Raw genomic sequence first — 125,089 nt, forward strand, 5'->3', positions numbered from 1 at the left:
TTTTTAAATAATTAAATTAAATTTTTTTAACGTTTTTTTATCACAGAAAATAAATAAGGAAAATGTGATTTTTTTAACGTTTTTTTATTAATGAAAGTGTGCAAATTAAAAAATAATAAGAAAAGTCACGCCTACCAAGTAGGCATGACTTCTTTTTTTTTTTTTTTACAAATTAGGCGTGACTTCCCTTTTTTTTTACAAATTAAAAAAATGATAAGGGAAGTCCCTTTTTTTTAAAAAAAAACAATAATGCTAATTTTTATTTTTTTACAATAATGCAAATTATTAATGGAAGTGTGCAAATTATCAAAAAAAATAATAAGAGAAGTCACCTTTGTACAAAAATTAGTAATGACTAAAAAATCACGTAATTATTAAAATTGAAAAAAATATTAAATAAGACTACAAAATTAGTCTAACATAAATAATAATTTCATTTATAAATTTAATATTTAAAATAATAATTTATGTAAGTATACATACCTTAATACAAGTTGGAACTAAAATGAACCTGCAAAAACAAAAAAAAAGACAAATTAATAAAAATATGCCAAGAGTGAAAAAATAAATTCAAACATTTACGAGAACTTACCGATGAAAAATATGAGAAGAGTGAATGAAATGAGAGAATCAAATGTTCAATTTATAGAACAAAATTTATAATATTATAATGAATTCGAAATTATTAAAGTTATGTTGCAGCTTTTTAATGCATGTGCTGAATCCACGTACAACTTTGAAATAATTAAAGCTAAGTTGTTTTTTTCATAAAAGCAAGTCACGCCTATTGACGCCTATTGAATAGGCGTGACTTACTTTAAAAATAAATTTTTATTCCGCAAATCACGCCATCAGAGATGGCGTGGCATGTCGTGACTTAAATTTTTTTTAAAAAAAATAGACAAGTCACGCCCATTTAAAAAAAAAATTTGCCAACACCTTAGTTTGTCATATATTTTTTTTTACTTTATTTTATAAAAATATTAATGAATATGCGGTAAACGGTGAAAAAGTCCTAACATGTAAGCACTTCTCGCATGGCTTCTCAACTAGAATGCCAAAAAATAAAGTATCACCACCAAAAAAATAAAAGACCAAAAGATGATGCTCATCGTGCACATTTAAGTCTACTGCGTCCCGTTAGACGACGCCTCAACAATGCTAAAAATAATTTAGATTGTGTTTAGATCGATGAATTTCAAATTCATTAATTTTCAATTCTAAACTTGTTTTTTGATACATAAATATCCGCTGATTCTTATACTATATGTTTCAATTTCATGACTTGTAAATTGATATAAATATTTTGAAAGGACTATTAAAAGAGTATTTAAATAGAGACAAAACCTTGTGTGAGACAGTCTCATGGGTCGTATTTTGTGAGACATATCTCTTATTTAGATCATCCATGAAAAATATTACTTTTTATGCTAAGAATATTACTTTTTATTGTGAATATAGGTAGGGTTGACCCGTCTCACAGATAAATATTTGTGAGACCGTCTCACAAGATACCTACTCTTACACAGAAATGTTGAAGTCGTATACCCTGAAGTTGTTATACAGGTGAAAATATGAAACCAAATGATAACTTTTTTAAAAAATTTAACGGAGTCAATCTTTATCTTTTAACTACAAAAAATCTTTCATTACACGTGTAAGAATAAACATTTATCTTTTTATTAAAATTTATAGTTGCTTTGTAAGAATAAATGTTTATCGTTTTACTAAAATTTATAGTTGCTTGTAACTATGTAATAACTATAATATTTAAATTTTATATCTCAAAAGCTATATAACGATTATTCTTAGTAAGTTTAATTGTTGCTTACTTGCTCCCAACACCATCAGATAAATTTATTAAAATATCACATAATGAATATAAGTTTCGTTAAAGAATTCAAATAATTTAATATAATAATAATAATAATAAATTTACTCACTTTACATTGACTAAACATTGTAGTATATGAGTTCAAAAATAACATTGTAGTATATTAAATACCACGCATAAATTTAATTTTTACAAAACTCTATTGTCAACAACAAGTTAGTAAATAACAATTACTTTAATTATTTATTGGACAATTAAATTAAAGTAACTAAGATATTAATTATATATTTATAAATACTTATAATATTAAAAATTAAAACAATGAAAATAGCAATTGCATATTTATAAAATACTTATAAATATTAAACCGTTAAAGCAATGAAGATAGTAATTACATATTTATAAATTACTTATAAACATGAACACAAAATCCAAACGGGAAAATCAAAACATTGGTTTGGGCTCATGAACAAGATTGTCAATTCGGGCGAGTTTGGGTCGAGGTGAAGCAAGGACATTACAAAAAATCTCAACTCGAACATGTAGTGTAAAAATCTAGGACACGTAAACCCCATGCATAATTATAATTTTTAATTTAGTTAATTAATTATTTAAATGATGCATGTTAAATGTTTAAATTATTTTAAATGTTTACATGTTTATGTTATGTAATTTAAAATGTTTTCTCGAGTTTTAGCATTTCAGGCGAATATTTGACGTCGAACCGGGAAAAGAGACCGATACGATTAAGATGTTAAAAATTTAAGTTATATTTTATTTTAAGCCGAGAAATTAAGTATTTTAAAATATTTTTATATTTTGGCATTTAAGTGCTAAAATTAATTTATTGAGTGAAATAAAGACGTTAAGCATTTTTTAGTTAGCAAGTTTCGAAAATAAGGAAATTCCATACGTCCACTCGAAAGAAAATGCTTTAATAATTATTTTTATAACTTAGTTAATTAAATTAAGTAGTATTTAATTAAAGGTAGAATTTAAAATTGTAGGACTCTTAATTTCAAAAATTGGAAGGCTAAATTAGTAATTTAATTTGTAAGGATTTAATTAGTAAATTTAATTAGTGTTTTAATTAAATTAAACACCTAGTCATTATCCTATTGAATTACTAGAAGGAGTGCTACCCTTTTTCATCTCAAACCCAAGCACACACCCACACAACACACACAAGCTTACACCAAAAGCATTCTCGGCCAAATTCTAATGCAAGAGTGGAGGATTTTTTTAATCTTCTTCTTGCAACCATCATCACCGAGACCTCACTCCATCATTCTGGAAGATTTTCGACCCTTCGAAGCAAGAAAAATGCAGCACATCATCCTCAGTTCGTCTTTCGTTCTCCCCGCATTTGTGTGTCAATATTTCGTAAATTTTAACGCAAAGGCATGTCTTAATCCTTTCTTTACGGATCGATCTTGTTATATTATGTATTTTGACGTGAATCATGCATGAAAATTTGTTTGTTATATGCAAAACGTCACGCGAAACTATTTGAAACCGTTTCTGAAAATTCTAGTGCATGACTCACGTTCTCCTCGCATTGGTTGTTCGTTTCTGTGCATGGGCTGGACTAGTGCTCTTAGCTAGGGCTTGGGACGTGTCTTAGGGTCCTAGGATGAGTCTTGTTATGATGGTTCAATATGGTCTTGCTGGTGCAGTTCAGTGCATGGGCTGTTTCAGGCTCGTGGCTATGGTTTGGGGCATGTCTTAGGGTCATAGGGTGAGCCTAGATGGCTGGTTCATGGGTTGGTTGGCTGGCTAGAAGGCTGGAACCAAAAACGTGCCAGCTGCCAGCTGTTCACAGATTGAGTCACGCGAGGGAGTTGTCACGGCTTTGTCTTGTTTAGGGGCTGGGTTGCGGGTCTGGGCTGGAAAGGGCTCAACCAGGGGCTTAATTTGTGTCTAAGGTTCGGGTCTAGGGCTTGGTTTGGATTCGGTTCACTTTGTTTTAGGCGTGAAGTCATTAGAAGCATATAAGTGTCATAGCGCACCAAAAGGGGGTTGTTTCTTGGATAAGCTGTTGTTCACGTTTATTTTGGGTCTTGGTCATAAATCGGGGCTGTTTTAGGGTCTTGGACAGTAGGTTAGGATGTTGGCTAAGCACGATTAGAGTCCCGAGTCGTTCGGTAGATCGTAAGCTATTTTATTTAATTCGGGAATAGTACGTGTCCGAGTGCATCTTCTGGGCTATGTTTGGTTAGTTAAATATTGAGGTTTTGGCAGCATGTCCAGGGCGTTCCATTGAAGTCCACGATGTTCGTAAATATGTATCACGTGCAAAATAATTATTTTTGAGCTATGCGATTTGTCTTGTGGCCGAATTATGTTACGGGTTTGAAAATCGGAGAACGTGTCCGGTCAACCTCTTCGGAGAAATTATGTTATGTTAGGAGTGTACATCCAGTCCAAGAGCTGTGGTGATCCCTGCCGGCCCAGTACTGTGGTTTGGTTTGATCAAAAGATTATGTGTATGGGCCACTTGCATTGAACAAAACTCTACGCAAAATTATTTACGTTTACGATTATGCATGACAAGTATGAAAATATGATTTTATGATTTTATGAAATTGTTTATTCAGGAAATTCGTGTTATACATATTTATGAGGGATTTTTATTATTAATTTAAAAATGAAAAAATATTTCAAATAAAATAAATTTCAAAATTACGTTAAAACATTATCGACAAGAACGAATGCTGTCTAGTTGGCATCGTCGTGGCTCATCATCCGCGCCTTGTAGGAGCGGCTACTCCTCCACTTCATCTCATCCGCATCTTGTAGGCACGGATGCGGTGCCACTTCATTTCATCCGTGCTTTGTAAGCACGGATGTTCCGCCACCTCACCCCCATCCATGCTGACAAAGCACGAATGCTCCATACTATCTAGGGGTGGGAAAAAATACCGAAATACCGAAAAATCGTACCGAAAAAAATACCGAACTTACCGAAAAAATCGGTATACCGAACATTTCGGTACGGTATCATACCGTACCAAAATTTTCGGTATCGGTATCGGTATGAAATATTTTTTTTTTCGGTATTTCGGTATATACCGAAATACCGAAAATAATTTTTTATTATTATTTTTTTTAAATTTAAGTTCGGTATACCGAAAAAATGTCGGTATACCGAAAACATACCGAAAACAATGTCGGTATACCGAAAATGTTTTCGGTATACCGACATTTTTTCGGTATACCGACAAAATTTTCGATGTCGATACGGTACCGGTATGAAATTTTTCCATACCGAAAATTCGGTATACCGAATGTGCGGGTATACCGAATTTTTCTATACTGATATTTTTGATACGGAATACGGTATCGTAGTTCGGTACAGTATACCGTATCGTACCCACCCTTAATACTATCCACACATGTGGCTTATCTCCTTCACCCATCTCCTTCTTCCTTCACTCTCCTTTCTCTCTCGCCTTCGAAAATTCTCCATTCCTCACTCTCTTTGACCGGCCATAATTTAATGATATGTTATAGAAAATTCACACCGATTTCAGATTTGAAAAGCATTCACAAAAAATTTGCAAAAACTCACAACTTGGTCGATCAATATTTTGCGTCGGATATGCGCCGATTCTCACTCCACCTGTGACAACCGCACAACTGTGAACCCTCATGCTTAGAGAGTCTTGAGCTCGTTTCTTGCCTTAGATCGAAGTTCGGAGACTTTTTTTAAGGTAAATTTTTTTGATTGATTCCGGTGAGATGTGGCTTCATTTTTGTTTGATTTGTTATTAGTTGATGTTGTGTTCGAAGCTTGTTTTTGTTTCTTAAATTTTCAGACGTGTCCAGCAACTTCCGGCGAGATTCCGACGAAATTCCAGCGATTAAGTTCGGTCGGTTGTTCTAAATTTCCACTTTCATTTTTTGATTTAAAGTAATTATCCCTTGATTATATGTTCATAATTAAATTATTTATGATTATAAAAAGTCATTAAATTAATGTTCATGTTATTTGTTTGAGATGATTATTCCAAAATTTTATTGTGGAATTATATTATTGGCAATTATTTGTTTGGTCACCTGGATTATCAAACTCTATTTTATTCAAACATACAAAGTTTCACAAATCTGCTTAATGCTGGTCCTCGGCATCTTGTCCATGATATGCGACCAGAGAAGAATGTTATTTCACATATCACTTTTCCAGGTTATTCAAATAAGCAAAATCCTGAATATGTTGGATTGCGTAGAGGGACGAGAAGACGCAATCCACCCGGTTGTGGAACCGAGAGTCATTTGTATCATTGTAAATCTGATGATAATTTTTCTACTTGATTGGAAATATATCATTTGTATTGTTGTACCATTTGCATCGTTTATATTTCATTATTTCTACAAGTTGTTTTAATAGATTGAGATATAGTACAATATATATAATTTATGATTTTAAAATGAATAATAGCTATATTATTAAAGTATACATAATAAACAACAATAACATTTATTCTAGTATCACTATAGTAGTACATAACAAGCATTCAACATAAATTAAATTTACATGTACTAGTAAAATATAAAATCTAAGCCACATGATACAAATTCCGAAGCACATGATATCATCATGTTATCATACTCATCTGATTCCAAAAAAAAAATGAAACAGTTAGTTTTTAATTAAAAAATAAAATAAGTCAAAATATATATGACAAATTAAAAGTGAAGGCCTACTTACTTACACCTTGTTTGTTGTTGTCTTCCTCTAACTATCGGTCTATTTATCTCATTTTTCGATCGAATTGTTCTGTCCCTACTTACCCTTCTTCCACGTCTAATCAGGTTATGGTGCAACTGGAACGTTGAAGGATCCCAGTATCGCTCATCTTGCAAGAGGTTGAAATCTACCATCGTACGTTGCTAAGTACTAAGAGATGTTATACCATGGCAGCACAAGTGTCGTGGGATATAACGAGTGCCACTTAGCGGTACAAATATCATGGGAACATGAGATGCCAAAAATCATCCATTTACCACATGAACAATCACTCGTTGATAACTTGACCATCTGCATATATTGGCCACAACTTGGTCTTCCTACAGTCGCAACCGAAGCAGTTTGTTCACGTACATCATATTTGGCAACACGATGTTCGCTAGATTTTCTCGCCCATTTCTTATACTTCCGACATGCATAATCTGACCACAACTGATTTTCCTGAATCATACGACCACCTCTTGTCACACGTTCAATGAAATATTGTACGCACCTCAGAAGTACCAAGTGTACTATTGCAGATATAGGAATTCTACGAGCATCTTTTAGCACAATATTTAAACACTCCAACATATTGGTTGTCATCACCCCACGACGCCAACCACCGTCATGAGCCATACTCCATTTTTCTTTCGCAATTCCGGCCAAATATTTGTGCGCCAAAATGTTTTTGTTCTTGATTGCCTCCATTGTTACTTCAAACTTACAAATTTGATTTTGTTTGACGCCTCCCAGCATAGATATTTCAAATGCACGTCTTTGAATTTAATATTAAAAATTGAACACACATATCTCAAACAAAAACGATGCACACCATAAGGAGGTTGAAAATAGAGTAGATCTTCAGTTGCTCGCACAATTCCCTAATGCCTATCAGAAATTAGACACATACCATTTTCACCACAAACGACATGTCATCCAAGATTATCCAATAATATGATGTTTCTTAATCCACAATAGCAAATGCTAGCGGTAGAACCTGATTGTTTGCATCCAGAGTGACAACGATCAACATTTTGTGCTTATATTTGGTATATAAGTATGTACCATCGACACTAATAAATTTTTCGACAATGCCGAAACCCATCAATACACGGCTTGAATGCCTCAGAAAACATAGTTCAGCGTCTTTATCATTTTAGTGTTGGATCTGAGATGCTTTCACCCCATAGCTGTTCCTGGATTATATTTGGACAGAGCACACATATATTTTGGAAGTAATTGAACATAGCTCTCCCATTTACCATAAGCAATTTTCACAACACGTTTCAAACTTCACCATGCCTTCATATACGATATTTGATATCCATATTTATCTTTCACATTTTCAATGATATACTTAATCTCGTACAAAGGATCACAACGAACAACTCCCAATAGCATTTGTGCCACCATATCACTGTTCAAGTTTTGATGACCTATACCAACATTGGTAGATATACATGAGTGAGTGTGGAGCCCTTAGCTCCTAATCGTTATTACAATGTAATCTGATTAGGGTTAATTAATTTCAACAAAAAACGAGTTTAAATTTTCTTTACAATGAGCCCAAAATATATTATTTGAATAATAAAAATAGTATTTTCATCTCACATCATAAAATATGCCCACACATAATCAAAACCAACTACATACAAACAAACTCATATATTCGGGACATGCCCCGGTATATAGATACATATATATATACTGGGAAACAAAACATAAAACCTTAGCTCAAACTGTGACTCCCTCCAGAAGCACCCTCTCCGGTCTCCTGATAACTTGGAGTACCTGTCATTGTCCACATACAAAGACAACAACAGCCCCCTCTAGGGTGAGCAAATCTCAGTCTGAAACAATCAAAATATATACCACAGATATCTAAACAATGATATGTGATATGCAATGCATGTATGTCGTGGAGGTATCAGGTCAAATGCCCGTCCACTGAGCATATATCAGAATCAATCAAATCGCTATCAAATCAATGCTCGAGCTGGCACACCGGCCTCAATCAGAGATACTCGTATGGTAACGTCGACAAAGTGCTATCAAATCCCAAATCTCAATCAATCAGCGGGGCCACTAATGACTATGCTTTAAGGGCCACATAATGCCAAACATAGCATCGTGTTCATAAACCCCAGAATCAAATCCAATCATATCAAGGTATCCAAGGATCATATCTCAACGTGTATGTCATGTATGCCACATCAACTCAACAAATAAGGCATATAGACATATATTCTCAATCAAATCAATCAAACATATATCATATGATACAGATACATGTCGTATGTTACTCGGTCGCAACATACATCAATTCTTCGTTGCAGTTGATGTAGCTTGAAGATATCAGTATAATAATCTATCTACATCAATAACATATTCATTTCAATTAATAAAATAATTCAAAATCAACAATATAAGTTTCAAATATCTTTTGAAACTTTGAAATTTCATATCAAATTGAAATCATAACATAATTCAATTTCAACTTCAAAACTTAGTTTCTTGTCGGTTATTCTACCTCATATATAATCAGAATTAATAACAACTGACAAATAATTATTCAATCTCAATCCAACGATTAATATTCCCTAATTATAATAAATTGGGAATAATCCAAATAACATCACTACAATCATATCTTCTTCGTGAAAATCATACACTATTCAACAATCTTCAATTTGTGTATGATTTAACAATTTATCGGATTTATTCCAAAAATCGACGAATTTCAAACGTCACCAAAACTATAAAATTTATACCTCAAATCGAAGACCTCGTGTCAACGATCCCAAAAATAAAGTCGGTTCGTCGATTGGATAAACTGATAAATCGCAAGATCAAAAATAAAAAATCGAAAACCTTATTATTTCTTCTCTCGCCTTTCTCGATCACTGTTTAATAATAATATAATATAATATATAATATTTAACATTTTAACATCGGCATATCCCTTTGGACCAGTCAAATGATCAAATTTTTCAAAACTCAAAACATGAAACTTCTATATCTTTGAGTTTTCTACGTTATATCCAAATATCAAATCATTTAGACTAATATTCAGACAATTATGCTAAAAATCATAACATAATTACCATTTTGTCCTTAAAATTAATTCATTAATTTTCAACTTATTTACAAAAATATCATCAAAATAAATTGAATATTTTTCAACTTATTTACAACAATGTCATTAACACTATTTTAAAAGTTATTAGACTATTGTTTATTCTCGGGGTCTCACAGTGAGGCTCGCCATATTTTGTTATTTTCCAATAACCAGTTTTGGACTTTAAAAAAGCTCGTAGGCTCCATCGACAAATGACCGTAGAAGAATGATTTCTGCAATGTAATTTCCATAAATTGTGTGTGCTATCCAAAAATTTTATTGAAAAATGATGGCATTTCAGAAGTGTTGAAAAAAATGGTATGGTTTGCCTCTGTAACGTCTTACGAGGTGGTTGACGAGATGATGTCCCCTCATCAGGATTTGAATGTGTATTCACATCTTCATCATCATTCACTTCTTCTTCTTCAGACTCGCTATATGACTTGCCGGGTTCAGTATCACTCCTAGAAATATCATCATTAGTGGCCAGATCAGGGCAACGAGCCCTCGTATCTAATGTCGTATTCGGCCAATATGGAGCGTGATTTTGTTCTGACGAGCCAGTGATATATTGATCTCACGACCCACTTACATTATCAAAATTTATATTGATGAGTCCTTCAGTGACCTGTGGAACATAAGATTCTAGATTCTGAAAACCACAATATGTAGAAGTATCAGGTTGGTTATTGAACTTTCAATCGGATATATGTGGAACATAGGATTCAGATTCATCAAAACCAACACGATGATCAATTGAATTTGCTTCCATGTATACATGCAACATATGCATATTGTCACATTGCATTATAAACTCTAAAGCATCATCATCACCGAGATTAACTTGAATTTCATGCCAAGATGATCTCTCCATGAATGAATATTTGGTTGACAACTTTAGAGTAAAATGCATTGGATCAATTCCTAAGATTTTATGCACAACTTAAACCAACTCCAACAAATTAATATAACGTAATACTCGTATCAGTCTAATACATGGAACACTATATTCGACCGATCCATTATCGATAACTACATGACCACCAAAATATAAGAGTACATTGATATTAGACATTTTGCCGAAGAAATTTTGGGAGAATATTTAAGCAGAATACTCTAAAAAAATATCTTTTAGAAAACAAAATTTAGAACTCATTGAAAAATCATTAACGTTCACAATGTTTTTATAGATTTTAATATGTGTCTATAAAATTAATAATATATTGTGTAATGTTCAAAATGAAAAATTATTCAATTATATCCTACGCGTGATTGATCCGACATATTTCAGAAATCACATGAAAAATTTGACAAACGTTTCAATTATTCAAGAAAAATAAAAAAATAATTAATTATCACAGACTTCCATATCCAGTTTGTGTAATTATTGAACAGAAACGAACAAATTTGTGGAATTATTGAACGGAAACGAACAAAATAATTAATTGACATGGCAGAGCATCCATGCTTACGAAACACAGATTTGGTGAGTTGGCGGAGCATCCATATTTTGTAAGCACGAATCGGATGAGTTGTACAATATCTGCGCCTTGTGTGCCACAACACTGCCACGTACTCAGCGACCGTTGTTTTCGATAACTTTTCTAACGCATTTTCGAATTCTAATTTATTTTGAAGTATTTTTTAATTTTAATTTTTAAATTAATAATAAAAAAACCCCATTTATGATTATTGTATTTATGTACAAGCTAAGTTTAAATTCATAGATTTTTATTAAGTATTACTCGTTATTTACGGTTTATGCATGCTGAGTCATTAGACTCACTAGATTTGATCGATGTAGATGACGTAGTTGAGGAGACGGGAGGCGGTTATCAGAGTGAGCGGGCTCGAACTAACGGCAGTGCAAACTCGAGGACCTTGTAGGTCACGAGTTTTATTATGCACATTTTGAAAATTATTTATCTACTTTTATTGCAATGGTTTTGGTGACTAATAAGTTGAGATTTTTATTAGACTTTTTCAAATTATGGCAGATGTTTTTTAATTAAGGATTTTATAGTATTGGTATTTAAATAATGGAGTTTTAATAATAAATTTTATTTTAGTACAACTGGTGACCGTGATTTATTTTACTAGTTATATTTATAACAAATTATTTAATAGAAAATTTCAAATTTTTCTGCAAATATTAATGTACTAGTATTTTAAGACACGATTCGTCACATAAACCGACCCGAATCTGAAACAATCCAAAAACTCTATATCTGAACACAAACCAACTCTATTAACCCGACCAATCCGTAAACCCGATTTGATTTTTTCATTATAAATAATAAGAAAAATTATAAGAATTCAAAACATATAATCATAATAAAAATATTTCACAAAATAAAAATTAAACTGTTTAAGAATTTTAAATTTGTGATATTAATATACAATAAAATATAATCAAACATAAAAAAATAATTTAATCATTTCAAGATCCACTTCTCGATCTTTTTACAATTTTTTGTCTCGTAAAACCTTGAAACAATATATGAAATAAAAATTAAATACAATTGAAAGTTTTTTATATACCTTAGTATACAAATTTTAACTAAATTACTTTTCAATGTATGTATAAATAGCAACACTATAATTATCAATAATTTATGGTAGCATTATATGATTTTTTGGATCAGATTTAGATTTCGAATCCAACCCGAAATGATCCAAACTTGAAAACCTACAACCCCAACTTGAAATTTTTTGGGTCAACTTAGGTCAGGTTCGTTTTTGTCACCTTACTAATTAATGTCTTCTATCCAAGAGAACCAATATGACATATCTATCAACAATAAAGAAACAATGTCTTTTTATCTCAATATTATAATTTTTTTTAGTTGGAGACGAAATTTGTAATAATTGAATCTTAACTCAGAAACTCGTTCCAAATTTAGAATCTTAATAGCAAATGAACTATAAACTATCGGTTTAATCTTGGAAATTTGAGTATAAAAAATACTTTTCGGTTATCTTCACGATATAATTTTTTTTTATTAAACACTAGAAAAATAATATGTGAATATATTAATCATCTTTATATGCGTAAGTGGGATATTGTAATTAAGGGTGATATATTGTACCGTATCGAAATATACATACCGTACCGAAAATTACGGTATTAAAAATATTATACCGATTATACAGAAATGTTGCATTACACCGAGATTTCGGAACCAGTATATATTGTTTCATTCCGAAAAATATTATACAATTTTTAAAAATTTACTTTATTATTTAAAAATATTATATAATTTTTTAATTTATATATATTATTTCGATATATCGATATATATAAAAAAATTTCAAATTTTTCAATATTACCGTACAATATGTATAAAAAATTGTAACATGGACATACCGAAAATTGATATTTTTGCCACCAAGTTTAATTGATATGATAAAGGATGCAGTTTTGGTAATCATTTTGTATCAGAGATTTCCATAAAATATATATATATATATATATATATATTTGACTGTTATAATAAGATATATAACTCACGTTACGTATTGTCGGCAAAGAAATGAATGACAATACAAGAAATGTATTAATCATAATAGATTCAAATTTGACAAATGGAACATTCAGATGGGAAAACACGTTTTCATATGCGGATAAGTCCTTTGACTATAACATTGTTGATGCTCGCTACAAAGCAATTCTTTATGCTGGCATCAACATTAGTGGTATCAATGGTGAAGTTATGCCTGCCGAGGTATAAACATTACAACATATTACATAAACCACCCTATCCCTATATTTAGTACCTCATAAAGTTTATCCATTCTTTTTTCCTCCATTGCTCGGTGGGAATTGCTATTAGAATTTCTGCTAGGTGACCAAATATGGGTCGCTCGTTACATTCTTGAGGTATTTAAGCTTTGTTAAAAATACTACAATTTTAATTCATTTCCAGAACGATGCTCATACTCATCCTACATTTTAGTACAAATCTTGATGTCAGCATTCTTCCTATCTCAACAGAGAATTATACAGTTTTGACCTCTGTAATATGCATTACGTGTTCTTTTATGGTCATTTTCACGGCATTATCAGCGGCGGAGAGTCGAAGATAGTGGAGAAGCTGCCCTCCTCTTTGTTTGAACATGTAATACTATACTTTTTCATTGTGATAGGGAGACTGGAATGGAGCTGGTGTGGTGCCCACACGAATTATAGGTCCGAATGCACAATCCATTTAGACTATAGTGTTCGGTTTCATTAACTCCTTCCACCAACACTAACCACTAGGGGTGGGAAAAAATACCGAAATACCGTACCGAAAAAATACCGAACTTACCGAAAAAATCGGTATACCGAAAATTTCGGTATCGATATCGGTACATAATTTTTTTTTTCGGTATTTCGATATATACCGAAATACCGAAAATAATTTTTTATTATTATTTTTTTTAAATTTAAGTTCGGTATACCGAAAACATTTCGGTATACCGAAAACATTTCGGTATACCGACAATTTTTTCGGTATTACGACAAAATTTTCGGTGTCGATACGGTACCGCTATGAACTTTTTTTATACCGAAAATTCGGTATACCGAATGTGCGGTATACTGAATTTCCGGTATCGATATAGAAAAATTTCATACCGATATTTTCGGTATGGTATACGGTACCGTAGTTCGGTACGGTATACCGTACCGTACCCACCCCTACTAACCACTTGACGACTAACGTACAAATATCACTCAACCCCCTCTCTCTATATATATGTTTATATATTTGTGTGTATATTATGCGATATCTTTCTCTGAAATGCGTAAAAGGGCATGAAATACAATAATCTAAAAGCTAGTCACTTCCAAAACAGACTGAGATGTTTGTATATGTAACGTACCCCATTGTACAAAAATAATGTAATTGTTATTTTTGTATACATTGCAATGCCATAAAAACTTATTTCGTGCCTTCTCAATATTTAACAATTCTAGTCACCTATCGTTACGAGTTTACCTCCTAAAAGAATAAGAAAAAAAATATGAGTACAACAAATATCAAGTTCAGTTGTCATGTTTCCAGATATCCTATTTGTATCGAATAATGGTCGGATTATGTGTTATATCCAGTTTTGTGCAACCCATGATACGAATCCCTCACCAACATTGCATGAGTTTGATTCCGAGTGCTCCTCAACAGAGCCGCGCCGATTTTCTTTGTTGGACTTCTGATAATGCTATCACTCTTTAGAAATCGTTGGAAAAATCACCTCCATGCAAGTATCTTCAACCTGTCAAACAAATTATATGCGTTTCATGAATGTTGAAGAGTGATCGGATGATAAAAAAATCGTCGGGATTCTCTCTAGTATACAAGACATGCCATACAAATTTAAAAAATTAACGGACCTAGTGCCCAACCCACAATCCAATTATAGTTTCCAATGCAGGTCTCAAATTATGTTCGGCTTGAAATAGAACAATTGAAAATAGGTCAGCCCCCAAGTCTTCCGTGAAAATATCGGTAATTTGCCCCCAAGATGGTAGAACAAAGTGATGATTATCTTGTTCATTATGACATCCATACAAAACAGGATGTAGATTTTCGAGATGCTTCATCACTTCCATAGCCAGAGTTATTCCGATGTGTTATATTTCTATACAACAAGCTGTTTGCAAGACATTTTTTCATATAAGCAATATCCTCAAGGCAAACCCCCGATATCCAACAACAAATGACATATCAGGTCAGGTGATAGTAAAATATATAAGTTTGTCAACAAGTCCACAATACTTTGATGTTTCCTTGAACGTTTCTCCATCTGTGGTTACGAAATCAGAGTGAACATTCATATGAATGATATCAGGCTTACATCCAAGTAGTCCAGTCTCTTGTAAAAGGTCAAGTGCATGATAAAACAACTCCAGATGTGCTAGCTCTATCTATCCGAAGAAGGTATCTAGGTCATCCGATGTCTATGGTAACAAAATGTTATGTTTGACTTCTTCTAACCCAGCAATATACTATCAGGAAAAACAAAATCAACACAAAAAACTAGTATCACCACTCTGTATGAGCTACGACGAACAAGTATGGAGTGGTTTGGATGGCAATGGCGAAAACCAACAATCACAACCCAGATGAATTTTGTCAAAGTATGCAAGGTCTTTTGTTTCAGACCATAAATAGCTTTCTCAAGCTCGCAACCATCTCTCCCTGAGCACATATCCTGGAGGTAGTTCCATGCACACATTATGATAAATGAAGGAATCATTGACATCTAGTTGAAACATGGATCATTCGTTATCCACTCCAATAAGGAGGAAGAGTACCACACAAAGTCCCGAATTTGTAATTGTTTAAGTTGGTCCCGATCAATGTTAATAAGACAACATATTATTCAAATTATTAATTTAATTTAGTAACAAATAGTCTCAACGGATCATTGATCGAATCAAAACACAACTAAAGAAGTTTTTTTAAAAATCTACAAGAAAAATTATAAAATCTATCGGCTAATAAAATCTATCGGCTAATAAAATCTAACACCTAAAGCTTGCAATGTATAATACAAAACAAGATAGGTATATTTTGATTATTTTCTAATATAAAAATATTCTCTAACAATGAATACGGTTAACTGGATAGCTTGTAGTAAGCAACAACAAGAAGCTTTTATTCCAGCAAATGGAATCGGCCATATGCATTGTCCTATGTAATTATGCTATAACCCCATCTATGTCCTAATCTAAATTTAAATGAATTTTTATATCCCCCTGGCCCGGTTAGAATGAATATTTGTCGTGATCTAGCATCGCCTAACTCAGACATTATTGGTCGCCTAAGATAATGTCCTATTTTAAACGCGTCTCTTGAATTTTTCCTTCAATAAACACAACCCCAACTTTCTCTCTAATATTTTCATTTCTTACAATGTCCATCCTCGTATTCTTGCTTATCTACCATAACATATCTGCGACTCTCATCTTTTACTCGTGAGCGCAATTTATGGCTCAACATTCAGCTTCTTACAACATAACAGGTCTATCTACCGTTTTATAAAACTTTCCTTTAAGCTATATAGATACCTTATGATCCCATAGAACATCTGAAGTCTTACTCCATATCAATCGTACTGCTTGTATTCTATGAAAACATCTCTATCAACCCCTTCGTCTCTTCACAAAGTCGATCCTTGGTACTTATAGCTCCGTCTTTTTACAAAGTCGATCCTAGGTACTTATAGCTCTCCATTACAGATACCTCGTCATCTCTTATCTTTCTAAAACCTTTTATTTCCCGTGTTCCCCCAAGATTCGAGCTTAGCATTTACTCGTTCACATGTCCCGTCTATCAAGACAATGTCATCTACAACATCATGCACCATGGTAACGTTCTTGATGTGTCAAGTGAGTTCATCCATGACTAGTGTAAAAAAAAGCATTGAGGTAAACAGTAAAGTTTTTTAAACAGACATTAAAAAACACACCTTATCTAATTCCGCGGATCATTATCCTAAATAACAGGATAACAATTAAATCTGGACCGTAGCCAAATCTCATCGGTGAAAATAATTCAATTTGAATCATACAAAATCCACCCCTTAGCTCCAAAAAAATTTGGGTAACCTAATATATGCTCAATTTCAAACCAACAATCTAGTAATATCAAACTAAATTACGTCATTCTAGATACTTAGGACCAGATTTAAATTTTGGCATCTGTATAATTTAACTTCACTATTTGCATTTCTTCTAATTTCTTCAGAGGCCTTTATCGGTCAAAATTTCATAAGGCAAAACCATATGAGACCCCAACCTTTTTCTAAATTACCCTTTCTAGCTGAATCTATTCTTGTGCAACTTCTGTCAGCCTTGACATTTGAATCTCATTTATCTGTTAGATACTTAGTTTTTTCGCAACCCAATCGCTCATAGCAAGATCGAATAAAATTCCATACCTTCTCATGGTATGTAGCACCTAAAATACATATGCCTTGGGAATATATGTTAATTAGAAAAAATTGAACTACAAAGACCCAAGGCAAATAGAAAATTTGAAGACATTAAAAAGCGGGAATACATTTTTCTAACCACAGAAAATAGTGATTCATTTACCATAGGCTTCAATTGATCATCTTTTTTCTTTCTTTTTTTTTTCATGCAAGGCACTGTGTTAATTTTATTTATTCACATATATAATGATATATAACTATGGGGTTGAATGAGCAACCTACAAAAAGATTAAACCTTACATGAAATTTGCAAATTCTTCACGTAAAACCTTCATGTCGTTGGCCGTGTTACAGTGGACGAACCCCGTCCCACTGGGATAATATTATGGAGGCCCTCCACCAATTCTTCCTCCACAATGGAATCTGCAAAAGGAGTTTAATAAAGAACTTGGATAAAGTAGATCATAAATACTTAAAAGGAAACATATTTCAACTCAAAACACAAAATTACACTTCACCTGTGACATCTTCCCCAACCTGAGACCCAGAAATCCCAATGCAAGAGTACAATGAATTCTCATCTATCTTCAACTGCTGATACGCTACATATACATCTTCAACAGTAGCAGCTTCATATAGTGAAGTGAGATCTTTGATGCAAGATATATCCTGGCAAAGGTATAAAAGTGGATTATCTTAAGAGGGGAAAAAAGCACGGAATTGCTAGAAAACCGGAAAGTTTTATGTTGGGGAAGGCTGCAAATACCGCAATTAATTTCCTATGAATTGTTACCTTCATTGGGACAGATGTCGACTGCAAGTGAGCCATCAATCCTAACCAATAAGCATTCGACTTGATTTCAGCTTCATGCCGCATTAGCAGTGTCCGTCTTGCCTGTAAATGAATAAGAGTTAAAGAGGTGAAAACAACCATCCATTTGGAATAATGGTGCACCGTCCAATCACACACACAGGGAGCACAACGCCTGGAGGATTTTTTTTCCAAATAATCAGGGTCAAAGGTGAGGCATATGGAAGTGAAATTATGCAGTTTACCAGTGTTTATAGACAGTTTCAAGGTGCCTTCGGATACCATAAACATGCAATCCATTATATTTTAACACTATATGCCACACGGAAGGCTCATTTCAAAAATTACTTTGGAAAAAACCTTAGAACAATTTTTTTCAATGGAGGATATATCGTTTTTTTATCCGATAATTTCACATTCCGAATAAAAACTTATTCAGTGCGTTCCATCATTGTCGTAGGTCCCATGGGGGTTGTAAGTGCAGCCAACCCCCTATTAAAGATAGGGCAGAAGAAGAAAAAATCATCACACCGTGTGACCATAATTTATGCTTTAGTCTAATCATCAGAACAACTAAATGGACATTTCTTGAGCCTAGGGCTGTTAAAATCGATGATCAACACTTGCTAATAAACAATTTCAATGGTCATTATTGGCATATTGTGTTGTTAAATTTAAGGTTCACTTACAATCGCTAGTGAGTAGTCATGATTTCAAAAAAAAAAAAAAAGAAAAGAGAGAAAAGAAACACTTTCGATAGTTAGCAAGTCACCAAAAAATTGAGTTGTTTTTCATTCCTGAAAAGGAACATACATGGAAATGACACTGAATTAGCCAACTAGCACACACAAGGCCGTTCATATATAAATACAGAGAGAAAACTAACAATAACACCTGGTTGATGCATTTTCTTTCTTACCAGGGATCTGGAAGATAAAATAATGTATTGCCATTGACCCTGGACTCTTAACATGCGCAAGGATGACAGCAACTTTAACCTTATGTTAAAAGCATCAATACTATCGTTGGTCCACTTCCTACAAATTCCACTCTAACACTGGAAAAAGTGATTACGGTACTAGTGCCAGGGAGTCATAGGTTTAAAACTCCTAATGTGAAAATCCTTACATAATTCATTAGGTTGTCCATATTTGTTGCTCAATACCAAATCATCAAGCACATTTATAAATTTGATGTTGATTCCAAGCATATATTTGCCTTGGTTTACAACTTGTACATGAGGCAAGCATGCTAAAGTAAAAATACTTTTCTTGAGACGCCTCCCATAAGATTGAACTTTGAGAACTGGTAGTTACTAACGAAAATCGATACAACTTACATTACAAAACAAGGCAACCGTATAATAAATCCATAGGCGTCAAGTACATGGTACCATCAACAGTGTCAAAATTACTAAATCTCAACCAATTGAAAAGTAAAAGATTGAAAATTGTAAGAACCAACTCATGATCATTTAAGAAGTAACTTACTCTATCCAATTCCCTTGGAGCAATTTGGTTGCTGTGCAGACCTCTGAGGACACTTTTGCAAGCATCAACAGCTTTATGCACCTGTGTATGTTGTTAAGTTGTTAAAAAAAAGATAGAAAGGTAATTCCAGCGGACATGCAAAATCTGTATGGGTGATTATACAGAAGAAATAAGCACCTTTCCAGGGGTTGATGTCACAGATATCACATACCACCCAAGCTTCAACCAGTCAAATAGGTTTAATTCAAATGACACATCATATGTCAATCCAAGAGAATCCCTGACGGTTGTAAAGAGTCTGTGCAAAGAGACAGAAATTACCAATAGCAACAATAGTTCTCAACCGCAAGCCATTACTAATTAACATGAGAATTGAACCTAAAGCCTTGTATATAAGTATTCTTAAGGAAAACATGACTAGTGCCCTTTTGGCATAGGCATTCACGGTACCATAAATATTACCTCGAATTTATGACCTCTGCCAGAAGTCCCAATGTAACAGCAAAAAATAATGGGTGACCCCGCAGTTTCCCTTGCACACCCTTTTTAGCATTCTCAGACTCTCCAGATTGTCGATCAAAATTTACATGTTCATCTGGAAAACAAACCATAAGTGAATATTCTGGTGTATGCCTTACGATAAACCAAGATTTCAATTATCATGGTATACTTGAAAACTTTTAAAAACTACCATATCACGGTGCTGCACAAGTGGAAAAATCTAGTACGAGAAGAGTTGTCAAATGGAAAAAAAATTCGGTCTAGATCCCAATTTATCATTAGCACTTTAATTGGGATTTCAATTTTATATTGAATGACGCTTTCACATCCTTTTTTGGCTACAACATGGCTTGTTTTATCATATTACCTATGTGAAAACAGAAACCAAGCAACTTACAGAAAACATTTACACCCCCAGAAACCACTTAATTTTTAGTGAAAAAAAATCTCTAAATACCATTCACAACCAAACAAGAATTTTTTTTAGCATCAACAAGGCAAAAGCTTAAAAAGCAACTAAACCTTTTTTTCCTAAAGCAACTTATCTTTTCCTCACATATAGAAATCTAATACACCCCCAAATTTTCGGTAGTAGCAGAGATGGTTATTGTCACAGAACTGAATGACATTAGCCAAGCTCAAAATATTCAGTAGAATGAATTCTTTCCTTTAAGTAACAGTGACATGGAGAGACATAGATCAAACAAAGTGGGAGGACAGAAGCTCTCCGCAGTTTTTATTTTTCAAAATGGATGAACATATGCTTCTTGTTAGAAGGTAAATCCGAGTCAAAAAGGGGTTGGCTAGATTGTGTTCATGCACAAGCATCCACAAACAAAAAAAGTACAACTAGAAACTAGTATCACCAAAATGCAGATTACATTGGATAACTCATGCCGAAACAGATGCCTTGGATGATGCCCATGCCACTACTATAAATGAATGGGGAACACATATAGTCCATCATGTACCCAAATAACTCACCAAATGTAGCAGAATTGCAAAGTGAATCTCGCAGATTCTTTCCATCAAAAGTTAAACCCCATCGATTCGGGGCAGGGCCTGCAATGTATGCACATGCTCGCTCATCTGTGTCCTTCAAAAACATCTGAGAAGAATGCACTAATAAAACATGCAGGATAGGCACAAACCAAAACATCATTAAGGAGAAAATTCTCAATTTCACCAACAAAAACTTAAAAGATTGGATAGCAAATGACAATAAGTCCTGGAAAAACAATTTATAAAATAACTACAAAGAAAAAAGCATGAGAGGACATTCAGCGAAGGCATACTTAGGTCAGCCCATATGCAAAGGCAAATGCCTCAAAGGGTTCAACTCTATCACTTCTCTCTAATCAGATGACAACATTCATTCATAAGATGAATTACGCAAGTGGGAATATGAAAAGGAAATTTTCAACCATGAGAATTATCACAATACCGAATAGCATAGATGTGACACCGTAATTAGATAAATACTTCAATCTTAACATTCTCCCTCAGGTTAAACATCAAGATGTAACTTTTAGAGATCAACTTGGATGCAGACACAAAGGCCTTGACAAAGATTTGCCAGCGACAATGCTTCTTCAACTGATAGAAGAAGTTAATAGTCAATGATCAAAATGGACAATGCTATCCCATATTGAGGAAACATGGACAGAACACAATGACCATGTTCTTTCCCAAAAATACACAAAAACACATACACAATGACCATGTGCATTTTTGTAGGAAGCAGTCTAGGCGATCGTCATGAAAGTTAGCGAGAGATAGGGACTCAAAGTCTTGCTATCGCTAGTGGGAGCATATACAAAGTGTATCCATAATCTCCTCCAAAACATGCTAAACTATAAGTATTAAAATGAAGACAAAAGCCATAAATCAAAAGCGCCAACATTGTCTAGATCTATACAAAAAGATGCCTCCAGGGGCTATAAATTCTCATTTGTCACTTACACGTATATGACAATCACATATTTTACATAGGTGAATTTACGCAATTCGGATTATAAAATAACATAAATCATTTCACAAATAATTAAAAATAACAGAAAAATGAATGACATACAGGTCGTAAACATCAAACTACATCAATATAAATTTGATAATAGAAAATCCAAGACATTATAAAGTTATGTCTGTACTTGTTGATGCTGCCAATCTGAAGCGTGTTGTCGAAATATGATTGGGTGGTAGTGTTGCGCTCTCTCAAGACCTTTTGTTTCTTTTACCGTACCTAGGTACTCCAAAATACAAGACTCGATATCCTCTTCTGAGAAGTCTCCAACAATACTCACCTAACAAATGGACGAAAAGTCAAAATTCTATAAGATGATTGTCACTTTGGTATTCTAGATTTCAAAATGACATACAACTAAATTTATTAAGTTAACAAAGGAAGATACAAAAACGTATACCTCCATATTGTCACAAACAAATTGATTCATCACTGCATCTTTCACATTTGCAAGTGTTAACAGTTGTAATGAATTTGGTGTGGGCTCAACAAACCGTTCATCTCCATTGAGCATAGAGAGCATGAGCTTGTGGGCAGTTGAGCGCTCTAAGCTTTTAGGAATAGAGCGGTAATAAGATAGATATAACTGCTTTGCTCTATCAAATGCTTCATCCAGCCAAACATTATGCTGCAAAAATATGTTCTTTCAAACTCAGGACAAGACTGAGAACGACCATAGATTGATCAACTGTCAGTCTATTAATCCAACTTGACTGCATTCATAATAAAATCGTAATCATCTTCTGGGTAAAAGATGTCCACATTATTTTTAGCAAAACTTCTGCTCTTGGTTTCAACTCACAGCAGCATCTCCTAGTTCAAAATCAAAGGTATACAAAAACCATATTTGACACACTAAGGAAGCTGCAAAATACAGATCATGCCCTCTGACGTTCAAAAAACAGCTCCACAATCTCAATTGAATCTCCTAATGGAGGTTTTTCTTTATGGTTTCTTTTTTTTTTTTTTTTGGAGGGAGGAGGATATCAGAAAATGAGATTGGTGAGAGCAAAGACAACTGAAAAATAATTACCTTGCAGCTACATGACTTGTCAAATAACACAAGAGACTGTGTCATCTACACATATATGATTTTATTTAAGATAAGATTCATATACCGCAGAAAACTTCAAGATTACCTCAAGTACCATATGCAGTAACTGGAAAGCAGCACGCATCCCACCATCTCTTAAAGTGAAACGGAACTCCATGCATATAAATTCCTCAGTTGACTCCAGAGAGCAATTTATCAGGTGGTTCACACAGAAAAGTTCTACCTGGAAATAAATATCATAGATAAAGTTACTTACAAGAACTGTGACCAGGAGGGGCAGATATTGTATATGTGGTCAAACAAAACATGATAACAAGCGACAAAAACCTTAAATATTACACAGAAAAGACTACTTCACAAGCAAATAGAGAATGTGAATAAAATATTGTGTTGTGTTGTTTGTTCTCCAATGTGACAGTAACACATTGTAAAATACATCATTAGAGATAAAATATCGAGGAAAAAACAGATTATAGATTACAAAAAGGAGAAAATAAAAATTAAATGGCGTGTGATGTCACCTGTTCACGTGAAAAATTGCCCACACGACCTCCCTCACTCAGTGTACGAACACCTACAATAACAGCTCCTTTGGCTTCAGAATTTTCAGCTGCTCGTCCACCACCAACTATGAGGCGCATGACACCACTATTAGCTTCATTTTTGGATACCTGGTAGCAAGACAACAAGAATCGTATGTAAGAGTGATTATGAAAATTGTAACTGGACCTACAAGTAAAGATGTTTGTTCACAAAATAGCTATGGCACAGGATAATAACTTGAGACTACAGCACATGACCAGCACGAGTGAGGAAGGACAATAGCTAAGAGTGGAGACTACAGCTTAAGACCAGTGTCAACATTCTTCTCCACTGAACATGTCATCATAGCCATAGATTAGGAAATATGACAAAGTATTTTACCAAATGCATTTAATAGGACCAAATGATGAGAAAGGTGAAGGCCTAGAACAGCATATGGACCGGACTTCATAAGAGTTTAAGAACAACACAGGGTCATTACACCTTTAGTTTAAAATTGACATGTAAAACAACTGCTTCACTGGAAGAATCACATTCTAATTTTTCACCATCAAAGAAAATGAAACATATCCACAAATTTGGTTCAAAATGCTCAGTCCAAATAAAGTTATGACTCGAAGTGGCCAAAAAAGTAGGATTAGCAAAGCCTTACAGCTTGCAATTTTCAATTTCAGACCTTCATGCTTGGGTAAAACAAGATAGATGGAACTAGGTGTTTCAAAATACAAATCAGATACATTTACATTAACAAACCAGTCCAACAACAATATGCCGGGGGAAGAACACCTTTAATGATAATTTATCCAAGTAACAGTTTTTTGAACACCCTTGAAAGACAACACCAACATCTACCATGTGACTATTAAGAATAAGAACAAAATCTTCTGGCAAATCCAAATGAACATCAAATTGATTCACCTTGTAATTTACAGGAATTCCATTTGAAAGACGCCGTTGGACTATCCCTGTTTCCTCATCATATATCTTTGACACTTTTTCTTGGTCAACAGGAATGAAGGATGGCTGCTGCAGAAACCTTAATTCCTGCAACTGTTCTGCTGATATCAGTTCTTTTGGAATCTCAAGCTGCAAAAGTGAAAACGAATCCTCAAGTTAGTACTCAATCTAAGAGAATTGGGGGACTAAAAAAATTCTCTTCTAATGGTATTCAACAAAAAAAAATGGGTAAGGAACAGGAGTGGTGATAATAAAGAAATCTAGAAAAGTGGCAAGAACTCATATGAACATAAGCTCTTGATTTTATTTTTATTTTTATTGGAACTATAATATATTCGTTAAGTAGGAGTTAAAAGTACAAGCGACGTACAAGAGATCCGCACAACATGAAAAAGGACAAGAAAAATCCTTGTCAACTCAAACACAAACAAAACTTCAACTTCTCACTAGATCTGAAATCGAGAAGTTCTTAAAATCTACATGCTTCCCTATCCAACTGGATGCCCGCTCTAACCATACTGACCAGAAAATACAGTATACTATTACTGTCCAAAAAGTTCCGCCCCTCTTACCGAGCTTGAGTCCAAGAGCTGCCACAAAAAGCTCGGGCAATGATCTCGGGACTACCCATACCAAATTCATTTCCTCCAAAGCTTTGAACCAAAGAATACTCGTGAAAGAACACTGAATAAGCATATGATCCTGATTCTCAACGTTCTTTTGACACAAAACACACCAATTATGGCACATAGCACACAAAGACCATTTCTTTTGCATCGTATCACAAGTGGGCAATTTACCCAGTACTGCAGTCGACGAGAATATTTGAACCTTAGATGGGATAGGGCTTTTAAAGAATGGGAGCGGAGCAGAGGGAAATCCCTAATCGGAGAGAAAGACTAACATAATGATTCGGCTGAGAAAAATCCTAAAAGATCCCCAACTCACACCCACGTATCTTCAACCCCCTCAACCAATCAGTCACTCTCTAAAAATCCTAACAAAGTGCTCAGTTCGTTCACTTCCTCGTCCCTCAAATCTATCCGCAGATGCAAATACCAAGACATAGAAGGAGCAGAGGAATAATTCTCCAACTGGACGAAATTATAAATAGGTTCAGTATGAACCAATGAAAGTTGGAATAAATTAGGATAAAGCTCCTTGAAGGAAGAAACCCCCCACTACATATCCTCCCAAAATCTTATCCTATTACCCCCTCTAACCACCATCCTCAAAGACTGATAAACTTCCACGGACTTCGAAAAGTACCATATCTCGCTAGACATGCGTCTTAACCATTGTCTTGTATTCCGTATTTGCTAACAATAATTTTCTTCCATAGCAGCTCGTCCTCAACAAAGCCCCTCCACCACCACTTCCCCAGCAGGCCACTGTTCCTTATACAATTTTACCAACACCTAAACCTCCTCTTTCTTTCAGTTTACAAACCGATTCCCATGCTACTATGTGACAATGTGAATCTCCCTGAGCTCCATCCCATAAAACATCTCTCATAATTTTTCCATGATCTTTGTTATACACCTAGGCACCCTAAATAGTGACATGAAATACATTGGTAGCGCATTCAACAATGCAGAAATCAAAGCTAATCTTCCCCCTTTAGAAATATATGTTTTCTTCCAACTTGCCAACTTCTTAGCCATCTTAGACAACACAGGTTCCCAAAACGACATTTTCATCGGGTTTCAGCCAGTGGAATCCTGGGATATGTTATTGGCCAACTTTCCTTCCCACAACCAATTTCTCGAGCTAACTGAACCTCTTCTTCTTCTCCTCAATTAATGCCTAACAGGACACTTTCTCCTTATTGATCTTTAATCCTGATATCTGAAAGAAAGCGTTTTAAGACCTCTACCAAAGATCTCAAATGACATCTTTGACAAAGAACAGAGTTTTGTCTGCAAACTGGATGTGTGACACCTTTACTCGCTCTCTTCCCACTTCCAAACCCCGAATGAGATTCGAAGCCTTAGCCTTATCAATCAATCTGCTCAGCACGTCTACTACCAAATTAAACAGGAAATGTGAGAGTGGATCACCTTGCCTGAGTCCTTTCTCACCCTTAAATTTACCTCTAGGCCTTCCTTTAACAAGAATTGAGAATGAAACGGTAGAAACACAACCTCGAATCAACTTACATCATCTCTCTCCAAATCCTTTTTTCAATATAACATAATCCAAAAAACCCCACTCCACATTATCAGACGTTCTCTTGAAGTCGACTTTAAAAGCCCGTCCTTTTTTTTACATCTCAACTCCTCCACCACCTCATTAGCTATAAGGCAACAGTAAAGAATCTGTCTTATTTCTATAAAAAGCACTTTGATTTTCTGCTATAGTATTGGGTAAAACTTTCTTCAATCTGTTGGTTAAGACCTTTGCAATAATCTTATACAAACTTGTTGCCAGACTGATTGGCCTAAAATCTTTTACCTTGACTGAACCTTGTTTATTGAGTATCAAGCAAATGTGTCTCATTAGTAATACCATTTAGGACACCACCTCAAAGAAGTCATCAAAAACCTTCATTAGATCATCTTCAACAAACTCCCAACACTCCTGAAAAAAGCCAATGTGAAGCCATTTGGACCAAGGGCTTTTCACTCTCAACACGGCTTTTTTAGTCTCAGCCTCTAAAAAAAAGTCTCTCCAACTCAACTCCCTGCTCACCATCGATAGAGCACCATTCCATTCCTTGTATTCCCCAACCCATCTTCCCATAATCACTGTAAAGTTTTCTGAAGAATTCTATTATGGACGACTCAATCTGCTCATTCTCTGATGATACCGACATATCCACCACCTCTGATTTATCAATGGTTGATATGTTCCTACATATGATTTAATAATGAATGAAAAATTTTGTGTTATGATCCCTTTCACACAACCATTTCACTTTCGCCTTTTGAGTATCGATCTGATTTCTTCGGCATGCTAGCTCTTCTATTGCACATTTGATCTCATTTCTCTTGATTGCTAGCTCCTCTAACCCCTTTCCCTCTAGTTCTTGCTCATCCAAATGCTTCGTTTTATTTTCCAATTCAGCCAATCTCATTCCAACGTTTCCAAAGACCTCTTTGTTCCAATGTAAAATCTCAATTTGTCCAACCTGCAACAAATAAGGGATGCCCTCATGTTCAATCAAATACATTTTGCATTCAACAATGGTGGGTCATACAACTCCAGCTCCCTAATCAGCGAATCAAAACACCTCATGCTTGTAGTTAAGCTCTACTACTCAATTTTTCATTTAACGATCTCACCACATTAAAATCCCCCACCAAACACCATTCTTCCCCACAAATTATTCTCAGACCTGCTAGTTCATCCCAAAAAGTATGTCTCTCCCTCGGTTTACAAGGCCCGTATACTGCTGTAAACCAGCATCTATTTCCATCATCTTTCTCGATTTGCATTGATAAGCTCTCGTTTAAAAGTCGAAGCCTTTTTAAATCTATTTAAAAAACAAAAGATAATCTATTTCTGAAGAGTGGACGATCCATCTATTTAAAAAACAAAAAATAATCTATTTCTGTTTAAAAAAAGATAATCTATTTCTGAAGAGTGGACGATCCATCTATTTAAAAAACAAAAAATACTCTATTTCTGAAGAGCGGACGATCCACTCTTTATCATCATGTTCACACGTTCATAACATACCAAAAAAAAAAACAACTATATGACTGTTAATAATAAAAACCTCTGGCTCAGCCTCTATGGGTTCCTTCAAACCAGCTTCTATGACAGCCACAATCTCTTCCGGTGTTAACTTGAATTCAGTTTCCCCACATCCATCAATATGCACTTTCTTTGGAACACAAGCAACAATTGCAGCTGGGAGTGGTGCAGATGGTTTTCCAAAATCCGAAATGAATTCCAACACCTTTGCACCAATGGAATTAACCTAATACACCAACAAGGGTCAAGAAAAACATCAGCCATGCTATGAAAATATTGGCAGCATAACCAAATGAGTTTCATGTTTCATCATTCCAAATTCATTTCAGATTCGTAGAAGGATTTATTTCATTTTCTTTTCTGTGAACTGTGTTCTTAATTTTCTGCTGTCTGGATTTATAGTTGATGTGTATAAACAACCTCATTATTATCCTTTATCAATGATTTCCGTTTTTTAAGATATCTATTATTTCCTCCATTGAACAGACAAGGGAATATTGTTTGAAATGAGAAGAGCCAATCAAAATAAGTGCAAGAAGGCATGTTCGAGGATCCATAACACACACATACAAGGAAACATAAGTCATACCACCAAGACGGTGCCAGTCCGACCAAATAAGGAGTGAATCATAATTTTATATGTTCAAATTAATGGAAGGCTGTTTCTCTAACTAAAATCTTTGGTCAAAACATACATGATGGATTTTAGTTAAGAATTTATAATTAGTCACCATCAGAGGAAAGGAAGTGCACTAGAACATCTGGAGAATTACCTCGTCAAGGGTTACAGTACCAGCAATTGCAACCAAACTCTCATGTCATTGTCTTTGATCCATTACAGTATGACCAAGTGCATCACTTTCCATCGTAAAATCTAAGTTATCTACTGATGATACATTGTCAATCATAGCTGCCAATTGTTCGCTGTCTTTTAATAAAGCATCTAGATAACGGGCCAATTCGCCATTTGTAACGCCAAACTCTTTAAGCCTTCTAACCTAAAATGCAAGATATGAAAAATAGAACAACCATATGAATAATATCATATAGAATTAAAGCCAAAACAACGGAAAACAAAATATATACAGTTATTGACATCTATCTTATTACAATTTTAGGCCACAGCTTTCTCAAAAAATTTAAATACAAAGTGGAAGGAGGGTAGACAGGACTATGTGGCGTGTCTTCACTTCGGTGAATGGACTTGTTCTATAAAACAAACATACCTCCTGCACAGCAACTTTGATTGCATTTTGCCAATTTTGAGGTTCCGCGGTCACCGTAAGAGTGGTAACGGTACAACCTTCTCTACCAGAATCACTATGGTCTAACTCCACTGAGGTAAATGGGGGATTTGAACTCTGGAAAACACATCAAATAAGCAATTAAAGCTTAAATAACACTAAAACCATGTGAATTAGACCAACTATTATTTGGAAAAAAAATGCTTATAAGAGAATCTCATAGACCCAAAAGCCAAGCAAATCTATGCATGCCTACATTCTCCAATTGTATATTATGGCAACCCAAATATAGATGCACAGAATATAGCGGTGAGGGTAAAAATGCCATAATTCCATAAACATTTTTTTTGATAGAAAACTAAAACTTATTATAATAATAGAAGGGTTTACAATAGAAGCGGATGAGTAATCCGCAAAAAGCCTGACAAGGGAAATCGGAAAAACACTAATCATAAGTCATCGAGCCCAGCTTTGATTCTTTGAGAAACTACTGTCAGATTGACATTGCATTGTCTTGATAGTTTCAATCACTACTTCTCTAGCAACAGGTCACAATTTATAGATTATATGAAGTGCAAACCAAAGTAATGGCAGCTAATTAGTAATTAGTAATTTCTGGACATTGAAAACAGGAAAACATTAAGAACATTCTTAATCATGCTTGCCTTTAGCTGTAAGTGCAAGAATACACGAGAAAGAATGCTTAATGTGAACATTTAATGAGTGAAGGCATCGAGTTGATACTTTTTTCTCATTGTGTGTTTAGTTCTTCTTCATGATAGTAAAAGTAAATGCCATAATTTCGGTATCAAATGGGTTTTCACTTCAGCTCGTAAAAGATTAAGTATGGCCTATTACAGTATAAATCAGTTAGACGTGGACCTAGAGTTTTCTCTTCAAAGGTAATCAAACAAAGAGGAAAGTTAGTTAACCTTGTATTGAGTATTAATACGGAAATGCAAAGCAGAAAGAAAGATCCTCTTCATCAACACATTCCTCAAATCACCATATGTACGGGCCTTGCTGACAGGGATCTGTAGTTATGCATAACAAGTGATAAAGTCAAAGGGGAAAACTTAAAATGTAAGGACCCGGTCACAACAAAACACTCGCATGTAACTAAAATGCTGAAATTTGTCACGGGTTTACCATACAAGAAACTGAAACAGTCTATTTTTTTATTTTTTGTTTTTTTGTGGGAGGCGGGGGGAATGCAGAAACGTTTGGAGTGCTAGTACAACAATGAAGGAATGAAGATAACAAAAGGATCATTGGAAACAAATATTTATCCTAGTCAGGTGCTGTCACCTTGCAAAACATATTAATTGAGAAGTTCTGAAGCAATTCATGCTGAAATATATGGGGTAGCTTCGCATCTGTGTGGATTCCGGGAATGGACCAATTATGTTGAACAGGAGGGCCAACAGCATGTCTTTCCTTCTTAAAAATTTTAGACTGCTCGATGGGAGAAGACCTTTCATGAGATAAACCACTGGCCAATCCAATGGGAAGCTTAGGAACAAGGAAACTGGCCATTGCACCAAAGGCAGTTGGTGTAGGTGGAGCACCCACCTCACTTTCTGTTCCAGTCTGTCCAAACACTGCCTGCAAAATACCTGACAATCAGCTAAAAGGCTATACGTACAATAAGACTAACTCAAATTTAAAAGCATAAACTGCAGAGTAAATTAAATAACGACATACTTCAATGCGGTCAACCGTCTTTGAAATGTCACCAATGTCCCCAACAATGTATAATGTGGCATTTCCGGGAAAGTACCAGCGCTCATGAAATTTTCTAATTTTTTCTGCATCCCATTTCTTAATCTGCTCTTCTAGTCCAATAGGAAATCTTTTACTCAACTTGTTCTCAGAATGCAAGTATTGTAACAACTAAGCCAACAAAATCAAGGAAGAAAATTTAGAGGAACAGTTACATATAAATCAAAAGAAAAAAATCTGGTAAAAGATGGCTGGTTAAAATATATAAAAAAAGGCTATGCACACCCATCTCTTGTAGTGGTTACCTGGCAATCAACGCGGTACTCGATGGTATTCATCATTTGAAGTTCAGACAAAATTGCTCGTCTTTCTTTTTCAACTCGAGATGCCAAAAATTTTGGGTGAAAAGCAATCTACGGTAATTTTAAAATAAACAAATCAGGCAGTTCAAACTCGAGGCATCAAATGAAAAAATCATAATATAGCACACGCATGTGGAAAAACTCAAAGACCTCACTTGAAACCAATTCCCTAATTAACGAAAAATGTCGATCAATTCAACAAATAAAGAACAAAAATAGAAAGTATACCTCCTTCAGAGCATCCAGAACACCAAGCATCAAATCACCTTCAGAGTCCTAAAGATAAAATCTTCCACTATGGTAAGGATATAAAATTGGCAAAAAAAAGACAAAATTATAAGTGAAAACCATCTATTAGAATTTAAGTTGGGAAAGTTTGTCGCAGTTATCTTATATGATAACTGGTCAGTCCAAAGATTTCTAGAGTTCCAATCATCCATGATGAACGATTTCTTCATAATGTTCATAGCGATTTTTTAATATCAAATAAGGAGAACATAAAACATGACCAACCTTTGTACTAGATGGTGAATGGATGTGAAAAACGGTGTGATGAAAATCAGTGTACGCATTAGATCTTGCCCCAGTTCCAAGAAGTTTTTCACGTTTCTTACTTCCAAGAAATGCAACATGTTCAATCATGTGAGCAATTCCTTGCTCATCATCTTCCTCATCTATTGATCCGACGTGGACTTCCACGTGTGCCTCAAACCTATAGTTCAAAAGTGCTAAACCGTGAGGGCATGAGAATGACAAGATCATTTTCTTGACACTCTGACATTTAGTTGTCTAGCATTGAAAATATAAATATTTCTTCTTTAGTGATTTCACAACTCAGACTCATGTACCAAAGCATACATGTTTTACTAACGTTATAATCTTTCCTTGTCAGTGATTTTGCAACTCGGACTCATGTACCAAAAGAACAAATGTTTTACTAACATATTAGATATTTCTTTGTATGTGAGTCGTGAAAACACGGTGTTAGCACAACCAAAGCAACTCAAAATTCATATTCCCTTCTATCCGGAAAAGAAAAGACAAAATTAGCTTTTTTCTCTTAACCATAGTCATTGCAAATAATTGTCTCGTGTCCTTGTCCAAACATCTATATTTATGTTGATGCTCCATTACTTTAGAAGAATGGTACAATCCTTTATCCCCACAAAACACAAACACAAGTCCATGTATCTATTAACACCTTAAGTCGTGAACCCATTTAAAATGGTTGTGATTGTTGACAGTGAAAATACAGTAAGATCGAGGGCAATCAATGGTTCATTTTTGTCTTTTCTAATAGCATACAAAGCCTCCCTTCAACATATATGAAAGGACATTTGATAAGACGCCTCAGTGGATTAAAATATAATGTGCAACAAAAACTAGTATAGCCTACCCAATGAAAAGTAAGTTTCCCATAAAGGACTTTCCTACTTTGACCACAATCCAAAACTTAGCATTATATGTATGCTCTGGGACATAGAGCAGCTGTTTTGGAATGGATTAGCGTTAAATCATTGAGTTCTCTAGTGCTAAATTTCGGCTATCTAGTCGTACATTTTTCACTCAACTAGGTTGTAATCTCGTTTAAAGGTGTCAGCCAATTCTCAACCTCGAATTCGTAACTGTATTTCCTTACCAACATTAGAAGTTGTGTACGGGATGAAAAGTGTTACTAACAGGCCGCCGCTAACCAACAAAGGTTGCATAATTTCAATCTATTAGTTATATTTCGTGTTTTTTTTTTTGGACAGGAAACAATACTTTTTTATTATAAATAGACGTGTTACAAAAGTAGCGGATGAGTAATCCGCAAAATATAAAAACGCTACGACACTATCATCATGACCATATATACTTCCAATCCCTAACTAAGTCTGAAATATATAAATGATTAAACTCTGTCAACTTAGTCGACCAAGTCGCAACCCTGAATTTGATCATCTCCCATACTTTGTCAACGGAGTCCGACAAATCCTTGAATATTCTCCCATACTTCGTCAACGGAGTTTGACAAATCCTTGAATATTCCGTTATTCCACTCCAGCCAGATCGACCAAAAATCGCAATGAATTACCAGATACCAGAATCTCTTACCTCTTCTCCTTGCTGGAATTCCAGGCTCAATAATGAACATGTCTCGTCCCCTTCTCGGAAAGATCTAATCAAATCTCAACTCTTGCAGCACTTTTGTCCATATTCCACTCGAAAAAAAACAATGTATCAGTAAATGATCCTGACCCTCCTCATGGTTTTGACATAAAGTGCACCATTGTGGACATAAGACACAACCTGGCCATCATCGTTGCACCGAGTCTGAAGTAGGAAGTTTCCCAAAGCTACAATCCACGAGAAAATTTGAACCTTCTGCGGGATAGGTACTTTCCAGATATTATCATAACAAGAGAATATAGGGAAATTAACGAGGGGAAAGAAAGAATCATAGAAAGATCGGACGGAAAACGAACCGGAAGAGTCTCCCAACCAAACTCTAAAATCCTCTGATCCCAACTCTAACCTCACTGCGTCTAAGGCTCCTAAAGTCCTAATAGATTAACGAACTCTCCCAACTCGATCTCATTTAAATATCTTCTAAAATGCACATCCCAGCGAAAAGTTTGATTTACTCCTCTATCGACAACCTCAAAAATGCTACGAATAGGTTTATTAGTATGGGTACATATCCGAAACAGAGATGGAAATCGCTCTTTGAACGAAGGACCCCCTCCCCCCAATCATCCTCCCAGAACCGAATGATATTGCCCTCTTTTAACATTGTTCTACTCAGTTGATGAAATGCCGGGTAAGAACGAGAAATAAATTTCCAAGGGCTTCTAAAAGTCGCTTTCCTGGTCAACCCCAAGTCCCACCCATTATCTTGAAGACCATAAATGCTTTGTATAACTTTTTTCCACAATGTCTCCCTTTCCTTTGTACCTCTCCACCACCATTTCCCTAGTAATGCTTTATTCCTCAAACAAATATTCCCCAATCCCAGCCCTCTCGTGTCCTTCGATTTACAAACATGTTCTTATCCAACAACATGACAATGCATGTCCCCGTCCGCTCCGACCCACAAAAATCCCTCATCATTTTTTCCATCTTTTTGGCCACCTGATTTGGCACTCTAAACAAAGACATGAAGTAAGATGGCATTGCGCTTAACACTGATTTTATCAAAGATAGTCGACCCCCCCTTGATAGGAACGACTTCTTCCAACCTGAAAGTTTTTTTGCCATTTTGGATATTACCGGTTCCCAAAACTCCAATGTCATAGGCTTACCTCCCAACGGGACCCCGAGATACTTAATTGGCCAATCATCTTTTTTGCACCCAATTTCTTGCGCCAAACCAATGACTTCCTCATCCGAAACATTAATCCCCAACACAACATTTGTTTCAAAATTTATTTTCAAGCTCGATTTAAGCCCGAAAAAATTAATTATTTCCACTAGTGCCATCACATGCCTCTTTGATTGTACCAAAAAAAAGTATTATCCGCAAATTGGATATGTGAAATTTCTAAATTTCCCCTTCCCACAACAAGTCCTCTTACTTCGTTCAATTCCTTTGCCTTGTCAACCCTCCTCCCCAAAACATCAACGACTAGATTAAAAAGAAAAGGGGATAACGGATCCCCTTGTCTGAGGCCTCTTTCCCTTTTAAATTTTCCCCTCGGCTTTCCGTTGATAAAAATTGAGAAGGAAACATTAGACACGCACCCCATGATCCACTTCCTCCATCTATCTCCAAACCCTTTCTTTTGTAACACAAATTCAAGAAATCTCCAGTCGACGTTATCGTACGCCTTTTCCAAATCAACTTTCAGCACCCAACCCTTTTTCTTCCTTCTTCGGTATTCCTCGACCACTTCATTGGAACGAGGCAACAGTCCAGAATCTGTCTTCCTTTGATAAAACACACTGGTTCTCCGCAATTGTACAGCTCAAAACTTTCTTCATTCTGTTTGTCAATACTTTGGCTAATATCTTATACAAGCTCGTTGTCAAGCTAATTGGCCTAAAGTCGTTGACCTTAATCGCTTCTTGTTTCTTAGGAATGAGGCAAATATATGTTTCGTTTGTAATGCCATTAACAACACCTCTTTCAAAAAATTCAGCTAACACCTTCATTAAATCCCCTTTGACCGTATCCCAACTCTTTTGAAAGAAGGCCAATGTGAATCCGTCCGGCCCTGGAGCTTTGGATCCATCACTCTCAAACACCGCTTTTTTTATCTCTTCCTCCGAAAAAGGAATCTCCAACTCCTCTGCTTCGAGCATATCCAAAGGGCACCATTCCAACCCATCAAATCCTCCATCATCCCCCTCCGATTTTCTATACAATTTTGTATAGTAGTTGATAATGTTCTCTTCAATCTGTCTCTCTTCCGTATCCACCGACCCATCCTCCAACTCCACTTTATCTATAGTCGATCGACTCCTTATGTTGTTCAACAACGAGTGGAAGAATTTTGAATTCTGATCTTCTTCCCTCAACCATCTCACTTTTGCTTTCTAACTCTCCATTTGGAATCTTTTAAACGACAAATTTTCCAGTTTACATCTTGCAGCCCTTCTTTCGGTATGTAAATTCTCAGACCTGCCTCCCTCAGCTTCTAACTCATCTAACTGATTTATCATGTAAGTCAATTCCGCGTATCTGACACCCACATCTCTGAAAACCTCTTTATTCCAACTTGAAATCTCGACTTTCATCTTTTTTTAGTTTTTCATAAATTTATACCCTTTCCATCCTTGAGTGACCCCATCGTTCCACCATGTCTGAACCAAATTTTTTAAATTATAATGTGACAACCAAGCGTTCTCAAATCTAAACGGAGCAGGTCCCCATTTCGACTTAGTAGTATCAAACATCACCGGACAATGATCCGATGTAATCCTGGGAAGCATCGTCTTTCTGAAATTTGGAAAAGCTTCCCCCCAGCCATTGGAGATGAGATATCTGTCTAGTCGGCAACAAATCAAATCAGCCCTATAATTTGACCATGTGTACTTTGCATTCAATAGAGGGGGGTCATGAAGTCCCAATTCTCCTATCAAACTGTCAAAACATAACATACTCGTAGTGTTTGAGAGGTTGTTAATCTTTTCTTCCGTATTCCTGACCACGTTAAAATCACCTCCCAGACACCATTTGTCGCCACAAATAGAGCTCAAGCCTGCTAATTCATCCCATAAGAACTCTCTCTCTAGGCTTGACAGGTCCGTAAATAGCAGAGAACCACCACTTGATGTTGTCATTCAATATAATTTCAATCGACACCGAGAACTCCCCTATCAAATTATTACTGACCACCACCACTCTCGAATCCCACATCACTAGTATACCCCCTGATATCCCAGCCGAAGGTAGACAGACCCAATCCACAAATCTAGACTTCCACAGACTAGTCACAAAACGTTTATCAACCTGTTCTTTCTTTGTTTCCAAGAGCACCACTAAATCCGGGTTTTCCTTGTGTATGACAGTTCGAACTAACTCTCTCTTTTTTGTCGCCCCTCCTCCCCTGATATTCCAAGAGAAAATCTTCATAACAGAAAGTTTTGACCCTTCGAGGACGAACCTCTCTCGTAGTTAATTCCACTCTTCAACCTATGAAGTTCTCTCTTCAAAAGACCCGTCGATTTCTTCCTCTCAACCCCACATTTTCCATCTGCACAATCTCCTCATATTTCCTTTGCAACACGCCGATTCTTCTCCACATCTAGCCCTTTGGAAATTTCTCTCTCGGAACCCGACAAGACATCTACTCTTTCAGCCTCTCCTCCTATTAGACTACTAGACAACCCCAGTACAGAGAATGACGCCGGAAAAATGGAATGGAGCTTGAATGAATGGTTTAGAAATGAAGAATGAATACTGGTTAGTACATGTCCCACATTAGATTTCGCATTTTCAGGTTGACTTGGCTCGGTGTGAGACATATTCCCCTTCGGTGATGAGAACATCTCTTTCATTACTGCTGCCTCTTCTACACATCTCATTGACTCCTCTGACCGCATCGAACACTGGCTATAAGTATTTGATGAGTCAAAATCATTTTCCAGCAAATCATCTTGAAAGTCTTCAAACTCCACTGTTGTCTTGTCCTCTAAATCATGAATCCCAAACTTGTTAATGTCGTCGCTGTTGCCGAGAACTGAGTCTATTCTCATCATCGCCGTAACCCGCTTCTATCCAAACACTTCCTCTTTTATGTCTTCTGCAATAGACATTCCCATAAGTAGGCACTAGTTGATTACTGGTTGCATTACCCCCCTGATTTTCTTCTCTTCATCATCACAATTAATCATAGAATTGATTGGCGATCGTCTGAATTTTGTTGCTTCTTTTGGGATTACTTTCCTCAATATATTGTATATTTTTCCCTCTTTTGGTTGTGTCGATGTCTCATTATTACCCGATGAACAATCATGTTGTTCCTTCGAATGCCTGGAGCCCTGCGTGTCTTCCTTCCTCTTCCCGATATCCCCATATGTATCTCGTACATTCTTGGCTTTCGTGCTCCTTGATTGATCGAGTATAACCCCCGATTCGTTATTTCCTTTGATAGGACATCTTATGGACTCCACAACTCCTATTTGTTTCCTATGAATGTTTATGTTTCCCCATCCCGCCAAAGTCCTCTAGCCATTCACCACAACTTGTGCATAAGTTTGACGTTGATACTGCTCATATGCTACTGGATCGAAGGATTCGACCTGAATTGTTATCTCTATATTCCCCACTTCCAACGGAATCCGCATCCTACTCTGAATAAACCCTCCTTCGATGCCTTTAACCTTGATCTTAGCTGCTTCCAGATTACGAAAAGATATTGTATCATCGCTGATGGCCAGCAAGCCCCTGCAGTGTTCCCCGATGATTTTGAATGTATCCTGCGACCATAGATTCCAAGGTATCCCATAAAGTCGAATCAAGCTGTTGCAACATTTGTCTACCATATCTGACGTATTAATATCCGGTCTCCTCTCCTCGAAATCCAAAGTCACCCCATTATCGAAGAATCCTCTTTTCAGCTTAATATAGTAAGCTAACTAATCCGAATTCGTTGGCCACCATACTGCTTTGTTGGCTTGAAACGGAAATAACTCAACCGATTTATTTGTAGATTTCCCAAGAACGATTTGAATAAGCTCCCAAGAGATGTTCACCCTACCTTTGGTAACAACAATGGCTTCATGCCACTTCATCTCCTTTCTTAGCTTACCACTAACCTCCATATCTGTCAACTCCCCTTGTTTAAGCTCCCTCTCTATTGCTCTACCATCCTGTTTAACTGAATTGATTCTCGGCGGGTATAAGCCACGATGTAGAACAGATTGTCTGATCTTACTCTGATAACTCCCTGACAGTAGCTTCCCCAAGGTAATCGAAATATTCTTCAATCCCCATGAATTATAGCCATTGGGTACGATTGTATTTTGCTTTCTGCCCCTTGTACAGAATTTGGATACCTCGATGAATCTTGCACGTTTATTATTAATTTTCTGCAAAGTGAAGACCGCATTTCTGCCCCTGTATTGATGGAAATCTGATTCTGAAATGGGGTTATTGACGAAGTCATTGAATCTTAGGCTTACCGAACGTGCCTCGTCACGATCAAAGTCCATCATGTAAATCGATTTCCTGGTTCTTTCTTCCCACCAAATCGAACAGCCCCCATTTCATCGTAGAATGCAATGCTAGCGAGGATGTCGTAGAACTTTGCTTGACCTGTGAGCGCCCCACACGCGAGAAAGGATACGCCGGAAATTTGCTAGAATGAATCTGTAGCATAGACACGAACAAAAAGCAGAACACGCCCCGCCTATAATAGGAATAGGCCGAATAACTGAAAAACGATTTTCCGGCAACCGACGGTCGACGTCGGCCTCGGTGGTGAGAAAGTGGTCAACGGTGAAGGGGGATCACGAGGCACTGTGAAAGGGAAAGGGTTGGCCGCAGGAACAAAGGTAACAGGAGGGAGAGAGCATTTTAAAAAATTCTCTCTCTACAGTTTTTTTTCCATTTCGAGACCAACATCTTACACTTATTTCGTCTTCATTCTTACGTTAACATCATTTATTTCTGTCTTTTCTCTCATATCTTTATGCTAAGAGTTCATATCAAGCAACCTGTTGACGGAGGGTCTCAGAAGCTTTTACAGGGATCCAGTATATACTCTCATGACTAGTGTCCTCACTCATCCCCATCATTTTCAACTCGCATTTGTGGTCATATTTAAAACTCGAAAGATAGGGACATTACAATTAAAACAACACAAAAAGAGAACAAAATAACTAATGAATAACAAATACACTTAGTAATAAACATAACGGATGAAACCCAAATAATAATAAAGAATTAACCATTATCCCAATATAGTTGGTTTGAAGTCTACGAAGAATCCATTCTGCATCTCGTCTGGTCAAAAGCATGAGGCAACATGGTTTGGTGTTGAACATAAGAAATTCTTAAACTCTTATTCGATATCCATCATCAGAATGATTGTCAAAGGGGTTGGTTGTTACTGGAGAGGTATAGTACCTATTGGGAGGGACTTTGTTGGGCAAAATGAGGTAGCGAAGACCATTTTTCAGTTGTCCACGATGCAATTTCGGGTGGGAAGGAAGCTCAAGACGCAAAAATTGCTCATATTCTCTTCTCTCTACTTCTGGATCTAATCTATCCAAGCTCTGTTTTTCAGTAACACCATCGGGACATGTACTTGCTGCATGTGGCTCATTGGGGCCTACGGCAGCACATGAAACATGAAGACCAACCTGATATGATAAATGAGAGAGAACTCAATATAATATGGCATATTGTAAAATTAATTGATGACAGTTTTTGAAATGATCAGACTTGATAAACAGAAGTGTATTGCTTTGGTGACTGCTACAAGATACATCATAATATTTTATTAGCAAGAAACATAACTGCCATGTAAATCTCCTCACAGCCAATCTGAAAAGAAAAGAATAATATCAAAGGAAAGCATCGCAATTCCACAAGAATGCGAGTGATAAACTGATTGGTGAATTACAAGAGCAGTCCAACATAGACTAACTATCACTATCACTCAGAGAACTGAAAAGGGACAACGGAAATTACCACAGAGTGGATGATTTCTTACTTTATCTTTATGAGGTTTGAGCTTTGACAAATGAAAAGTTGACCTGCCCGCAAAGAACCCAGAGGTGAAATAATTTACACCAATTTGCTTTCTTTTGTAACAACCAAAGCAAGATACTCTCTGACGTTCATGATTGATCTCAGAATGATATATTTTCGAAGTATTCTGCATTTACTTGCAGCTTGCAAAGAGAAAGGGCATCATCCAACAGACAACCAAACACGATTGTAAGTCATCCTACACAGCTAAAGCCAAAACCATACAAATACTGACAAAAAGAAATTCCATTCACTCACTAAGCACCAAGAATTAACACAAACGAAACTCCGCAATCCCACCTCCCAACCACCAATTTTAGAGGGATCGAAGAAAGGGAAAAAGATGAAAACTTTAAAGCAGTTGAACCAACAGAACAAACCTTACTGTTGACAAGATATGCACGGCTGCAGCGACGTCTACTCATGTGGCGCCAAGTAACTGGTTGCTTTAATTGAGCCCGATTGAGCTGAATTGTATTTGAAGTGAAATTGCGATTATCTTTACCATAGCGATTGCCTGCATAAATCGGAGCTAAAAGAGGTTTCGTATTGAAAAGAACTGATGAGGCCTGCATAATTTTGGTCAATTCGAGTCGATTAAAATCCCCAAATTTATGAGGTTTTGGAGAGAAGGAAGAAAAGTACGATAAAGTTGGGAATCTTATGTAAATCGTTCGTTTTAACGGTTAAGTTCCATAAATATCAGACTGCGTCGGACGGAGGCGGCGGTGCGTACGTGGTGGCGATTTGGCCAAGTTAGCTAGGCCTTTTCGTATTTTAGCCCATAATAATAATATATTAGTATTCGGATATAGAAGGTTTGTTTATATGGATATTGATATTGTCTATTTATTACATTATATGTCTATTGAGTTATAAATCATGATCACTCATTCAATCAAGATGTGTGAATGAGTGGTTACAATTCATCACTCAGCATATGTGTCATCGTGGTTGAATAAGTGACCCTAATTTATCAACTTAACACATTATCACGTGTTGAGTTGATGACGACACTTCTCATATGAGTAGCATCTATCAATCCGTCATGAAATTACACTAAACCGGGTTAATCAATTTTACTTTAAAAAACCCAAACGGATCGAAATATTTATAAAAATTAAACTGATTTTAAAATCGATTCGATAATAAAAATTTGAGAATTTTGATATTGTTAAAAATTCTTCATTTTAATTTGAGTGTGGTCCATGTATGATGTGTTGGGGTTGAGATCATATAGTCATATATGATATATTGGTTTGAAACATTACCTCTTATTTTAATACTTATAGTTTATATCTAATTTAATTTAAATATTTATAACAATTCAGTTAATTTTGGTTCAACCGAGTTTTCAAAATAATTCAACTCGGTTTAACCACATAGTTGTGCAGCTCCTGGTATAGTCAATAGATATCAGTAGGCGTGCTTATCGATTTTAGGGTTCCGATTTCGGACCGGTTCCAGATCGGGTGATGCCAGAACCAGTTCCGGTTCCAAGATTTAAATCTTGGAACCAATCCAATCTTGCATTGGTTCAATGACTTTTAGATTGGTTCCGGTTTAGTTTGGACCGGTTCCGAGTTCCTTGTCCGAATATTATTATTTTTAATATAATTAATTACTTTTATTATGAATATTTTTTATTTACTATTTTGAGTTGAAACAATACTGAATAATCATAAAAATAAAATAATTGAAAGATTGATTTTACAATTGAAAATCTAAAATTCATCACGATTTATTAAAATATATTTTGAATATTCTGGATCTTCATCGGAAATTGAGCTTTGAAATTCATTAATTGGGCCAACAGTCCCATTCTTTTTTTCCGCTGCAAACCAATCTTGTAAGCATGTTAGCATGAAAAGTGTTTTTGGCTTTAAATTAGTTCTTTATTCACCATTGATCCTTTCACATTCTGACAATGTTGATTACGAAGCAACACGTGAACTTTGAATAGGTAGGACATCTCTTGCAATTGCAGCTAACATTGGATAAAATTTAGAATTTACTTTCCACCAATCAAGAACATCGAAATTCTCTGTAGTCTTAATATATTGGCTTAGAAAAATTTGGATCTCATTATAATTGATTGTTGTCACCTATTTTTCTTTGAACTTTTGTCGTTTCAAACTTTGAAAGAAGTTCAGTGCTCCACTTTTGCTTTTATAAGTCGGCATCTCCTCCGACTACGCATTCGGTTCATCACATTGTTCATTAGCATACAAATCAAACAATTCTTGGAGAGAATGCATGATTGACTTCTTTAGATCATCAACATTCTTCCAAAGAAATTTAGCATAATATTAAAAAAAACACGTTTAATCCTCAATGATTTTGAGTAAGATCAAGTAATGTTGCTAAACCATGCACAATTGAAATAGTTTTCCAATATTTTAAAATTTTATTTTCCATATTTGAAAAAAATTACGCATAAAAGAATTGTCACGATATTCAATAAATTTATAAAACATACTGAAAAGCAAAGGTAGAAACATGGTTGAAGTATGATAGTTAATGCCAGAAAATTTCTTGGTTGCTTCTTTAAACATTTCTAACAAAGAAACACATTTACTCAAAATATTCCAATTATCATCAGTTAGCATTAAAGATTCTACCGCAATATTATTGTAATATGGAGTAACTAAATCTTGAAAAAATAATAAAGTATGAAGCAAGTGATATAAAGAATTTCATCTAATTTCAACAGGAAGAGGAAATTTTTTAAATTTAATTCCGTTTGATTCGACCAGTGTTTTGTTTTTCAGTCACGTCCATATCTTCTTTCACGTAATAATTTCCCACATAATTTGAATTTTTCTATTGCAGTGGACATATGCTCATCACAAGCACATTTAACACATAAATTGATAATATGACATGCACATCTAACTTGAAGCAAATTATCATCTAAAATTGGTTTTAGTGAATCTTTAATATATTTAATTGCAAGAGTATTGACACTCACATTATCTAACGTGATCGACATTATTTTATTTTCTATGTCATAAATCTTAACAACATTTAAAACATATATAAGTAGTGTATGCGTTGTGTGACGATTCTAAATAATCTAGCGCTAAATTCTTTTTTGCATAGTCCAAATTTCGTCAATCCAATGACATGTAACAACAAGATAAGATTCATTTTTAAATTGGTCCAAATATCAGTTGTCAAACTGACTCTACGAGAAATATTTGAAAGATATGATTTTAATGATTCTTTATATTCTTTATAAATATCAAAATAATATTTCTTAAGTGTGTGCCTATAAATATTGTGAAAACCATGTTGAACAGTACTGGTAAATTCACAAAACCTTCTTGTTCAGCTATTATAAAAGGTTGACAACATTTGGTAACAAACTTTACGATGGCTTTTCGAGAAATTTCTTTGGTAATTGTGAAAACTTTACCACTTGAATGATTAATTTGTTGTTGTGTTGGTTCCCTACCGAATGGTTGTAGCGTATCAGGGTCAAGTTTATGTAACTTACTAAATATTTTTTCAAAACGCCGGTACCACTGGGACCACCACTCATTTTATAAGAATAGCTCGTTTGCAAATTTTACAAAAGACAAATGAATTATTCGTACATTGTTGTTCAATATCGAAGTGATCCCAAACTTTGATTCGTTTTGCACGGGCTGTCGTCGTGCTCGTTGACATTGTGTTGTTTGCTCGAGTAGACGATAGAGTCCCTACATCTTTGTTGGGGAGTTCCATGGCTTCTTCATCCTCGTGGCCAGGTTCGACTTCATCAAAGTCCGAGATGTAGCCAAAATTGAAATTCGAATTATATGTTTGACGATGGTTTGAGTAAATAAATGAGTAAATTGTTTGACGATGATGCCATTGAAATTCGAATTATATATATGAGTAAATTGTGAAATAGTAAATAAATAATAATAAAAAGAATATTGATTATAGATAAAATTATAATACAATTATTGAATATATTTGGAGAAATTATAGCAAAAAAAGATATTGATTGTAGAGAAATGTAAACTTGAGAGAAATTTGATTTTTGAAATATTAAAAATGACAAGTATTTATAGGTGATTTTTGCAGGCGAAAAAAATTTATTCGCAATAAGGCCCCTAATTTCAAAAAAAAAAAAATCTACAGATTTCATTGCAGATTTTGGGCCAACGGCGGCATCCGCAACCATTGGCCCAAAGGCTTTTTTTAAATTTTTTTAAATTTGGGTTCCGGGTCGAAACCAGATCCAGAACCGGTTGAACCAGTTCAGAACATGCTGAACCGGTTCAACCCACCAAACAATGAATCGGACATGGTTTCAGGTCCGGTTCATCCTTACCGGATCCAATTCCGAGCTTAACGGATCGGACGAACTGATCCGTTAAGCATGCCTAGATGTATGTCATCAAATAAAACTTACATATTCCCTGACAATAGATTTTTTTTAAAAAAAATCTAATATATATTATATCTATATATATATATATATAATTATCCAGTAAGTATATTTCAAAAAGAGTTATTTGTTGAAAACAAACATTGGAAACTCCAAAACAAAACCAAATTACATCTTGGTCTTTTTTCGCAAGCTTAGATATATTTGTTTTTTCAATTATTCAAGGTAGAAAATTTATTATCGTACATGCACTCGTAATGAATTAGCACAACGCTATTATATTAACTATTCTCAAATGACTAAAATGGTGCACACTACAATTTTTTTTATGAAAGTACATAATTGATATCTAATTCTGGAGAGTATGAATACTTTTAAGAAAAAAATTATTTACTTTATGTCAACTATAATTTTTCATTTTTTTGCAATGGGTATGTTAGACCAGACTAAGGGAAAATATTTTTAAAAAATGATATCGATAGGATTACACTAATTATATCTCTATGTGTTTGTATTGGTTAACTCGTGGTTGGCTTATTTTATTTTGTGTTTGTAATGAAAGATAGATTAATTCGACGATAACTGAGAAAATCATTTAATTTTTTTTGGTAAAATGTACCTAACAGATAAATAGGACGGTGTGTTGTTATTAGACATTATATCAATAGGATGACACTAATTATATCTATATATGTATCTATTGGTTAACTCATGGTTGGCTTATTTTTCAGATTAATTGGTGTCTGGTTATTCTGTTTTTTTAGATTTTTTTTTTATAAAAAAAATAATCACAATTATTTGATTATTTCACACTCATCATCTACTATACTATAAATATAATATTTGAAAAGAAATTAATATAATACACTATAGACAGTATTAGGTTCAATTCTTGCAATTGTGATATACATAAATTTTTTCAAACAAATTGAAAAAAAAATATATCTTTTTTTAACCATTTTGCATTATTTTACCTAAAATGATAAATAAATTACCATAATATAATATTCCTCTCTCTTACAAACACAGGGAGAACATGCAAATTTGCATTTGGTGTCATAATCATCACACAACATAAGTGGAATTATCCCATAGTAAATGGTTTTAATTAAGGTTCTTAAACTTCCCCTTTCAATTTATAAAGTGGAACCAAAATTGCAATTTTCTCTTCGATTTTTTATTTTTATGTAATTATTTTACTTCTCTTTATTCTCCTAAAAATTTTCACTTGACCCTCTCTAAAATTTTTAATATATTTCTTCGCCCTCCTATCTTCATTTTTCTGACTCCGTCCTCGTGTATATACTTTAGAGGCTTTGCATGTTGAACATCAAGATAAAAACTAAATACCCTTCTCTTTATATTATGTGATCAGATAGATTTGCAGCACATCAGATAGCTAGATTTTATTAATCATATTTCTGCTTGATTTTCTGTTGGAGCACTTGAAATATATATGACGCTCTACTTTGTGGACAACCCAAATAGTTCTCTTTTGGATCCGTCCCATCAACAACAGTTATATTCGAGTTCGAGTCAGATCGGTCACACTCATAAATTTTCTTTATAACATTGCATATTGTGTTCATATCTTTCAAAGAAACAACTCAACTCTATAGTTGTAGTACCAACTTTTTTTGCGTGAATGGATTTGTACACGTTTTCTACTTGTAATTTCTTATTATTTCATATGTTTTTTCAGCTGAAGTCTCTGTACTTATATTGAACATATAACCTCCAGAATATCATTTCTCAGCCTCCAAAATACCACAAAATTCAAACTAGCTTAGCCACTTTGCGTTACTTTTTGCCTAAATATTCATTATTTTTTTTAATTCATGACAATAGTTCACTACAACATATATAAAAAGGGAAACTTTTAATTTTATTCTCCATTCATTCAGAGTTTTTAATGGAAGCTAAGCTAGTCAATATACTTACAAGTAAATAAATCATTTAAAATCTCGTGTGAGTCAAAACCATCATGCCATAAACGTATATAGATTATGAAAAGCTGCCTGTCGTGATCTAGACTAACCCCCTCCGTCCGAATGCGCGCCTAATTAAGACTCGAGTACGCCAAGTGTTCCTTATCCTATTCAGTTCGGTCGGTTTTTTCGGTTTTAACAGAAATCACAACAAAACCCGCCAAAGAGAAACTGTTCAAATTTAAATACGTTATCATAACTAAAATCTAAGCACGTGCTAGAGTAAAAACTATTGAGTAGGTCTCTTGTGTGACGGTCTCACGAATCTTTATCTGTGATACGGATTAAACCTACCGATATTCACAATAAAAAGTAATAGTCTTAGTATAAAAAATAATACTTTTTTCATAGATGACCCAAATAAGAGAACTGTCTCACAAAATATGATCCGTTCTCACACAAGTTTTTGCCAAAACTATTTGATGAATCATGTGAACTGTTGAGAATCCAAGAAAGTTCTTGATTGAATAATTTAAGGGGGTTACACTTACCATATAACAGCATATTTTTCGGCTGTGTTTGAACTGGATACTTCTCAGATAAAGCTGTGCTTAACTTCATCAAGAAAAGGACAGGAAAAAATAATATAAAGGAAAGTTCTTGGGAAGCAAATTATTAATTAACCCATCAAGCATCCATTTTGGATACTGTAACCTAATAAACAATAGTTCTTTATTTCCAGAAGTACTTTTCAAAATTGACAGGTAGTTTCTTGATTTGAATAAGAAGCCAATTATCAAGTGGCCTATATGTCCCTTTGAGAGAAATGGTGGGATGATCAATATAATCAATCACCAATTAAAATCGAATCGTCCCCGAAAAAAATTGTTTCTGAAAGAAAAATTCGTGAAGATTCGGTACTTATCAAAAAAATTATGTACAAAAGGATATGAGAATATCCTCTGATACCGAGGGGATTGCACGTATAGAGATTCAAAAAAGAAAATTATTTTGATGTTCAAGTCAAATAAAGATATGAAAAGTTTATTGAATTTTTAATGGTGCATGTCATATTAATATTTAAGACTCGATGAGCTTGTCGAGTTAGTTTATCTTTCATTGAGAGTAATTCGCATAATATATCAACATCATTAAATCACGTTGTTTCTCACATCTTTTACTATTATATTAAGAAAGATAACATTTTATTAGTTTGTTTTGGTCCAACATGGTTAAACCAATATAATTTATACATAAATATCTCCAAACATCGATTTGGGAATCACATGTACTGATTTTGAAAATATGAGAGTACGTCCAGAAATTTCAATTAGGCAATTCCAAATTTTTTTTTTATCCAATTTATGCGTACAATTTTTATATAAAAACATATTATGTGCGTCACTATTAATATTTTTAATGAAAGTCGACATCATATATTCTGATCCTATAATTAAAATTTCACATTATAGGTTGATAAATGATTTGGTATAGTATATAAAATTCGAGCTTGCCTATGACTAACTTGTGAAATAAATGCAATGGAAACATCATTAAATCTATATACCTATAAAAGTATGGATTCTTGAAATGTTTTCCAATTGTGAATGGACGTAATTACCCTTCACATTTTTACTTCTTTCAATTATCAATTAACATATGTAGTAATTTCACACTTAGTCTATTAAATAATAATTAAGTATATCTATATACCTATAAAAGTGTGGATAGTAGAAAAGTTTTCTCATTGTGAACGGACATTATTACCATTCACATGTTTACTTATTTTCATTATTACGTAACATATGTGGTAATTTCACTTTTATTCCATTAATTAATAATTAATACTAATTAACCATATTTTATGATTATTATTTTGTGTTTTTGACTTTATTCTCCATATTCTTAAATGTTTGAGCTAATTTTAAATAAACATACTATTAAATTTACTTAATATTAATATCAATTATTTTTTTTCAAATTTTAATAATTTTCGTTCTAAATTTAATATATTGATAAATGAAGAAACAAAAAAATTAAAATAATCAGTATTATTTTTAAACTAAATAAAATGAATTGAATTGAAAATAAAATTATATTTAATCAAAATTTTAAATTTATTTTGTCAAACTATTAATTTTTAAATGCATGAACAAATATAATATTTTATAAACCTAAATTGTGAATATAAATAATATTAATAAAAAAAGTTAATAAATTTGAATCAGAAGTACATATAAAAGTGAGAACGAAGAATCGTTCATGCACATACATTGGATGATATGATACTAGAAAAATATTGTTGTACAGTTGATAAAATGAGAAAGAAATATGTAGAAAATCAATCAATTTTTTCATTAGTTTTTTTATTGTTTTTAATTAACAAAAAAAGAGGAAAAATTTGAAAAAGTTAAGCACAATATAAATCTAATGTATTGGTAGCCTTTTAATAATAATCAATTGAATTGGAAAATATTATTATACTTAAGTAATTATATTTTATTCTAATTCAAATTTAGTAACTTTTTAATGTCCAATATATATAGAATTCATCAGTAGAGTACACGATTTTATTTTTCAAACGATAATAAGAAAAAAAAGAACCTTAAAATAGAAATATATAATGAAAACGATAATAAGAAAAAAAAGAACCTATAAAAGTGTGGACAAATGAATCGTTCATCCACATACATCGGATGATGTGATGCTAGAAAAATATTGTTGTACAATTGCTAAAATGAGAAAGAAATATGTAGAAAATCAATCAATTTTTTCATAAGTTTTTTCCCACTAATTTTGATAATAAATAAAATAAATTGAATGATTAATTGTTTTAATTACTCTCATAGATTCTATTTTATTTAAGTCTCCTCATATTTATATATTATCAAATAGTACTCAATCATAACAATAATGTCATAACATTTTATTTGTATTTGTAGTGTTATTTACATACAAGTATATAATGACAATTATATTGACAAAAAGGTAAACACACATTAAATAAAAAAATCAAAAAACACTTAATTTGAAAAAAAAAATAAAAATTTGAGCTTATTCACAAATTTTATCACAATTGATACTTTTTCAGCTTATTTTTCTAAAAAAAAAAAAAATCAATGACGGTATCTATTATATGTTGAAAAAAAAATAGAGTCAAATGGTACATAGATAAAATTATTATAAAATTGTTTTAAAATATGACACAAATGAGTCAAAAAGAGTAAGAGCAAGATGTTTCTACAAATAATTATTAGTATAACGTTAACATAACTAAATTGGAAGTTATGTTGGTGTAGAGTAAGTCTCTTGTGAGAATGTCTCACGATTTTTATATGTGAGGCGAGTCAACCGTACCGATATTCACAAAAAAAATTAATATTCTTAGAATAAAACTTAAAATGAAAAATTGTTGTCATATGTTCTTAATTATTCCAAATTATAAGCAAGTACTATTTTAGATTTTCAAGATGTAATTTTTACATTTTAGGAACATATTTATCAATTAATTGATTTAATGAGTAGATAAATATCAACATCATATACTAAAATGTTTTCTTCCACTCTTATATTGTTTAATTAATTAAAATATATTCATATAATTCTATTTACACTCTTATATAGCTTAATCAATTCAAATCATTTCACATCATTGTATTTGTATTGTTATTTTAGTTCAATTTAGTACTTAATCTGATAAATCATTATTCCAAATTCTTATAATTTGTTTTGATCTATCTTTTTCCGAACGAAATGTTGTTTCATGGATTGGATCACGTTATGCAAAGATTAAAAATATTTTTACTATTAATTTATTTTTTAGTTATTTAGAATATGGGTTCACGTGCGGATGCACGTGCTTTTTTGCTAGTGTGAAAAAAGGTACCGATTATGTAAGGTATTTAAATTTGAGCATTTTGTAGATAATGAAGCCGAGTCACTTATACTTGTGATAATAATGACTACGTGTCGCTCATCTTTTTTTCAATATTTTATAGGAAAATATGAACTTTTTTTTTTTTTTCCAATTTTCGTCTACATGAGATTAAAAGCATTGCCAGTTTTTCTTTTACAATATTATATGTTGTTGGAAATACAAAATACTAATCGACAAATATATTGACTTGTCAACGTGTGAGCGCTAAATATTTGGCTAAAGTTACATGAAATATTTTAATAGATTTTTATAATTTTTGTTGGATTTTATATATATATATATATATATATATATAAAATCCAACAAAAATTATAAAAATCTATTAAAATAGTTACATATATATATAAAAAAAATTATAAAAATCTATTAAAATATTTCATGTAACTATATATATATATATATATATATATAATATTGGATTGTGTGTGGGCGAAAACTTGTGTGAGACGGTCTCACGGGTCGTATTTTATGAGACAGATCTTTTATTTGGATCATCCATGAGAAAATATTACTTTTTATGCTAAGAGTATTACTTTTTATTGTGAATATCGGTAGGGTTGACCCGTCTCATAGATAAAGATTCGTGAGACCGTCTTATAAGAGACCTACTCTTGTGTGTGTTAATGAGCATTTCATGTGTATGAATGGAAACTGGGGAATGATGAGTTTGTCCAACATGGGAAATCAACGTGGTATAGAAGAATTTATATTGTGTTTAACTTTATGGAAGTGTAAGAGCGATTGGTCAAGAAGCTTCTCTAAAGTTCAGGTACTCTTTCGTTCGCCCATGTGATGATTTGTGCAACATCACTACGGGTTTGTCCGTTGTATCCTGAGAAGCAGTCGTCCGGTTAATTTCTCGAATCACATACCGGGGGTGACGAATATGTTTTAAGAAAACTATAATTGCTACAGACTTTGGTTTGGTTTTATTCTTCCATACATGAACAATATACTTATTCCGTTTACTATTTTATCTTTACGAGCTTACTTATATAACTCCGTGATTAGCAATTTTGCTAACAATTTTTTCAATCAATTTTTTATTTTTTTAAGATCGTATAAATATTACCCAAAATAATCCAAAATTGCCTCAATAGATTTGTCCTTACTTCCCCAATTGTTGCATTTTCCTCAATCCACTCGAATTTCGTTCCTTTGTTCTGTGACTTGTCTTGTTCCAATCAGTTAAAAACAGAATATTAAAAATATTCATTAAAGACTTGTAAGTTAGATTTAAATATATTTTATTAGTATTTTAAAATATATGAGAGATTTAAAATAAATTTAGCTAAAAAAATTCTAAATTATAATGCGTGAGTAGTTTTCGTTGGAAAAATAATTTTTTTTTTTTACAATTTATGAATTGGATAAGCCACTTTTGATCCTCAAGTTGTCAATTTTGTTCAACAAAAAGTAACAACACTCGTTCATTAACCCTCTCGTCTTTCCCAAACTCGTGCATGTTCAATTCATTGCACCCACGCACACTTGATTAGAATTTTTTTTTTCATCTTTCTAAGTTTAGAAAATATTTAAATCATTCTCTTTCTTTGATGTTTTCCGGTAACATGTTATTTTATTAAATATTAATAAATTATGCACACACGTTGTTGTCTTTGAAATTACGAGAGATTGGGAGGATAGAAGAAAAAATGAGGATTTTAGTAATTCGATATTAACTTTTAAAAACAGGTGAGCTAAATTTTGGGGTAATATGGGAAGAAATTTTGGAGTGATTTGACACACAAAATATATATATATATATATGTTGATCCCACGTGCGGAATTTGAGATAATAAAACCCGAAAATAAAGAATAAACTGGACACCGAGATTTACGTGGAAAACCTCTAAAAATTATTAGGGTAAAAACCACGGGCAAGATGAAAAGAATTCCACTATAATATTTTGTGGTGTACAACTCACTCACTGTGTTTCCAAAGAGAACACATACTCTCTTAATACAGGAGAACAAAACACCTAACAAATATATAGAACTAAGCATTCAAATGCTTATAAGATGAGAGAAAACTCGAAGAATTGATGATTTCAGAATGAAGGGGGGAGCTCTATTTATAGAGCCCCTTGACCGTGTGAAGACGCGTATAAAACGCGTCTTCCATCTTCCACGAAATTTCCTCCGAAATAGCAAACCACGTTTTTTTTTCTCTTCAAAGAAGGCAGCAAAGCATGTGGTCCCTACAATAATTATTGCCGACATTTCTCCCACTTGGAGATTTGATTGAGAATCGAACACATCTCCACACATCATTTCAATCTTGTCATTCCCTGCTGCTTACGTTTCCGCTAGACCACTTGAGGATCTACACCACTCAAAGTTATCAGTGTTCACTGGCTTGGTCAGAAAATCAGCTATGTTGTCATTCGTATGGATCTTCTGCATATCCACGCTTCCTTCTTCTACTACTTCCCGCACAAAGTGAAATTGTACTCCAATGTGTTTAGTCCTAGAATGAAAGGCTGGATTTTTTGCGATGTGCAAGACACTCTGACTATCACAAAACAAAGGAACATTCTCTTGTTTGTGTCCGATCTCCTCCAATAACCTTTTAATCCATATTGCCTCCTTGCAAGCTTGAGTAGCTGCCATGTATTCTGCCTCCGTTGTAGATAACGCCACAACTGTCTGCAGTTTTGAAACCCAGCTTACAGCACCCCTTGCAAGTGTAAACACATAACCAGTAGTAGATTTCCTCTTATCAGGATCACCTGCATAATCTGAATCGACATAGCCCCTGAGTGTAAAATCTGATCATCCATAACATAATGCAGCATACGAGGTACCCTTAATGTATCGAAGGATCCTCTTAACAGTGCTCCAATGCTCTCTTCCAGGATTCACCATATACCGACTAACTGCTCCCACTGCTTGAGCAATGTCCGGTCTTGTACAGATCATGGCGAACATCAAACTTCCCACTGCTGATGCATATGGTACTCAAGACATCTCTATCCTCTCTGCTTCACTGCTAGGACACATCTCAGAGGATAACTTGAAGTTAACAGGAAGAGGGGTCGAAATTGACTTACTATCTTGCATGTTGAAGCGTTGCAAGACTTTCTTTAAATAATTTTTCTGGGAAAGCCAAATCTTTCTGTTACTTCTGTCTCGGTGAACTTGCATCCCTAGAATCTTGTTTGCTGGTCCAAAATCATTCATATCAAATTCCCTAGTCAACTGTGCCTTCAATCATTGGACCTGATCTTTGTTTGGGCCTGCTACCAACATGTCGTCCACATACAACAGCAAAATGATGTAATCATCACCAGACCTCTTGAAATACGTACAAGGGTATGCACTCAATCTGTTGTAACCAAGGCTCATGATATAGGAATCAAATCTCTTGTACCAACACCTCGGCGCCTGTTTGAGACCGTACAGAGATTTGTTCAACCTGCAAACCAAGTTCTCTTTGCCTTTTTCCGCAAAATCTTCTGGCTGGAGCATATAGATTTCTTCTTCAAGATCTCCATGAAGAAATGCCATTTTCATATCTAGCTGTTATAGATGTAGGTCAAACACCGCACACAATGCCAGCACCACTCTGACTGTTGTAAGCCGAACCACATGAGAAAATATCTCATTGAAGCCAATGCCTTCTATCTGAGCATACCCTTTTACCACCAATCTAGCACGATACCGCTCCACTTGGTTATTGTCATCACGCTTGATCTTATAGACCCATCTATTACCAATGGCTTTCCTCCCTTGTGGTAGTGTAACAAGATCCCAAGTTTTATTCATGTCTAATGCCTCCAACTCTTCTTGCATTGCTATCATCCACAGGGATACATCCGAGCTTTGAGTAGCCTCGTGGAAACTCGATGGCTCACCATCCTTTGATAATAGACAATATGCAATGTTGCTTTCAGTGACATATTCTGAAAGCCAACCTGGTGGTCTTCTGTCTCGAGTTGACCGCCTCACATTGAAAACCTCAGACTCAACATGCTCTTGTTCTTCGTGCTCTGGTACTGCTTCACAAGAAACTTGACCTTCGTCCGTCTTATTTTCCACCTGAAAAATAGTAGTTTCTGAATTCGGTGTGCCTTTGTGTTAGGATTGGTTATGGGGAAAATCGATGAATTACAATAGCTCGATTCTTGAAATATTGAATACCGATGAATTAAATCGATTTTGGTGTTCAAACCAAGCGGAAATTACTCGAAATAATCCTTCGTAGAAACCGATTAAATATTTTGTAAACCATTTAAAATATATGCAAGTTGAATGAGTAAAAATATTTTAGTTGAAGCATTTTATCAAACAATTGGTATGCAATATTTTGGTTTTTGAAGAACACATAAAATGCTTCAACAATGCTTTTTTAAAACTATGAAAATGATAAGTAAATGCAATAAACAAATAGACACGAATTTGTTTATGGATGTTCGGAGATTTAAATACTCCTACGTCACCCCTTCTTCGTCTTGGGAAGGATTCACTAGAAGACTTTGATTTATACAACACTTTGTACAAACTCATTCAGCTAGGACTTACCCACTGCCTAAACTGAACTCCTAGCACTCAAGATTGTAGGCAGCACCTCACAATCAGCATATTGTTTAATGTCTCATATGCAAAGACTACATACACAAGTTTATTGTCTTTGTGCAAGACTCACTCAACTAATCTTTGAAGTTCAACTCTCTTGTATATGTGTGAGTGATTGTGTGTGAGGAATTTATCATTTACAGTGTGCATCTCAAATGTATCCTCACACAAGGGCTTGTGCTCTCAACTAGCTAATTTTTCATGCTAACTGCCCATGCTTTAAATCCCCTTCAAAAGCTCTTGTTTGATCTTCAATATGTTGTATTTATAGGCTTCAACACTGATATATACGTTAGACACAAGAATATGACCGTTTGGAAAGTTTATGTACTGTTTCTGGAATTGCAACGGTCAAATTCGTCTTGTAGGACATTTTCCCGACTGGTCAACTCTGGTCAACTCAACTGGTCATTCAGTTCAACTGGTCAGCAGCTGGTTCAGTTCAGTTCAGTTGGTCAGCTGCTGATTCGGTTCAGTTCAGTTTGTCAGCTGGTTCAGTTCAACTGGTTCGGTTCAGTTTCAGCTGGTCTGGTTCAGTTCAACTGGTCTGGTTCAACTGGTCTTCAGTTGGTCAGCAGCTGGTTCAGTTCAGTTGGTTGGTCAGCTAGTCAGCAGTTGGTTCAGTTTCAGCTGGTGTGCTGAAATCAGCCTAGCTGATTTCAGTTTGTGCAGAACCAGTAACTTCATCGTCATTTATCAGCATCTTAAGCTTCGATTCAGACTTTGACTTCTAAAGATGATTTGTAGATCATCATCTTATCTTTCCAACGCATACTGAATCGCTTCATTTCAATAATCTAGCTGAGAGATATGACCAAAATACCGCAGCTGCTCAAACCCAACTGATTGCTGTTTTCGTGTGATCAGTTCGGTAATTGAGCGATCAGTTAGACCATGATAACATCCGATTTTGCCAAACTGACATGAAATACGACTTGTTCCCAATTGAGTTTTCTAATCAGTCCATTTAGCGGATTGTCATTTGGAACATCCAGTTGAGAGATATCATCAAAACACCGAAGCTCTCCAGAAATTCAGTTTGTGCAGAATTCAGTTTCGGTTTGCTTCTTGTGTTTGCAACTTCACATTTGAGTAAATATGTTAGAAAGACAATAAAAAGTTTTATTAACATCAAAATCAAGATTGCGAACATGAAATGTTCCAACACTTTGTCTCCCTTTACTTTATCTTCCTCGAATATAACATCCCTACTGATGACAAGCTTGTGAACAGTAGGATCCCACAAGCGAAATCCCTTTACTCCATCAGCATAACCCAAGAAGATACATTTTCTGGATTTCGAATCCAACTTCGATCTTTCTTGCTCATTGTATAGAACGTACACTGGACTTCCAAATGTATGCAAATGAGAATAATTTGTCGGCCTCCCGGTCCACATCTCCATCGGAGTCTTCAGATCAGTCGCCACTGAAGGAGAACGATTGATAATATAACAAGCGGTTTTGACTGCCTCCGCCCAAAATGACTTGTCTAGACCCGCAGCCCTCAACATAGCTCTTGTTCTGTCCAACAAGGTTCTATTCATCCGCTCCGCCACTCCATTCTGTTGAGGTGTGTAAGCCGTCGTGAATTGTCTCTTGATGCCCTCATGTTGACAAAATGCATCAAATTCATCACTGGTATATTCTCCTCCATTGTCAGTCCTCAAACACTTGATTTTCTTTTCAGAATCAAGTTCAACCCGCGCTTTGAAATCTTTGAAGATCTGGAAAACATTTGATTTCTTCCTGATTGGATGCACCCAACATCTCTTAGAGAAATCATCAATGAACGAGACAAAATATATCGCTCCTCCTAGGGATACAACCGGTGCTTGCCAAACATCCGAATGAATCAGCTCCAATATGCTTTTGCTCCTAGCAGTAGAAGTGTCAAACTTTAATCTGTGTTGTTTACTAGTAACACAGTGTTCACAAAAGGTAGTGACACTTTTGTAAGTCCCGGCAGCAGCTTCCGTTCTGAGAGAATTTTCAACCCTCGTTCTGACATATGCCCGAGCTTTCTATGCCATAACACTGTTAATTCTTCTCCTGAACCAATTGATGCAACATCTAGTTCTGCCTCTTTGTGTGTTCCCCCAATAGTACATACAGATTTGCAGCAACTTTTTCCGCTTTCATAACCACAAGCGCGCCTTTTACAATTTTCATGATCCCGTTCTCGATACGAGTTTTGGACCCGATGTCATCCAATTGCCCCAAGGACAAAAGATTTTTCGTCAGTCCTTTCACATGTCGTACCTCCTGAATGGTGCGAATGGTGCCATCAAACATTTTAATTTTGATAGTACCGACCCCAACGATTTTCAAGGCATGATCATTTCCCATGAATACAGATCCTCCTGAGACTATTTCATAATGATCAAATCATTCTCTCCGAGACGTCATGTGCCACGTCGCTCCTGAATCCATAATCCATGTGTCACAAAATTTGCGCATGGCTTCTGCAACTGTTGCTGCTTCGCTGAATAATATTTCACCACTGCCTGAAGTACTGGCCACATTTCCTTGAGAACTTTTCTCGATACTCGTACACTTTCTCTTGAAGTGCCCTTTACCGCCACATTTAAAGCAGTAAATATTTTTCTTCTTACTTCTCGACTTTGATCTACCTCGCCTTTGGCTCCCACTGTAGTCACGGTCCATGAATCTTCCTCTTATCATCGGTAAAGCCTCTGCTTGCTTCGAGGTTACCAACATATCTTCCTTATTCTTGCGCCGGCTTTCTTCTCCGAGTACCGCAGTTAAGACATCGTCGAATCTTAAAAAGTCCATAAGAATATTGTTGGTAATGTTGATGATAAGTTGATCGTACGAATCTGGTAGACTTTGAAGTAGAAGCCCCGCACGTTCATTTTCCCCTATTTTATGCCCCATGGAAGTGAGTTGGGCAAATAGAGTATTTAGTGTATTGATATGGTCGGTCATCGATGAGGATTCCGCCATCCGAAGAGTATAAAGCCTTCTCTTTAGGAAAATCATATTGTGTAGGGACTTGACCTCGTACATCTTTGTCAGAGTATCCTAGATAACTTTTGCTGTTTTTATCTCGGAGATACTTGACAAAACTTCGTTAGCTATAGCCAAGTGTAAATTGGCAACATCATTATCATTCATCTCGTTCCACTTTCCATCATCTGTAATCTCCACCGGTCTATCTCCAATAGCCGCCAAGCAATTCTCATTTTTTAAAACTGCTTGTATCTTTATTTTCCACAGCATAAAATTACTTCCGTTGAACTTTGCTATCTCGTACCTTCCCGCCATTATGTCTATAACAATTTTAGTAGACCGGACAAAATAATCCCGTCTTAAATAAAAAATCTCAAAAAATCTTTTCTGATGTGGAAGATCAGTCTAGGCTGCAACCACAGAGCATACTCAGAATTTTAAGAAATTTTAAACCAAGGCTCTGATACCACTTGTTGGTCCCACGTGCGGAATTTGAGATAATAAAACCCGAAAATAAAGAATAAACTGGACACCGAGATTTACGTGGAAAACCCCTAAAAATTATTAGGGTAAAAACCACGGGCAAGATGAAAAAATTTCACTATAATATTTTGTGGTGTACAACTCACTCACTGTGTTTCCAAAGAGAACACACACTTTCTTAATACAGGAGAACAAAACACCTCACAAATATTATAAAACTAAGCTCTTAAATGTTTATAAGATGAGAGAAAACTCGAAGGGATGATTTTAGAATGAAGGGGAGAGCTCTATTTATAGAGCTCATTGACCGTGTGAAGACGCGTATAAAACGCGTCTTCCATCTTCCACGAAATTTCCTCCAAAATAGCAACCCACGTTTTTTTTTTCTCTTCAAAGAAGGGAGCAAAGCATGTGGTCCCTACAATAATTATTGCCGACAATATATATATATATTTGGCATTGACATTCATGATGCCGTGTATGTAAATATTGAAGCAAACTAATCATCATTGGAGATCGAAACTTCGTAATGATGCGAGAATACGAAATTATGCATAAACACGACGATTTCAAAATCGTTGCAAAAATCGATGCCAAATAAATTAGCAACGGTTTCGGCCGTCGCTAAGCCTATAGATTTTTTTGTCGATTAAAGAATAAACTTGAGTAGTTAAATTTGAGTAAGATTGAATTAATTTTATGTTTTGGTGATTTTATCTTATCCAAATACATTAATTTATCATCATTGTATCATATAACATTCATCATCTCATCCAAGAGTCAAACGACAAAAAGACTAATAATCACATCCACACATTGGTATAAGTATAAATTAATTTTTTTTTGGTGTACAATAATTTTTAATGTAAAAATATAGAGATTATATTAAAATTAAATTTCCAGAGTTGAATTTTTTAAAATATTTTTTCATAATTAAGTAAAATAATTATTTACGTATGATATTTTTATTCTACAATTATGGCATTTTATAAGTGTTTTTAAAATTAGGGATGATATGGTCATTTCGTTATTATACCATTATTTGATTACTTTACACTTATCACTAATAATAAGCCACCGGACATACACATTCCATGCTTAAGTAGGAATATTTTTCAAACATACATATTTCGTTTTGAAAGTTTCGATTTATTTACGATATTCAACAAATTTAGTAAGATGATTTTAAAAAAAATAGTAATAAAATTTAAGCATACAAGAGCAAGTCCGATGTAAATCATCGTGAACAAATTTAAAAATAGAAAGGAAAAAAAAACAAATTATTATTATTATTATTATTATTATTATTATTATTATTATTATTTTTTACCATTTGTGCAACTTGGTTAACATATATATATATATATATATATATATAGAAAATGCACGTTTAGGTTATTTTATGGTCTAAAATGATAAATAAATTTTCCATAATAATATCCATATCTCCTACAACCAACCACATGCAAATTTGCATTTGATGTCATAATTAATAAGAGTGATTTCTAATATATATAGGCATAATTTATATTTTCTTTGGTGAATTATTTTTTTTAAAAAAATACTTATTTAATATAAGCGAGTATGCTTAAATTTCATTAAGTAAAAAAAAGAAACCATCTTTGTAAATCTTATATCGTAATTAATTTTGTAGAACTTTCGAAACTTTCGAAACAAAATAGACATAATATATATCCATGTATTATGTTACAAGTAAGTATCTTGTGAGACAGTCTCACAAATCTTTATCTGTGAGACGGATCAATCCTACAAATATTCATAATAAAAAATATTAGTTTTTTATAGATGACCAAAATAAAAGATATGTCTCAAAAAATACAACTTATGAGATCGTCTCACACAAATTTTTGGCTTACTCCGCACAAGCAACCCGCGGATAAACTTTGATGGAGCAAAAGTTGACAAGTTCTCGGAAGGCAAAAGAAAACACGTACTTTGTATTTCTTACGTACGAATCCAGTAAATAATGTTTGTCACGCGCATTTAAGAGACCCCACTTGTCTCAAGAATATTAAAAATAAATAAATTTTGAGACCCCGCTAAAAATTAAAAAAGCGGCTACTTTTCCCTATAAAATAACGCGGGCACACCCGAAATCTTGTTCACTTCTCCGTTGTCTTCCATTGATTTGAGGTTTAAACCACCTAAGATTTGGAATCCGGGGACTTTGTTTTCTTGGAAATTTTGTGGGAGGATTTTCGCTTTTTTTTTTTCAAGATTATTATGACGATGCAAATCAAGAAATTGGGGTCTTTGCCTTCGCGTACGGGAAGGCATTTGCAGCGGTACAGTCAGGGATTTCGCCATGTTGTCGGGTGAGTGATTTGAGGTTCTTTCTCATTTTTGTTTTGGATGAATTTGTTGTTGGATTGATGTGTGAAGTTTCCTCTTTTGTCTGTTGTTCGGTTTCGTTGATGTTTTCCTCGAGAAATTTCGCAAGTGGCTTTACAATGATTTAGATATGTGTTGAAGTTGTAATATGGGATTGTTGTTTTAGGAGAAATGAAAATGATTGATGGGATTTTAAGGTTTTGAAGATGATATTTTTGAATGATTTTATGCTCAATATTTGAGACCGACCTTCAAATTGTGCAGATGTATCCCATACAGAATAAGAAAAACCAACGACTCACCCCAAATCCATGAGACATCCATTGATGATTTGGAGGTTCTTTTGATAAGCTCTCAAAAAAGTCCAAGAATGATGTTTCCGAAGGTTTTTTCTTTCTTCCTACTTTGAGATTTGATGATATCAAACAGTTTCATATTCTTGTTGTTCTGGTTTGACATTGAATTTTGGCAATAATATAATCAGGGTGGTTGGGAACTCGACGAGGATATCGAGTTGGCAGCCTCGCGGGAGACACTCGAAGAAGCCGGTGTGATTGGATCACTCGAGGTTAGTATTTTGGTATTGTTGGAGAAACTACGTGATGTCTATGTGCTTGTGCTGTTTTTTCATTCCTAAATTTGTTGGTTGTCATTTTCTTGCAGGATAAATTAGGCGAATGGATTTTCAAAAGCAATAGCCAAGATACATTCAACATGGGATCAATGTTTCCCTTGTTTGTAACTGAGGAATTAGATGTTTGGCCGGAAAAAGATGTCCGCCAACGAGTTTGGGTATGTTCAAAACGAAACGAACCTCATTAATTTTCCATATTTCTTGCCATATGTGGACCCATTAGGTGCAGTGCATCAGGTTGCATGATGAACTTTATGTAAAACAGTGGGAATATATTGAAACGAAATGAAACAATATACATAGGTTACTAGGATCGACCAATAGAGCCAAAACTCTATCGATAATTTCTATTACAAAGGCGAAACTATTTTGGGATTAATATATATCATAATCATTCTAATATAAATCTGATCTCAGAATATATATATTTCAACCTTGGATTACTTCTGAAGAGTGCGGTTGAATTCTCTTGCAGATGATGGTCAATGAAGCTAGAGATGTGTGTGCACATTCGTGGATGAAAGATGCTCTGGAGGCATTTGTTTGTCAGTTCTCTCCTCAGCAGAGAGTTGACGAAAATCCCCGGAGTATCTTGCAGATTAGAGCGATGCCTAACCAACAAACTATGATTGAGAATGAGCGCGAAAGTGGGGATGAACTTGTCGATCGTTGTTTGATTAGCTGAACTCAAAACCCAATTTTTCGAGGACTTCGCTAGGATTTCTGTTCTCGTAAAGAGTGATCGAGTGTGTGGAGTTCATGGGATAGGATAGAAGGGGGTGGGGTGGGATGAATGGCTAGATTGCAGAGAAGATAAGATGTACAAATTGCTCACTTTCATTCTTTGATTCATTCATTATTTCGATCCAATTATGTTGTTCGAAAAGATTTGAGTTGAGCTCTCGTTTGTATCTCAACAACTAGAGGAACTTTGTATACTTATAATGTTTAACTTATTCACTTTTTTTCTTTGCTATTAACATTCTTGATCTTTACGCTTCTCAATCTCAAAATGGCATAGAATTCCTCTCATTACTTTTTTTATCAAGTTCTTTTAATTAAATTGTAAAGAAAGTGTTATATTTCATTTTTCATGTATGTGTGTACACACACATTGATACATTAAATATTTTAAAATTGGTAAAATTGCAATTTTGGTGATTTTTATGACGACAAATTTCATTTTCAATCATATATCTTTCAACTTTTTGCAATTTCAGTATTTTTTCCATTTGAGTGTGTGCTGTAACACTACATACTCAGCGATATGTTGGTGTCATGTCAGCGTTATATTAGCGTCACAAGGAATTCTTAACTTGATCGTTCGTTCTAAATTTAGATAACCAAACTATTATGAATTCTTAACTTGATCGTTCGTTCTAATCTCTTAAGTAAATATAGGGCCAAAACTACTAGAAATTAAAGAATAAACTCATGACATTATTTATATTTTCAATAAATTGATAAATTTACAAAATATTATCATCAAACAAAGAATGTCACTGAAATCTGAAAGAAGATGAGTTGAACTAGTGAAATTTTGAATGAAAAGCTATTAAAAAGCTTGACTAGAACTATCAAAAGTCTGCGGTGAGTTTGCCCAATTTGTGCGAGAGATATCTGTGTTCTTTGTTTCTGCCGACCTTATTATTTTCTTATGATTTTTGAGCGGTTCTTCCTATTCTCCTACTACTCTATGATTTTGCCCATTATCTCTCCATGATCTCTTCATGTTTATACGTACTTTGATTTATTCTAATCGATTCAAATTACTAATGAGCTCTCCATCAACCAAGAAAACTTTTCCGTAATCGCCAGCGGTGTAATTATCGAATACATCACTATTATCACTGGTATGAAATGAAGCTCCTTAGTCTATAACCCAAGAATCAACATGGCTTTCGATGGATAGTAATAGAGCATCGTGTACCTCCTCAGTAACATAATTTGCATTATTCTTTGTTGATTTGCAGTTCTTTTTTAGGTGACCAGTTTCACCACAGCTCCAGCACTTCAAATTCTTCTCAAAAGTGTTTTCATCTTTTTCATTTCTTGACTTCGACCTACCGCGCCATCTGTTTGAACTCTTTTCGCCACTCCTGCCCCTTCCTCTATTCTAGAGATTTAGAGCAGATCTCGACGATGTTCCTTCACTTGAATTCATCATGCGAACTTCTTCAGCAAGAATTTGATATCTGACATCATTGAATTGTAGCTTTCTTTTTCCAACAGAGTTTCTAACCACTGCCTGCATTGGTTCCCAAACATTTGGTAAAGACGCCAAAAGAACAAGTGCACAAATCTCATCATCAAAATTAATTTCAATCAATGTTAGTTGAGAAACAATCGTGTTGAACTCATTGATGTATTTAGCCACCGAAACACCTTCACCCATTTTCAAGTTGAATAACTTTTTCATGAGATGTACTTTGTTGTTTGCTGATGGCTTCTCGTACATGTCCGATAAAATGGGCATCATCTCTTATGTGGTTTTTACCTCCACCACGTTATATGCCACATTGTTCGTTAGATTCAGTCGTATCACACCTAACACCTGTCAATCAAAGAGCTCTCAGTCATCATCCTCCATCTTTTCTGGTTTTTTTTCTGTTAGAGGTTGATGCAGCTTCTTACTGTACAGATAATCTATAATCTGTAACCGCCAGAACGAAAAATCTATTCCATCGAAATTGTTGATTCTCGGTCCCGATCCATCATCTCCGGGCATCGCTTCTCTAGCCTTTAGCAAAAAATCTAAAAAAATCTTTTCTGATGTGTAAGATCAGACAAAGCTGCAACCACAACATACTCAGAATTCTAAGACATTTTACAACAAGGCTCTGATATCAGTTGTTGGAAAATTACACCGAAGCGATAATGATCGTGATGATAAAAAATATGCAGAATAAAATAATCAGCAAGAACACAAGGATTTACGTGGTTCACCCAATATAAGCTACGTCCACGGAGTTACTGCAAATCTTTATTATAGGGATAAAATATTACAAGTGTATACAACACTCAATCTCTCACAATCTCAACCTTGAGTATAACCGAGAAAATATTTTCTCTAACTCACACAAGAATAACTGTAACGCCCCGAAAATTTTAAGGTCCACGCAAACCATGTGCATGCGATTATTAAATTCTCTTGTATTTTAATTAAATAATTTAATTGCATTAATTAATTATGTGGTGCATTTTTACATGTTTAAAATATATTTTTCTACATGGTTGCATTAAAATGGTATTTTTAAGGAATGTTCAAGTGACGATCGAGGAATGGGGACCGAGGGCTGTAAATGTAAAATGTTTTTGTTAAATAATTATTTTTAATTATTTAAAATAAAGTTGATGGTTTTTCATATTTTTGAAAATAGGGGGTTTAGAGGTGATTTTATACGCCGGGACGTAAATTTTATCGGTGTTGGCTTTTCAATTAAAATGCGAACTTTTTGGCAACCCGGCTATTTAATTCATAAACTTTTTACCAAAACTTTACTAATATATTTTATTTAATTCTAATTAAAAGACTAATGGGCTTAATTGTGGCTTTATAGGCCTAAAGCCTAGTTAGTAACTTAATTAGAGTTTATTTGAGATTAAAACACCTAAAACCCTAAACCTTGCACACAAAACAATCGGCCACTTTTATTTTCTGAAAAATATTCTCTCCCAACTCCACCTATCTCGAGGCACACACCAAAACAAGCAAAAGGGAAGTTTTGAAATTGAAGGAAAATTCACCCAAGGTTTCTCGTCGCCGTTCTTCGCTTCGTCAACGGATATTCGTGCGTTAAAAACGCAAAGGCACGCCATATTCTCCTTTTACTCATCATTCACACCATAGTATTTTATTTAATTGAATTTGCATGAAAAACAAGTGCATCATGAAACAATTTTCGTTTTTGTGGCATATGTCAATTTTAAAGCTTGTATTTTCATCCAAAATCATGTTTAATATGATATAAAGGGGCTGCCATGATTAGGATAGGGTTGAGGGTTGATTTTACATGTTTTAGAGAGTCCCAATTTACCCCAATAGGCTGCAAACGTGAATAAGGACAAGCTGGATGCCATCGGGTAGCATGGGGTTTGAGGGTCATGGACTTGGATGCTTGGCTTGGCTTTGGTTGGGACCAGGGCTAGGCTAGGGTCTGTTATGGGTCAAGGGAAGAGTCCTAGCCATGCTAGGACTCGAGACAAGAGGCTGGGAAGGAGTCCTAGCAAGCTAGGACTCCAACCCGTAAGTAGCAAGGGAAGCAGCGCAGGTTTTGCTGCTGGTGCAGGGAAGAGGGGGGCTCGGCCAGAGGGTCTGGGCTAGGCTAGGTTAGGTCCTTAGGGTCCTAGGAGGGTGCTTGAGGGGATGGTTCAGGGGTTGGCTCGAGGGTTAGAGGCATAGCATCAGAAAACGTGAGAGAGGCATGCACCTTGAGGGCAGCTTGTGTGCGCGCAGGTTGCTGTCCTTGATTTAGAAATTTCGTGTGCAGGGTCCAGGGGCTAGGTTGGTCTGGGCTTGGTCTGGGCGTGGTCCAGGGAAGGTTAGGGTCGTGAGGGGGCAAGTGGTTGAGGGCTGGGAGAAGTCCTAGGCTAGTTAGGAGTCATATGGGTCATGGGAGTCTCACACACAAATCGTGCAGAAATATGGGGCGAGTTTCAGAAGGGTTTTGGGTGGGCCAAAGCTGGTTTTTCGGGCTGGGCTTACACAGTAGGGTCCCTAGGTGGGTTGGCTAGGTTTTGGCTCAAGGCGGCTCGGGCGTGGCTCGAGTAAATTAGGAGATGGCTCGGTGTGTTCGTCGAAGGGTCAAAAACGAGACTAATTAAGCCAAAATTGATTCCATGGGTCCACGGGGGTGGCTCATGACTTGGAAGGGTAGAATAAATCATAAAAAGGTTATGTTTAAAATTTAAGATCAAAATATTGAGTTTTGGATTTATTCGGAATTTAATCGCCGCACGAAACGCTAATTAACGGGTTAATTGAAACGCCTAGTTTTAAGCTTAATAAAATTATGAAAAATTAGGGTTTAAGCTTAAATAATTATTAGAAGCCTAAGTTTTAATTTTGGAATTTTATATTAAGGTTTGGTTTAATTCGAGATTAAAATGCATTAATACGTCACATTTAAAGATTTATTTAAAAGTCCTCGTTTTAAGCTAAATAAAAATATGAGAAAATTCATGTAGGCTTAAATAATTATTTGGGACATGTTAGAACCAATGGAATTAAGAAAATGTCAAAACCGAGGAATTTTACGTCTAGGGGTAAAACGGTCATTATACACCTAGAAATTAGTAAACGTCATGGCAGTGCCCTATTTGCTGTTTTATGTGCTAATATGATTAATTTCTATAGTTATGGATGTTTATGGAAATTGTTTTATGCTAAAATGATATTTTAAATGTTTATGGAATTTTATATATTAAAATGATCTTTTAAATATTTAGGGAACTTTATATGTTTATGACTTAATATGTCAAAATGTTATTGTAAATGTTTTGAGGTTAATATGTCATTTTAAATGTTTATGAAAAGTTCATGATTAAATTATGATTTTTAAATGTCTAAGGGATTTTTATGACTTAAGAAGACATTTAAAATACATGTTGCATGCTTGGTTTCAAAAATGAAAAACGTAATGATATTCATGATTTTTCTAAAGTGATGTGAATGAAAAATGTTGAAGGATGTGAAATAATTGTGACTAATTCGTTAATGTTGGCGACGTCGTGAGGGTTATGGTCCCAGTGGGAGCCCGACGATCGTGTTTCCATCATTGCGAATATGTGGTAACGGATATGTGGTAACGGTTTTGTGGTAACGGAAGAATGGGAATATCGTGAGGGGAAGAGGCCCCAGAGGGAGCCCATTTATGGGAAAAGGCCCCAGAGGGAGCCCCGACGATCGTATTTCTATTCGAATCATGATAGGCCAGGGCCCAGTTGACCGGTGAGAGTGTTGCTGGTGTCCCTCGCCGCCCAGTACTGTGGTTTTATGTAGATGGATCCATCGACCCTCATGAGCATGATCAGGAAAGTCACAATTAACGATCTGAATTCAACAAAAGGAAAAAAAAAAGAAAAGGAAAAGGAAAAGGAAAAGGAAAAATGTTTATGATCATGAAAAATGTTTTATGTCATGTCATGTTGAGGAAAAAGGGAAAATGTTAAGGTTTATGATTGCATGTCATGAAAAAGTATTTTATGAAAATGTTTATGTTTAAAGTTTTATGCATCATGAAAATATTTATGAAAATGTTTATGTTTATGCATCTTCATGAAAACGATATTTTAAGTACAAATATTTTTCACCGTTATATGTTGACTGTATTACGTATTACTCGTTATCAAGAATATGACGTGTTGAGTCTTTAGACTCACTAGGTGTGTATGATGCAAGTGATTATGATAATATGATAATGGAGGTCTTGATGGTTGATTTGACTGGACTGAAGGCGCACACAACCCGAGGACCAGCGCTTCTACTTTTTCCGCATTATGACTTTTGACTCATGCTTTATGATTAAAGATTTTTAAGATTATTTATTTATGCTTTTGAGAGATTTTTGAGAGGTTTAGTATGGGCTTTACTTTTCAAATTATTGCTTTTTAGGTTTAGTAAAATGTTTGACGATTTTATGCTTTAAAATATTTTCCTTTGGATTTTTAAATAGCAGTTGGATGGTTATTTTTAAAATGATGTCAAAATATTTTATGGTTCGACCGATGCTAAGTGAGGATAAAAAAAAAATTTCTAGTACTTTTAAAGCAATAAAAAAGGCAGGACGTTTCAGTTGGTATCAGAGCAAAGGTCCTGTAAAGGGTTGTGCCACCATCAGCGCCGGGAAGATCAGTCGTCAAGCCTCAAACTTGTAAGTTTACATGCTTTATATGATTTTATGATGTTACATGCATAAGTAAATGAATTATATGTTCACGTCACATGTTTAATAGCTTCATGATAATGTATGACTTACATGCTTTAGAATTTTTATACGTGATACGATATGAAATAAGAAAAAATTATTTTATTTTAACGCATGTTGGCTTCGTGGTGGAATTGGACTATGTTGATTTTGGGTTTTAGTATTGACGTTCTATTTTTGGGCCATAAGTTAATCGTGAATATTTTGAATGCTTTGGGACACATAGATTTTCTAAGGAAATATTTATGATTCGTGGTTATTAGTTGAATTAATTTTTGGGAATTAGACATAAGGAATAATTATTCGAGGATTACAACGACTTTGGGAATAAGAAAATAGATAAATTGGGATTTTAAGTTGATGAAAAGTAAGATTGGTTATAGAAATTTATTTTTTGGGTAAATAAGTTTAAGTTTATTGAAATTATGTCATGGGAAAACTGTAGAAGAAAATTAAGAATACCGAGAATTTATGGGTTAACTGTAGGATTTTTGAAATTAAGGACCAATTAAGATAATTTTTGAGGAAATTAAGAATTGATTTTGTAATTATTACGGAATTTGGGGACTAGTTTTAGCAATAAGCGAGAATTGAATGGGTTAAATGATAAGAATTTTGAGAATTTAGACTTTTAAGAATATTTTGAACCTTGGGATATCTTGGATATAGTGTTATAAGGAATTTTAATCAGGGGTTTTTAAGGATGAATCGATATTAGGCTAGAAAAATCTAAGCGTTAGCGGATGCGTTTGGGATTTTAAGATTGAAATTTGATAAGTTGATTAATATTTTGGGTATAAAATAAGGAAAATAATATACGATAAGCATGATTATCCATCTTTTAATATTGGGAATTGTAAACAAAATTGAAATTCGAGGTTATAATAGTAATAGCATTAAGTGATTATGGGTCTTTTTAAGTTGCGATTTGAAAATAAGGATTTAGAAGGAAAATTTAATTGGGATCAAGAAGACGTAAGGACATTCTAGAACTTAAGTTTGATCAGAGTAGCGCAGCGGAAGTGTGGATTTTTTTGGATATTAGAATTAAGCATAAACTTTGGGTTATCTAGGATAAGCGAATTTCGAGGACGAAATTCAATTTAAGGGGGGAAGATTGTAACGCCCCGAAAATTTTAAGGTCCACGCAAACCATGTGCATGCGATTATTAAATTCTCTTGTATTTTAATTAAATAATTTAATTGCATTAATTAATTATGTGGTGCATTTTTACATGTTTAAAATATATTTTTCTACATGGTTGCATTAAAATGGTATTTTTAAGGAATGTTCAAGTGACGATCGAGGAATGGGGACCGAGGGCTGTAAATGTAAAATGTTTTTGTTAAATAATTATTTTAATTATTTAAAATAAAGTTGATGGTTTTTCATATTTTTGAAAATAGGGGGTTTAGAGGTGATTTTATACGCCGGGACGTAAATTTTATCGGTGTTGGCTTTTCAATTAAAATGCGAACTTTTTGGCAACCCGGCTATTTAATTCATAAACTTTTTACCAAAACTTTACTAATATATTTTATTTAATTCTAATTAAAAGACTAATGGGCTTAATTGTGGCTTTATAGGCCTAAAGCCTAGTTAGTAACTTAATTAGAGTTTATTTGAGATTAAAACACCTAAAACCCTAAACCTTGCACACAAAACAATCGGCCACTTTTATTTTCTGAAAAATATTCTCTCCCAACTCCACCTATCTCACGGCACACACCAAAACAAGCAAAAGGGAAGTTTTGAAATTGAAGGAAAATTCACCCAAGGTTTCTCGTCGCCGTTCTTCGCTTCGTCAACGGATATTCGTGCGTTAAAAACGCAAAGGCACGCCATATTCTCCTTTTACTCATCATTCACACCATAGTATTTTATTTAATTGAATTTGCATGAAAAACAAGTGCATCATGAAACAATTTTCGTTTTTGTGGCATATGTCAATTTTAAAGCTTGTATTTTCATCCAAAATCATGTTTAATATGATATAAAGGGGCTGCCATGATTAGGATAGGGTTGAGGGTTGATTTTACATGTTTTAGAGAGTCCCAATTTACCCCAATAGGCTGCAAACGTGAATAAGGACAAGCTGGATGCCATCGGGTAGCATGGGGTTTGAGGGTCATGGACTTGGATGCTTGGCTTGGCTTTGGTTGGGACCAGGGCTAGGCTAGGGTCTGTTATGGGTCAAGGGAAGAGTCCTAGCCATGCTAGGACTCGAGACAAGAGGCTGGGAAGGAGTCCTAGCAAGCTAGGACTCCAACCCGTAAGTGGCAAGGGAAGCAGCGCAGGTTTTGCTGCTGGTGCAGGGAAGAGGGGGGCTCGGCCAGAGGGTCTGGGCTAGGCTAGGTTAGGTCCTTAGGGTCCTAGGAGGGTGCTTGAGGGGATGGTTCAGGGGTTGGCTCGAGGGTTAGAGGCATAGCATCAGAAAACGTGAGAGAGGCATGCACCTTGAGGGCAGCTTGTGTGCGCGCAGGTTGCTGTCCTTGATTTAGAAATTTCGTGTGCAGGGTCCAGGGGCTAGGTTGGTCTGGGCTTGGTCTGGGCGTGGTCCAGGGAAGGTTAGGGTCGTGAGGGGGCAAGTGGTTGAGGGCTGGGAGAAGTCCTAGGCTAGTTAGGAGTCATATGGGTCATGGGAGTCTCACACACAAATCGTGCAGAAATATGGGGCGAGTTTCAGAAGGGTTTTGGGTGGGCCAAGGCTGGTTTTTCGGGCTGGGCTTACACAGTAGGGTCCCTAGGTGGGTTGGCTAGGTTTTGGCTCTAGGCGGCTCGGGCGTGGCTCGAGTAAATTAGGAGATGGCTCGGTGTGTTCGTCGAAGGGTCAAAAACGAGACTAATTAAGCCAAAATTGATTCCATGGGTCCACGGGGGTGGCTCATGACTTGGAAGGGTAGAATAAATCATAAAAAGGTTATGTTTAAAATTTAAGATCAAAATATTGAGTTTGGATTTATTCGGAATTTAATCGCCGCACGAAACGCTAATTAACGGGTTAATTGAAACGCCTAGTTTTAAGCTTAATAAAATTATGAAAAATTAGGGTTTAAGCTTAAATAATTATTAGAAGCCTAAGTTTTAATTTTGGAATTTTATATTAAGGTTTGGTTTAATTCGAGATTAAAATGCATTAATACGTCACATTTAAAGATTTATTTAAAAGTCCTCGTTTTAAGCTAAATAAAAATATGAGAAAATTCATGTAGGCTTAAATAATTATTTGGGACATGTTAGAACCAATGGAATTAAGAAAATGTCAAAACCGAGGAATTTTACGTCTAGGGGTAAAACGGTCATTATACACCTAGAAATTAGTAAACGTCATGGCAGTGCCCTATTTGCTGTTTTATGTGCTAATATGATTAATTTCTATAGTTATGGATGTTTATGGAAATTGTTTTATGCTAAAATGATATTTTAAATGTTTATGGAATTTTATATATTAAAATGATCTTTTAAATATTTAGGGAACTTTATATGTTTATGACTTAATATGTCAAAATGTTATTGTAAATGTTTTGAGGTTAATATGTCATTTTAAATGTTTATGAAAAGTTCATGATTAAATTATGATTTTTAAATGTCTAAGGGATTTTTATGACTTAAGAAGACATTTAAAATACATGTTGCATGCTTGGTTTCAAAAATGAAAAACGTAATGATATTCATGATTTTTCTAAAGTGATGTGAATGAAAAATGTTGAAGGATGTGAAATAATTGTGACTAATTCGTTAATGTTGGCGACGTCGTGAGGGTTATGGTCCCAGTGGGAGCCCGACGATCGTGTTTCCATCATTGCGAATATGTGGTAACGGATATGTGGTAACGGATATGTGGTAACGGTTTTGTGGTAACGGAAGAATGGGAATATCGTGAGGGGAAGAGGCCCCAGAGGGAGCCCATTTATGGGAAAAGGCCCCAGAGGGAGCCCCGACGATCGTATTTCTATTCGAATCATGATAGTCCAGGGCACAGTTGACCGGTGAGAGTGTTGCTGGTGTCCCTCGCCGCCCAGTACTGTGGTTTTATGTAGATGGATCCATCGACCCTCATGAGCATGATCAGGAAAGTCACAATTAACGATCTGAATTCAACAAAAGGAAAAAAAAAAGAAAAGGAAAAGGAAAAGGAAAAATGTTTATGATCATGAAAAATGTTTTATGTCATGTCATGTTGAGGAAAAAGGGAAAAGGTTAAGGTTTATGATTGCATGTCATGAAAAAGTATTTTATGAAAATGTTTATGTTTAAAGTTTTATGCATCATGAAAATATTTATGAAAATGTTTATGTTTATGCATCTTCATGAAAACGATATTTTAAGTACAAATATTTTTCACCGTTATATGTTGACTGTATTACGTATTACTCGTTATCAAGAATATGACGTGTTGAGTCTTTAGACTCACTAGGTGTGTATGATGCAGGTCATTATGATAATATGATAATGGAGGTCTTGATGGTTGATTTGACTGGACCGAAGGCGCACACAACCCGAGGACCAGCGCTTCTACTTTTTCCGCATTATGACTTTTGACTCATGCTTTATGATTAAAGATTTTTAAGATTATTTATTTATGCTTTTGAGAGATTTTTGAGAGGTTTAGTATGGGCTTTACTTTTCAAATTATTGCTTTTTAGGTTTAGTAAAATGTTTGACGATTTTATGCTTTAAAATATTTTCCTTTGGATTTTTAAATAGCAGTTGGATGGTTATTTTTAAAATGATGTCAAAATATTTTATGGTTCGACCGATGCTAAGTGAGGATAAAAAAAAAATTTCTAGTACTTTTAAAGCAATAAAAAAGGCAGGACGTTTCAATAACACTCAAATTTTTTCTTCTCACTTGAGCTGCGCTCTTGAACTTGGATGCTTAGAAAGCTTGTTGGCATTGGATGTCTAGCATATGAGCAATTGAGCTCCATATATAGCAAACTCTTCAAATGTGAAAGCTAGATGTAAATTCAAACTTTGCTAGCACAATTTGGACGGTAGTTAAGACGTTCGCATTGGACGTTTATGTGAACATAGGCACAATTTTCTTGCCTACAATTTTGGTCAAAAATCTTAACAGACTTGAACTATCAAAAGTTTGCAGTGAGTTTGCTCAATTTGTGCGAGAGATATCTGTGTTCTTTGTTTATGCTGACCTTATTATTTTCTTATGATTTTTTGGGTGGTTTTTCCTATTCTCCTACTACTCTATGATTTTGCCCATTATCTCTCAATGATATTTTCATGTTTGTACGTACTTTGATTTATTTTAATCAATTCAAATTACTAATGAGCTCTCATTCATTCTCGTCGTTTCTCTTTTCTGAGATTTAAACTTAACCAATTTTGAGTCTAATTAAAATCCAACTCCAACAAATATTTTGACTATAGCATAACAAGAGGTAATCTCATTAAGTCGGCATATACATAAACAAATAAAAAGTGATTGAAAATTAGTTTCTGCCTCTAAATTTGTTATAATAAATTGTAATATTAACTATAATCATGTTCTTGTTGAACATGGAATGTCCTCAAGTCAATTGGTTGTGACCTTTAGTTAAATACATTACATAAACATCAAATTTGTATCTCAATAATCATTCTCACAATTTGGTTGAAATATATACAACAAATATAATTCCAAAATTATTTTTAACATTTTTGCTTAAATTCATATTTATAGTATTCTACTATAATTATTTTGGGTACTATAACATTTTATGATAATCAAATGTTAGTTTTTGAATTTTTTTTTTGCTTTTATGAAATTAAAAGCTATCACATTTGTTTTATATATCATTCCATTTAATTTTGTATTAAAAACTAGATCCATTATTCTAGACTTCCACTTTCCATTTTCTCTTTTTTATAAAATAGAACCGCATAATTGTCTGACATCAATATATTAAATTTCACTTAAAAAACGTAATCTAGAAAAATCTTTCGAACCAAACCATATATAACAATTCCGTTTGAATTCTAGCAAAAAAAATAAAAATAAAAATCCAAACCATACCGTGATCACCCCTAGATAAAAGCATCCTTCGACCATCCGAACGTGAGTTCAACTCCTCAGTCCGCGTAGAAATGATGATGCTCGCCCGCAAGAAATCAAACCCTCAAGTTTTTTGTCCGTGTGATTGCACACTTACATTGAACAAATGCTTTGTTTTCAGGCCATACGTACGTTCAAACTAGACTGTGAAATGCTTTACTCCTTGCGGAAATCCATGTGAAAACTTTTGACTTTTGAAGTCCAAATTGTGTTGCTGACCGCTATTCAACCATTTGGAAAAAAAAAAAGATGTTATTGCCATAATTATTACATGTTACTAAATATAGATAAGTCAAAGTCTTCCACTTTTTCAAACTTTATATGCTTGATTTTCATGGCTGGAAGGAACTTCACTGTGGTTCTTTTGTTTATATTAGCAGAAATCGTACGTAGCTTGTTCGATTAAAATGCATGTGCCAAAAAAATAAATGATGGAATCAAAATGTCTGGAAAAGAAAAAAACTTTTGAGTTATCTTTGGTAGCTAACAAAATAAAGCTGGTCTCTTGGAACAAACAGAATGATCACTATGTTTGGTTAGTCTTAGATTGCTAGTAGGAAATAGCTAGCGCTCCAGAAATGCATGCTGCGTTGAACATTTCCCGCGCGCGATATGTGTTCTGGTGCGCGTTTGTGCTTAAAGCTTCTCGGATTTGAGTATATACAGAGGAACGTACAAGAATATATGACAATGCAAAGAAAGATGCAATCATGTAATAGTTAATACTGCCAAGTATCTCATTCTTATTTACAGCTTATTTTAATTTTTTTGGAAGAATGGAAACAAGCATAGTTATGAAGATGTTCTCCACATAAACACAATGGAACCCTCAAACATAGGTGAAGTTGGGTTATAGTTTTGGCACATCTCAAGATTTTTAGTGTTGGAAAAACGTTAATATTGAAATTACATTGTATGAATATCAACTTTTTCTTCTTTGAAATCAAAGTAAAAGCTTCAAATAACGCTTATTAAATCATCGTTATGACGAGTTTTTCTCACTTCTTAATTCTTTATCAACCTCCCGCTTTTGCGGGTTTTCATCACCGGTGCGCAGCCCACCCTTGCTATCATCCCTTTATGCCCAACACTTCCGCCCAATCTGCAATCCTAGCGCCCGACGCCTAAATTCGGCTAACCTGAAACAATCTCTAAACTTGACGAATTAGGGTTGAAAGATATAACAACCATAAAATTGTCATTATGCCGAGTTACATGCAACGCGTGTCGAAAATCGATTTTTCAAAATTTTTAAAACTACTAAAATATTTTCTTTAATCTTTATCAAAACTTTAGAATTATTAAATAATAATATCATTCTTAATATTAAAATTATTATAAGAAAAGTTAATTTAAAAATAAGAAAAAAGTTGACATAAAAAATATTATATATATTTATATTACGTTTTATTCATGGTCGCCAATTATTGTTGTTTGACGTAATTTTTTAAATTTTCTATACTAAAAAATAAGATACTTGTAATAAAATCAAATTTAATATGTACATTGTGTAATAAATAGATTTTCCAATTTTCTCTCTTAATTTGCATTTTTAATCATCTTGCCAAGTTCGAACCAAACTAAAACCTCAGTTTCCCACTCACGGGTACAAACCAAATGGTTCTCCGCTCTCATTCCTCCACCCTCCGCCGCCGCGGCCGCCACCACACACTCTCAGCCTGACCCATCTCAATTCATCACCTTACAACACAATGCACGCAGTCACTTCACCAAAATTTCCAAGAATTCCGCTTCTCCTCGTCCTTCTCCACCTCCTATCCCTCGCCTCCTCTGACTTATCTACGGAAAGATCCGCTCTCCTAGCCCTCCGTTCCGCAGTCGGTGGACGCACTCTGTTCTGGAACACCACCTTCAGCACCCCATGCAACTGGCAAGGCGTTATTTGCGAAAACAACCGTGTTACCGTCCTCCGCCTCCCTGGTTCGTCTCTATTCGGAAGTCTGCCGTCCAACACTCTGTCCAACTTAACTTTGCTTCACACTCTCAGTCTTCGCCTCAACCACCTATATGGCCCACTTCCCTCTGACCTCTCCCGACTCTCTCAGCTTCGGAATCTTTTTCTTCAGGGAAACCGGTTTTCCGGCGCCGTGCCTGATGTTCTTTTCTCGCTTCACTCACTTGTGCGGTTGAATCTTGCGTCGAACAATTTTTCCGGCGAAATTCCATCTGGGTTCAACAATTTGACGCGTTTGCGTTTGCTTTTTTTGGAGGATAACCAGTTTATTGGTGTTTTGCACGACATAGAGCTCCCGGGTCTGTTGCAGTTTAATGTCTCATTTAATAATTTAAGTGGGTCAGTGCCGAAAGGGCTCGAGGGAAAGCCAAAGGATGCGTTTTTAGGAACTTTGCTTTGTGGGAAGCCTCTTGATAACGCGTGTAGTAAGAATGGTGGTGAAACTACAGGTGTCTCTCCTGACGGGAACACAAACAGGAGTGGACATTTGGGCAAAAGTGGGAAAAAGAAGTTGTCTGGTGGTGCAATTGCTGGAATTGTGATAGGATCTGTTGGTTTTATTCTGTTTCTGTTTGCTTTATTTGTTTTTTGTAGGAAAAGGAGTGGACAGAAGACCAGGTCTGCGGATTTGGTGGTAATCAAGAATCAAGAAAATGACTCAGGGGAAGAACCAATGGTGGCCACAGAGAATGGGGCGACGGGAAACAGTTTTTCATTTGCCGCAGCAGCAGCTGCCGCATTGGGTGCTAATGGAAATACTAAGTCCGAAAAGGGAGTGAATATGGCTTCTGCCAAGAAACTGGTATTTTTCAGGAATTATCCAAGGGTGTTCGATTTGGAGGAGTTGTTGAGGGCGTCGGCTGAAGTTTTGGGGAAGGGGATAACGGGGACCTCGTATAAGGCGGTTTTGGAGGTTGGAACTGTGGTTGCTGTGAAAAGGTTGAAAGATGTCACAATTACGGATAGAGAGTTTAAGGAGAGAATTAATGAGGTTGGAGCCATGGAGCATGAGAATTTAGTGCCTCTTAGGGCTTACTATTATAGTAGAGAGGAGAAGCTTCTTGTTTATGACTATATGCCAATGGGAAGCCTTTCTGCACTTCTACATGGTGTGTACATTTTAGAGTCCTTAGCTTCAGTGTTGATACCGTCACTTTTTGCTTTGTTCTATTCAGAGACATTTGTGTTGATCTAGCTTCAAATTCACCATAGGATTGTTTGAACTTAAAAGTCTGTCATACTAAGCTTTTTGAAAAGACGATTTTGTTCACCTTAAGCAAAATCAAGCATACATAAATGTAATTGCCGAAACACCCAAAAACACTACCAAACATTATCTCAATAGTCGTGGCCTTTCCTTCTTTGTTTCAACTTCAAAAAATAGAATCTCTCAAGTATTCCTGCGTAAATATGGCCGGTTTCTTGCCAAAATTTTCATGCAGGATTCTTTATGTGTATGCATGATGTTTGATCAACTGACTGCCGGATTTTTGTTTTTTTGAACGTTGGTTTGGTATTGAGAATATAAAGTTTTCAGAGGGTAGATTGATGATATTTTAGTTCGAGCCTCTATTTCTAGTCTTTTGAAGTTTATGTTATGTATAACTCTGCTGCTATAAATGTCTACTTTATTTTAGGCAAAGTTGGTGAAATTTCTTATTGTTTTAATTACATACAATCGAATGTTCCCTATATTTTGACGTTTTCTAATTTTTGTACTGATACCGACTCGATCCTTGTTGGTAGATTCCATACACGATACAATTCATTATGAGTTAGTCTTTTTTCCTTGGCCAGTTGTAGTGAATTAGTTGCTAACTAACTATGTTATAATCTTACTTGAATCAATGATATGACATTTTTTCCTGAAGTTTAAGATCACAATTAGCATTCATTATTGGCAGTTTGTATTTTGGTAAATTCCACCTATAAGGCCTCGTTTGATCTGTGATATGAATGAAATTGTTTCATATGATTATAATTCATTCTAACATATTGCATTCTTACACTATTATATTCCCTCCTGTTCAGGAAACATAGGGGCTGGTAGGACACCGTTAAACTGGGAAACGAGGTCCACTATCGCCCTTGGAGCCGCTCGTGGCATCAAATACCTTCATTTGCAAGGCCCTAATTTTGCACATGGAAACATTAAATCATCAAACATCCTACTCACCAAATATTGCGAAGCACAAGTCTCTGATTTTGGATTGAACCTTCTGGTTGGACCTCCATCCTCACCAATCCAATTCACCGGCTATCGTGCACCAGAAGTTACTGACACTCGCCGAGTTTCCCAAAAAGCTGACATTTACAGCTTTGGCGTGTTGATCTTGGAGCTTCTTACAGGGAAAGCTCCCACTAACGCCCTCTTGAATGAGGAAGGATTCGATCTACCCACATGGGTTCAGTCTGTGGTTCAAGATGAGTGGACTTCTGAACTTTTTGATTTCGAACTGTTAAGATACCAAGATGTTGAGGAGGAAATGGTGCAGCTCTTGCAACTTGGGATCGACTGCACAACTCAGTACCCCGAAAATCGCCCCTCCATGTTTGAAGTTGTGAAACGAATTGAAGAGCTTCGTTTTTCGAACTTGCTAAATGGTTGACAGTTTGATCATGTACGAGAGAAACCAATTGAGTTAGTGTTTTTATTATTGACGTGATGTTTGTCAGTGGAGACTTTTATGTTTTCAAACAGTTGGATTTGTTTGTTAATTTGGGTATTATTCTTGGATTCAAGAATTAACAGCATATTTTAATTTATTTTATTTTATTCTCTCTCTTACAGTCTTACTTCTTTGAGCCGTCTCACTGTGTTAGTAGAGAGCTGTAATATGTTTACTTGTGATTGGAAGATGATTGTAAACAATAAGGTACCATGCGTTTATGTTTTGATTACGGCTAGTTTGATCAGGCTACAGAGAAGAATAAAACACATATTAGCCAAAAACGGTGGGTGCTTCCTCGGTGAATGAATTTAGACCCATCTCTTGTTGCATGATATTTTACAAAATCATCTCGAAGGTGTTAATAAACAAACTAAGAAATGTGATTGCTGATTTAACAGATGGGGCACAAGCTGCATTAATCAAGGATCGTTCCATCGTGGATAATATACACTTGGCGCAGGAGCTACTTAGGAAGTATGCTAGAAAGCGTGGTTCACCAAGGTGTACCTTGAAAGTGGATATCCAGAAGGCTTATGACACGGTTGATTGGGACTTTTTGCGAGAAGTTCTAACGTTTTTGAATTTCTCTTGCAGATTTATTGGTTGGATAATGGAATGTGTCACCACTACATCACTCTCTTATCCTCAATGGTCACTATCATGGGTTTTTTCATGGAAAGCGTGGCCTTCGACAAGGTAACTCTCTGTCCCCTTTCTTATTTACTCCTTGTCTTTAAGTCTTGTCTCGTTCTCTGAGTTGTATGTCAAGATCACCGTCGTTTGGGTTTCATCCTAAATGTCAGTTTTTGCATATTACTCACCTTGCATATGCAGATGATTTGTTGTTGTTGTCTCGTGGAGATGTGACTAGTGTTTCTTAGATTTTGAAGTGCCTGATTGAATTTGGGGATATGGCTGGCTTGAGAGTGAATCAGATGAAGTCAAACATCTATATGACTAGTCTAGATGAACATGTCAGACATGAGATTCCTCAAGTCACTGGATTTTGTGAGGGAGTGCTTCTTTTTCGATATCTTGGGATTCCTTGGCACCTGCGCATTTGAGAACTTCAGATTATAGTCTCCTGGTTGATGCAATCACTTTAAAGATAAATTCCTGGCCGCGACACTCATTATCATACGCCGGGAAAGTAGAGTTGATCATATCGGTTGTACAGGGAGTGGGCTGTTTCTGGTTTTCGATCCTTCCATTACCGTCTACGATCATTCGAGCTGCCTATGCCATGTGCAGAAAGTTTGTTTGGCCAACAAAGCACCCGCCGAATGCTTGGAAAATGGTATGTAAGTCGATTGAAGATTGGGGTTTGGGCCTGAAAAACTTGGAGCCATGGAAAAAAGCGCTACTCAACAAAACACTTTGAAAAATACACTCTAACAAAGATGGCTTGTGGATTGTCTGGGTGAATCATATCTATCGTAACTCTCACAGTATTTGGTATTGGGATTGGCATAGAGATGAATCTCCACTTATCAAACAGCTTATTCGAATCCATGATGAGATAGTTCACAGACGGGGTTCGATGGACGGGGCAATTAATGTGTTGGACAGCTGGTTCAATGGTCATGGAGGTATGTCTTGTGCTTGTAATTTCTTTGCTGGGAGTGTGGTGATTTGGCCATGGAAACCTCTACCCCACAAAGCTTGCATCCTATTGAAACATCGCTTTGCATTATGGATGTACGCTCATGGTAAGCTTCCCACTCGAGATAGGCTTGAATTTGTAGAGAACAAAACATGTGTACTATGTAATGGTGCAACCGAAAATTTGACACACCTATTCTTCTTGTGTCCAATTAGAGGTATGGTTTGGGTGGGAATTAAACATTGGCTTGGAATGAAGAAACTAATGAGCTCCAAAGCTAGCATTTAGAGGAGTGTATTGGGGAGAATTCCAAGCTAGCTAAGATGCTCGAACTTTGCAGGTACAGTTTACCAAGTGTGAAACGTAAGAAATAGAACCATGTTCGAAAATGAGAAACCAGATGTCGATGCAACAATTAAGAAGATCGAGATAGCCATTTTACGTTGCTTCTTTAGTTCAATTGATGTATCTATGATTTCGCTTTAGTTAGTTACTTAGTTAGTTTGATATTTGAGTTGTTCTATCTCCTGAAGATGCCCGGTATACTTGTATAATTACTTTTTACCTTATTAATGAATGTCTTTTTCATTATATAAAAAAAAAAAGAGTCCGGTGGAACCTTTTTTAATGGTTTTATTTGTCACTTTTTTACACGCTTGCCTTCATTCATGTCATTGTATTTGTAAGCTAGTTTTGGAAGAATTAAAAGTTGTAAGCTAGTTTTGGAACCCGAAATTGGCTTTCAAAACATTTTTCAAGTAAAACCGGCTATACACCCGAAATTGGCTTTCAAAAGAGGGTAATACAACCCAAATATCATTTTGTAACAAGAGTACTAAATTATATGAAGCTAAAAGCACAAAAGGGCTCTACACAAACACCAAAACTTGAGCAAAACACAGAACACATTTACAGGGAATACATACTGGTAAGTATTTTTCAACCCACATACCCGAACTATGCACTAGAGTTTGCAGGAGGATCGTCTTTCCAACCTTTTGTAAGCAAATCGTAGTTGATGGATGCAAGCTGGGAAAGATTCTGTTGCACAGCAAAAAATGAACATGAGGTTTAGGCAGTTTACAGCCGTTGACATTTGAGCAATAAATCAAGGTAATGCCCAATGTTATGTATTTAAGCACAAATGGACTTTCTTGCAGCAATACCTTTGAAAGCTTGCAACAAATTTGTAATATTCAAATGTATGAAGAGAAAATCTTGTAATGCTATGCTAAAGGACCGGTTTTGTTATGATGAATTGATGGAAAGAAAACAGAAATTAGGTTCACATCTGTTTTGAATCATATAAAGCATGACATGTGAATTGAATGATGGAAAGAAGTGAAGGAGGACAAGGGTTTAGGCCTGTTACAAATCGTTTTATCTAAAAGTTTGAGAGAGAAAATGGCTCAATACTTTAATATTTCAACATGCCCCCTCAACTCTAAGCCATAGTGACAAGTATATGTTCAGAATTAAAATTAAAGGCGTAAATATGCACATTAGTGAGACATAAGGCAACAAAGGCCTGGAGATACACCCAAGACCAACTTATTGAAATATATGGGATTTTGTAAACCAAGGAATTTCCGTATGTAGCCTCCACACTCTAATACAAAATCGAAAACTACTTGTCCCAAAAGCTAAGTGTATAGGTAACCCAACAATAGTTTTACATACTTTAACAATATCCCCTACACACCATCAGCTCATAAAAAAATCAGAAAAACTCAGCACCATTATGCACGAAATGATTAAATTATTACCTTGAATGAGAAATTGCTGAAGGAATAATTGATATCACAGTTGGAGTCGAATTCTTGAAGACCCCCACATTCATCTCCCTGTTCATGATCCCATCAAATTCGAAACCATTAGCATCATAAATTCATAACTAGAACATAAAATTTTAAGTTTTGTTCCACCAACGCACCAGTTCTTCATGCCTGTTGCTCAGGCAACTACTGCTACCACTAATGCTTCCATTGTCGGAGGAATATTCGAGTTCGCTATGTGCATAAACGTGTTCATCAGATGGATTCCAAGAGTAACGGCTTGTAAAGTAACTAGTGTCTGTTGCACCGTCTGAAGAAGGGACAAAAGCTGCCTGGGAGAAGTAGCAGAATGGTTCTTAGACGCCACCAATTTTTGTATATGATTGATAATTCAACTTGTTTTTAGAGTCAAACCTTCTGTCTAGCAAGCGTGTCCCAATTAATATCTCTGAAAAATGGATGCTGTTTCACCTGCCCCGCGTATCTTATTCTTAGATTGGTATAAAAATCAGAATGATGATTTTAATAAACTATAATGATGCTATTTTAAGGGACAAAGGATGATAACCGGCAGCAATTTTTCCTAGAAGTCTAGTAAATCAAATTTGTCATAAAGAAGACATACTTAGAACAATGCTTTATCATAATGAATGAGATACACTGACAGGGATTGTTAAATAAATCCATCGTATAATCATCTAAAAGAGGTGATTAACATCATAGGTAAGACAATAAAATCACCTCAGAGGCTCCACCAGCTCCAAGTCTCTGGTCTGGGTCTTCGGTCAAAAACCTGTCAGTTAACACAAGAAACTCTTAGGCAGATCTACTAATCTTAGCTTATTAACTCACCAATTTGGTGAATAGGTTTATGTAGCTTCTTCATTCAAAGCAAATAAAAATGAAACAAGAACAATTTCAACATGTTACACAGGTTATAGCTCAAGCACTGATTATGCATTTATATGCCCCAATATGAAGTCTATATGCAGCATATGGTTGTGCCATACTTCGGAAGAGGAAAATCAGGAATCTTCCAACAGGGAAAAAAACTTGGATAAATAATTTTTCAAAACCACATTTATATCATTCAATGGATCACTAATAACCACGTTACAGTCAACTATAACTTATGCTGATGCCCAATATGACAATAATTCATATTATTTATTTCCCAAATTTAGCTAAACCCGAGGTTGGAATAGAAACACTGAACATATTTTTCACATGGTACAGGAGAAGGATGAGAGGAACAGCCACTGATAATGATCCAAATCTCATTTCAAGAAAATAGGAAAATTATGTCCAATAAAATAAAAGGAAAATAAAAAGGCCCATATGCTTTAAAAACACATCTGAGAGAAACATATGCAAATACTCGAGTCTTTGATGTTCATACCCAAAACCTTTATATCACCCACATTTTGAAATATGAAACATTCAGAAGAAACTGGAAGTCAAGCAGGGATGTGAGAGCACAAACTTAAGGAGGTTAGAATAGAAGACATGCTGAGTAAAAAATACAAACCATGGGAATTATCTTACCCATCAATCAAATCGTAAGCATCAAGACTCATTTCATCAGGCACCCGAGGCCAAGGAATCTTACGATTAAGAATGTTGTCAAATATTTTCTACAAAAAAAATGATCAAGTAAGAACACAACCAAAAAGGACCTTGAAGGAAAAATACAAGGTTAAGTACACAAATAGCTCATCAGCCACATGATAGAAATAATATATATATATAAGAGATTAAAACATCTTATTAACCTGAGGATGCTCAGCATTGAAAGGAGGGATGCCAACAATCAACTCGAAAAGAATAACACCCACAGACCACCAATCTGCAGTAAAGCCTGAGGACATGTAGAAAACAATATTAATACACATAATTTCTGACAAGTTACAGATAAAAAGTGCATCGAGCATCCTCATCCAGAAAACTACAACCCTTACTCAATAACTCTACCCAGTTACTCGGTGTTATAATGTGTGTAGATTGTAACCCATAAAATGACCACTTAGACTATATAGTATCACAAACCTTAAAAATCATTTCAATCACGCAACTTGACACCTCTTTCATATCTAAAAGAAATTGCCCCTGATAAGTAACATCCAAGTGAGTTTCAATCCTACAGCGAGTACCTCTCAAGGCTCACTTTCATCACTATCTTACCTTTTCTTTTAGTGTCAAAAATTTTGAATAAACATGAAGTAGTCACAAGGTAACGATACACTTACAGGATTAGAAAGAGAATGAAAAACGGTATAGGTGTCATTGATCAGTGATTATACTGAACACTTCCTGGGAAGATGTTTAAGAATTATAATCTTGCTTTCAAATACAAGATCAACGTTGTGTCAACAGACGATGGGATGTTTATCTAGTCAAAACGAATTGAAAGCTTCAAATAATTCATTACAGGCTATAAAATAAAAGAAAAAAGGACACACTAACCATGCCCAGTTCCCAGAAGAATCTCAGGTGCCAAGTAATCTGGAGTTCCCACTGCTGAGCGTTTCTTTCGCCTTTCTTGCTGATGCTCGGATGCAGATAGAGGGGGTTCATCCTCTTCCATTGAAGGCGTTCCACTGACAGCGGGAGCCGATAAATCATCAGTGCTGTTAATAAGGCCAACTTTTGATAGCCCAAAGTCTGTCAACTGTTCAAAATGAAGGAAACAAGTATTTTCAAAACTCAAACTATACATCGAACCACATAAAGAAGACAGTAGACAACAGCAAAAAAGAAGTAACTTCATGTGCTTCGTCTGTCGCACTTAAAGAAGTTTTAATCAAATTATGACACAGGTAAGGCAGTTCATCTGGAGTGATATTGTCCCTTGTACAACATAATCTTGCGATTGTAATATATATCAGATCAATGAAGATTTTCAAAACTTACTTAAGAGTAAAACAAAAATAAACGCATAAAAAAAATTCTTAATCGCAGACAACTCATCTCTTAATTTCAATTAACCAAAAATGCAGATGATGCGTTTGAAGCACCCTTTGTACCTTTCTAGTATAAGGATAAAGATAGGAAGAGGGACATGGAAAACAATAGATTCAAGTAAGATTGAACTTTCAAATAAGGCTCTTGGGAAAGTCGGATATAGCATGACAGAGTCACGAGGTGATTAGAAGGGAAGGAGTCGCAGGTGATTAAAAGGGAAGGAGTCGCAGGTGATTAAAAGGGAAGGAGTTCTTGTCAAATAGCCTCCCTTGAAGCTCATCTTGCTAATCTATCTTACAGTACTTGGCTCGATATTTGGAAAATGTCAAATCACATATAAATTTTTTCTTTGAGGTCATCTTTACACCACTTATATTTTCAATGAAGTATCAAACCATAGAAAAGATAAAGCCTAATAAGTTGCCTATAGTTGAACGATATAAATAAGTAAATCTGAATGTGTCAATGTAAGGCAAGAGCAATTAAAGCGTGACAAAAAATGACCTTGATATGTCCATCGTGTGCAATCAACAAATTATCGGGTTTTAGATCACGATGAACCACACGAAGTGAATGCAAGTACTCCAAAGCAAGCACCTGGTCATCCATCGCACGTGACACGTTAATCAGTCACCTAGTAACCACAAGAATGAGGAATAAAATAGAACATAAATGAAATCAATAAACACTTACAACTTCTGCAATATATATGCGAGCGACATCTTCATCCAAGCAGCCTAGATTTCTCAACAATGAATAAAGATCTCCCCCATTCAAGTACTCCATTACAAGATACAAATTTTCACGGCAAGTGAATGAATAAAAGAACCGGACCTAAAACATGGACAATAAATGAATTTATATATGATTGTTAAAAGAACAAAGTAAAAGATCTGCAAGATAAATAGTCACACCACAAAAGGATTGCGAACAGATATTAGAATATCCCGCTCTGCCAAAATACTCTCAACCGCATTCTTGCGTATCATATCTGCTTTTTTAAGAACCTGCAGATTGCAAATTCTCAATGTCAAGCTATCAAATGAGTTTTATACAGTATATTCCGTAAGGCATTTTCTTGTTCTTGGTTGTTATACTTCACTTACCTTTATCGCAAAAAAATCTCCTGTTGTTCTCTTTTTGGCCAAGAAAACTCGACCAAATGCCCCACGACTAATTGGTTTTATAATCTCAAAGTCATCAATAGAAGTTCGGTCTCTGTTAGAATGCACCGGACTACTTCGCAAGCTACGGACAACATCATCTTCTAAAGGAGCATCTTCATCAATGACAGTGCTTGTTATATCAATCTTATCATCATCCACTAGCTCACATAGTTGTAAATATTTCTCCCTACATGATTGAATGAAGGGTTAACACTAATGCTCCATCATAGACAAACAAAAATGTCAATACTTCACCTGATTAATTTCTCTATGCGTGCTCCAAATGTATCCACCGTGAGAGACTCAAATTTTCTTCGGTCTATGACAACTTTCAAGTCTTCAAGACAAGAAAGCAGATATTGCAAAGAACGATCATCATCAATGGGTGTGTTCGCCACACAACGAGCAATATCAGCAAGTTCATTTATCTGTATACGTGTTTCCCCAATATGAAAAATAAAAAAGAAAGAACTGGGAATTCAATTTAATGTAATTGGCAGTAGTCAGATGAACAATCATCATCATTTAAAACATAACACGCTCAACAGAATCCCAAAATCAACCTAAACACTGGGAATTGGATCGATAAAATAATCACTTAATATCGACGTGATCCATATCTCATCCAAATCTTCAGATAAGTGAGTTCTCATTATTCTAGGTTGATTTCATACAATATAAAACACACTTTTTTTTATTGTAAACAAAAAATTTATTAGAATAAGATAACAAAGTACAAAAAGGCGGATGAGAAATCCGCAAAAAAAAGCCGCAAAGAAAGAAAACTACTATATTTTCGTCAACAGCAAAGAAATTTCCAATCCCTTACGTCTGAGATAAAAAGGTTGTTAAACTCTGCAACTTTGTCGTCCAACTCGCGATTCTAAATTTAATCTACTCCCAGACCTCATTCGTAGACTCGGTTGTATATGTGAAAATTCTTTTATTCCACTCCAACCAAATTAACCAAAAAATGCAATGAACTACCAATTACCAAAAACTCGCAGTTCTCCTCCCGGTAAGTAAGTCTAGCTCCAGAAGAAACATGTCATGTTCCTTTCTCGGAAATGTCCATTCGAAACCCGATTCCTACAATACTTTTATCCAAATTCCGCTCGTGAATGAATAATGCAACAGTAGATGGTCTTCATCCTCCTCTTTGTTCCGACATAGGCTACACCAGTGCAGGCCTAAAGCACATGCAAGCCATCGTTTTCGCAATAATTCGCAAGTCGGCAATTTTCCCAAAACCACGGTCCACAAGAAAACTTGAACCTGATGCGGGATATGTACTTTCCAGATATTAGTGTAATACGGGAATAAGGGAAAGTTGCAGATCGGGAAAAAAAAGTCGTAGAAAGAACTAACAGAAAAAGACCCTGAAGAATCCTCCAACCAAACCCTAAAATCCTCCGTGCCCAACTCCAAATTAATTGTATCTAAGACCCTTAATAGAGTGTTGAACTCACCAATTTAGACCTCATTTAAAGCTCTTCTGAAACGCACATCCCAGTCAAAGTTGGAGTTAACCGGGAAATCGATGACACTGATGAAGTTGCTAACAGGTTTGTTAAGATGCGTCGAAAATGATGTTCCCAAAAACGAATGAGATTCCCCCCTTTGAGCACCTCCCTAATTAACAGATGAAAGCCGGGTATGAACGAGAAATAAATTTCCAAAGGCTTCTAAAAGTCGAGTTCCTAGCCAACCCCACGACCCACTCATTTTCTTGTCGACCATAAATGCTCTTGATAACTTTTTTTCCACAAAGAATCCCTTTCCAGTGAGCATCTCCACCACCATTTCCCTAAAAGTGCCTTTTTCCTCAAACAAATATTCCCCAAGCCCAAATCCCCCCCTTTTTTCGTTTACAAACTTGATCCTAGGCAACTACATGACAATGCGCCTTCCCATCGGCTCCGTCCCACAGAAAGTCCCTCATTAATTTTTCCATCTTTTTTGCCACCCGAATTGACACTTTAAAAAGAGACATGAAATAAGTTGGCATCGCACTTAACACCGACTTTATCAATGTTAGGCGAACCCCTTTGAGAGGAACGCCTTTTTCCAGCTTGCTAGTTTCTTAAACATTTTGGAAACCACGATTTCCCAAATATCAAAGTTCCTCGGATTGCCACCCAATGGTGCCACGACTACTTAACCGGCCACTTCTTTTTTTTACACCCAGTCGCCAAAGCCAAACCTTCGACCTCCACTTCCGAATAATTTAATCCCAACAAATGTTTTTTTCCAAGTTAATTTTCAATCCTGATTTGAGGCTGAAAGAATTGAGTATTTCCACCAAAACAAGCAGATGCCTCTCAGATTGGACAAAAAACAAAGTATCGTCCCCGAATTGGATGTGAGAGATTTCTTTTTTGTCTCTTCCTACTTCCAACCGTTTTACTTCATTCGCGCCCTTAGACCTGTCTACCAAACACCCCAATTCATCGATCAATAGACTGAAAAATAAAGGAGATAATGAGTCCCCTTGCCTAAGACCTCGCTTCCCTTTAGATTTGCCTCGTGGCCGTCCATTAATAAAAATCGAAAAAAGTGACAATGGATACACACCCCTTAATCCACTTCTCCATCTAACACCAAATCCTTTCTTTTGTAGCACAAAGTCAAGAAATCTCCAGTCCACGTTATCGTATGCCTTTTCGAAATCAACTTTAACCACCAATCCTTTCTTCTTTTTCCATATGCATTCCTCTACTATTTCCTTCGCGATAAAACAAAAATCTACAATCTGTCTCCCTTGAATAAATGCACACTGGTTTTCCGCTATTGTATTGTTCAAGACTTTCTTCAACCTGTTGGTTAAGACTTTAGCCAAGATCTTGTACATGCTCCTTCTCATGCTAATTGGTCTAGAGTTTTTAATCTTGAACGCTTCTTGTTTCTTTGGGATCAGACAAATGTAAGTTTCATTGGTAACACCATTAGCGATGCCTCCTTCGAAGAATTCAGCAAACACCTTCATTAAATCAGCTTTGACCGTATCCCAACACTTTTCATAGAAAGCTAAGGTAAACCCGTCCAACCCTAGAGCTTTCGATCAATTGCTTTCAAACACCGTTTTTTTAATCTCTTCCTCAGAAAATGGAATCTCCAACTCCTCTCCTTCAAGCCTATCTAAAGGGCCCCACTCCAACCCGTCGAACCCAACCATCACCATCCGATTTCCTATTAAGATTCCTATTAAAACCGATAATGGTCTCTTCAATTTGGCTTTCCTCCGTAATCACAGACCCATCCTCCAGTTCCACCATATCTATCATTGACATATTCCTTCCATTATTCAATAAGGCATGGAAAAATTTGAAATTCTGATCCCCGTCCCTCGACCATCGCCGCCCTTCTTTCCTCATTAAGAAAATTCGACCAATTTCCTCTGCTTTTAAATCATCCAACAATTTAATTTTGTTTATCAATCTCGTGTATTTAACACCCACGTCTCCAAAGACCTCTCTATTCCATTTGGAAACCTCGACTTTTATTCCTTTGAGTTTCTTCATAAACTTATACCCTTCCCACCCCTAACTAACCCCATTGTTCCACCACAACAAAATGAGTTTTATAGGTTTGATGAGACAGCCAATCATTCTCAAATTTGAAAAGAGATGGACCCCAACTCAACTTAGCAGTATCAAACAACATTGGATATTGATCTGAAGTAGTTCTGGGTAGCACCATTTGTCTGAAAGTGGGGAAAATTTCTACCCATTCCCCGGAGAACAAGTATATGTCTAAACGGCAGCAAATCGGATTGTCCCTGAAGTTAGACCACGAGTACTTCGCATTCAATAAAGGCTGGTCATGCAGTCTCAATTCCCCGATCAAATTGTCAAAACACGACATGCTCGTAGTATTTGAAAGGCTATTCATTTTTTTTCTCGTGTTTCTGACCACATTAAAGTCTCCTCCCAAACACTACTTGTCAGCCAGTTCGTCCCAAAAGAGTTCTCCATTTCTTCGCTTGCATGGTTAGTAAATAGCTGAGAACCACCATTTGATATCATCTTTCCAACGGATCTCAATCGAAACCGAAAATTCCCCTATAAAATTATCACTTACCACCACCACTCTAGGATCCAACATCACTAAAATATCCTCAGAACTTCCTATGCCGGTAAGATTACCCAATCAACAAATCTGGACTTCCAAAAACTTTCAATGAATCGATTATCCACCATTTGTTTCTTGATTTCTAGAAGCACAACGATATCCAGTTTTCCTTGCATAAAACAATGCGAACTAGTTCCCACCATCTAGCTGCCCCTCCACCTCTAATGTTCCAAGAGCATATTTTCATATCAACGCATTTGGACCCTTCGAATTCGAGCCTTTCTTGTAGTTAATCCCGTACTTCAATCTGTTTAGTTCTCTGCTTAAGATGCCCATTGATTTCTTGACACCTTCCCAACACTTGTACTCTGAATACATTACCAGAATCGTACTCTCAGCACAAACTTGATCTCTATCTCAGCCCCTTTGGAAATTAATCTCTTTATACCCGTATTAGCATCTACCCTCATTTGCCCTCCTCATAGAAAACCACTAGAGAACCCCAGAACAGAGAAAGACGCAAGGAGAATAGAATGAAGCTTGAATGAGTGATTAAGAAATGATTAATGAAAACAAGATAGTACCTCTCCCACTAAAGGTTTCGCATTTTCCATTTGAAGTGACCCGGTAGTAGGCAAAGGTCCCGAAGATGATGAGAACAAGCTTTTAAGATCCGCCACCTCTTCCTCGGTGTTAGCCGAAGGCTGATTGACAAGTTACATGGTTATCAGACTCAGAGGAATCGAAATCATCCTCTAAAGCGTCATCTTGTGTATCGGTGAAAGCTATTTCTTCTCTATCATCCAAATCGAACTCCAATGTCCTCCTTATTCAATAGACTTGAGTTTAGTAAACCACCATCTTCAGGGACAACTATACCCTCATTGATACTCTTGAATTGTCTTTTGCTATAAGTTTTCCCATATATAGGCAGTAAATTCTTTGTGCCTACAGCACCTATACTTTTAGCTTGCTCCTCGGACTCATGGTTTATCAGGGATTGAATGGGTGATCTTCTGAATTGTTTAACTTCTTTAGGGACAATTTTTTTTAAGGTCACAGTCACCTTTCCCCCAATGGGGGTGCCGACGTCGCGCCTTCCTCTGCTGCCCGGTCTTCGTGCTTCTTAAGGGTAGCAAAAGTCTGCACATCTTTCACCATTTCCCCACTATTGCCAGATCCAAAACCTTTCCTCTTGTCTTCTATGTTTAATACTTGATCTCGTATAACGTCCGATTCTTTGGCCCCTTTAATAGAGCAACTGATAGATTCCGCAACTCCTTGTTTTCTACGAGTGTTTTGAGTTACCCCAACCCGCCAAAGTCCTCTTGCCATTATCTGAGTGTATGATTACCGTTCGTAGTACTCGTAGACTGTCATGTCAAAAGTATCAACCTGAATTCGAATCTCTATAGCCCTCCCATCCAACGGAATTTTCATCCTACTTTGAATAAACTCTCTTTCGGTACCTTTCACCTTGATCTTAGCTGCCCCAAGATTTCTGAAGTATAATGTGTCAGCATTAATGTCCATCAAACCCCCACACCGATCCCCGATAACTTTTGAAGTATCAGGCGACCATAAGTTCCAAGGTAGGCCAAAGATCCTAACCCAGCTATTGCAGCAATTATAAACCATGTCTGACGCGTTGATTTCTGGTATCCACTCTTCAAAGACAAAAGACACCCCTCTGTCGAAGAACACTCTCTTTACTTTTAGAAAATGGAAGAATTCTAACAAATTGGAAGGCCACCACACGGCTTTATTAGCTTGAAATGGAAATATTTCAACCCTCGTGTTTACAGAGTTACCAAGAGCAAGTTGTATCTGCTCCTTCGAAATGTTGATATTTCCTTTGGTAACAATTAATGCTTCATGCCATTTATGATCCACTCTTTGCCTACCACTGTTCTCTACGACCTTCAGCCCTAGACGAAGCTCCATCTCGTTTAGTCTATCTTTCTGATGTACGAAGTTGCCTCTACCTGGAGCGTTGCCGCGATCTAGAATGGGTTGGGCCTTCCTCTAGGAGTTCTCTGCAAGTAAATTTCCCAAGATGTTGGATATCCTTTTTCCAACCCCTTGAATTGTAACCACTAGGCACTATAGTGATTTGTTTTCTGCCCAGCTTCTTGAATTTAGACACCTCTAGGAAGCAGCCTCGCTTTTTTGTAAATCTCTGAATGGTATATACTGCATTTCTGCCCCTAAAGCGTTTAGTCTAAGCATGAAGAAGGAAGATTGACGAAATCCTTAAATATTAAACTCATCCAACGTGCCTCTTCTCGATCTAGATCCAGCACATAGCTCGCGTTCCTAGTTCTTTCAGACCAGTATATCGAAGATCCCCCAGCGCCCACCCTTAGCGTGAACACTTTTTGTTCGATCTTCACTTCTTCATCCGAACTACTGGCCTAAAAATAGGTGACAGACGACCTCCGTTGATACGATATAGCCCTGTTCCGAGCATACATCCCCTCGAAGGTGCTAATGTTCAGTGATCCAGAAGCAAGAAAACATAGAGAAGAGGTCTCATTACAAAGAGCGGTCAGAAGGCGACATTATCAACAAAAAAGCAGAAAGCCGGAGAGAAGAGAAGTGGATTAGAAAGATGACAGAGACCGCCAGCAAAGAGGTACTCCAACGACGACCGCTATCACCGGGAGGGGGAGAAATGAGGCAACATGAAAGAAGAGAAAGAAACGAAAATGAAAAACGAAAGGAGACGAAAGGGTAGAGGACCGCCGACGGCGCCGGTGGGGGGGGATGCGCTCGACGATGATCAGGAATAGAGGACACTGATTGAAGAAGAAAGTTACCAATTCTCTTTTCTGTTGTTGAATGTCGAACCAATAACTTGTAACCAAGAACACATTAAGATTCCGTATGGTAAAATCATGGTGGAAAGTGTTTCTACATAAAAATTGGTAAATATAAAAAAAGTTTATTTGCAATTCCTCATACGTTACTGAAATGTATGGTTTTACGCTTACAATTCCTCATACGTTAATTGGTTTTTCACTTACATCAACAAAAACTGAAATGTGTCCCTCTCACATATTTAAGGATGCTGGCCCGAGCTAGATGCGCCAGGTCACTGGAGTTTACTTCAGTGTCATAGTTGATACTATATATCTAGAAATAAAGTGAAACTTTGATGCATCAGTTGTCAAAATCCTTTAGATGTTCAACTATAGCCGGAGATATTATTAGCCTAGAAAAACATATGATCAAACCGAAAACAACCCCGACGCCATATTCTAGCAAATTCTGTGTTTCACTGTCACAAAATAACACAGCTTCTGTAAAACGTGTTTATGAAAAAAAAATCATCTCAAAGACAGATTTGTGGATGATTAAGGACAAACTTGCAGAATATAATTTTTTTTCTTGCAAACCAAAATCACAACAGTGAATTTTATGAAGGATGCTTTGAAACTGAAGACTAGAGATTACAATAAACGAAAAACAATTCAGCTGGACTAAGGTCTACCTGAGGAAGATCACCATGCTCAGAGAAGGCACCTTTCCCTGACAAAAGCAAATCAATTGGGCTTGTCCTAGGTGTCATCAACGGGGACTTAGGTGTCATGCTGCCTGCTGATGATGTTGCCATTCCTTGGTCTGACTTAGGACCAAAACGTGTTCTACATGTCATGGATGGTAAAGCTTTAAAATCATCCACGTCAATGGTATTCTCAGCTTCAGCAAAAGAATCTAACATGTCTTCAGAGCCTCTGCGGGACCAATCACTGAATTTTGGAGAAATAAGCTCCGACTCTGGGCTCCCAGCAGCTTGTTGAATGTCCTTTGCCGAAAATGATTCCATAAGCTTCTCAAGAGTTTCAGCAATTCGGAGAAGACGCTCATTGGCTCTTACACCCTTTTGATCACATCGATCAGCAATTGCACATATTCTAGAATGGTCTTCCACGTGCAAAGTAGGAACTTCCTCCTCACAAATGCGGCAAATTATTGAACTTTCATCGGATGCAATTGGCTGATCTCCCCGATAGCCCCAGGAAAGCTTATGCTGGTGCTTGGAGGGCATGGGCATCATGGAGTTAACATGAGAATCTTTAACAGGAGAAACCTCAGGCATCTTAGCTGTAGCAAGCTCTGCATCACTAGCTCTTTTTCTATTATCTAATAATCTTGAAGCATCCAGAATAGTGTCATTCTGCTCCTTAACTGAAGCAGCTTCTTTGGGGCTCTTTCCAGAAGGAGATGGAAATTTCTTCCAAGATGCCATTCTATTTCTGCCAGCTGAAGAATCCATGTTTTCTGCGGTTTCAGCATGTGAAGATTGAAATTTTCCTTGTGCAGCAAGTTCTCTCTTCCACTCCGATTGTTCTTGACTATAAAATTTCCTGGTGGATGGAACCTTCGTGACTTTTGGATCACTGGGCACCTTTCCATCACTACCAATGACAGGAGGAACCTGTTTATCTGCAGGTTGAAGTGACTGACGGAGCTGAAAAAAATTTCCGTCCTCAGCTCGTTCACTTTCCTTATGAAACTGCAACAATCTAGTGCATCTAGTGAGTATAAAAAGCATTCGAGTGTGCAGCTGCTTTAACATGCCCATAGGAAGCTCTTGCCGCCTATCATCCAACTCTTGTACTATGCCTTCACACTGAAGCCAAAATTCTCCAGGTGAAGTCATTGCACAACTCCTAGCAAGAACTAGCAAGTCCTCTATCGTTTCTTGCCATTCTGGATGACTTTCAGCATTTTTTTCTAAAACTCCAACCAGATCTGCTGCAAAAATATGGAGATCAGAATCCACTTCTTCCTTTGCCTTGTCAAACTTTGTACGTATCATTGATAAAACCTCCTGTTGCAGTTTTAGAAATACTGAATATCCAAAAGAATAATAGCAAAATATCCTTGTTTTAGTTGAGTTTATAAGCATGAATACCTCCAAGTTATTCAACCTTCGAGGCTTCCAAAATGGATAAGGTCGTACACCTTTGGAATTTAGCTCATGAGAGAAGCTTTTAATATCTCCAGGAAACCTTTTTCTGGGCGCACTTGTAACACGGAGTATAGCTTGAAATCGGGGAGATTCAGACTCTTTTGGATTGTCACAATCATATGATGCCTATAAAAAGTAGGTAAAGACAAAAATAACATAAGCAAATTTGAAATTATTGGTCAAGGAATTTTGAACTTTTATGCTTCACAGCATCAAAAAAAATAAACCACCTTAATCTCTGGAGTACACGCATCTGAGCTCATGAGACCTGCAGAATTACCCCATGATGAATCAAATTGCCCTGAAATAACCAAGTGAAAGGTATGAGTGCTGCACCACATAACATGAGGCTCCAAGTGCTATGAGTCTTTCCAGTTTCCGTGACAGGAAATTTAGCATTTTTTTGTTCTAATTTCTACAAGAAGCCTCAATCTTGGTAGCCCATAATGAAAGATAATGCTATGTGAAAAAGAAAGTAAAAAAATGTTGATTGACTGCTCAGCAAGGTGCTAAGGGAAGAGGTAAATAAGCAAATGTGATGAACAAAAAACCATTCTAATTGAGGAAATCTGGAAAGTCGTTTACCCAACCAGCTCATGCAGATTAGAGTATGCCAGTGTAACTTGGTTTCTTAACTTACGGAGTAATGGGAAGTTCTGGAAAAAAATTGGCTGAATACATTTATACAAGTTTATATAAGATAAATTCTGAATCGTCGTAAGGAAAGTAACAACATCCATGGGAAAGGTACGGGGACACAGAAGAGAATTGAGAATGAAGGAGCATTTTGATGCCATTTTGCCATGATCTCTGGCAGCCTATAAAGGTGATACTATGGTTTAAACGAGATCAATTTCATTTCACCACGTGCTATATTCTTAGATTATCATGCCAGCATCATGTAAGGCAAACGATAAATGAGACAGTTCTTCATAGTACTGCTTTTCTTCCCATTTCATCCCCTATCCCAGCAAATACAAAACTTTTTTCCCAAAGTCTATTAAAAGATTGGTTTTCTGTTTGCTTCCTATCATTATGAATGATAATGCTAAAAGGTAATAGTAATGTACTTGAAGTCTTCCTGCACGTCATAAATAAAAATATAAATACGATTCAAAGAATAAGAAAAAAGCAGGTGGTGGTATCCATACATCACTTATGTCTCAACAAGAAAAGTTGATTCCTCATTACTTAATCAAACAACTATGATCACCTCTTCAAAATTAGCCTTATATAGTGAGTTACATAAACTAGAGGCATTCGGAAATCAAACTAAATGATCCAAAGTGAACAACCAAACCAAACTGCATAGTTTTGATTGGATTTTAGTCACATTTTGAATTGGCTTTTAATTGGTCCAAGGTTCATTTGAAAAACAACCCAAACCAAACAAAATCAAACTAAATATTAATATAATATAAGCAACAAATAATATATTAATATTTTGTGTTACAAGTATTTCTAGAGAGATGAATTTATTCGATTAATTATATTATAAAAATAAAAAGTAATAAAATATGTGGATAAAACGATAGCATTACATGTTTGATTATCATAAAAACAAAAACAAATAATGGTTGTAATTCAATTTAATCGTTTTTCTTAAGCAGTTTAATTTTCTTTACTCTTTTTAAAAAGATATTTGTATTTTTTATTATAATGAGGGTGGTGGGTTTTTGTTTTAACATGGATTCAAACTCATGTCTCCCAAGGTTTTTATGTGACGATAGTGTAGTTTCTTTCGGAGATACACATTTTATATTGTTAAAAGCTTTGATTTTTGTTTTTATATTGACATTTCTTTATTTACAAATACTATATTAGATAATTTAAATTATATTTAACATTAATCAAAATATTTAATATGCGGAAAAACGATTTTCCAAACCAAACAAAACCAAAAATCTAGGTTTATTTTGATTTGCTATTTATCAAAACAAATAGAATGGGTTTCTTTCAAACTTTTATCAATAACCGAACCAAACCGCACTTGATCATCCCTAACATAAACCCACAATTCAAAAATTCACCATTCTATACCCCTCATAATGGCCCCACATTCCATTAAAAATTTGACAACTGAAGCCAGGTTCCATACGAGCCTATTCAAAATGCTATACATGTCCTTATAATCCCACCTACAGAAGCCAGGTTCCATACGAGTCAATTCACTCTGCTCCACCTGTTCTTATAATCCCACCTCTTTAAGATTATATGGTTCAAAAATATGGGTAAGAAGGCATATCACTTCTAAGTATCTAGTATGTTTTACCACCGTTTGAGATTCTTTTGACCAGCCTTATGCTAATTGGTTTCAGAACTTATGGCAATTACTTTCTCAACCGGGTAAAATAACATACAGCCATCATAATGCTTAAGGAGTTCCACTGACTGAAAAACCAGAAACACCAACTACAGCAGATTCCAAGAAAAGCCCAATGGTATAAATCATCCACTGATCGCCATGTACAATCAGTTATCTAGATTACATGTCTAAGTTAATTCATAGATTCTTCTCAACCTTGTATGGCAAATGCTCCTTTAGTTCAAATATATATGTATATCCTCATACTGTACAGGCCTTATGCTCAAGTAAAAAAATATTAAGGAACAAACACAACTACAAAATGTCATTAGAACCACATGTAAACTAAAGAAGTCTGTAGACCTCATGAGATGAAAAAAATGAATACCCGTAGCTCCCGACGAAGACTCGCCATTTTGAAGTCGAGATCTTGCCTGAGCTGTGGAAACATGAGGGCTCTGATCCCTCGATGGCCCACTCTCTGTCGACATACCATCTGAATTGCTTCCATTCTCCACATTTTCCAGCAATGGTTTCTCCTTCTTCTTCTTACCAACATCACCTTCATCAAGGACACCACGGCTACCCAAAGGCCTCGACAAGTTACTAGAACCCAAAGGAACCCCCTTATCCCTACTCCCGAAACTAAAAAAGCTGTCCTGCGGCAGCGGTCCCGATCGAGTTTTTATCTTGTTCAAACCCAAGGACGAAGCCAATATCGGCGAAAAAGATGCCGATGTGGGTCCTGCCGCAGGGGCCGCGGTCTCGCTAGATTTCTTCGAATTGGAAGGAGCAGGAGATGAATTCTTCAATATCTCGGTTGTAGGCTTGTTTAAACTCAGCGTATCTTTACCTTTAGAATCTTTTCTCCTGAGAAGGATTTTGCTAGTTGACGTCGGATTGTTAGCACGTGAGGAGGCACCGGCGGCTGCAGAAGCGGAGCTATCTTTAGAAACGAATGGTGATAAAGATTTGGGCTTTTTCTTATCTGATCGGATCGGGGAATTGGAGTTGGACCCCGATGATCGAGGACTGTTGGAGGATCCGTCTGGGCTCGAAGTGTCGGATTTCTTCGAAGAAAAAAACCTTCCCTTGAACACCATTTTCACCTACTTTACTCAAATATTCTTGGTTCTTTCAAAGTAGCCCCGAAATGGGAGTATGGAGCAAGTGGGATACTGAGTTAGCAGTAGCAGAAGCTGTGGACATGGCGGCAAGGCAGCGGAGGACGAAAGTTGCGAGCTTTTTTTGCCGCATTTGATGGGGGGCGACGAGGCGGTGCCAGAATCGAACGGTTTTGACTGGAATTTAACAGTGGTCGCACTGTAATGACTTCAACTCCCATGATTTTTGTAACTTATTTTCTTTTTTTTTTCCTTAATTCTATTTTTAATTTTTAACATGAATTTTTTATCAGAGAAAAATCTATAATATTTTAGACCAATCTATTTTTATCAAACAGATCAATTTTATTTATATTTAAATTATAATTAATATTTTTAAATTAATTTTTTTTTTACAAAATTTATCTGTAAAATAATCTCAAATAAATTTTTGTAATAATTTTAATAAGTAGCTCTCCAAAAGTCCTCATTCAAACCAAACTATTTTTTTTTTACGGTAACCAAACTAAAATTTTAATAATATGTAAATAAATAATAAATTTTCGAAAATTTAAAAAAAAATAATTTTATCTAAAGTAAATTATATATCTATACTTCTATACTATATTATTAAGTGTGAGATCTTATAATAATTACATTAGAAAACACCAAAATATTTGATTCTATAATTGTCCTTCTTATCCTACTAAAAATCTCTTCAAATTACTCGAGATTTTACATAAAAAAAATTCTAAACAAAACTTCTCTTTTAAATCTAACAATTTTTCTAAATTTAAAATAATTTCGTGTTAGTTGTTTAATATTATTTAATCAAATTAAAAATAATAATAACATATGGAAGATGTCTAATTCAAAGAGAATGGGCTTCTTGATGATATTGGAGCTAATCTAAAAGAAAATTTATAAAACAATTGATGGACTTGAACTAACCTTTGTTTATGTAATTTTTTGGTAACTTTATAGATGTAAATAATGGGCTAAACGATAGAATTTTGGAATAAGAAATATCAGACATATCAACAGTTTTCAATAATTTTTATTCTTTTTTAAAAATTGAAATAAAATTTTAAAACCAATTAGTATCAAATTCGAGATTTTGATGTCAAATTGACTACAAATCATGGACATATTTTTAGGGATTAATGAATTTAAGTTATCTGTATGATTTGACCATAAGATAATTGACAAAATTGATATTATACTCGTTTCATTTTCCACATTAATCTGATACATACCTAATGTATTTTTCACTCAACTTCCTTATATATTATCATTTTTACACTTGATAAAAGGAGATGAATATCAAAAACACTAAATACGAGAAAATTCTCTATACTTATTATATGTTACATGATAAGCGGCACACTTAAAATCTAAATCTAATCGTAAGTCTTTCCCGTCATATCTTTTAAAAAAATAAAAAATAAAGTCGACCTAACTTATTTTTCAAAATTTTCTTATCCAAGTTTTGTTAACAACTAATGAAAAGTAACTTTTCGAGTCATCATTTTATTAAATACTTTCACGAGTACATTTAGATAATATCACAAACTAAATTATTGGCCAAAACTATAAAATTCAAGGGCTTCAAGTAGTAGAATTGGGCCACATTTAGACTTTTAGTTTTATAGCTTTACAGAAAGCCCATAAAAGTAATTCCAAAATATTATAAATATAATATAAGAAATAATAAAATTAAATACAATTAAATTAATTTTTTATTAGTAATTAAAATGATTGTAAAATACCATCTACAGTTGTTGGAGATAATTTCGAGATTGCTGCTATAACACTATATAACGTGTCTGTGTGGTGACCGTTAATGACAAAATTATATTTCGTAAATAGTGATTGTAACCTCTAAATTAGTTTTTATATGACTCAAGTTTAAAAAAGACATGTAATGAATTAGTTTGTCGTAGACCAATCATATTGTTGGGTGCAATAATTTTTCCTGCTTGGTAAATCGATCGAACCATAGTGCTTGAGCTGTTGTGCGGTTTAAAATATTTGAGTTGCACCATTACTACTAGCTATAGCTTTTGGTAAAGCGACAAGTGGTCGGTCCTACACATATTATTATTATATCGCTCATATATTTCATCAGCACATATGCAAGAAAATGTATACTAGGGCAACTTTTAAACAATCGATATCTTAATTTTTTAAAGGTTGTCACTGGATTGATGAATTTGATTCGAAGAAAGATTAAGAAAATAAATTCATATTATTTTCATCGATCCAGGACGATTTAAGTGATTCTCAATAGTTGTGTGGAAAATCATAACTATATTTGTACTCCATCAATTCATGCAACTCAATACATCACTATAGTTCTATCCTTTAGCACCGCATTCTAGCTTGTGTTGACTCTACAAAAGACTCAAGGTAGCAAGTTTGTTGTTATTGTAAGTGGGCTATGAATTTTCTTTTTGAATCGAAGAAGACGATGGTGTCGGATGAGTTACAAGTCTTGAACCTGAAACTTCATCTCAAATTTGATATTATGGTGTCGGATGAGTTACAAGTTATTGATAAATTTACTATAAACTTATGTATTATAGTTGGGGTTTCACGGCTAGATTATAAAATTTGTCTCTTAACATATATTGATCATTGAATCACTCACTTGACTAAATTATCGAATCTAACTCTTTAAAAATCGCAACTTGAGGGTGAGATCTCTTTGTTTTCTTCTATTAAAAAGTAGATTAATTAATAGTTTTTACATGGAAGTAAACAATTTGATCCACATATTTTAAAAATCTTCAAAAAAAAGGGTCTAAAATCTTAAACAACAAGACCTCCACCACACGATTAATTAGTTTGCAATTTTCTTAATTCATAAAAATACATTTTTCAAAAATATATATATATCATTTCAAAATATATATATATATATATATATATATATATATATATATATATATATATTTATCCATGAGAAAGGGAGAAAAGGTTGTTTTTCTTTTCCTTTTTTCCCCTACCCCTTTTTATCCTTTTCACTTTTTTTTTCTTTTTGGTTGCTAAGTGTTAATATTTTGTGGGAATAATACCTTTTTTAGTTTTTGTGCGCCTTCACCATCTTCCGCCGATGGTGTTTTCATTTCATATGAAAGACAAATATATAGAAAAAGCAAAATTCAAAAATAAAATTACCACTCACATATAAAATACATTCTTGTTTCCCAAAATGGGAAAAAAAAATTGGGTTTCGTCCAAAAGAAGTGGTACTTATATGTATTCTCGAAAGAAATTAAATTTAAAATGCAAATCAATTTTCAGATCGACGTCTATACAAATACACTTGATATACCCATAAAAATATCAAACCACTAGATGTAATTTTAAAAAATGCCTCCATATTCAAGGGGAATTGAAGTTCGTAATTTGATTTAAACTCGAATCGAGTGGTTGATTTACACATTTTTCATGTTAAAAAGAATTGCATTGAAATGAATCAACTCTCATCGTGCTTGAGTTTTAATCAAGATCGAGATATTTAATTTGTCATTATATAAGATTTCCTATATTTCTTCGCATGGAGAATACTATGTAAGCACCAAATCTTAATTCCAAGGATTCTAGATATGGGCACAAACAAGTAAAATAGAGATGAGTAAGTTGGTCTCGGGTGTGATATATTGAGATATAATTATGAAAATAAAAAATAAAATTGGACACCGAGATTTACATGAAAAAACTCCTAAAAATTATTGGAGTAAAACCGGCAAGCAAGATGAAAAAATTCAACTATAATATTTTATGGTGTATACTCATCGTATTCTCAAAGATAGCTTACACTATAACGTCCCGAAAAAAATTGAAGATCCACGTGAATCACATGCATGCAAGTTATCAAATTTCTTATGTGTTTTAATTAAATTATTTTAATTACATTAATTAAATGTGATATGCATGTTTACATGTTTAAAATAGGGTTTTCTGTTGGAATGCATAAACCGTGTTTTAAAAGTTATTCGAGATACGATCGAGGAACGGAGATCGGGGACCGTAAAGGGAAATTATTTTTATTAAATGATTATTTTTAATTATTTAATATGTGGTATGTTTTAATGTATAATTTTTAATGGCAACTTTTAAGTTGTTTTTACGCGCCGAGTATTTTAAACATGCAATCAATTTTTGACGAAAATATGGACTTTTTTAGAACTCAGCTAATATTGTTGCAAACTTTCCTAAACAAAATATTTTAAATATTATCTAATGGGCTTAATATGCCTATTATACTAGGTAATGAGCCTAAGCTTGTACCATGTGTTTTATATCAAATAATCAAGCTTTCAAGCTCTTTTATTCCATTCAAAACACACGCCCCTCACCCTAGTAAATTACCAAGACTCTTCCATCAGCACATAAATACACACACCACACGTTTTCAAGAGGGATTCACGCAAAGTTTGAAAAAAATTCAGCAAGCTTCTTCCCCCATCTCTTTGCCAATGTTCCTTGTATCGCAACTTGTTTTTCGTGCGTGAAATACGCAAAGGCACGCCTTAATCTTTTTTCACTCATCTTTCACACCATATTATATATTTTGATACATGATTGCATGAAAACATGATAAACTTCTTTTATTTTCATTTTTATGACATAAACGTGATAAAACTAGAGTTTTCATCTTTCAAAACTCTTGTTTATGATGCACAAAGGGTGCCATGGTAGAGTTACTAGAAGAGATGTTTTTCCATATTTTTAAGGGTCTTTAAGTGCATGTTTAAAGGCTAGAAAGGAGAGGGCAAGAGGATGAACAAAAATTTGAGATTTTAGAGTCCTGGGGTGTTGGAACATGAATCTTGATTTTGATGTTAACAAAACTTGTTTATTTGTTTCTAATGAGTTTACCTAAGTGCGCAGAAACTGAAACTGATCAGGCTTCGAACTGATCAGTTACCAAGCTTAAACTGAAGCTATCGAGACGCAAACTGAAAGTGACAACTGATTGATCGAACTGAACCAGTACAACTGAAGTATCAAGAGCAATTCAACTGATTGTCCAGTTGATAGGTGGTTCAGCAGAAGACCTTCATATGCCCGGCCAGCTGATGAAGTGTTCAACTGATGAAGAGCTCAACTGACCAGTTCAACTGAATCAATGAAATCATATCATTCGTTAACTGATTTCACCTCACCAGTTCAAAACATCAGTTATGAGCAAACTAGTTTGCAGATACAACAAGCTTAATCCAGATGTGCACAAAGGTACAAAAGTTATTGTATAATCAAGGTACAATAAGAGACGTTGTAGCATCGTTTAAAGTCAAATGTTCCAGATACCTATTTGGGGGAACAAATTCAAACTGCAACGGTTTCATTTACTGAGTCTAACTGTACGTTCAGCCAAACGCCTATAAATAGAAGTCATAGCTCAATGAAGACGATGATGAGAGTTGACAAGTGAAAAGATAAAATACAGAGAGGGCACGCATAATGTTATCAGCTTTGAAGAAGCAATCAGCCCAGAGGGAACACTTCAACGTGTTATCAGCTTAGTTTTATAAGCATATTTCTCTTAGTTTGTGAGAACACTTTCGGGTAGTTTTCAGAGATCAGTTCTCACACACACACCCACCCCACCACTCAAATTATGTCTTGCACATTGACGTAAAACATGTGTATGTAGTCTTTGACACACAAACGTTAAACAAATGTTGGTTGGAATGTGATGCCTTCAGTTTAGACTAGGAGTTCAGTTAGGCAGTGTGAATCCTCAACTGGGTGGGTTATTACATTTGTTGTAATTAATCAAAGTCTTCTAGTGGTACCTACCCAAGGAGGTAGAAGAGGTGACATAGGAGCAGTTCAGTCTCCGAACATTCATAAACATATCTTGTGTTATTTTTGTTTAACTGCTTGTTTTTGTTCTTAACTGATTTGATTAGTTCAGCTGATATCAGTTTAGTTCTGTCCATAGCTGAACTGATATAATCCAGAACTGATCTCATGTAATTTTCAGTTATTCAGTTGCACAAGTTATAAAACCGATCACTTTTCTTAACGAACGATTATTTCGGGTATTTTCCGCTTGATTTAATATCAAACTCGATCTAATTAATCGGTGTAAACATTCTTAGAATACGAGCTATTGCAGCCCATCACATTTTCATAGGATTTTCCCGATCCATCATAGGGTTTTGATTTTGCTTCCTAGGAGGGCGCGTTAACTAGCTGTTGTAGGGACATGTTTAAGGGGCCTATAAGGTCTATTCATGGTCCTCGATGAGCTAGGGGATGGCTGGTTAAGGGTACACAACCTAGCCCTGGCCGCGGGTTGTATGGAGAACCATGCACGTCCTCGTGCATGGCTCGCTAGGGCTGGTCTAGGTAGGTCTAAGGGGCTCGGTCATGGTCTTAGGAAGGTGGCATAGGGGCTGGTTGGGTTGGCCAAGGGCTAGGAACGAAAGGGCTTAAGGGTCGAGCAAGTTAGAGTTCAGGATATTAAATGCAGAAAATTCCAACATTCTAGCCTTGTTTAAGGGTTATAATTGTCTTGATTTGGGTTGTACAAGGTATGGTTATGTGTTATTAAGCTATGGTTCAAGTTTGATTAAGTTTCAAGTCAATACGAGTCAAAATCGAGATGTACATCTAAGTTTAAATATGAATTGGGAAAATTAGTTGAAGGGCTTAAGTTTATGTCTAAGAAAAATTTATAGGTGTATTTTAAGGTGTTATGTTAAGTTTGGATGGATTTAGGTTGTCGTTTTAAGATCTAAGGATAAATTAAAAAAGTTAGGGTTTCAAATGCAAAACGATCATTTTACATGGGAAAAATGTTAAACGTCATGGCAGTGCCGTGAATGCTGTAATAAATGTTAAAATATTTATTTCAAATTTTTATGGAATTTTATGATAAAACGTTAATGCTAAAAGACATGTTGCATGCTTGATTTAAAATAAAATAATATATATATATGCATGAATTTTTATAAATGATGGAATTATGAAAAGTTGAAGGAGGTGAATTAATTGTGACTAATACGATGATACGATGATATGATTGGAGATGTCATGAGGTAAAAAGCCCTAGAGGAATCCCGTTTACCGGAGAAAGCCCAGAGGGAGCCCGACGATCGTATTTCCATCAAAATGATTTGATGACACGATGCTATGTAAGGCCAAAGCTCAGTTGACGGGTGAGAGTGTCGCTGATGTCCCCGTCGCCCGGTACCGTGGTTATACGTAGATGGATCAATCGACCTACAGCTAATACGAAAATCACAATTGATGATCTGAATTCAATAAAAATGAAAACATATACATATACGATGAAAAGGAAAATGGAATACGATGAAATGAAAATGTTTAAGTTTATGTTTATGAAAAGCTATTTTCTTAAAAGTATTTTCACCGTTGCTTATGAATGTATATATCTTACTTGCTATCATGATTAAGGTTTGCTGAATCAATAGATTCATTAGGTGTGATCGATGAAGGTGAACATGAAATTAATGGAGGATTTGATGGTTGAACTAACTGGACTGAAGGTGTGCACAACCCGAGGACCGTCGATATTTTTCCGCAAAGGATTAAGTTTATGATTTAAGCTACTTTAAGGATCTTAAGACATTTATGACTTTCATGTTTTTGAGGGATTTTGAGAGATCAGGACGTTTATGCTTTATTTTGAAAATTATTAAATTTATGCTTGGTTTACGATTTATGATTTATGTTTTGAATGCTTTCTTTTGGATTTTTAAATAATTAGTTGGTGAGTTCATTTTAAATGATTTCAAAAATATTTATATATATGTATAGTGTTTTCGATTGAATGATATGAAATAAAATAAAAAAAATCTAGTACATTTTAAAGTAAAACAAGTAGTTGACGTTTTATACACTCTCTTAATACAAGAAAACAAACAATACACAAATATTATAGAAATAATTAGAAGAAGAGAGAAACTTGATAATTTAGATTCTTAACTTGAGAACAGGTTAAGGAATGAGGTGAAATGATGCACCTATTTATAGGTGGTCTTCCTCGTCTGAACGCAAGAAATTTCTGCACAATTTCATTGTTTGAATTCACGATGTCAAAATCCATTTTTCGGCTGCAAAATATGACCCCAATTTTTTCGCACAATTACCAACTTAAATCATGCATCTCACCATTCATCATTATTTTACCGACATTTCTCTCAACTGAAGATCTAATTGAGAATAAAAAAATATCTTCACACATCTTTTCAATCTTGTTGTTCTCTGCTGCTTACGTTTCCTCTAGGTTACTTGAGTATCTACACCACTCAAACTCATTAGTGTTCATTTCTTGGTTAGAACATCAGCTTTGTTATAATTTTTATGGATCTTCTGCATATTCACACTTTCGCCCTCTACTACTTCTCGAAAAAAATGAAACAAAACTCCAATGTGTTTAGTTCTTAAATGAAATACTAGATTCCTCGCGATGTGCAAGACACTCTGACTGTCACAAAAAAACAAATTTCTCTTGTTTGTGACAGATCTCTTTCAATAACATTTTAATCCATATTGTCTCTTTATAAACTTGAGTAACTGCCATATATTAAATTTTCATTGTAGATAACTTTACAATTATTTGCAGTTTTAAAGTCCAGCTTACTGCTCATCCTATAAATGTAAACACATAAGTAGTAAGAGATTTCTTCTTATCAGAATCACCTGCATAATATGAATCGAAATATCCTCTGAGTGTAAAATTCGATCCTCCATAGCACAATACAGCATTTGAGATACTCTTAATGTGTCTAAAGATGCTCTTAACAATACTCCAATTCTCTCTTCAAGGATTCGTGATATACCAAATGACTATTCTCATTGCTTGTGCAATGTCTGGTTTTGTACAAATCATGGTGAATATATAACTCCTCGTCCTCCCCGATTCACTGCTATGACACATCTCAGAGAATAACTTGACGTTAACAGGACGAGGGGTCGAAATTAGCTTACTAACTTGCATGTTGAAGCGTTGCAAGAATTTATTCAAATAAATTTTCTGGGAAAGTCAAATCTTTCTGTTACTTCTGTCTCGATGAATTTGCACCCGTGTTATCTTGTTTGATGGTCCCAAATCCTTCATATAAAATTCTCAGCTAACTGTGGCTTCAATTTCTGGACCTGATCTTCAGTACAGCTAAATGATATAATCATCACCGAATCTCTTGAAATATGTGCAATAGTCTATACTAAGTTTGTTGTATCCAAAGCTCATGATATAGGTATCGAATATCTTGTATCAATACCTCGACGCCTATTTGAGACCGTGCATATATTTGTTCAACCTGCACACCAAGTTTTCTTTGCTTTTTTTTGCAAAACCTTCTGTCTATAGTATATAGATTTCTTATTCAAGATCTCCATGACGAAATTTCGTTTTCAAATCTAGTTGTCTAGATGTAAGTCAAACACTGCATACAATGTCAACACAACTTTGACTATTATAAGCTGATCCACAGGAGAAAATATCTCAGTGAAGTCATTGCCTTCTTTTTTAGCATACTTTTTTTTACAACAAATCTAGCAAGATGTCACTCCACTTGCTTATTATCAACACGTTTGATCTTATATATCCATCTCTTACAAATAGTTTTTCTCTTGTGGTAGTGTAACAAGATCACAAGTTTTTTTTATGTCTAATTCGTCAAATTGTTCCAGCATTACTGTCATCCACATGGATAGATCTGAGATTTGAATAGCTTCATAGAAACTCGATGTCTCATCATCCTCTGTTAATAGACAATATGCAATATTGTTTTCAGTGACATAATCTGAAAGTCAACCTGGTATTCTTCAGTCTCGAGTTGACCGTCTCACTTTGGAAACCTTAGACTCAACATGTTCTTATTCCTCGTGCTCTGGTACTACTTCACAAGAACTTTTTATCTTATTCTGTCTTATTTTCAACCTGAAATATAGTAATTTCTGAATTCAGTATGTCATTGTCTCATTTACTTTATTTTTCTCGAAATAACATCCTCGTTGATGACAAGCTTGTGAACAATATGGTACCACAAGTGAAATGCCTTTACTACGTCATCATAATCCAAGAAGATACATTTTATGGATTTCGAATCTAACTTTGATATTTATTTTTCATAGTACGAAACATACATAGAACTTCCAAATGTATGCAAATGAGAATAATCAGCCGCTTCCCTCCACAACTCCATCGGAGTCTTCAGATCAATCGCCACTGAAAGAAAACAATTAACGATATAACAAGCGATTTTGATGGTTTCTGAATGAATTGGATAAACCCGCAGTCCTCAACATGGCTCTTGTTCTGTCCAACAAATTCTTGTTCATCCGCTGTTGAGGTGTGCAAACCATTGTGAACTGTCTTTTAATTTCCTCACGTTGGCAAAATGCATCAAATTCGTCACTGCTATATTCTCTCCATTGTCAGTCCTCAAACCTTGATTTTTTTCCCCAGAATCAAGTTCAACCAGCGCTTGAAATATTTGAGGACCTGGAAAACATCTTATTGATTTTTGATTGGATACACTCAACATCCGCTAGAGAAATAATCAATGAACGAGACAAAGTATCTCGTTCCTATACAACCAGTTCTTTCCAAACATCCGAATGAATTAACTCCAATATGTTTTTACTTCAGGCAGTAGAAATGTCAAAATTTAATCTGTGTTGTTTACTGGTAACACAACAAAAAAGTAGAGACATTTTTGTAAGCTCTAACAGCAGCTTCTGTCCTGAGAAAATTTTCACCTCTCGTTCTAACATATAGCAGAGCATTCAATGCCATAACACTGTTAATTATTCTCATGCACCAATCGATGCAACCGCTAGTTCCGTCTCTTTATGTGTTTTTCCAAAAGTACATCTCATCGGTTTCGTATGTATGAACAGTGTCATCAAACATTTTTATTTTGATGGTACCGACCTCATCGGTTTCCAAAGCTTGATCATTTCCAATGAATACAGATCCTTCTGAGACTGGTTCATATTGATCGAGCCATTCTCTCCGAGACGTCATGTGTCACGTCGTTCCTGAATCCATAATCCATGTGTCACAAAATTTGTATCTTGCTTCTACAACTGTTGCTGCTTCGCTGAATAATTTTTCACCAACGCCTGATGTAATGGTCACATTTCCTTGAGAACCCTTCTCGATACTTGTACATTCTTTCTTGAAGTATCATTTACCGTCACATTTAAATCAGTAAATATTTTTTTTCTTATTTATCGACTTTGATATACCTTGTGTTTGGCTCCCACCGGAGTCACGATCCATAAATCTTCTACTTATCTTCGGTAAAAACTTTGCCTGCTTCGAAGTTACCAACATATCTTCATTATTTTTGCGCCGACTTTCTTCTCCGAGAAATGTAGTTAAGACATCGTCGAATTTTAGAGAGCTCATAAGAATATTGTTGGTTAAGTTGATGATAAGTTGTTCATATGATTATGGAAAAATATAATATTTATTGTGTTGATACGGTCGGTCATCGATGAAGATTCTATCATTCGAAGAGTGTAAAGTCTTCTTTTTATAAAATTTTTATTATATAATGACTTTAGTTCGTACATTTTTTGTCAGAGTATCACATATATCTTTTGTCGTATTTATCTCAGAAATAATTGACACTACATCGTTTGCTATGGCTAAGTGTAAATTGAAAATAATATTATCATTAATCTCATTTCACTTTTCATCGTCCGTCATTTCACTCAGTCTATCTCCAATAGTCGTCAAACAATTTTCTTTTCTTAAAATTGTTTGTATTTTTATTTCAACGACATAAAATTGCTTCCACTGAAATTTGTTATCTCGTACATGCCCGTCATTATGTCTACAACAATTTAGTAGACTGAACTAAATAATTTCGTCTTAATAAAAAAATATCAAAAAAATATTTTCTGACATGAAAGATCGGTCAAGGCTGCAACCATATAGCATACAGAATTTTAAAAAATTTTAAACTAAGGTCTTGATAGCACTTGCTGGTCTCACGTGCAGCATCTTGATATATAATTATGAAAATAAAGAATAAAATTGTACACCGATATTTATGTGAAAAAACTCTTAAAATTATTATGGTAAAAAAAATATGTAAGATGAAAAGAATTACCACAATAATATTTTGGTGTACAACCACTCATTATATTTTAATAACACACACAGTTTCTTAATATAGAAGAAACAAACATATCATAATATATATAAAAATAATTAGTAGAATACAGAAATTTGAGAATTGAGATTCTAAACTTTAGAACGAGTAAGGAATGAGGTAAATTGATGTACCTATTTACAGGTGTCCTTCCTCGTTTGATCGTAAGAAATTTCTTCGCAATTTCATCATCTGAATTCACGATGTCAATTTCGTTTTTTCCGTTACAAAATATAATCCGAGTTTTTTCGCTCAATTAATATATACCTACCAACTAAAATTTTATCTACCACCATTCATCGTTATTTTGCCGACATTTTTCAATTTGGACATTTAATTGAAAATCAAACATAATATAATCCATATTTTTATATTCGAATTCGACTTCAAATATTTTCGGTCGAGTCGAAGCCCAAAGAATATGGATAGATTTTTTTTTGTTGAATAGAAATTCAAATTCAAAATTTATTAATTTGAAAAAATCTTTAAATTATTAGTAGACGATGCGTACACGTTGTACGTATAAATAATAATAACAACTCATATAAATCCAGTGACAACACAAACATAAAATTTTTCAATGTTATTATCTCTTTAAGTTAATCAGCTTACACCAAAAAATTACAAATATAAATGGAATGTGATTATAATATTATTTGAATTTTAAATCAGTAGTAGATAAGTAAATCCGGTTCATATCTACAATAAAAATCAATAATGTTTTACATAAAGTAATAGTTTCCATGATTTGAGTCAGATTTAAAATATGTCTCACGAAATTAAACTGTGAAATGATCTCATATAAGTTTTTGTGATATATAAAATATATAAATAAGTAGAGTGAAAGAAACACAACATGTGGGGGTGGGCTATATATTTTTCGGAGTAGGTCGTGAGACATGTCAACCCTACCGATATTCACAATAAAAAGTAATAAATTAGCATAAAAAGTAACACTTTTTCATGGATGACCCAAATAAGAAACTCGTCGCACAAAATACGATCCGTGAAACCGTCTCACGCAGATTTTTATCTATCTTTTGGAAGTTCCACTGAGAGAGTCCAAAAGTCAAAGCATAAAATCTAAAAGAGTTAAAAGCGCCTTTCCAAAAGAATACAAAACGTGCAATTAACGTGTTTAGCTACGCTGCAATTCACGTTTAATGAATCAATTTTACTCTTGTTATTGCATGTGTACTTCGTTCAATCTCCATCCTTTTGCAATGATAAAATAATGCATACCTGTATATATATATTATTATATAAAATCCAACTATGATTCACTAATTTATATATTAAATTTGATTTAAATAATAATTTTGCTAAACGATGAAACATTAATTTTCCTTTAATGATTGTGATTTTTAAAAATACAAATTGTCTATTTTCAATTGAAAAAAGGCACCTACTTTAAATCAAATGACAATGCTTAGACGACTTCATTCAAGAAATATTGTCCATGTCAGTGAATCAAGTAGCTCAATGTATAGCTCAATATGTTATTAGGTTTTAGGAGATTACAATAGGATTTAGGAGATTAAGGGACATGTCCTCATTATCAGATCATGATCATCTGTCCGAACACCTCAGTACAAGTATTGTTTCCGGGTCACAGATAAGGGATACCATACTTCGGAATCTTGGGACTCTCATTCAGCGCACATCGGGATTATGTGACTAGACCAGAGGCAGTCTGGATTGTCAGATGTGGCAGTATCAGAAGACAAGACATTGATAGTCATCTTGCAATAAGTAGCAACTGAACACTGAAAACAAAATCATCATTGTTTGTATCTCTATAAATATCAATTTTTATTAATTGTGAGGCATTCAATTCACTTACTATTTTTCACAAATACTCAATATACATTCTCTACATTGCATTTTCTTTTCCGAGAAACACTTGACTGACTTCAGCGTTGGAGTGACTATGTTGAAAAATCTTCTGACGCCCTACAATCATTCATTGTTATCTGAGTGTGCAGATTGTACAGCCATGGAACTACCAACCTGGTCTCCCATGTTCCCAAGACGAATTCATCCGACTTGGTAAAATCACCCGCTTAATTCACCCGATTTACTCAGCCCATATCAATAAACAAAGGACTTTGTTTGAATTTAAGATAATATAGCAAGTCCGTTATATATAACGCAACTTCCAACTCTTTCCAAAACTCTAAAATTAAACTTTGTAAGAATTAGAGTTGACAGAAGCGTATTTTATGTTCAAATTAAAATTAGTAAATTAAGAAGAATAAACACTTTCATTTACCATCACTTTCACACAAATGTGTATTTTGACTCAAATATTTTGAATCATCGACTAATACTACTTTGAAAACTTGTGTCAATTTAATAACTCGTGATATTAGCAAAATATTCTAAAGACACATTTCTTAATATAGTATATGCTCTATTTCAATTTTGATTAATCTATGTTTCGTTTAAAGTTCAGTTATACATTAATTCTAAGTTCTATTTCAATTCTATAAAATGTATTATGTTTTTTTTTTTCCTCCTTTTTTTTATCAATAAATAAAATATATTATCAATCAAAACAATTATACATATACGGGCATACTCAGGTAAAATAATAATATGCTGCTTGAACACAGGTCAATTCTGTATTTTATATCTATGATTATATTATTGTTTTTTCGTAATATAGATAAGAGACTCGGTGTCATGATCTGTTTTTGTTTTGTTTTTTTTTTTGTTTTAATTCATTATCTCAAAATTACAGTTTAGTCTCTCATTATTTTTCACAATTATGATATTATGTTTATTTAAAATTTCAAAATTATAGTTTAATCTTTTAATAATTTTCAAAATTATAACATGACCCTAATTTAAATAAAAATCAAGTTAATTGTAAAAACAACTACACAACCACGTAATACGTATATAAAAAATAGCAAAAACTTGTGTGAAACTGTCTCACGGGTAGTATTTTGTGAGATAGATCTCTTATTTGAGTTATCAATGAAAATGTATTACTTTTTATTGTAAATATCTGTAGGGTTGATCCGTCTCACAAATAAAGATTCATGAGACCGTCTCACAAGAGACCTACTCATAAAAAATAACTAGTATTATATTATATATTGTAATTATCTCAACAAAATTCCATCTCAACAAAATAAAAAAATGTGTCGGACACACGTTATATATATGATCTCATGTTAAACAACTCATTTTATTTTATTTTATTTTTTTTGGGGGCAAGCCATATGTCTTGTCTGACTTTGTTAAACACTAGCACAAAGTTAACTTTTTGTGATACCCGAGGTTTAATAAAATATTATATATAATTTATATAAATTTCCAAAATAACTTTAAAATAGAATAAATATATATTTTGGTGAATGGCTTCGTTTTGTACGAATATGATATAATTATCGTATTGTATAATAAATAAATTTCGGAAAAAATATATCTACGTACACTTTTGTTCCAATAAATAAATTTGGGAAAAAAATACGTCACGTTTCACGTTTGTTCCCTAAACAAATAGAATTATAAATTTTAAAGTAATTGGATTTCGAAATTAAAATTTTAAATATGATATTTTGTTTATTGAAAATTTTGTAGTTTTCCATCTTAAAATATTGTACATGATTTTAGAATAATAATATGACATATTATATTTGAGAAAAAAAATTAAAGTTTCCATTTATTTATTTAAAGAAATAAGAAAATGCAATATTTGAAAATGATATTTTAACCAAACGTATTTGGTGTCCAAGTTTGTCATTAATAGATGATACATATGTTTGGACCTTATATCGTGAAATAAAATAACGAATGATCTAATGATAAATCGAAAGATAATAATTAGAAGAAAAAAATTTGAGACGGTTTTATTGGTCGTATTTTGTGAGACAGATCTTTTATTTGTGTTATCTATGAAAAAATATTACTTTTTTACGCTAATAGTATAACTTTTTATTGTGAATATCGGCATAATTGATCTGTATCACATATAATGATTAATGAGACTGTTTCATAAGAGACATACTCTATTAAATATATATATATATATATATATTAATATATATTAAATAAAAAGTCTGGGGAAATGTGCCAGAGTGGGTAAATTTGTATGGAGATTGAAGTTATAATGAGAGAGGAGAAAGAGACGAGTCGGCATCAACCATTACATCTTCGGCACTGAAAACCATGATTTTACATTAATGTTTGGCTCCACACTTAAAACGACACTTCGTACCTCACTCTAATTCATTTTCACCTCCCAATTTATTTAATTATTACAATGTTACCATATAACTTCAATATTATAAATTATACGATGATTTAAATGTCATGTGTTGATCGTATTTATGATAAAAGAATTTATTTATGTATTTCAATAATATATCTCAACAATCGCACTTCTTTCGTTATATGAGAATCAAACACATGACATAGATTGATATTCGTTGAAAAATTAATTATGCGATTTTGATATTTTAAACTATAACAACATATGTGTCACGTCGCGATGACTTTGGAAATAAATATAATGTAAGGACGTATGGATATTATGATAAGGTTAATATTGGATGAAGTAATGACAATTTGGGAGTAACGTAGTTTAAAGCCGGGGACAGGGGTCACCTCAATTTCTCTGACCACCTCAGCCAACAAAGATCTGCTAATAGTCCACATACCAAATCTAACACGAACCAAATGTTGACTATAGAACAAATTATATAAATATATCCAATATTATTTAACATATATTATAAATATAATGTATAATATATAATAATTTTGATACGTTGTTCATCAATCATACTCATTTTTATGTTCATAATTGAGTCGACAATGACTGATTTGATGTGATGAAGAATATCAAAATTATACATGCAGTAAATGGCTGTCAACCGAGTAATAAAAAAAATGAATATAGCTAATAGACGATATATCAAAATTATGTATATATAACTGTGTCTACTACATCTAGTAAACTTAATCTCACTTTATCTTATTTATAGTAGTTTGGAAGAACAATTACAAATCCAAAAAGAAAAATTCTTAACAGATAAATAGCAATTCATGCGAATCTTGTGAAAACAAAGTAACCTTTTGGTTTGCTTTTCCATCTAAATTGACAACTAAGAGAAGAAAAGTAAATCTACATCGAATTCGCATCATTATTATATATCAATCATCTAGTAGAACAAATATGTCTATCTTATCTTATCTTATCTTGGTACAACAATTATCCATAATGAACGTTGATTTATTTAACACAAAAGTATAAAAAATATTGAGACTATGTGTATCATATTTTATGTGTTGTGTGCAAGTAAAACCTATCAACAACATGCAACGGGATATGCTAATTAAACACATAAATAAAATTTAATGACTAAATTAAGACAGAATAAATCACGCACAAGTTTTTATTGTGCGGTGTTTCATGACAAAATATTTATTAGAAAATTGTAAATATTTTACAAAATCAATACTAGTGAAACTATGAAAAACGATCTTCCTTACCAAGTCAAGAAAGTAAATTGCATCACAAATAAACAAAAACAAAACCACGGATGCAACAACTGTGTTATCGAAACCCGGAGCCACGAATAACTGTTCAACCAACATTTTACACGAGTTTTCAACACCTCACGACAACACAACAAACATCGTGAGTTGATTATTTAGTGATGTAATTATTTGCTCTTCTTTCGACTCTCAAAACCACTATCTCAAAACCCTTTGTAAGCATCAACAATATCGATCTCTTATTTATAGAGTTCTTTTGTCTTAGAGTTTATTCATTGTATAGAATCCTACGCAAATAAGAAAACAAGAATTTCATTTGAATATACTCTTTTCAACAATAATATAATATCTAGAGATCTTATCATAAATATCAATAATATAACAATATTATCAAATAATGAAAATATAAATATTAAATATAATTTTATTAATTTCAAAAGACAAAATTTCATGTTTGATAAACTAATATTATATAAAAAAAATTAAAATATTTCTTTCACATCATACCAAAAAACATGTCAGCATTTAGTTTAATTACCTCGCCAAATCAAGATGAGCACAAAAAAAATGTTGGAATTAGGGATGTAATCGAGTCGAGTCGAGTCGAGCCGAGCCGAGCCGAACTCTTGAATGTTTGAGCTTGGTTCGTTTATAATCGAGCCGAGCTCGAGTTTTATTTAACGAATATATGCATGGCTCACGAGCTTATTCAAGCCTTTATCGAGCCTAAACAAGCTTAATAAATATGAATTATACATTTAAATTTTCATTAAATTAATTAAAAATAAATTATATATTTAAAGAAAAATATATTATTCTTATTAAAATTTGTAAATTTATTATAATAAATAAATTTAATAGATTTTTCTATATATTTCATAAATAATATGCAAAATCAATAAATCAAATATCAAAACAATTATTTTTTCATCTAAAAGATTACTCATGAACTTACCAACGAACATGTTCACGAGCTAACGAGCCGATTTTAATATAGATACAGAATTTTACAAGGAAGTGGGAATCATAAATCCAAGATTTCTGAACTCGAATGACAGAAAATAGAAGAAAAACTTATTCAATCATTTTTCATATATACAGTGAAGTTGCCATCGCCGGAAATGCAGAGTAAAATACACAAAGCATGCTTTTGGGAACGACCAATGTTTTTTTTTTATGACTACACTGAGGTGGGAGATGAGATTTTTCGCTTTTAAATTCACGTCTCTCTCGGAGAAATCAAACAGATTTGAGTAAGTCTCTTGTGAAACGATCTCACGAATCTTTTATATGTGAGACGGGTCAACCCTATCGATATTCACAATAATGTAATACTCTTAGCATAAAAAGTATTACTTTTTTATGAATGATTCAAATGAAGTCCGCCGTCTCACGAAATACGGACTGCTTTTGCCAACAAATTTATGTCACTTCACTCAGCGATCCGGGTGCAAATGACGGAGATTTTGTAATGATAAAAAACAGTAAGTTTTAAAATAAGGCAATAAACTCAAGTCAAAAACTCCGTCAATCTCCATTTATGCGCCATAATTTCCAAGATAATAGTTGTTTAGAGGAGTGTTAATTACACCCCAGTAAAAAGAGTTTCAATAATTAACATTGAAATCACAGAATTCAATGTAACACGGTGGAGTAAATTCTGCGTGACAATACATGAATTCATATCAATTTTGATCAACTTTTCTTGAATTCCCATTCTCTAAGAACAGCTGATATGTTGCTCATCCCAAGTGAATTCTCACAAGAAGAAGACGAAGCTTCTGCAAATGTCGGCCAGGAAGAAGATGTAGCGTGACTCTGTTGGAATTTTTGCTTGCAAGAATTACAAGTGATCTGCTGCATGATGGAGTTGACTTGCTCCGTGGCGTGTTCTTTCAGCGCTTGAGCCTTTTCGAGCTCTATAATGGCCAGTTGCCGGATCCTTTTAGCTTCGGAGAATTGCTGCTCCGCTAGTTCTATCTGTCTTTTCGCTTCCTGCCTCACCTCGTCGGCGTAAGCTTTCTCCGCCATGGCCATCCTAAGCTGCTCTTGCGTGAGCTCTTTCAGACTTTCTGCAGGCATCCCCGTTGCTGCAAAAGGTTGTTTTTCACAGGTGGTGATGATACCCCGCGGCGGGGACCGATAGTAGTTGACGGTGGTTCTAGTGTCGGTTCTTCCTCCCATTTCCGACGACCCAATTGAGAGCTGCAGCTGTGTCGACTGATACTCGTCTAATTTTTTAGAAAGAAGCTGGAGCTCAAGATTCGGGTAGCGGGAGGCGGTTCCGCCGCATCTGGTGTCGGCGAAGCTGCTGAAGAAAATGGGATCTATTTGTCTGGGAAAAGCACTGCTGCCATGCCTAGGCGCTACACTGAGATTGGTGTCGCTGGAGGGACCGGGGCTTGAAGCCGTTCCAGATAAGCAAGCCGCCACCAGAGCCGGCGGTAGTGGGTGAGATTCTGATCGGAGCTGCCCCATGCTGCAAGCATCTTGATGCTCGATGAAACTCTCCACCCTATGAAAATCAAATATTTTTATTTAAATAAAACAGTAGAAACTCCTCAATTATGTACGATAATGTTCTTCTGAAGAAGGTAACAATTAAAAAATTATAATTCACATAAATTATATCATGCATATATAGATATATACATGTAAACATCTGAACTGGGATTTCAAAAAGATTCAATTTTTATTATCCCAAAACAAATCATTGTTTATATATTAAACATATATAAACCAGTCAAGTCAAAATCAAGTGTTCTTGAGAAAAAGACTTGACACACTCTTCTGAAGTTGAAGGAAAACTGAAAACCCACATTTTAAATAAATAAAAAGAAGTACGAAAGTATTAAAACTCTACCACAAATTTGTACCAAAAAACATTCTTCACTGAATACATGAAAAAAAACAGGAGACAAAATCCCTGATCCTTTCATTCTGCCAAATTATACATTCATATATCTCTTATAACTCCACTAATTAGCAACATTACTTATTTATGGAAACATCTTCAAAGAAAATTAGCCAAGAACGTACCTGGAAAAGACACGGCCACAATCACAAGAATGCCCACGAGTTCCACAGGTTTTCAGATGGGCTTTGTAATCCGACTGCACAGCGTATCCTTTGGAGCATTTCTGGCAGACCCATTGCTTCTGATTACTGTGCTTCCGCCTGAAGTGTTTCTTGATCCCGACAAGATCTCCGAGCGCGTGGCAGGGATTGTGGTGGAGGCAGCTGGGCTCTGGGCAGACGTAGACACGCTTCCGCGCCATCGGAGTGTCTCGCTTCAGCAGTTTCCACGGAACTTTGTGCCGTCGCCGGTGCATCTGCAGGTTCTGGTCGCGCTGGAACCCTTGGTTGCAGATCTCGCACACGTATCGATCTGATTCCAGAAGGGTTTTCGGGGATAGAGAGATCACCTCCGCATCTGGATCTGGAAGCGTAAAAAGTCGACGGAAAACATTAAAATTTGATCAAAAGAAACCCCGAAATTTGATCTTACGTGCAGTTAATAAGTTACCTGGAGTTCCAGCGGGCCGTCGTTTTCGTTTACTGACGCTTCCGTTTTCCGAAGAAGAGAGTGGCTCCGAAGGGGGAGAGGGATTAACGCTGTTTCTTAACATTGCTCCCAAACTGACAGATTCCTATGATCAAAATCCCAACTTACAAATCAACAACTGGGATCTGTTTTAATTTCTTCTTCTCATATGAACTAATAATGGGAAGAAGAGAGAGGACTACTGTTCAATTATATACACACGAACTTGAGCTTCAAACATGGATGAAAAGCAGCCAAAGAAATTAAAAAAAATAATAATCAAGAAAAGCTTCTTTTCAGATTGAAGCTTTCAGCTGATCTTGAATTTTTACAGCAAAAACTAGAGCTACAACTTTTTTTCTCTGATCCGTTGCTGGTTTTCTCTTGGCCATGACCGGCCAGGAAGAATAAAAGAGAGGGGGGTGGGGGTGGGGTATGATAGATCAGGGACAAATATATGGTTCCAACTCGAAGAAGTAATTGCGGCAAAAGAAAAAACATATATCCTCCTCACTAAGGAACAAAAACACATTCACTGTGATGATGATTTCATCGGGCTCTGTAAAACTTGCATGCAGCACAAATATATATATATATATATATATATATATATAAAATAAATGTGTGTGGTACAAGCCAATTTCACACACATATATACATGTATGTATATGTATATGTATATATATACGTACATGTTGGGGTCTCATTCTTTGTCAGTTTCATGCTAACAGCGTCTTTGTATAAAATAAACACAAGGAATGGAATGAAATTAAATAATGGTTAAATGAATAAAATAAGAGTAAATTATTTGATAAATCTCAAAACCTCAGCTCAAATTTATTTTAACTCCATATATTTAAAATATTTGCCCAAACTCTCTAAAAAGATCAAAATGACGAAAATACCCTTATATGTGTAAAATCTAGTGATGGATTTTTTGGGGCAAAAAAAGGTATCAGAACCTAGGTAAAATTATTTCAAACATACAAATTTATTATTATGAAGTAATTAAATGTTTGAGGAGGAGAAATTTTCTCAATTAACATGAATCCGAACCCAGTTTCGAGATTAAGTATTTACAGGATATATTCCAAATCATTGGAATATTCAAAGCATGAAGATCTAACTAATGTGCAAGAAGAAACTTATCAGAATTCTAAAGCAAACTTATGATTCAAAATAATAGATTTTTAGAAATAGTACTGGATTCCTCTAAACTCTTCGGAGATCTTAGAGAAATTCAAAAGACGGTACATAATTATGACAATATGTTGTATTATGTACCACAAAATGTGGAGAAAATATTTGAAAACCATGAAGAAATTCTTGGAATACTAAAAGATATTCTAACAAGACTTCAAAATCTAGAACAACAACCAAGTTCTAGTAAAAGAACTTCAGAAGGAAGGTTACCACCATCATTTGGTACTGAACCCTTATTACATCAAAAAACGAAGGCTAAAGTGATATCAAAACCTTTAACTGAAGAAGAAAAGATGATCAGTATAATCAAAACAGTCTCAAAAAAAAATTAATCTGATGACAACTTTAGAAAGGATTGGTCTAGAGGATCTACAAAAGCTTGCAGAATCTTTTACAAATATCAAGGTTGTAGATCTAAAGATGAACACAATTGGGGGTGAACAACCTATCATAACCTGGTCATCTTCGCAGGAACCACCAAGAGAAAGTATGGGAACTCAGAATATAAATATTAGAGAATCCCAACTAGATTTTTATACTGGTGGAGAATCGCACTTAGCAGGAACAAGGTCAAGGAAGAATCACATTCCTTTGCACCAAACACCCTATGTGAAATCTGTTTATAACCTATACATCCTTATGGGATTATGCTTAACCTAGATGTATTAGATTTCAAAAACAGAGAAAATATCATAGATGATTGGACATCTGCTATGAGAATCGCAGCATGAACACTTGATCTCAACAGAGAAGGATTCATTAAACTTCTGGAAGTGAGTCTGATGGGATCAGTTAAAATTATTTAGGACATGACTTCGGTGGAAACCAAAGAATCACCTAGCCGAAGAATCTGTTAGCGAGTAGCCGGAAAGAATGACTACCCTTTTTAAAGCACAATTTATAGGGGCAAACTATTTTAACAGTCAAGATACAGAGAAGAAAAAGAAATATACCCAAGCTCTGTATAGTCTTGAATTACATGATATATGTTTAGTGGATGCATACATTATGTTATTCACTAAATATAGATGGAATTCAGGAGTCGAAGAAGATATAGCAATGCAACTTTTCTTCGCCAAAATGCAAAGTTCCTGGAGAGAAATGTTAATAAGGGAATATCTCTCTGACAATCTAGATACTTTGGCAAGAAGAGCCTCTTTTCTCAAAGGAAAATTGGCAAAATGGTGTCATCTGACTGCATTACAAAAGAATTACAAACGACTAAGGGGTATTAACAAACGTACTCCTTTATGTTGTAAGGAAAATGACCTTTCAAAAATTATTGGAAGTAAACCACAGAGGCATAAAAGAAAAAGTTTGAGAACTCATCCTTATGCTAGAAGTGGAAGAAGTTCTTGGAAACCAAGAACAGTATGGTCCAGACAAAAAGCCAGATCTATAAATCTGGACAAAGAAGTGGACCATCAAGAAGTAGGATATTATCCCAAGCATCGAGTACATCTCGAAGCACAGGAAGAAAACCTACAAAAAAACTTTCAGAAGAGCTCATACTTGAGTTAATGAAAGTTTTAAAGATTGTAATTGCTGACATGTGGAGCAAGAGGTCATATCTCAACCAAATGTCTAGAAAATGAAAAAAAAAGTAACAAACGCTTCGATCCAACCCCGGATATTGAAGAAGCAGTTTATAACAAGGATCTTATTCAAGTATACCAGTTTGAGGATATTGCCTCAGACGAAAGTATATATGGAGAAGAAGAAGTTTTGAGTCAGAGAGAATTTGATGGAACTGAATCTGACTGAAGACGAGGTGTTTCGACAAGAAACATATGAAGATTTGTCTGGTTTCTTTAGCCAGACAACAATATCTCATAACATGGTCCAAAGGATCATGAGAAAAAATCCTAGTCTTCAGATATATCAGGGATTCTCTGCAGGACATGTAGAAATTTTTTTAGGAAATCTTGGCATAATAAACAGAAAGCATCATCTAATCTATAAAATTTCAGAAGGAAAATGACAATTCCAATGGAACTTACATGAAATAGAATGGAGATACAACTAATTCCTTATGAAGAGATTAAGGAGGAATTACAAAAACTCAAGATAGAAGTAGCGTGGACCATGTTCTAGATTCATATTGGAGCAATCCAAATTATGATAAAAGATATTTTTAAAGAAGGAATATATTCAACCATTGATATTGCTATATGCGATAAAAGAATGGGGAACCTTCAAGATTCAGTATTGGAAACTATCTCACGAAATCTCTGTGCAGGAAAGATTGTAGGAGTAATCTATCCGAGAATTGCCTACAACCTGGCAGATCTAGATTTCAGCCAAGCTTTGACATTACATCAAAATTTCAAGGAAAAAAAGGCTGATGAAAGAAGATAATATACCATATTCTATTACCTATCGAATTTCATACGCTATGTCTAATACACATCATTCAGATTTGTTTATTAGAAATTAGTTTATTGAAATACCTGAGATATTTGGAAAATTTGCTAAGGCAATTTATCCAAAAAGAGTTGAGTTTCTTTTAATACAGGAAACAAATATCCAAATACAAGATAAATCGATTATACAAAGGAATCAAAGTCTTAGATTGGAATCAAGAAGACTATCTTTTTAGGGAGAAAGAATTACAAGTTACAGACGGAGA

The 125,089-nt window shown here is 34.9% G+C and overlaps 4 protein-coding genes, 1 long non-coding RNA gene and 1 pseudogene across 5 annotated transcripts; 3 read left to right on the plus strand and 3 right to left on the minus strand.

Moving 5' to 3' along the window:
* The first annotated feature begins 5,222 nt into the window (after positions 1 to 5,222).
* LOC142549406 (uncharacterized) lies at positions 5,223 to 6,179 on the plus strand. Its single transcript, XR_012821205.1, has 2 exons — positions 5,223 to 5,547; positions 5,653 to 6,179. It is a non-coding gene; the product is annotated as an uncharacterized LOC142549406 (long non-coding RNA).
* An 8,353-nt stretch (positions 6,180 to 14,532) lies between these two features.
* Positions 14,533 to 41,985, minus strand: LOC142549405 (stromal processing peptidase, chloroplastic-like; annotated as a pseudogene).
* A 19,566-nt stretch (positions 41,986 to 61,551) lies between these two features.
* Positions 61,552 to 63,412, plus strand: LOC142549407 (nudix hydrolase 18, mitochondrial-like). The gene is made up of 5 exons (XM_075658338.1): positions 61,552 to 61,806; positions 62,087 to 62,207; positions 62,307 to 62,390; positions 62,486 to 62,614; positions 62,932 to 63,412. The coding sequence occupies exons 1-5, from the start codon at positions 61,715 to 61,717 to the stop codon at positions 63,139 to 63,141; spliced, it is 636 nt and encodes a 211-aa protein (XP_075514453.1). The 5' UTR covers positions 61,552 to 61,714; the 3' UTR covers positions 63,142 to 63,412.
* A 13,583-nt stretch (positions 63,413 to 76,995) lies between these two features.
* LOC142549408 (putative inactive receptor kinase At1g48480) lies at positions 76,996 to 80,321 on the plus strand. Its single transcript, XM_075658340.1, has 2 exons — positions 76,996 to 78,522; positions 79,445 to 80,321. The coding sequence occupies exons 1-2, from the start codon at positions 77,151 to 77,153 to the stop codon at positions 80,020 to 80,022; spliced, it is 1,950 nt and encodes a 649-aa protein (XP_075514455.1). The 5' UTR covers positions 76,996 to 77,150; the 3' UTR covers positions 80,023 to 80,321.
* A 2,102-nt stretch (positions 80,322 to 82,423) lies between these two features.
* Positions 82,424 to 100,276, minus strand: LOC142549409 (putative serine/threonine protein kinase IREH1). Its single transcript, XM_075658341.1, has 17 exons — positions 99,333 to 100,276; positions 96,870 to 96,940; positions 96,583 to 96,765; positions 95,155 to 96,498; positions 87,846 to 88,018; positions 87,531 to 87,777; positions 87,339 to 87,431; positions 87,118 to 87,258; positions 86,929 to 87,021; positions 85,927 to 86,131; positions 85,236 to 85,321; positions 85,009 to 85,097; positions 84,205 to 84,256; positions 83,878 to 83,934; positions 83,622 to 83,795; positions 83,455 to 83,532; positions 82,424 to 82,729 (listed from the first exon to the last, which is right to left on the minus strand). The coding sequence occupies exons 1-17, from the start codon at positions 100,045 to 100,047 to the stop codon at positions 82,646 to 82,648; spliced, it is 3,885 nt and encodes a 1,294-aa protein (XP_075514456.1). The 5' UTR covers positions 100,048 to 100,276; the 3' UTR covers positions 82,424 to 82,645.
* Positions 100,277 to 119,229: 18,953 nt separating this feature from the next.
* On the minus strand, positions 119,230 to 121,800 carry LOC142549410 (protein indeterminate-domain 14-like). The gene is made up of 3 exons (XM_075658342.1): positions 121,240 to 121,800; positions 120,753 to 121,152; positions 119,230 to 120,228 (listed from the first exon to the last, which is right to left on the minus strand). Exons 1-3 carry the CDS (start codon positions 121,340 to 121,342, stop codon positions 119,409 to 119,411), a joined length of 1,323 nt encoding a protein of 440 aa, XP_075514457.1. The 5' UTR covers positions 121,343 to 121,800; the 3' UTR covers positions 119,230 to 119,408.
* Between the last annotated feature and the right edge of the window lie 3,289 nt (positions 121,801 to 125,089).

This window comes from Primulina tabacum, chromosome 6 (genome assembly GCF_025594145.1).
Source record: "Primulina tabacum isolate GXHZ01 chromosome 6, ASM2559414v2, whole genome shotgun sequence".
Taxonomy (NCBI): domain Eukaryota; kingdom Viridiplantae; phylum Streptophyta; class Magnoliopsida; order Lamiales; family Gesneriaceae; genus Primulina; species Primulina tabacum.

Coding starts and splice junctions, on each gene's coding strand:
- LOC142549407 (XM_075658338.1), top strand. CDS start 61,715: ATGACGATGCAAATCAAGAAATTGGGGTCTTTGCCTTCGCGTACGGGA. Junction 61,807..62,086: donor GGATTTCGCCATGTTGTCGG/GTGAGTGATTTG, acceptor CAAATTGTGCAG/ATGTATCCCATACAGAATAA. Junction 62,208..62,306: donor CAAGAATGATGTTTCCGAAG/GTTTTTTCTTTC, acceptor TAATATAATCAG/GGTGGTTGGGAACTCGACGA.
- LOC142549408 (XM_075658340.1), top strand. CDS start 77,151: ATGCACGCAGTCACTTCACCAAAATTTCCAAGAATTCCGCTTCTCCTC. Junction 78,523..79,444: donor CCTTTCTGCACTTCTACATG/GTGTGTACATTT, acceptor CCTCCTGTTCAG/GAAACATAGGGGCTGGTAGG.
- LOC142549409 (XM_075658341.1), bottom strand. CDS start 100,047: ATGGTGTTCAAGGGAAGGTTTTTTTCTTCGAAGAAATCCGACACTTCG. Junction 96,499..96,582: donor GAAGGTTGAATAACTTGGAG/GTATTCATGCTT, acceptor AAACTGCAACAG/GAGGTTTTATCAATGATACG. Junction 86,132..86,928: donor CACACGATGGACATATCAAG/GTCATTTTTTGT, acceptor CATTTTGAACAG/TTGACAGACTTTGGGCTATC.
- LOC142549410 (XM_075658342.1), bottom strand. CDS start 121,342: ATGTTAAGAAACAGCGTTAATCCCTCTCCCCCTTCGGAGCCACTCTCT. Junction 121,153..121,239: donor ACGGCCCGCTGGAACTCCAG/GTAACTTATTAA, acceptor TTACGCTTCCAG/ATCCAGATGCGGAGGTGATC. Junction 120,229..120,752: donor TGTGGCCGTGTCTTTTCCAG/GTACGTTCTTGG, acceptor TGATTTTCATAG/GGTGGAGAGTTTCATCGAGC.